General features: G+C 44.3%; 4 protein-coding genes across 5 annotated transcripts; 3 read left to right on the forward strand and 1 right to left on the reverse strand.

Annotated features, from left to right (window-relative positions):
• Positions 1-44,468: 44,468 nt before the first annotated feature.
• On the forward strand, positions 44,469-57,302 carry GDF10 (growth differentiation factor 10). 2 transcript variants are annotated; one of them, XM_054572336.1, is made up of 4 exons: positions 44,930-45,039; positions 51,633-52,558; positions 54,494-54,681; positions 57,200-57,302. In XM_054572336.1, exons 1-4 carry the CDS (start codon positions 44,940-44,942, stop codon positions 57,228-57,230), a joined length of 1,245 nt encoding a protein of 414 aa, XP_054428311.1. In that variant the 5' UTR covers positions 44,930-44,939; the 3' UTR covers positions 57,231-57,302. The 2 variants fall into 2 exon arrangements, with proteins under 2 accessions (XP_054428310.1, XP_054428311.1); XM_054572335.1 differs by lacking the exon at positions 57,200-57,302 and having other exon boundaries at positions 44,469-45,039; positions 54,494-55,323.
• A 7,927-nt stretch (positions 57,303-65,229) lies between these two features.
• GDF2 (growth differentiation factor 2) lies at positions 65,230-70,890 on the forward strand. Its single transcript, XM_054572337.1, has 2 exons — positions 65,230-65,575; positions 68,979-70,890. Exons 1-2 carry the CDS (start codon positions 65,230-65,232, stop codon positions 69,920-69,922), a joined length of 1,290 nt encoding a protein of 429 aa, XP_054428312.1. The 3' UTR covers positions 69,923-70,890.
• Positions 70,891-71,730: 840 nt separating this feature from the next.
• Positions 71,731-102,477, forward strand: RBP3 (retinol binding protein 3). Its single transcript, XM_054572396.1, is given in 13 exon segments — positions 71,731-71,739; positions 93,477-93,613; positions 93,615-94,190; positions 94,192-94,376; positions 94,379-94,759; positions 94,762-95,027; positions 95,030-95,507; positions 95,510-95,611; positions 95,614-96,224; positions 98,353-98,543; positions 100,404-100,546; positions 102,102-102,323; positions 102,326-102,477. Coding segments are annotated over 13 exon segments (3,453 nt in total).
• Positions 102,478-108,898: 6,421 nt separating this feature from the next.
• On the reverse strand, positions 108,899-109,871 carry ZNF488 (zinc finger protein 488). Its single transcript, XM_054572338.1, is given in 2 exon segments — positions 108,899-109,583; positions 109,585-109,871. Coding segments are annotated over 2 exon segments (972 nt in total).
• Between the last annotated feature and the right edge of the window lie 25,492 nt (positions 109,872-135,363).

The following is a 135,363-nucleotide window of genomic DNA, read 5'->3' on the forward strand; positions in this document are numbered from 1 at the left end:
ACAGTATATTAAACAGTTTTTCTGATAGATGTCTCCCGCTAGATAAATTTCCCACTCCAGTGACTGACAGAGTTGACCAGATTTTTTGGCATATTCTGCCAGAGTGCAGAAGGACTGCCTCTTTACAGCAACATAAAAGTCTTGTGCACTGGAGGCCTCGCTTTCTTGGAGAGAACACCTTTGGGGCAGTTGGAGAAGATCCATTACTGTGTTTGTGGTTGGAAATTTCTAGAAGTCCCTATGTACATGCCAAATTGGGCATTACCAACTTTCACCATGGAAATCTTGAGTATTCTGAGCAACCAGCAGGCTCTCTTTGTGACTATGAGAATGTGGTAACCAGTAGACTCTCTTTGGATACTAAAGTTTAGAGTTAAACTCAAAGCTCAACTATAGCATCTCTGTTGGTCATCATAATTGATATGTATGTTATTACCTAGTCTTGTTTCTCTACTTTTGCTTGTTTTTTTTCTAGACCTGGTTTGTTATTTCTGTGGTATAATATTACTAGATGTATCTTTGTTAGAAGCCACCTCGATTTGGGATGGAGTGCTGTGGCACGAAGCTTGGAGTAAGGCAGTATTTCTTCAGCAAGATTCTTGCACTAAGTCTTACACTACAAAATCCCAATTCTACCAACATCCTTAGTATCAGGAACATAAAACCACAATCCCTGGGATACTGTAAAAGGTAGTAAATGGCAGCTCGGGCTTCTGGTTAAATAAATCAGGGTTCCAGACCTGGTTCAACCTCTTACTAACAGTGAGATTTTGGACATATTCTGCCTGTAGTCTTTTCTATCTTGGCTTTCCCCATCTGTAAAATGGGTATCATATTACCTTACCTTTCATTATAAGGGCTGAGATTAAATATATACAAAATTTGAGCTGTGGCACCAGCAATAATCCCATGACTTCCTCAGGACTCTACACATAAAGCTCAGAAATTTTACTAAAGGGCTTCTCTGACCCCACAGAATGCTTACACACAGCCCTGGGAGACAATGGGGCCCCAGTGGCAGATGTGGGCACCAAGACTTAAAGGTCAGTTATGCATGCAGCTGGATAGTCTTATTCTGAATGAGAATCCAGGTCTTGCTTCACCTCATCAAAGCCTATAGAGAAACAGAGATTCTGGATTGCTGAGCTCTAATTCTCACCACTGTAACTGAGGTGAAACAAATGTTATCCCTGTCATTACCCACAGGGAGATCCATGGCCCCAGTACACAGTTCTGTAGGGCCTTTGCTTCTACTTTTATGGCCAGCCTAGGCCTGAGGACAGCCCGGGCTTCCTGGTTCTACAACCTGCCAATGGGGTCACTTATGCTCCCTCCCTCCTCAGTCCTACATGGCCCTACTGTAATAGTTCGTCAACTTATTGAAAGGGCAGCAGACTGGACTGATTCCCTGACTAAGGGAAGCCACCTGTGAACCTCACTTCTAGCCAAAAACTTGTGGGGACAGGAGTGGAATACACTAAGTAGGCCTCTTCTCAGATGTAAGCCAAGGGCTCTAAGCAGGAGTCGAAAGTGAGCTTCCCCAGGCTCTCTGCCCAGGAGTACAGAAAGAAGAGGCCTTTCTAGGCCCCCACAAAAGGAACAGAAAACTGGGAGGGGCTGCCTAAAACACCAGGCCCAACCTTCTGCCTCCAGGGAAGTATTGCCAACAGAAGACAAGACATTCAGGCTTCTGTTGACTTAACGGCCTCCAGAGACTGGGTTCCATCATCTGTTTCAACTTGTATGGAGCTAGTCATAGCCCGTTGTCACATGTAATAAAGCAAAACAACCAATAGGCCTCTCCCAACCTCCTCTCTGGAGCTCCAGGGAGCTTTTCAAATAGGGTCTGCCATACCCCAGTGCTCCAAACCACCCAGGAAAGTGCATAAAGGTTTGTACAGGGCAAGGCCCATGGTCTGCTTCACAACCTGACTTATGGTCACTGATAGGCGCAATACAAACCCATATGGCATCTCACCAGTGTGTCATGGGAGCCAAGCCACACCTCTCAGGACCACAAAGGCTCTGTGACCTTGGCCACAGGCAAGACATGGAGGATGAGTGGGGCTCACTCCAGAAATCCCTGGCCTGACTTTTGCAAATCACTGCTCCACAGATAAACCCTTGCTTTCCATATGTGAATGCCAGTCCCATGTTCTTCTTCAGCTTCTTACTACAGTAATAGTTAATATGTGTAGGGCCCCTTAAAGTGTATACATGCCTTATATTCCCTCAACCACCCTATGAGGAGACATTATTATTTCTCATTTACAAAGGAGGAAGCAGAGATTCAGGAGGCCAAGTGACTAGCCCAGGTCAGCAGGCTTCTGCACATGTGGACAAAAGTGTCTATGTACCACATGGACCCTCAAGCTCTTAATCTATAATCCCTCTGATGCTGTCAGCTGTGCCTCTAACTTCCAGGCTGAATGACAGTGTTCCTCTGCCCTGTCCCCACACTCCTGCATGAAGATGTGGTCAGGGGATGAAAGTGATGAGTGGGCCAAGGTTTACTTGCATGGAGCCAGAGAACAGCACCTCCTGCAAGTGGAGTTGGGGGCTCTTTGGATGACTGTTATCCTGCCACTCATTTTCTCATCCAGGTGATCATAGTTTAAATAGATGCTCAAACCCTGAACTCCAGTCTGAACCTCCGAGAAATAGGATGGACATGTCTCTTCATGTGTTGGGTCCAAATCCGGGCTGCCGTCTGTGCACCTTCGGAGAATCACCAGATTTCAGAGTCTCTTTCTCTGCTTGTGAAAGGGTGACTGCAGGGATGCTGTGGGAACCCATGAAACATGGAGGGGGTGACAGCACTACCTGTGTGCTAGATGCAAACTCAATCTGATGCCTGTGCCCATGTCCTCCATGAAGGGGCCTTAGAAGATTGGGCATAAGGATGGGACTAGCATTGTTGTGGGCTGAGGTTGCTTCTTCACTGAGGCCTAGGTCTGTAGCCATACCCCTCAGCCCTAACCTCCTTGGGAGAACCAGGCAAGAGGGGCCTCCAAAAGCAACACAAACCTGGTAAGACTGTCCATAAGCAGCACTTTGAAGCCAGCACTGTGTCAGAAGGGAGGCCTGGCTGCCATCTAGACAGTGTGAATTTGTCATCGGAAGGAGAGCCATAGACCGAAGTATTCTTTCTCATCTATACCAGGATCCCTGGACCTTTGTGACAATCCTCCAGGACAATGCAGGCCAGATGGGGCAAGGGCACAAACAGCTCTTGGAGGTGCAGGTGGAGTCCACACAGGCCACCCAGCCTCACCTGCAGAAAGCCCCACCTTGCCCTACCACGTCCTGACCCCCAGGCTGTGTGATCCCAATCAAGTTCCTTAACTGTTCTATGTTTCTCTCATTCCTCTCTCTAGAGATGGAGACAACAACAAGATGGCAGCTAGTCAAAGTGAAGGATTTAGGCTATGGCTGCTAGACTGTTCTGGAGCCCAGACCCTTACTTGTTGAGGATTTTCTATTCTGCCTAAAACCATAAGAGCCTGGTGCTGTCATACCTAACTTCCTCTCCATCCCTATCACCTTTATTTGGAGTGTGGGACCAGAACACACAGGTCCCACTGCAAGGCTCTTGTTTCTTGCAAACAACCTCAGCCTTTCCTGCCCAGGTTGGGGTGCTGGGTATGGAGGCTGGGCTGGCCACAGAGTGAGTTACTAGCTAAACCCAAACTTCCCATTAATGCGCACCAGGAGGAGCTATTGTTTTTGGCCACAGGAGCCAGCTCAGAAGCCAAGGTTGATTTTGGTCATGTTTAGCAATCAAATACCCATGTGCTGCACAGGATATGAGCATTGGCCCTATGGGTCAGGGTGAAGAAAGCTGAGGAGGAGGCAGCACCCTGGATTCTCTGCCCTTGGCTGCAATTTAGGTGTGCATCCAGCCCTTCAAAGAAAATCCTCCTTATCTCCTTCCCCTAGGGTGTTATCAAGCCCAGGCCTGGCCCCAAACTGTCAACAGAACAGTTCAACCCTAAGGTCCCCCTGCCGCTGGCACAGCCAGAATTCTATACTACTGTTGCTTTCCCTTAATTCATTCCCTCTGGTGCTCACAAAGCTGGGGTAAGAGTTATTTTCAAACAAGAATCTCTTTTGTTTGCTGAATATAAGGTTCCATTCTATCAGAAATATATTTTTATATATATAATCTCCTTCCATCAAATTTCTTTTGGAAACGGGGCTTCTATTAGGAGACAAAAGCGTCTTAGGAAATCAAGTTTGCTAACTCTCCCCTGCTCGGCCTGAACTGGATCCCCAATGCTCCTTACACTCTGCTGGTATGTGTACATTCCCTGGGGGCCTTGTCAACAAACATATTTGGTTTATGACCCAGGGGTCGGGCTGAGAGCCTGTGTGTCTGACAGGCTCCCAGGCGATGTTTATGGTGTTGTTCCTTGGGAAGCACAGTAGCCAGGGTAGATCTCATTTTAACCTTGCTCTCCAGAAGGTCCTCTGCTCAGAGCCCCAGATGGCAAGTCTTCATGGCACTCCTCATAGAGCCACCAAACCCGTGCAGAGAGAATTGGTAAGCCTTACCCCACTATGTGTTAGAAAGGGAACACCCACCTCCAGCTCTCCCAGACCACAGGAGACCTCAGAGTAACCAGTCACCCAGGTTGGGAGGAAGTTCAGAAGAGAAGACAAGCAAAGACAGAGCTAGAGGGGACCCAACAGTCTAAGCTACTGGAAGGAAAAGGAGTCTGAAAAAGAAGTAGATAAGGGTGGGAGAACCCACAAGTGAAGTATCCCAGCAGAAACCAAGGAGGAAATGGTCAACATGCTCCAATATTGCCAAAAGAGCATAGAAGCTGAAGTCTGAAATGTGCCCTTTGGGTTGGGTTCAACAAAAAGGCACTCATTCAACAGGTAGGGCTCCAGCCCCCACCCCAGCACAGCTGCCCACTATGGGGATAAGGTGAAAGCCAGTGAGCAGAGGAAGGGTCTGGGCATGAGGCTGGAAAGTGACAAGAAATTTGGTTAGAAAAAGGAGAGAAAGAGTCAAAGTAGTGATTGTAGGGGTGTGGGGATGTTGGGGCTCCTTTCTCTTTAAGAAGGAGGAGTGAAGTAGAAGCCAGTAAGAAAAGGGTAAACCAATTGGATGCCAGGAAGAAAACTGGGCCATCAAAGAGCAAAGTTCTGGAAGGCACAGTCTGAAGAAAGCATGCTGGGTTTTCTGCTTCGGCTCCGTTACAGCTGTGAGGCATGCAGTGAGGCCACCTGCTGAGAGGGAGAAGGAAGTTTGGAAGTACCTTTCGAGGAGAATGGGGTTCTGTTGGGTCTGGTGGGCACACAGTGGTGGTCCACTTTTCCCCAGCAGCAAGAAACAACCCAATATCAGCTCGGAAAGAGGGATAATTGGGTCAATCCATAGCTGGGCTGTTGTTATGGGAATTTAATCTAAGGAGAATCAAGCAAGAGACGTGAAAATACTCGTAAGAGAGTGGTTGCAGTGGTGTTTCATTAACTTGAATCAGGACAGGGACAGATGAAGACAGGGAAGCATCCCAGAGGTAGGGAGCAGTAGTCCAGGACATATGATGCTGTGTTTCCAGAATAATTGATAAGGAAGTTATGGGAAAATTGAGAATATTTTGTTCTGAATGATGACATGCATGAGTATTGGAGGAGCAATTACAATCATTAGAGGAGATCAGGTAAGAAACTAGTGCATGATGGTGGATCACCCTAAGAGTGGCCACCTAGGAAAATAAGTACTGAACCCCCAGCTCAGTGGAGACTCATCCAAGCCCCTGTTCCTGAGACGCAGGCCCACAGAAAACCACATTCTCAGAGTAGCACTATGTTCTTGCTAAAGAAAAGCCAGATATGTGGTGGTAACATCTGGAGTACCAGTCCCCAACTGATGGGGCAAGATCCAGGGCTGAGGCCTTGGTCAGACAGAAAGCATTCTGGCCTTAGGGTGGCAGCCTTGCCTTCCCAGGTCAAGGGCTGTCTCTGAGGGGAGGGCTGACCTTGTCCACCCAAAAGCCTCAGTAACAAGAGGATGTCGCCAATACACAAAGGGTGAATGTGAGCTGAGATAAGACAGAGAACTTTAGAGCAGCCATTGTTTCAGAAAGAAACAAAGATAACACACCTTGGGCAAGTGAAGCTTCCCTGAAGAGAGGGAGTCCTGTAATTCTTTTTCTTGCTAAAGAGTCTGATAATTTATGTTCCCTAAACTGACTATAAGTACAACTATCAGATCCCTCTCAGCTCTGTGCTACAGAAGTGTTACATACATTATCTCATTTAATCTTCACAAAAACCCTGAACTTGAAAAATGTGAACTGGCTTACAAGTGTTTCTATGTGAACACCTTTGTTTACCCAAATAGAAAAGTGCATATAAACTTTGGTAGAGAAATCAAATTGTAAGTTCCCTTTCTCATCTAAACACCCATTTGAGTGGGACATCTCAATATCCACATTAAAAAAATGAATTTAGACCAACCTACACTATATATAAAAATTAACTCAAAATCAGTGACCTAAATATAAGAAGTGAAACTATTAAACTCCTAGAAGAAAACATAGAGATGAATCTTCATGACCTTGGATTTCATAAAGAATTCTCAGATATAATGTGAAAAGCACAGAAAACAAAAGAAAAATTAAATTATATAAATTAGACTTAATAAAAATTTAAAACTTTTGTGTATCAGAGGCATTATTAAGAATGTGAAAAGACAACCTGTGGAAAGAGAGAAAATGTTCACAAAACATGATTGATATCCAGAACATATAAAGAATACATAAAGGAACAATAGAAAGACAAACAATCCAATTTAAAAATGAGCAAAAAAATCTAAGTAGACATGTTTTTCCAAGGATGATATACAAATTTCTAATAAGCACATGAAACATTATAAGTCATTAAGGAAATGGAAATCAAAACAACAAAAAGATACAACTTCAAAACCCTTAGGGTGACTATAATCAAAAAGTCAGATGATAATAACTGTTGGCAGGGATGTAGAGGAATGAAAACTCTAATAAATTGCTGATGAGAACGTAAAATGGTGCAACTGCCCTGGAGGACACTTTGACATTTTCTCTAAAAGTTAAATAAAGAATTGCCACATGACCTGGCTATTCCACTCTTAGGCATATATCCAAGAGAAATGAAAACACCTGTGCACACAAAATACTATACATGAATGTTCATAGTAGCATTATTCATAATAACCAAAAGATGGAAACAACCTAAAGGTGCATAAAGAGACGAATGAATAAATAAATTGAGGATTATCTATGCCATAGAATATTATTCAACCATGAAAAGAAATGAAGTAATGATCCATGGGTACAACTTGGATAAACCTCATAAACATTATTTTAAGTGAAAGAAACCAGACATAAAAGGTCATACATTGTATGTTTCTGTTTATATAATATATCCAGAATAGGCAAATAGAGGCAAAAAGAAGACTAGAGTTTACTGGAGGCTGGGAAGAAGAGAGACTAGAGGGTGATTACTTAGTGAGTATGGGGTGTTTCACGGGGTGATAAAAATATTTTGAGGCTAGAGAGAGCTGATGGTAACATAGCATTGTTAATACATGAAACACCACTGGATTATAAACTTTAAAATAGTTAATTGTATATTATGTGAAGTTCACCTGTAAGTGGTGTGGAGAGGACTGCATGGAGATAGAAAGGATGAGCCAAGTCAGAAAGGGACATCAAAGCTCACATCTCCCACTTGGTCCCTTCTTGGCAGGTGGACTTGGGTTACAGCTGAGAAAGGTTAAGGAAGGCCCTGGTCACTTCTCTGAAGCATGGTGGTGAATGAAACCTCAAATTAGTGCCCTGGTACCCTCTACCCATCAGCTGCTACCCAGTCATCATGGTGACCAAATCCAGCTCTGACTGTGCTGTAGCCCCAGGTCAGGGGGTGTGGGGAAGAGTGTCAAGGAAGAGAGAGCAAGGGAATTCATAGCCAGAAGAGCAGGGGTGCATTTCTTATCCTTCCTTCAATTAAATCCTTTGTTGCCTCCTTTCCCAAGACTAAACATAATTCTCCTAATTAATGTTGATCATTCCACTAAAAATCATCTTATACACCCCTGACATTGTAGAAGTGAAAGTCCTTCTGAGGTCATCTCATTCCAGCAATGAGGAAAGTGAGGGCCCAAAAGGAGAAATAAGTAAGTAACAGAAACAAGATTAGAACTATGTGTTTTGTCATCCAGAGCATTTCATTTTTATTGGCATACAAGTCATTGCTTCAAAGTCAGGAGAAAAAAAGGAATGCTGGAGGAAGGAACAAGCTTTCAGGATGGTGCAATGATAGAGAGGAATAATATCAGAAAAAATGTTAGACTAGTAGGAAAAGGAAATTATGACATACCTATTTTTGCTTATCCCATCCATATACTGAATCAAGTCTTTGAGGGGAAGCAGGGAGGGTAAGTGCACAATGAAGCAATCAGGGCACTTGAGTGAAAGCTCTAAGTCTCTTAGTTACCACCAGCGTTATCTCAGATGAGCTGCTCTGCTCATTTCAGCCTCTGACTCTCCTCAATCACCTGAGAAGAGGTGGGCCAGCAGCACAGGCCACATTAGGGTTAGAGAGTGACCTGGAAGGCTTTGCCAGCCTCACCCTAATTATCACCGAGGCCAGGAGCATATTGATAGGATGAAGGGAGAGCAGAGGTGCAATCACTATAGCCATTTCCTGGTCCCCTCCATCCTGCTCCCGCTGTGATCCCAATGTGGCTGACTTCTCTCCACACCATGGCATGAAGCATGGAATGAAACACCCTGCAGACACCCACACCTCCCAGGTCTGGCTGGGAGCAGCCAGCTGGCCAAAAGCATGTTTCCCCTGGCCCAGTGGTGACTCACAACTGGCAGGCCTCTGGCCCCCGTGTTATTTTGAGATCCGGCTCTGTGATGGGCTGATGTGACAGCTTTGTTCTCTCAGGCCCCTTTGATTTGTGAGTCTGCCTTTGTGCTGGTGGGAGATGCTCAGGCCCTGCTGTTTCTGGGCTCCAGCATTCTCTTGGCTGGGCAGGCTGGCTGCAGCAGGGGTGGCAGACAGAAGGCAGGAGCACCAGAACCCCAGGCTGAGCAGCCTCTGGCTTTGGGTAGCTCAGGCTTCACTTCCAGGCAGCATGGGACTGACTGGGTGGTCGTGGAAGAATGATAAGTGCCTGCTCAGAGCCAGTTTTGAATGGCCAGATCACAAACCGCATGGCTGGACAAGGGCTGTCCTGCTGTGCTTGGGCCTGGGCCCAGAGCTCTCAGTAGTGTCTGTGAGGCTCAGGGTAAACCCAAGAGAAACTGCCCAGGGTTCAGGGCAACCAGCCCTTGGGAAAGATTATTTGGGGCCTAGGAGGACTCTGCTAGCCAGAAAAGACTCCAGGCCTGTCAGGCAGGTCTGTGGGACCCGATTTGTGGCATAACTTCAAGGCAGGCACTGTCTTTGAGCCAAGGACAGCTGGGTTCAAATCTCAGCTTGGCTCCTGGCTAATGCTAAGACCCTGGGCTGGTTATTTAATCTTTAACCTCTAATCTCTGAGTTGTGAAAGGTTTAACTGGACTGTTAACACATAACATAGCGTAACACATAACACATAAGATGTGCACTGCACTGTATTTTCTTAAAAAATGTAGTCACATAAATACACCATCCATACCCATCATTTTCTGCTTCTTTCTTTGATCCATGGCGTAGAGATGACTTGTTCTCAGTTGTTACCGGGCCAGGTGTCCCCTCCATCCTCATAGTTCCATGAGGCCTTCCTGAGATTGATGGCCAGGTCAATGAAGGCCAGTTTCCACTGGAATGGGGGCAGCTGAATTTAGTACGCACACCATCATTTCTGACTCCCAACACCGACTCAGCAGATACTTACATCAACAGAGCCTTGTTTAGCTGTTGAAAATTTCATGAGCACAGGTATTTCTTCTAGCTAGACAGTCAGCTACCACTGGACAAAGCCTCCTGCACAAGAGAGAAAATGCAGCCCTCAATGCAAGGCTTGCTGAATGAGATGAAGAGAAGGAGGAACCCGAGGAGCTCCACAGATCCAGCATGATGTGGCTTCCTCTGGATTTTTGGGGGTCTCAGCCCCAAGAGCTCTCCCCCTGAAGGGGATGCCAGGAGAGTCTTTTCTTATGATGCAAAATGACTGGGTTGAGAAAAGTCTTATGTGTCATCCTGCTGAATCCCCATGAAGTGATGGACATCCACACTGGTAGCTGAATAGTGGCTCATTTTCCTTTGGGCTGCTGAAGTATTACAAGACCTCTATGTAGTAATTCTGTCCCCTGGAGCTTACAGCAATTAAACCTTATTCCGCTGCCTGGGGCCATACAACACAGATTTGCTCCCTGTTCCTCAAGGTAAGCTGATGATATTCAAAAGCTTCCATTAATCTTCTCTTCCCCAGAATAAACAATAAGCCATTGACCCACCTTTCCTTGAAGGAAATCATTGCAAGAATCCCATATTTTTCCCCTGCTGTCCCTGGTAAAGAACAAATGCCATCCGCTTTACCCTGGACTAAGAGGGTTCTGAGGAGGCTTCCATGAGCAAGTGCTGGCAATCCTTCCCTGGGGCCCCTCTCCTTGAGGACTTCTCTAAAGGTCAGACCCCCTCCTCTTGGGGGTGACGTGTCTCTTTGGTTCTGCATAGGGCTGGGGACTGGCCTGGCTGTCTGGGAGCCTTATCTTCACCTCCAACTGTGGACGTTTTCATCCTGTAACTCTCAGCTTTTCCATCAGAATTCAGAGGGCAATAATAGTAACTGTTTGCTTGTAAAGTGCTTGGAGCTCAGAGGAGAAAAGGTGTCAGACAAGTGTGAAATGTTATTACTGGCACAGGCCAAAGAATGGAATGGAAAATCACCAGCAGAAAGTAGGAACTCAGAGGAAGCCATTTGTCAACTCCTCTAAACAAATGGATACAGGAAAAGGGGTCTCCCGGCCTGCCCCTACCCTACAGACAGACACGCCCGGGGTCAGCTCGAGTGGCCTGAAGGGAGGCAGGTGAACACAAAGGAAGTGTCTGTCCTGCTTTCTGACGTCAACAGTACTAAACTCCTTTGGTAGCCGTGCCTCAGCCTAACGATGTGCTCTCCACTGCACACCCGTGGGGAGGCTCCTAGCAACTCAAGGTACCCAGAGTCCCCAAGCAGCCATTTCAATCAGAGGAGAAACCTTTCAGAGGAAAGGGCCACATACCAACCATCTGGAAGAGCCAATCCAGTTCTCAAACAAGAATGCATTAGGCTGGTCAAGCATGTCAGTATGTGCGACATGGACTGAAAGGGCAAACAACACAATAGACTCCTATGGATATATAGATAATTCAATGAACAAAAGGAAATTTCAAAAACTCTAATTAGTACTTTAAGAAATTCAGAAGATTGTTCATTCATAAGAAATATTCTCCTTAGACATTATAAATATGATTCACCATTCTATGTCCCCAAAATAATCATCAGTAAATTAACTCAAAAAGAAAGTCAGGGAAATCTGCCAGAACAGAGAGCAGAAATACAACAAAAAGAAGTCAAGATTAAAATCACCCAAATACCCTATTATGATAAATGAAAAAATACCATATAACATTTAAAATACAAAGGATAAAGAGAAAAGAAATAAACACAGAGAGAAAAAAGGACCACCTATTAAGGAATAAGAATTGACTGGCTTTTCAATAACAAAAATTATAGGAAACTGGATATTTTAACACATACCATATTTCAAGATGGGAATATTTAATATTGTAGGGATATCAAATCTTCCCAAATTAACTCCAAATTCAGAGTATTCCCCCTGACTCCTGACAGCTAACACTTGAAAGTCTACTGAGGACAATAAGAAATTCTCACTGAAGATTGAATCTTCAAGTACAAAGGATCAGGGAAGAGCTACAAATTCACTCCAGTAGTGGTGATGAAGATGAAGGTGGCTTGTGATTGTGGGACAGGAACAGCCGGTACCCAGGGTCTAGAGTAGACAATGGCAGTAAAGTGAAGAAAACAGCCTTTTGGCAGTGAGCATCCAGGGGCAAAGGCACCAGATTTTCCCCATGGTATAGTTTCGTTATGCTCCTGGTTCTCTGGCCTTACTTAATTTGAACTTTTTCCCAAAGTTTGTTTCCAAACACCTTGTCCTTTCACTAACATATCCAGTATTCTTCCAACAAATCCCTTTTCTGCCTAAGTTAAATAAAGATGTTTTCCACTGCTTGCAGCTAAGAACACAGACTGGGACAAAGGATTTTCTAATCTTGAGTATAAAACAGGATTTTGTGAGCAAAACATGAAACAAGCAATATTATTTTAAAAATAAAGACTGACTAATTGAACCACAAAATTTTAAATAATCCAATAGAAAAAGAGTAAAGTCCAAGTTAGCAGGTAGCACAGCACATCAAGGAGAATAAAAGTTGATAAACACATGAAAGGATGCTCAATTTCCCTAGTAATTAAGTAACTGCAGGGGAAAACAACAAAATACTTCTTTTGTCTTTCAGGTTAGCAACAAATGTAAGGGATACATAATATTCAAAGTATAACAGGGAGAAAAAATGGCTCTTTTGCAAAGAATTGGGGAAAACAAGTAAGATTTTGACTGGAACGTGTTATCTCTCAATATTCAAATTGTGAATTTCTTCTACTCAAAAATGTTATTTGTAAGTATTTATCCTTCAAAAATAGTTGCACAGAACCCAAGGATATTAATATCTGGGTTATTTAGAAGAACTGAAAATTGTAGATGGCCTAAACACCACCAATAGGGGAATGATTAAACAAAATATGGAAAACACAGAAGGAATTTAAAACGAGTTAAATTGATCTCTACTGACCTGGAAGACTCCTTGGTTTATTGTTTAGTGAAAAGAAAAGGCAATTGTAAAACACTATATAGTATGATTTAATTTCTCTTTAAATTTTTTTAATTTTAAGGAGGTGACTATGATCATGTTCATACTTACACACTTCTATAACAAGTAATATTGTACTTGCTGGGTCAAATAAATATTGTAGTTTCTGTACATGCACATGCAGCACATTCTGATGGAATATTACTACGGTGCTGCTTGTATCTTGCCATTTCTAAGCAAAACAAAGTAGAACGGAATTGGAGATGGCAAGAATTTCCTTTTAGAAATAAATCATCATTGTTATGTGTTACTGTAAACCCACTGGGGGTACTAGGCTGGGTACGAGCTGGACCTTCAGCTGTGTCCTGGTTGGTTGAAGAGGACTGGAGGAGGCTGAAGGGTGCTGGTTTTATCCTACAGCCTCAGGAAAATTCTTTTTGGAGCCTAGGTCAATCTAATAGGGGAAACAGTAGACATCATGATAGTTGCCTTGCTTAAGAACTTCCTGGTCCATTAATGTTTCATCAGAGGAATCATATTAACTGGAAGGAAAACCTCATGCAATAAACGAAATTGTGGACAAAGGAAAGATGCTTATTTGTCCCAGTAAATTCAATATACCGTGCCCACAACATATCCTCATAGAATATTAGTGGGGGGATTGCCTGTATTTTGTAGCCTGAATTCTCTTTGATTTATGGAGCCAAAGTAAATGACAGGCAAGGCCAATAAAAATTCTTTAGCAACTCAGGTTTACTTTCCATTACATTCTGTACAGAAGACGAAAAGACGGGCATGTGCACAGTCGAACTGAGTGAAACTCATGGACCACAAATGGGGCATTTGTGTGTCTGTGTCAAGGGGATTTCTATGATCAGAAGAGGACTTCTATACAGGGCGGGTCCCGAGGCAGGAGCAGAGTTCCATCAGAGGTGGCCTGAACTAGATAAACATTTAAATTTTTGGAGGACAAAATTCAACCCATTCTTGTTAGGTTATATGATGGGGGGATCCCCCTAAAAACACAGGATTATCTTCTGGAGAGAAGCCTCTTGTGGTATAGGCTTCCCCCGGTAGGTGAATGTTCTAGGAAACCATCTGTATCATGTACCAGCTGGCATTTTTGTGAGAGGTTGCGTTTGGCTTCAGTGAATTTTTTTTGAAGACTCTTTCAAAGGGTTTGCCCAGTTCATGGTGGGTGATTTATGAACACACCTGCCCACACTGTGCTTAGTGCTCACAAGTTTTTGACTAAAAGCAGAATGACCCCGGTGCCCCACCCTCACTGTTCACCAGATCTTGCCTCAAACATTTTCTGTTTCCCTGGATGAAAAAGTCCTCAAAGGGAAATGTTTTGCTGATAGGAGAGAGATGAAACAAAAAATGGCAAAAGAAGTAAAAGGCATCAAAAGCAATGAGTTAAAAAACTGTTTTGAGCAGTGGGAAAAAATGTCTTGATAAGTGTATTGTATCAAATAGAGAGCACTTTGAAGGTGACTGCAGTTTAAACATGTAAGAATATATACACAACATTTTATAAATAAATTTTGGTTTTCGGCCCCCCATATATAAAATTACTGGCATATCATAGTTATTTAATAAATAGGATTTATTATTGTCTATCAAGACCCTCTTGCTGGCATCTAGGTTTGAAGAAGCAGTTAAGGTGGAAAAGAAACTCGCTTGCCTGAGGCAGCAGCTCCATGTCTGGAGATGCCCACCCCACTCTTCTCTTGCCCTACCCACATCCCTCTCAATGAGGCATTCTTGGTGTTCTGCCTCCTTGGCAAGTGCAGTGTCTTTCCTCAGCCCCAGGGAATCCTGCCTGCTGTTATTTGCTGGCAAACCAATGACTTGCTGACACATGTTCTGATTCAGGAGCAAGTCTAGCTCTCCTCTTGTCCTGTCAATGTGCTGTGATTGCTGAGAACCAGGTTCTGCTACTTGATAGCTGTGGCCCTCCAACCTAGCCAGGGTCTTCCAGGGAGCAGTCTGGAGTGAGGGTCTGAAAGATTCAAGAATAAAGGACCAGCAGTTTCAGTAACAAGAGAACACCTGTTCACATTCCTACTCCCCTGGCATCCCTTCCTAGAAGTTCCCCTATCATATGCAAAGTGATCTTGCCTGTCTGGGCATATAGAGGTCCATGGACCAAGCCCGCCAAGCACTTGGCACAGATGATGATCTGAAACCTGTTAAAGTTTTTCTCTTTTTTTTTTTTTCCTGTTCAGAAAAGGTCACAAAGGCAAGAGTATGCAGAACAGGGACCATGCTAACTTTGATTTGCCTGGGAAATAGAAATATATCATCAGCAACTCTTCACAAAGCAGAACATAGGAGAGGGATGGGCTCAGAAAGCTAGGGTTTAAGCCTTGGCTCCTGCTCTGTCTACCCATGTGACTGCCAACTTGTTACTTAACCTCGGAGCCTCAAGTTTGAATCTCAAACATTGGGTTAAGGATACCTCCTAAAGCTATCAGGACCGAGGAAAATAAAGAGCTGCAAATTGTAAAGATCTGGATTTGAATAAGATGTCTTTCCTTTTCAGGGGCAATTTTGCAACATGCAGGACTCACAGTGTACACCCAGAGAAGCTTCCAAGTTGCCCTTAGAGGTAACCCCAAGGACATATTTCATTACTGAGCACTGTGAGAGACTTTTTCACCTGGATTTTTTTTTCAGTGATGTTATTGACTGAATGTGTCTCTCAAAATCTATATGTTCAAGCCCTGACTCCCTGGTGTGGTGGTATTTGGGGATGGAATGGTACCTTTGAGAAGTAATTAAGTAATGAGGACACAGAGAGAAGGTAGCTATCAGCCAGGAAGAAGGGTCTCATAAGAACCCAATCATTCTGGCACCTTGATTACAGATTTCTACCCTCCAGAACTGTGAGAAAATAAATGTTTAAGCCACCCACTCTGTGGTATTTTGTTATTGCAGCCTAAACTGATTAGTACAAGTAAGGAATGACTTCTGTTTCACCTTGTTAGGAATTTATTGACGCTTTTTTTAATAACATTCAAATATATTTGAAAGCATTAAGGAAAAGCGTAATTCTCTTGAAAGAAGAGCTAAGAGAAAAAAAAACAAAGCAGCCATTTTTATATGTAATAGCTGAGCTATCTAATATGATGTCACTAGCCACATATGGTTATTGGACACTTGAAATGTGGCTAGTCCAAATGGAAATGTGTTAAGAGTAAATTACACAATGGATCTCAAAGACTTACTACAAAAAAAGGAAGATAAAAGTAATAATTTTAATATTGGTTACATGTTGAGACACTAATATTTTGAATTCATTGAGTTAAATAAAACATATTACTGGGATTTATGTCACCTGGCTTTCCCTTGTTTAATGTGGCTATGAAAAAATATAAAATTACACATTTGATTTGTATTTGTGGCTCACATTCTATTTCTATTGGACAATGCTGATCTAGAGTCTGAAGCATAGACAAATCATGGGCTTTTGAGTAAACAACTCTGTGCTCTGATCCAAATTCTGCCATTACTGGCTTTATCAACATGGGCAAATGATTGAACCTCTGTCACCCTTCGTCATCCCACACTGAAATGGAGATAAGACTGTATTTCACAGTATTGTGATGAGGACTAGTTGGAGAAAGCTAAAAGAATGCCTAGCATGAGTTTACCTAGTAGAAACCCCGTAAGTGTTCATTTCCAAACCCCTGGTTAGTAGGAAGAGAAAACCATGCTGTCAATGCTCAGTCAGAACCAGCTGCAGAGCTGGTGGCTTTGCAAAGATGGGCTTCTGAGTGAACACAAGTAAGACAGAGGAACTTAACTCACACAGAGAACACCCTCAGTGTTATAGTGTGTGAAAAGTGTAAAGGCGTTTTTTTTGGGGGGCGGGGGTCTTTATTTAAATTTATCTACTTGTATTTCTTTAAAACTTGCTCACATAATGGAATTTGTTCTTGATAAATAGAGAGCTGTGATGGATTAATATTGGTGCTGTGTGTTAAAACAAAGTCGCCACTGCACAGAGCATGCTCTGCCCCTGCTCTCCCATCCTACACATACATCTGAAGCTCTGTGGGGGTCCTCTGTCTCTGTTTGCAGGCGTCACACTGCACGGCAGCAGCTCCAGGAACTACGTAGCATGACACAAAGAGAGAAGCGGTCTCAGAGAGCCAGTCTTTTCAATATATTTGAGATGAAATACAATTGAGAGAAACTGGATATCTGTTGTGGAGAAGAGTCTTATCTTGGCTTACTTGCTTAGACATTCATAACAAAGGCCTTGGGGATTTTACTGACTGCAAGCTGGGCCTAAGGCTGTGGTAGGCTGCAACTGTCCACACTGTTCAATGTAGCAGCTGGAATTTGGAGGGACAATGTATCCAAACAAGGGTAGTGCATTTGTCTGAAGAATTTAGTGCTTCACACCACTCTCTGATAAGAAAACTGAAAAGTGGAGCTTGTCCTAAGGAACATAATAAACAGGTAGGAAACAGGCCACATGGAAACAATTGGAGGAACATTATCTAAAAAGAGGAGACCTGGAAAGTCTTCAAATTTTGGAATCACTGTTTGTGAAGACAGTTCCAGCCTCACTTTGCTGGCCCCTTTCGGTAGGAGAGTGGCCAGTGTGAGTGGCCAATCTATTCACTATCTGGGAGGCAGATGACTTGCTTCCATGTGGAAGACTGTATTTACCTATGCTTGCCCTTATTCTTACAAAGTCTTCAAATGAATAAAAAGAACATAGTGGTTCCCCAATGCAACAAGCTGTTTTTTTAGGCTGTGGGCTCTGTGTCCCTTGAGACATCCTAGTATTCATCATATGTGCTCCTGAGTGGAGGCCTTTATTGAGTTAGAACCTCCAGCCAGGGGCTTAAAAGTGCAGACACCACTCCTGACAGCAGTTGGGGTGTCCCCACGCAGTTCAGAGGGCTGCTTTTCAGTATCATCAGTGTTGGGGCCTACCTCAGTTGTACATGCATGTTTGTGAAGTTGAAAATTTGGTTTGGAAACTTCTTCTCTCCTTTAGTAAAGTTCCCAGGTGCCAGTGACCTTTGGCTCCTGCCCTACCATCAGGCTACAAGGGACTCTCAAAACAAACTTCTCTCCAGTGCACAAATACGAAGGAAAATTAAGGCAAGAGTGAAAAATTCAGGACATGGCATGGATGGAGGAGGGGTAAAGTAGGTTGGAAGAAAGGTGTCTGATGCTCCAAGTGGCCCTGGGCAGGGGAGGAGCCCCTGGGCTGAGGCAACAGCATGTGCCTTTTCTGGCCTGGATGTTGGATGCTGGTTCTGCCTGGACTGTGGACTTAATAAGCTCCAGGGGTGGGCTTCTGTTTGGGCAGGGTGGGAAGTGCTCTCAGTGTTTTTATGTTTCACTTGCCTTTGGGGAATGGGAAAAAATGAGTCAGCAATAGTTCTTTGAACTGGGAGCCCTGGCCTGAACTTTGAGAAGACAGGAAGGCACTCTGGTTAGTCATTCTGTTTCTGTGGGACCATATTCCCTTCATGTGGGACAGGGAGCAAAGCCTGCACACGTTTGTTGGCACTGCAGGCCTTTCTATAGGTGGATATCAGCACGCTCAGAAACAAGAACTTGGAGTGGCATTCTCCAAGGTTAACAAAACACCCTAGCCCAGAATGCTCTTCAGGGTGTCTGAAGACTACAGCTTAGACAGGAAAGGAGAGTGGAAGGAAACAAGAGGGGGGAAGGGGCTCACAGAGTAACTCATGTTCAGACTCAGGCCAATCTGCTGGTCTAGGACAAGTGGACAAGGGTATTGCCAGCAGAGGACTCTCACTGTTCTCTTTGGGAAGATGGAAGGTGGAATCTTAAGGTCGACCTTTCCCAGAGAAGATCAAGGACCTAAAAATGTTCACACCCTTTGAAATAATAGTTCCATTATGGGAAATGACCCTAAAGAACTGATACCAGGTTTAATAAATAAACCACCAAAATATGGTCATTGTACTACTATTTATAACAGACAAAGTTAAAATGGACTAATTAACCAACAATAAGGGAGTAGCTAATGAACCTACTGTTTGTCCTCAGCTACTACTTTTGATATTTAGGAAAAATTTATAATCACATGGGAACATGTTTATGTTTTTTTCAGTAAAAAATATAAAATTATGGTATGAAAGTGTACAGCTGAATAACCATAGCTATGTACAAGGACAAAAATATGCACAGGAAAAGCCAAGAATGCAAGGTACTAAAATTGTAGTTAACACTGTGTGATTGGAATGAGGATTATATCTTTTCTTCTTTTTCATATTTTTCAAACTCCCTCTGATGACTGGATTTGTTTGATAATTATTTCGATGTTTTACGAAGTAACTTCAGTAACGAAGGAAGGGCAAATAGCAGCCCTTCCATGTCTCTGAAGTGGCCCCATGGGTGATAACAGAAAAGAAGCTTTCAGTACAGGAGGTTTCCATGTACTCAATAGAATTCGCAGGCTTAAAATTCATGGAACGTTGCCTTAGGATGAAGGTGCAGGTTCCATGATGTAGCCACTGGTCAGAGTTCCACCTTGTCCTCCTCCACAGAAGTCCCTACAAGTTCCCAGATGAAACTTGACCATCCTCCAGAGGGTAGGCTCAGTCCCCTATTGGAGCTTCAGGGAAGGGAAAGTTTATTCTCCTGGGTGCCTCCTAACAGGACCCATGGATTGATGAGCCCAGGGTATGGACTGACCCTGCCTTCTTAAATCTCCTGACTCTTAACTCTGTCTCCTCTTCTTACATTGATGGTTCCAAAATGAAAGATTTCCTCATACTTTATGTCTGGCCCCAGGAAAAACACACAATTACCACATATGTCCCATTTACTGACACCAGAGATCCTCTGGGCTGACCTTCATTGTGCTAGATGAGCGATGAGATGATTCATGCATGGCAGGACTTACCACACATCTTGGCTTTTCTTCCTCACCACCATTTTCCTGTTATCCCCACTAAATGAGGATGTTTTTGTCTTGGAGTTGGGTGTGCTCACAAACCCTAGAGGCCTGTGCAAAAATAGAATCAGAGTCCCCAAAGAATATCTGTCACTTATGGGATTAAGAACCATCAGCGAAATGATAAGCTACAAACATCTCATACTGAGCAACAGCAAGATTCAAGTGTTTCTTTCTTTTTTCATTTTTCTTTTAAATTTATAAATCATGTTTATTCTATTACAGTTGTCTCAATTTTTACCCCTTTACTCCTCTCACTCATCTCACCCCCACCCCCCATTCCCACAGTCTATTCCCACTCTATTGTCCATGTCCATGGGTCATTCATACATGTTCTTTGTCTAGTCCCTTCCCTTTCTTTCCACCATTGCCCTCTTTCCTCCTCCCCTCTGGTCACTTTCAGTCTGCTCCATGTTTTCATGCCTGTGGTTTATTTTGTTCTTTAGTTTATTTTGTTGAATAGAGTCCGCTTATAGGTGAGATCATATAGTATTTGTCTTTCATCAACTGGCTCATTTCACTTAGCTTAATATTCTCCAGTTCCATCCATGTTGTTGCAAAAGGTAGGAGTTCCATCTCTCTCTCTCTCTCTCTCTCTCTCTCTTTCTTTCTTAAATGCAGATTGATTTTATTTATTTTTTTAAATGTCAAAGATAATTATAAAATATTTAAAAAATTTAAAACCATTATAAATTGTCAGCAATTAAAACAACATGACACCAGCACAGAAATAATCAAGTAGATCAGTGAAATACAATGAGCATTGTAGAGACAAACATATATATCTAACAACATAATATATGATTAAGTTGATATTTCAAATCAATGGGTAAAATAAGCCTTATTCAACAAATAAGGTGCATTGACCACCATACTTGAAGTAAAACAAATATAGAGCCCTATTTCACACATTATACAAGATATATTCAGGTACATTAAAAATCAGTATGTAGAATCTAAGGAGTTTTAGGAGAAAATAGAACTAACATTTTTCATGACCTGAAGTAAAATATTCAAACCCAGAAGCTATAAAGTAAATATTGACAATATGCCTATATTAAAAATTTAACTATATAGTAATATACATATAAACAAAGTTAAAGGACAAGGAATAGAAAAGTATTTGCAACACATCTAAAAAAAGGGTTAATAGTTTTTTTTTTCCATTTTTGTTTTTGTTTTTGTTTTGTTTTTTAGGGAAAAAAGTTCTACAAACCTTTAATCAATAAATGGATAAAGAATGCCAAAAAGTCATTTAAAGCTTTTTAAAAAAAAAATAATATAGATAGGCAAGAAATATACTAAAACAGGTTTAGTTTCAACAAATATTAAAGGAACAATTAAAATAACATCATTGTCACAATCAGATTAATGAGTATTAAAAATATGGGTAATATCAAGTATTGGCGACTGTGAAATGAATTAGGTATTCATAGAAACTTTTTCTTCATCTTCAAGCAGTCCCTTTAGCATATTTTGCAGTGCTGGTTTGGTGGAGGTGTATTCTTTTAGACTTCTTTTGTCTTGGAAACTCCTTATTTTGCCTTCCATTTTAAATGAGAGCCTTGCTGGGTAGAGCAGTCTTGGTTGCAGGCCTTTGCTTTTCATGACTTGGAATATTTCTTGCCATTCCCTTCTCACTTGCAGTGTTTCTGTTGAGAAGTCAGCTGCTAGCCGTATCAGGGCTCCCTTATATGTTGCTATCTCTTTCCCCCTTGCTTCCTTTAGGATTCTCTGTTTGTCTTTGATATTTGCCATTTTAATGATGATGTGTCTTGGAGTGGGCCTCATTGGACTCCTCTTAAATGGAACCCTCCTTGTTTCCTGGGCTTGTGTGCCTTTTTCTCTCCTCCAATTGTGGAAGTTTTCCATCATGACTTTTTCAAACAGGTTCTCTATCCCTTCCTCATCCTCTTCTCCTTCTGGTATCCCTATTATATGGATTTTATTATGTTTCACGTTGTCCTACATTTCCTTAAATGCCTCTTCATTCTTTTTGAGCATTCTTTCATTTTCTTGCTCTTTCTGGGAGCTTTTTTCTTCCTTGTCCTCCAGCTCACTGATTCAGTCCTCAGCTTCATCTAGCCTGCTTTTGATTCCTCCTACTGTGTTCTTCAATTCAGAAATTGTATTCTTCATTTCCTCTTGTCTCTTATTGATAGCTTCTATGTCCTTTTTCATGCTGATATAGTTTGCAGTAAGTTTCTCATAGTTTCTCTATAGTTTTTTGTAATTCTCTCTGAGCTCACCGAGCTCATTGAGCTTCCTTAGAACCGTTGTTTGGAACTCAATATCTGATAGTTTACTTGCCTCTATTTCATTTAGTTCTCTTTCTGGGGATTCCTCCTTTCCCTTTGAGTGGGGCGTATTTCTTTGTGTTCCCATTATTTGGGAGACTCTTCTCCTTTGCTTCTGCTTCCTAAGTTGATCTGTCTTGATTTCCTGACTTTGTGGTGTGAACTTCTATGGTTGGAGACCACTGTTTTTACTTTCTGGATCTGCCTCTGATGATGTCAGATGATGACCCTGTCTGGCCTTAGACAGACTCTTCTAGACTTCTAGGAATCTACTGTCTGTGGCTGTCTCCTTCAGCTGTTAATCAAGTCACTCTCTTGGTGGGTTTTCTTTGGCCTATTTGTGAGATGAGGTGTGTAGGCTTGATTCCCATCTTATCACTTTCCCGAGGCAGGAACAATGTCACCTCAGCCATGGTTCCTTCTCTGAACCTGTCAATAAGTTCTTCCCAGTGAAGCAGTGGGGCTTCTTTCCAGAGTTGTAAGGAAGTATGAGATGCTATGATGCCCCATGGAGCCCTCTAGCAGGGCTGTGTTGTGGAAGGGACAGCCACACATCTGTGTGGCCAAGGAACCCTCCTCCCTGCATGGTCTGGCTGTCTTCTTTGCCTCCCTGCACCCTGGCTTAATTCTGGGGCATACACAGGTCTCAGCCAGATTGCTCCACCCCTCATCCTGTGCAGCCACCCTGCCAAAGTGGGATCTGGTGGGAATGACAAGAACTCTGTTCCCACTTGCAGATGATGGGAGTTTAAAGCAGATATCAGGACACTCCTCATGAGGAGCTCAAAGAGCTCTGCCCTGTCCTCTCTTGCATGGCTCACAGAACCTTTTGGAATCCTGCATCCAGTGGGATCTGGAAAATTTCCTTCTTCAACATCTATTTGACAATATTTCCTGAGGGCCTGCACTGAGCTGAGGGCACTGGGGCAGGTAGTTTTGGGGATGCAGAAACAAAGAACAGGAGTGCCCAAGGCAATGAGGACTATGGCAGCTTCTAGAAATTGAGAACAAAGTGTGTGTTGGGGGGAGGCACAAGATGAGGATAGAGATTGAGGTGTGGAGCAAGGGGTGATGGTATAAATCTCACTGGGAGACCCTAATTGAGCCTAGGTGGAGGGGTCCAAGAGGGCTTTCTAGAGAAGGCAGCAACTAATCCGAGAAGAAAGCTTCTCAGGGAAAGAGGAAGAAAAAGCATTGCAGGCAAGGACTCAGACTATAGAGGCAGACTAAGAGAGAGGACTAGGTATTGTCTTCCCAGGAAGTGCAAATGACTAGGTAAGGTGGGAAGCATGATAACCCTGAACCTTGTAGACATTTCAAACAATCAGAGTCACCAGATCCACTTAACTTGGCCATTGAAAGAGAATGAAGAGACATGTATCATATACTGAAGGAGAGATGTGGCATTGCAGGGCAGCTCAGAGAAACCCATGGACCATTCATGAGCAGAGACATAGGTCCCAGGTCCTCTCTGCAGACAGAACAGTGACCCAAGCAATGCATTAACAGGACTTGGGTCTGTTGTTGCTATCCAGACTCCTCCCAGAGTCCACTGCCTTAGCAGAAGCTGAGATTCGATAAACCGCTCTCTGTTCTTACTTGGAAAGGGGTCCTCAGAACCCAAGTACATGGATAAGGCAGGGAAAGTGGTTTTCCCCAGCAGAAAGCAAGTGGTGAAGGACTAGCCTCTGCCTGCCTGACCATGTGACCTTGGACAACCTTCAACTCCCCAAGCACATTGTCTGCATCTGGTGTACTATGAGCATCACCATTGCATTCTGAAATGTACACATCATTCTTTGTATGCCTCTTATGATGCCAGGTATCTTCACCTCAGAGTGAGAGGGCAGCCAGGTGATATTCTTCAAACTAGCCACCATAGCCTCACAGCAGCTCTTCTCTGTGCCAAGGTGCCAGGCATCTGGGTGTCACTGCTTCCCAGACCTTCACCATCTACCTGTCTTGGGGCCTGTCAGTGCCTCCATGGAGTCAGCAGAGGCGTCTGTGGGCTGGTAGGCAGCTTTTACATGCCTAGTTAGGGTTTTATTGTATGGCAAGGCAGACCTATGTCTGCTCCTGGTTGGAGATCCTCTTGTTGGAGCTTCTTGGGCATGCAGAGAGCAGCCTTTTGGGTTTCTGGGGTTGATGGGAGCTTCAGAGCTCCAACCATCTCAGAGCAGGAGGGTATCATGGGTCCATCCAACCAGGTTCCTACAACTCCTAACAGTGTCTGTTCTAGGCCAGGGGAACTCAGGGGACAAGAAGCAGGGTTCTCCCATGAGCTTGTATTCCAGCGAGGTGGGCTCCAGGAAGGCAGGAGAGTGTGACAATAGCAGGGTGGTCAGGGTTCTTTCTGTGGAGGACAGACCTGATGAAACCTGATGATACTTACTAATACCTTAAAGTAGCTGCTTCTGTAGAAGTCAAACGGTGGATTGAAGACAGAGGGCAAAACAGGCTGACACTAAGAGGAACTTATAGGGACCAATGGTGCCAATGTACTTGAACTGAGGCATATGCTTAACTCAAGTTTGTCTTCCTAAAGTCAAAGAATATATAAAATTACAACCCAGACTGAGGCTCTAAAGCTAATTGAAAACTGGGAGCAAGGTCTTTGTGGGGGTGAGGGCTGGGGCTGATCAGTTGAGGAACTTCGAAGTAGGGTGATTATGTGGGGTCCTGGCCCTGGCATTGGGGAATCCAAAATGTCAGTTCATTTTCTCACAGGCAGATCAGAAAACCTCCCATTTTCCTTCTGGGGAAAGGTAAGTGTTGCTACCAAGGCTGAGGAACTAGAGGAGGACATGGGACTGAGGATATGAAGGTTCATCTCCTGAAGTTCACCACATCCCCCCTTCCAACAAGGCACCTCACTTGAGTCCTTAGTTGTAACTGCTGTCTCTGAATTCAGAACCTCCTCTCTTCAGCTTCCCCAGAAAGGAAGCTGTGTGTGTTCTGAGGGCTCTGGGGGGAGTAGGAGGAATTGTAGTTGGCTCTGCCCGGTGGGGAAAGGATGGGAAAATATAACCTTCCTTATTCAGAGTTTTCATAAAACCTCTGTGTTCAGCCAACCCTCATCCCCACTTCGTAGTTCCTGAGACCTCTAATTCCAGAGCCTTTCCAGGATTATATTGGGGTAAGTCAGCTAACTTCTTATTGTCTTCCTTACTGTGAGCTTAACTCTCACCTTTCTAATTTTCCCAAATTCTACTAACCTCTCTAATCTATTGCCATCTCTTTTTCTTTTTTCCCTTATAGGTTTATGACTTCAATTATTTTGGCCATTTTCCTGGAATGTGGGAGAATAAGTGGACACAATGCCACTAATACCCACTTTGGTTGAAGTCAACACCTCACCATCTCTCTGGGTCTCAATTTTTTTCTCTAATGTAGGAATGATGGGACCATGGTCAAATGAGCTCCTGGCAGCAGCCGTCTGGGGGACGCCAGATGGTACCCGAAGGTAAATCGTCCTGGTTTGGATGCTGGCCTACCACATGCTGACTATGTAAGTTTGAACAAGTTCTTCAATATTTATGAGCTTCAGTTTCCCTGAGTAAAATGGAGATGTTCAAATTGCCTCTTCTCAATGTGCCAGGCATATGGCCTGTCCTCATTCTCTGCTGCTTTTCTTCCCTCAGGAACATGTCACCTGGGATTCTCAGCACCATTGCAGGGAGGTTTATTATATGGCTCAGTCATAGCGCTGTGATCCAGCTCACAATCCACAGCAGGGCATAGTTTGCTGAGGTCTCAGCTAGGCAGAGTCTCTCTCAGCTGTTCCATTCCTTTGATGAGGGGTGGAGGCAGATTCCAGATACAACATCTAAATTGTGGGACCATCAGGAGATTTAAGGCAAAAGGCAGGCTTGTTTCCATATAGGAAACCCATGAGTCTGAGCATTATGGAGGATAGGAGGGAGGAAGCTCTTTTCCTCTATGTGTCATGAAGTAGGACGGGTGGTGTAGGTAGTCTGCTGGATAGCAACTTGAGAGAAAGCTTTCAAGTAGAAAATAAGAGTTCTTTGAGCTCTGGATTCTAGAAAGACTCCACCAACCAGAAGTAATACATGATATTTCAAACATCTGTGTTCCCTAGGTCATTTACTTGCTTAACTATTTTCATGGGAGAAATAGTTCTTAGGTCACCAAGATGCCAATGGCAGAATGTATCTTAGACTTTGTCCTGGTTCTGCCAATACTTTGGGCCAGCCACTTTCCCTCTCATCCAGCCTCAGTTTCCTACCTATAAGAGGAGTAAATGCACAGCATGTAAACCTCTCACCTACACAGCTTTAATGACTTTTGGCCTAGGTGATCCTAGCCTCTGTCAAAGTCTTCAGCTGTCCTATTTAGAAACACTTGAGGAGAAACTCAAGTTGGTGGAGGAGTGAATGGAAGTCACACTGACCTCCTCCCAGGACCAACCTGGCATTACAACTAAATTGGGGATAAATCACCTGGAACAAACAACTGAACAATAGCGAGGGAGGAGCCTTGTAGCCTTGGAGACAGAAGAATTGGCTTGAGCGCAATCTAACTGGTAAGGAGTGCAGTAGAGACTCGAGAAGGTGGGTTGGGCACCCATGGGCAGCAGCACCAGAAGGATATTGAAATGGCCAGTTGGGTCCCCCTGAGAAGAGCAGGGTCTAATCCAAAAGCAAGGATCTCTAGCCCACAGCACCAGAGCTGAAAAAAGTACACAGAAAGCAGCCAGCTGCAAAAGGCGGCAGGGTTGCTCTCTGCCAGAGACAGGCGGCTGGAGATGCAAAGAACCATTTAAAGGGTGAATGCATAAATTTTTATTTACAGCCACTTACGCTGGTCTCTGGCAAAGGCGGGGGCAGAGTGGCCTAGAGACGTCTAAGGAGAGACTGGGGAAGGTGGCTTTGGGGAGAGAACTGAGAGAGTAGACAGCTGGATCTCGGTCTTGACTCATCCCCCATGAGGCAGCAGCCATCTTGCTCAGGCAGGGACTACTCCCCCTGAGCAGCATCAGCATCAAAGGACCCAGTAGTCCTGCCCCCAGGTGGGATTCCACCCCGCCCTCTGCTGTCTAAGCTGCCTGCTGAGTGCAGAGTGGCAGCTACAGACAGTAGGTCCCTGGCTAAAGGGGGTGTAGAGAGGTCTGGTGACACTTGAGGAGAGACTGGGGATGGAGGCTTTGGGGAGAGGACGGAGAAAGTAGCCAGCAGACCCCAGTGTTGACTCCTCCCCATTACGACAACAGCCTGAGAGGACCCAGTAAGCCCACCCCCAGGAGGGACTCCACCCTGCCCTGAGCTATCTAAGGTGGCCTGCTGAGTGAGGAATGAATAGATTAACAGCTGAAGGAGACAGCCACAGACAGTAGATTCCTAGAAGTCTAGAAGAGTCTGTCTAAGGCCAGACAGGGTCATCATCTGACATCATCAGAGGCAGATCCAGAAAGTAAAAACAGTGGTCTCCAACCATAGAAGTTCACACCACAAAGTCAGGAAATCAAGACAGATCAACTTAGGAAGCAGAAGCAAAGGAGAAGAGTCTCCCAAATAATGGGAACACAAAGAAATACGCCCCACTCAAAGGGAAAGGAGGAATCCCCAGAAAGAGAACTAAATGAAATAGAGGCAAGTAAACTATCAGATATTGAGTTCCAAACAACGGTTCTAAGGAAGCTCAATGAGCTCGGTGAGCTCAGAGAGAATTACAAAAAACTATAGAGAAACTATGAGAAACTTACTGCAAACTATATCAGCATGAAAAAGGACATAGAAGCTATCAATAAGAGACAAGAGGAAATGAAGAATACAATTTCTGAATTGAAGAACACAGTAGGAGGAATCAAAAGCAGGCTAGATGAAGCTGAGGACTGAATCAGTGAGCTGGAGGACAAGGAAGAAAAAAGCTCCCAGAAAGAGCAAGAAAATGAAAGAATGCTCAAAAAGAATGAAGAGGCATTTAAGGAAATGTAGGACAACGTGAAACATAATAAAATCCATATAATAGGGATACCAGAAGGAGAAGAGGATGAGGAAGGGATAGAGAACCTGTTTGAAAAAGTCATGATGGAAAACTTCCACAATTGGAGGAGAGAAAAAGGCACACAAGCCCAGGAAACAAGGAGGGTTCCATTTAAGAGGAGTCCAATGAGGCCCACTCCAAGACACATCATCATTAAAATGGCAAATATCAAAGACAAACAGAGAATCCTAAAGGAAGCAAGGGGGGAAAGAGATAGCAACATATAAGGGAGCCCTGATACGGCTAGCAGCTGACTTCTCAACAGAAACACTGCAAGTGAGAAGGGAATGGCAAGAAATATTCCAAGTCATGAAAAGCAAAGGCCTGCAACCAAGACTGCTCTACCCAGCAAGGCTCTCATTTAAAATGGAAGGCAAAATAAGGAGTTTCCAAGACAAAAGAAGTCTAAAAGAATACACCTCCACCAAACCAGCACTGCAAAATATGCTAAAGGGACTGCTTGAAGATGAAGAAAAAGTTTCTATGAATACCTAATTCATTTCACAGTCGCCAATACTTGATATTACCCATATTTTTAATACTCATTAATCTGATTGTGACAATGATGTTATTTTAATTGTTCCTTTAATATTTGTTGAAACTAAACCTGTTTTAGTATATTTCTTGCCTATCTATATTATTTTTTTTTTAAAAAGCTTTAAATGACTTTTTGGCATTCTTTATCCATTTATTGATTAAAGGTTTGTAGAACTTTTTTCCCTAAAAAACAAAACAAAAACAAAAACAAAAATGGAAAAAAAAAACTATTAACCCTTTTTTAGATGTGTTGCAAATACTTTTCTATTCCTTGTCCTTTAACTTTGTTTATATGTATATTACTATATAGTTAAATTTTTAATATAGGCATATTGTCAATATTTACTTTATAGCTTCTGGGTTTGAATATTTTACTTCAGGTCATGAAAAATGTTAGTTCTATTTTCTCCTAAAACTCCTTAGATTCTACATACTGATTTTTAATGTACCTGAATATATCTTGTATAATGTGTGAAATAGGGCTCTATATTTGTTTTACTTCAAGTATGGTGGTCAATGCACCTTATTTGTTGAATAAGGCTTATTTTACCCATTGATTTGAAATATCAACTTAATCATATATTATGTTGTTAGATATATATGTTTGTCTCTACAATGCTCATTGTATTTCACTGATCTACTTGATTATTTCTGTGCTGGTGTCATGTTGTTTTAATTGCTGACAATTTATAATGGTTTTAAGTTTTTTAATATTTTATAATTGATTTGACATTTTAAGAAATCAATCTGCATTTAAAAAAGAAAAGAAAGGAAAGAAGGAAGGCAGGGAGGCAGGAAGAAAGAAAGGAAGGAAGGAAGGAAGGAAGGAAGGAAGGAAGGAAGGAAGAAAGGAAGGAAGGAAGGAAGGAAGGAAAGAAAGAAAGAAAGAAAGAAAGAAAGAAAGAAAGAAAGAAAGAAAGAAAGAAAGAAAGAAAGAAAGAAAAAGAAAGATGGAATTCCTACCTTTTGCAGCAACATGGATGGAACTGGAGAATATTATGCTAAGTGAAATAAGTCAGTTAGTGAAAGACATATACCATATGATCTCACCTATAAGTGGAATCTATTCAACAAAATAAACTAACGAACAAAATAAACTGCAAGGATGGAAACATGGAACAGACTGAAAGTGAACAGAGGGGATGGGGAAAGAGGACGACAGTGGACAGAAGGGGAAGAGAAGAGACAAAAAACATGTATGAATGAGCCATGGACATGGACAACAGAGTGGGAATGGACTGTGGAAGCGCGCGGTAGGGGTGGGATGAATGGAGCAGGGTAAAGGGGTAAAAATTAGACAACTGTAATAGAATAAACATGATTAAAAGAAAAAAAGAAAGAAAACTCACCCAGACTGAACAGGCAGGCATAACAATGAATAATAACAGAAATGTACTAAAATAACCAATACAGGAAAAAAAAATTGAATATTTAATCCATGGAGAGGGGATGTGACAAGGCTTAGAAGTACCGATGGCACCAAAAGAATCAGACTTAATTTTAATAAAAATGTAAAACTTGATACATTAAAAATATAAACTTAGAAATGCCATTTTTAAAGTAGTTTAAAATATGCACAAAGTCCCTGTAAATGTTAATAAAATAATTTCTTCTGAAAATCTGTTATTTGGTATTATATAGCAAAAGCAAATGATTTGCCAAAGCCACAGTAAATTCTTAACATAGAACATTATGTATTGCACAAGGCATTCTTGTTGGTATTGTTTATAATAGGAAAAATTAAAATGATCAACAATGAAAATTAGTTCACTGAACTATGCTAAAGCTAACCAGTGAAATATATAACTAATTAAAATATGCTTCTGAAAAGTGTTTTGTGATATAAAGAAACATCTATGTTCCAATGTTTACCGATAACAGGAAAATCCAAATAGGAGAACACAGAATGATCTCAGCTATGTGAAAATGAAAGACATTCAGAGTAAGAATGGAAGAGCAATGAACAACCAACCTATTGAGAATGAGTTTGGATGGCACAAATATAGGCAATTCTTTTACTTCTGATTTTTATAGTTTCCATATAGTCTTCAATGACTTTTAAGTATGGTTGTAATAAATAAGCAAATATCTTTTTCCAGCAAAGATAAAAGGATTCTGTTCCTGTCTGTATTTCTGTTTTAAAGTCTGATGCTGGGCTGACTTTGGGGATGTAGGAACTAAGTACAGCCATGGGCTCAGGGTGCCTGGTCACAGAGGGCAACCCCATGAGCAGGAACGGACACCAAAATCAGGTGCAGAAGTGGGCAAAAGAAAACGTGAAGCCATGCAAAGGAACACATATTGAGAAGCACTACATCTGATAGCTTTTACTTGAAATAGACAAGTTTAATAAATACTAGAATTCTGAGTTAGGTAATAACAAGTGCTCAGAAAGTAGAAAAATCAGGGAATACTCCTAATAGATCACCAACCATCTAATATAGGGTGATCCTCTCCCATTTAAGTATTAATTTGATGAATTTGAATTTGAGGCAAGGGTACCACTGGACGAACTGACACTAGAAGAATGAACTATGACTCTAGTTTGCATTGAGGGGAGTTGGATAATTTAACTCTGTCAATCAACTCAACCTGGCCACAGAAAGTGGCAGAAGCTGAAGGCCTTGCATCCCAGTGTTATGTGCTACATCCACAGCCCTCAGCAGGCACCATGGACATGAGAGGACAGACAGCCTACATACAACCTGAGTCCTTTCCGGGAAGCAGGAGTGGGTGGTAGTGAGCGGAGACAGTTCCTTGTTACTTCCCTTCTGAGACCCCCAGGCTCAGTCTCTCCCATCAGCCCTCCAAACCCCTCTTGACACAGCCCCTCCTTGGTGACAAGCCTGCCACAGAATTACAGTCTAGTGTTCTCCTCAGCCCAATTCTTTCTGTCCTGTCTCACTCAGTGCTCCCCATGTCCAGCCCACCAAACTGTTTTCTCTTCCCTTGAAATAGTTAGGTGTCAGGGAAGAGCTCATATGGGTGCTATCATGAATAGAGGAAACCTCTGGGAGACAACACCTGACACCCAGAGGAGGAAGGAAAGCTGTGGGAGGAGCTTCAGCAAGCAGTTGGGTGGCACAACACCATGGTAGTCCAGCAGGAGGGAGGTGAGAGCAGAGGGGTGGCTGAGGGCTGGAGAAGTATCAGCCCCACACAACAGTGTCCTCTTCTCCACTCCTATGGCTCTGGAGCAGATCCCTTTTGCTTTCTGGACACTGGACACTCATCAGCCACTGTCTCCCAGGAACTCCCAGTGTATGGAATGGAGAACAGGCAGGAACGCCTCCACACAGGGCCGTCTAGAGCACATCTCATTCCTAGAGTGAAAAAGACTGGCTTTGGAAGCATGGAAAGTTCTCACGGGCTTCTGGGAAAGATAGAAGTTGACCTTGAAACTTAAAAGTGAGAATTGGGAGAGAGTTGGACAGGTGCATGTTGGGTAAAGGAACATTTCAGGCTGAGAGAAAAGCTAAGAAGTCTGTACTTGGGAGAATGAAGAGCATGGTCAGCAAAACCAAGATGCCAATAGGAGACAGTAAAGAAGAAAGGGGAATGGTGTTGGGTGAGGCTAACTTGTGAGGACTTTACAAAGTGAGGACATGCCAAGAGTGAAGGAAGTCAATGTCTTATCTTCAAGAGAGTGACAAGATCAACTCTGGCATTAGAAAGATCATTCTGTTGTCCATGGGGAGAGAGGAATGAGAGAGTAGGACCCAGACGGGGACTGGTAGTAAAGTCAGACAAAGGCATGGATAAGATGTTCATGTGTATGGACAGGGGCAGATGGGGTATGTTTAGGAGACAAGCTTTTCAGGACTGGCAGCAGTTTAAGTATGTGATTAAAGAGGGGAGAACCAGCAAGGAACCTGAAGCTTCAGGTCTGAATATGTGGTCCTATTCATCACAAGAAAAGGTAAGGGAAATGCATAAGATCCAGGAAAAAGTTTGCTCTCTAGAAGCCAATGGGAAAGACTGGCCTGTGATGCAGACATAGGTCTGGGTGCAGATGCAGAACGGGGAGTTGGATGGATACATCCAGGAAGGGAAGTAGAGGAGTAAGTGCAGAGACCTGAGATTAGAATAGAGCCATAAATGAAGGCCAGAGGCCCAAAAGCCCATGAGGAACTAAATCCAGCCAATAACCTCATGAGGAATTTGAGAAGCAGATCCTGCCCTAGTTGAACCTTGAGACGACTGTGGTCCCACCCAACGCCTTGACTGTAGCCTTGAGAAAGACCCTTAACTAAGCCACATACAGATTACTGACCCACAGAAACTATGAGATAAGCATGTATTGTCTTACGCCACTGTAAGTTTTGGGGTAATTTGTTACACAGCAATAGATAACTAATACATGCCTTCCCTTGTGTCTTCATCCCATGCTCCCCTCCCTACCAGCTGGCTCAAGTCCCTTCTATCAGAGATAAGTCTCTCTGTGCTACCTAGCAGCAGCAGGTCTGGCCTTACGTCATTCCACTTGAGCAATCTAAAGAATGGGGCTTTTCCCATCAACTCTGCTAAGAAAACTCCTATAGAACAGTGACTGATGAGCTTGGGTTTCCTCCCTAAGATGCACTGTAACCAGGATAGGTGTTAGGACTGGCTAGGTCATGAACCCAGCTCACTGATAAGGCAGGCAAACCCACTGAGCCCCATGTGTGGTATGGGGGGCAACCTTCCTTCACATGAAGAAGAGTCCTGCGTCAAAAAAGAGGAGAAGCCATGCAGAGCAAGCAAAACAACAGATGTCTCCGGCAGGGGTCTCAGTTTCTTCAGGAATGTAGATGTCATGTAGTCCACTGAGGAAAGGGCAGCTGGGCAGATGTGGACGTAGAGGTTGGGAGAGAAGGTGTGAAAGACAAGCTGAGAGAAGCAGAGCGGAGATGTTGGTGTGGGGCTGGGGGAGTCAGGGAGCCAGTAGCCTGGAACCAGATTAGGGGTCTGGATCCACAGGGTCAGGACTGGCAGGTGTCCTGGGGAAGGTCCAGTGCTGAGGATTAGAGGTGAGCTAGAGTGTGGGCTGGAGAGGCCAGGGCTTTCCAGGGGCTGAGGGTGGAGGTGCAGGATGAAGGAATAGCAGGGCAGCGAGGAAGAGGTGCTCTGCCCTGGGACCAGAGGATCCATGAGAGAAGCAGCAGATCCATCTCACCCTCAGCTCAGATCTTGTGAGGAAGCCAGCAGAGTCCAGGAGATCAACTGGTAGCCACAGTCAGAAATGAGAGGCAAGACTGTGATGTCTTCCAGGGAATGACCCAGTCATGGAGCAGGTACACTGACCAGCACCCCATAGTGCAGCTAAGATTCCCCTTTCCAAAAAGATTGAGGTCAAAGTTCTGCTTGGACTTGCGCCTCATCTGCACCATGAGAGGGAAGGGGGCAATTCACAGATTTTGCAGACACTAACTTTCCCTCCCCACTCACCCCATTCCCCATGGTGGGAAAGTCTCACCTCCAAGAACAGGCCAGAAGCTGGTGAGCATCGACTCATCCAGCTTGGTCACTCATTCAGCCACTGTTTATTGAAGTTGCTGTGAGGCTTTGCTATTGCTGCATGAGAAAGTTCCACAGATTTAGTGGCTTAACATAATATACATTTATTATCACACACCTTCCATGGATCAGAATCCAGTGTGGCTTAACTAGGTCCTCCAATCATGGTCTCAGAGGAGGCCACATAGATGTTGGCCAGGCTGCCATCCTTTCTGGAGCCTGAGGTCCTGTTCCCCTCCATGGGGTTGGAGGACTGAGGGCCTTGCTCTCTTGCTGGCTTTCATCAGGGTGGCTCCTCACCCCTAGAGGCCAGTGGTTCCCTCCTGGGCCCTCTCACGACATGGCAACTTGCTTCTTCAAGGCCAGAAGGAGGCACTCTCTTCATGAAGGGCCTAGCCTTCTTTTAACAACTTTTGCCTAAGTTAGGCCCACTCAGGATAATCTCCATTTTGAGTATTTCAAAATCATCTGATTTGGGGCCGTCATTACACAAGCAGAAAGAAAAAAAGGTGAAGGGTCACTTTTGCCATATAACATAAGTTAACTACAGGAATGGCATATGTCATATTCCAAGGTCCCACCCTCCCTCAAGGGTGGGATTATATAGACATGCACACTGGGAGCGGGGTTCTAGATGCCATCTTAGACTTCTTAGCTATGCTGGGTACTAGAGTTATAACAGCGGGTAAGAGAAAGACCCAGCACTCAAGGCAGTAGCTGGCCAGTGTGGTAGAATCAGACCTGGAAACAGACCACTGTACACAGTGAGATGCGTTTTATAGGAAGGAGTGACTATGTCTGCTTAATGCAGAGTTGGGGGGCCTCACAAAAAATGAAGTTGTGGGCTGATTCTTGCAGGGTGTTTTTTTTTTGCCTGATATAGGGACGTTCCTTCAGTTAACTACCTTCACAGCTCCTGCCACAACTGTCATTTACTTAGTATTTTTTTCTTCAAACCAGTTCACTCTTTTTATACTTAAATTTATTTTAAATACAACCTTTATAACTCAAGTAAAAAATGGAAATTCAGCATTCCTTGTTATAAATAGAAGTTCACCATAAAATAAATAAAAGCAACTTGAGCTTATAAATTCCCAAATCTGTACCTGCAGCCTGTTCTTCTGGATTAAAAAGAGGAAGTAGTAATTATGAGAGAGATGTGGAAGAAATAGCAGATGAAAAATGATATTTCACTTGGAAGGACTGAAACAGAATTAAAAGCAAGCAGCTGTCACCATGGATGCCTAACGGTCATTGTCTCATGTTCAGCTGCCCAGGAACCAGGCTCAGAGGTGGAGATTCTAGTGCAGCAGGTTTGAGGGGAAGACTTGTGGGAACATCACCTGTGAATGATGCAAAAGCAAGCTGAACTAGGTGGGGAGCTGAATTGAAAGTGGTTCAATGGGGGCTGTTGCTGCTCCCATGAGGGCTTCTGAAGCTAGAATGGCCCCTTGGAAAGGTCCAAATTAAGACAAGGGAGCCCAGACCTTTGTACCACCACATAGACCAGCCATAGGACACAGGTGGTATTGGGGCAAAGGAGACATGACCACCAGTAGGGAAGCTCTCCAAGGAGCTGAGAGCAGTTCTTGGGGAGGGTCTCATCGGTGAGCCATCAGCAGACAACACTCCAGACAACAGAGGGGTTGGGTTCTGTAGGTGGTGTTGGATCCCAAACGGGGAGCTGGGCAGCACCACAGCACCGATACAGTCTGCTTTCTATGTAGCTTGGTCCATTTGCTTCTTATCACAATCTCACCTTATCTGGAAATAGCTTCTCCAGGTTTTTGCTTGATCTCCTCTCCTGGGAAAACTTACAAGAGGAAGGTGAGAGGAATGAATATGACTCCCACTGGAAAGCTGGGCTCAAGACCGCTGGTACACATCATCTCCCTCTTCTACTATGCATTCGAGATTCTTCTCGATCTTGGCTAAAACCTCTGCTAGTCCAGAGGGATAGCCTAGTGGGGTGACCCATATTTTTACCTGTGGAGGCCACCACACCTAAGCTGTGGACCATTTATGTAGACATTTATGTCTTTGTGCCATCCAAATCAGGCAGGGATTACCAGGAGATGTCCCAGCAGACCACCTGGGTGCTAAACACAGCCTCCCTGGCCAAGTGTGTAGCAGCACAAGGCCAATTATCCATGTAGGATGGTGACTACTGTCTTTCCCTACTGGTTTCTAGGCAGTATGTGTCACTGAACATGGAAAATTAATACTGCTATGTGTCATGGTCTAGAATCATGGCTTCATGCAGTGCAGTTTTTCCTAGTGGGCCAAAGGGAGCAATGTAATGTAGGGCCACTCCTTATTCTATGCTCTGGTTCCTGAGCCCACATATTCTACCAGTGGAGGGCACAGCATCATGTACTGGTCATTGAGTTAGAATGTGTACTAAGTACGGGAGGATGGAACTTTATCCTCTCAGAGTATCATCTTAAGGCAGTTCTTTGGCTACACTTTCTAGTCTTCTCTGAGGCCAGCAGTTGGTGAGAAGTGATAGGACTGAAGGATCCCACTAGCCCATGTCCACCTCAGTGCTCCCTTTGCTATAAAGTGTACCCCTTGGTCCAGTGCTCTGTAAGGTTGATGGTTCTGGCTGAGGCTCTGAAGGAAAGAATGGCAAACCACAGCCAAATATGCGTAGACTTTAGTCAAGATAAATCATTGCTCCTTCCAGGGCAGAAAGAGTCCAATTAATTATTTTTCTACCAAATAACTTCTGCTCAGCCAAGGATGGTGCCATAGCAGGGACATAGCACTGGTCTCCCTTGCTGGTAGGCTGGATGATGGGAGTAACAGGAAGTAGATTAGCTGTGGTTAGCATGTGCTTATGCTGTTGTGTTATGCATAGCTTCCATTCTTGCATGGCTGCTCCATTCACAACCTCAGTTGCTAGAGCTGGACTGGCTGATGACAGAGACTGTTTGACATCAAGCTGTATTATTTCCTTGGTTGTTTAGTGCCTCTTCCACAGCGAGTGCTCTCCGGTGGACACTGACATGCAATAGAAAATTTTCTCCCTGCCTGCCCACTCCTATACATCTAGCTGTTTGCCACATCCTCAGATCTCTTTATCCTTGATATTTCTGTCTTTTTTCTTCAGTTCCCCAATTGACCAACTCAACCACTTGCCACCGCCCATGTATCTACTTATACCTCAGATGTCTTTTATTTCCTCACAAAGTGGATGACCATGTGTGTCCCCCAAAACTCTGCCTACAGGAGGATTTCTTCTCATTCTATTTTTTCAGAGCCACCCCTCAGTGAGGGTGCAATGAAGAAGTTCATTTTCAGTTTGTACCTACATACTGGGCCTACCCATCCACAACCCAAGCTCATACATTTTCCTTCTCAAGCAGTTAATCATAGGAGACCTCATCTGTATGTGACCGTAAGTATAAACTGAAAGACAAGCATAGGTGCAACAGTGATGGATGGTGTCTTGCAGCCTTTCAAGGCCAGGCAGTTTTACACAGAATTTGGGTAGACAGAAGAATTCATGGAACTGTGGGAATGCCTGACATGCCTTTATTCAAGGGTGGAGCCATCCACACATGCCACAAGCTATGTGTTGTACCACGGGAAGTCCCAACCCCCTTATATACTAAATGCACACAAAGCCAGCAGAGTACCAAGATATTATATAACAAAGTGTGATTCTGAGCATGTGGGCCCATTCTCAAGGTTATTGGAATACTGCTTATCTGAGTTGCCAGGACATCCAGGGGGAGCCTGACTCCATTTTTTCTGCAGATAGCATGGATGTCTGAGCTACCTGCTCATGCAGTTTCATTGTATCCCAGCACTACTCAGGCCCAATCTCAGATGGACCACTTTCATCTTTGAAGAATTACTACTGTACCTGACCAAACCCATCACTTGGTGGTTTTAAGAGACCATGGCTCATGATGGGTAATTCTGGTTGCAAGGTCACCTGACATCCCATGTTAGGCGCTGATTCCCTACCACTGTCGAGCAGCAATTCAGAAGTTGCTTTTCCAATGGCATATCCTTCTCTGCTACAGATGGCTGGCCCTTGCTCCAAAATCTTGCTCCTATTGGCCTTGCCATAAACTGCACATGAAGTCTTTCCTTCACAGTACCTCCAATGCCACAGGGTCTGACAGGTTATTTAGTCCAAGAATTAGGGCTGCAGAGTCCTTTCCTGCTCTGGGTCTCATTCAAGGTTGGCAGCTTTCTGTGTACCTCTGGGTCAGAGTAGTGTTCCCAACAGCAGAATTTGTAGTCTCCAAAACCCAAAAGGCCTACCAGGAGTTGTGATTCCTTTCCAGAGATGGAATATGCAAGACATAATAGTGTCTTGTCTACTTTGGAGGGGATGTCCAACATTCTCAAACCACTAGTCTCCTAATAGTCTCATTTATACAGCAGTCCACTGAAAATTCATGGCTTTGTCTCCCATCCTCTGGAGCACATGTGTCTTACCCAGGTCTCCAAGGTGCCTGCTTCATCCTCAAGCAAGGTGGGGGATAGGAGCAATGGGTCACTTCCTCAGGCCTAGAGCACGTAAGCAGGTGTCAAGTTTTAAGGTCTCAAGTGCCTTAACCAAGATGCTCCCATCCCAGGTATTAGAGTCATTCTCCTGCCCATCGAGGGCCCTGACTTTGGCATAGCATAATTCCTGGGGTTGAGGAATTCAAGCATAACTGGAGCCCTGCTATCTTCATATCTAAGTCCTGGGCCCAACTGCACCTGCTATAAGGTGAAGGTTTGTTTATATGCTGCCAAGAAGGTTATCTGATTTGCACACTTTGCCTTAAATCAGTGATTAATAACTCTCAGACTTTTATTATCAATTTCCCGTGAATCCACCTCACTCTGTAAGAGCCAACCAGTTCCATTGTTTTTCTAATAATCACTTCCCCTGAATGTTTAAAATATGAGATATTAAACTCTCCACTTCACCACTGCAGAGGCTACAGCCACACCAATAGAGTTCTCTTTGCCATTGAGCAGTAGATGTCTCAGCTCTCAGATCCCATGTTAGCACCCATTTTTCTCACATCCATTCTGATGTCTTAAGTCAAGTGAACTGAGAAATATACACTGGGATAAAAAAAATGTGCATGCAAGGATTTGTGGGAGAGTGCTTGTGGGAACCAGATTGGTCAGAGGGAGAAGGTAAATGTGAAGCAGCTGCAACAGGTCTTGGCAGAGCCTGTGGGGAATCTTGGAGCTGGATAGCCATTCAGAGCTGTCCTGCTTTGGAGCTAGGGGGCCAGGCCTTTGCACCCTTCAGGGCCTAATCACCGCATTTGCACTGTCCCAGCTTTGGGTTTGCTTCGGGGTAATGCTTGGGGAGAGATGCAGCTGTGAGCCATCCACACACAACTGTCCTGGCAGCTGGAGAATGAGGGCCTAGGTCCTGGAAGAGGCATTGTGTGGTGCGCCCCAGGACGTCTGTAGGAAAGCGTGGCAGAAGGGAGCTGGAATGTGTGCTGGGAGGATGTGGGCTCTTCTGAATTCCGGGGTATGAGAGGACTGGCAGGAAGAGACTGAAGAGAGGCTTTCCAGGGACAGAGACAGACTGAGACAGACAGACCCAATGACAAGGTCTTGAATGGCAGGACAAAGATGTAAGGCTTTGTCCCTCTTGCAAAGGTTTTGGGGAGGATTATCTTGGGGTCTTAAGGAGACTGCAGGCCCTAACAAGGGGTCCTCATTCCTAACATGTCCCTTCAGTTGCCTGCCCCGCAGACGTCCCCTAACTGGCCTGCTCTGGCCAACTCACACACACCACTGTCCCCCTCCCCCAAATCAGCTCCCTTCAAATTGTCACTCCCCACAGTGCAGCATTCATGCTTCAGTTCTAAATAGTCCCACTGTTCAGCTTTAACAAGAAGTAATACCAATTCCCATGTTTGCTCAGAGAGCACCATATTTCATCAAACCAGAGCCCACGCCGGCTCAGATTACTGCCTGAGACAATGTTCTGTAATCCTGGTTTATTCACATGTCACGGGTATTTTAGCAAAACAGAAATGAATGGCCTGAGCCACCCTAGGAAGTAACGGGAGAGTTGGGTTCCCGCCCAGGGGAAGTCATACTTTCTCTTGCCACAGTTCTCCAAGGAGCTCACTTTGATTCTCAAAGTTTTTCCAAAGTTTAAGAAAGAGAATATGGACTGAGGAGGAGGCACAAAGTGGGTAGTTATTTCCCTATAAAACGGTAACTCCACGGATGGATATTGCCGGAAAAAAAAGAAAATCTGTCATTGATTATAAAGCCCTTTGTGCTTGTTATTTCACAGATTTATTGCACTTGGGTCCAGAGGCCTGGGGAGGCCCTGGGATTCTTGTCTCTAGCACCCCAGCAAGCTCTCCAGCCACTCTTTCAAAACTCATGCCCCAAATGGGAACGGGGACTCTCCAGCATTTCTTTTGTCCTTAGGGCCACGAGTTTTGGGAAAACTACATGAAAAGCTCTATGAATCATCTTTGTAATTGACAAGGACCCACAGATACTGTAATAAATGCTCATTGGTAGAGGTCTATGACTTCCTAATTGAGGAAACATTCTCTCCTTTTCCTTTCTTTTCCAGCTCTTGGCACCGTGTGTTCAGAAATAGATTTCATCTGCAGAGCAATGAATGGTCCGGCTGAACCTATCATCAAATCTCCTGAAACATGGCCCTAGCTGGTGTGGCTCAGTAGATCGAGTGCCAGCCTGCAAAGCAAAGGTTCACCGGTTCAATTCCCAGTCAGGGAACATGCCTAGGTTGCGGGCTGGATCCCCAGTTGGGGGCATAAGAGAGGCAACTACACATTGATGTTTCTCTCCCTCTCTTTCTCACTCCCATTCTCTATAAAAATAGATTAAAATCTTTTTTAAAAACTTCCTAGGATTTGGGTTCACTTTAGATAGGCTAAAACCTCATTTGAACATTAGAGAAATAAAAAAAGAGCAGGAACAAGTATCAGTGCTATTTGGTACCATCTCATGTTAAAACCTTATCAATGATCCTCATAATATGGTGTGCATGTCCCCATTTTAGGGTTGAAGAAACTAAGGTCCAGAGAACTCAGGTAACTTGCCTGAGGCCACACAGCTAGGTATGTGGGTGAAAAGAGGGACATGAACATAGTCTTAATTGACTGCAAAGGTTCATGTATACCCTCTCACTTCAAGAACTGGTTGACATGAGACCACAGACCCAGGAATAGAGTGTGGGAGCTGAAACAAAGTCTGGGGGACAGCCTTTTCACTTAAACAGGAGGCTACTGGGTCTCCAAAGAGATGATGGGGCTGATCCAGGGTTACAGAACTAATCAGAGCCACAAATTGACCCTCCCACAAATTAGCTGGCCAATAGCATAAAAAAACTGTTCAGGAACATTTCAGGTGGCATTATTGGGGGACAGGTTCCAGGTGAAATCAAATGAGAGTTCTCAGAGTTTGTGTTCTCCTTTACTCAGGCAGAGAGCTTTGTACCTATTGGGTCTCTGCACTCCTTCCTCAGGGTTTTGTAAGGTTAAGGAAACCCTGCTACCCCAGAGTGTGCAGCACAGAAGCCTGGAAAACCGAGGGCCCCCCAACACTTCTCACCTTCCTGGAGAGAGCACACTCCACCACAATTGGCAAGTTTAAGACCTCAAGACCCCTGGTAAGACTAGTGTCTGATACACTCAGGACTAAGATAATTTTAGTAGGAAGCTGTCAGAAATCATAGCTCTCAGGACTTGAATCCAGTCTCCCATCTTGATTTTTATTTAGAGCTGCAGCCTGAGCTATTAAAAACAAAGCATTCTCATTGGCAAATTCCACAATTAGCCTCATTTCCACGAGCTGTTCTGCATGAGCTGAAATTGCACAGTGATTGTCTCTGTCTTAGCAATGCTGTTTTCAGGCTGTGCTGGGAGCCAGCAAGGATATGACCCAGTGGTAATCTGAATTGCTTCACCAAACACATTTTTATCCCATCATCTCGGCTACATGAAAGGGGGCCATAGTGCTCCAAATGTTCAAGGCTTTACAGTCCTGCTGTTCAGCAGTAAAACAAGGCAAGAAATATTAGCCGTCCCTGGCTGATGCCTTAATTCTTTCCCAACAATGTCAGAGAATCTGTACCCTACAGATTTTAGTACTGGCTAAAGCCTGACCCTCTCTCTGGCTGGCTTGAATGGAGTGGGAATGAGTTAGAGAGCAAGAAGGCTTTAATGGACACAGATCGAGAATAGCCCAGCTTGTCCCGGCCTCCTGCAGACTCACTCTCCTTTTCACAGACCTCGATTGTGTATGGCCCCAGCAGAGACAAAACTAACCATGAGCAGAGGTTACCCCCAGCTGGTACAGGTCAGAGGCATTCTGGGGGAGAAGAGGAGGGGGGACAGAGGGGAAGTGAGGGGCACATGGAAGAGGGAAGTGGGGTTGGGGTTGGGGATGGGGGAGGGAGCAGTAAAAGATGGTGTGGGTCATTTATAAGGAGAGATCCATCAAGTCCAAGACTGGGACTTGATCATCTCACCTCCAACAAACTCTTTTTGAAAACTGTTTCACAGAACAAATGGGAACTATAGGAATGGGAAGTTGAATGGGATGTGTGCTAATTATAAAAAAAAATAATATGGTTCTCTATAGTTTTCCAACATCTACAGGCCTAAGGTTCAGAGGCCTCTAATAGGATGGCCTCTAATTTGACACTGCAAGATTTTTAAAAATGATAAATGGGTTGTGTGGTACAAACCAACAGAAGCTTTCTCCAGCAATTTTTCAATTATTGCATTGTGAGCCCTCCAAGAAAAGTAACTATTTTGGCTCAAAAAGCCCAAAGTTACCAAGTAAAGGGAACAGCATGTTCACAAGTTTGCAAATAGTCCTGTAAAGTGTAGCATAGGCAGGATCCTGGATCTACTGGAAGAACATGGCTTTAAAGGAGTCCTTTCCTTCTCTCAGCAGAATTCATAAACTTTTTGTATGGGCATTAGACTCCTTTCTTAATCTGGGGAAGGAATGGACTTCCTAAAAAATGTTTTTAATATGCTAGGTTATCAAAATATTTTTAAAAACAACTTTGCAACATATGTACCTTTTAAAATAATTCATTAAATAACTAGCAGAGGGTTTAACAACTACTTTATTTTAAGAAAAGCGACAAGCCAAAAACATATTTTGAGAAATGTGAAACAACTCCCATATGATATGAAAATATCTGTGGGTGGTGGTTGTTGGTGACAAAGCCACAGGTATGTTAATACCACTGTTAGACTGCCTGCCTTTCCATTAGGAAATGCTAAGTTTCAGTTACAGGTTAGTGAAAATAAAGATGTAATTTTTTTACCCACTCAAATTCCCAGACCCCCTGAAATTCTATCTGTAGACAAGAAACCCTGCTAAAGGCAAAATGAAGTTCAGGGCCTTCTGCCCAGCGCTGGGCTGAGCGGCCATGGGCCCAGGGATTCATGACACCTTCACTTCATCTCCAAAGCCTTCTAGGGAAAGCCACTGCTTTCTTGTCTGTCTCCTAACCTGATGCTTTAGAAACGTTTTCTAAAGCCATCTGAAACCATGCCCTATTTCAGGACAACCCTGATGACTACATGTCCAAAGATTAGCAAGGCTCTTCGATGTGTTCCTTCAACAATTGGAATCATTGTCCCCAAATCCCGGGTCAGTTAAACGTCAGTTAAAGATTCTGAACTTTAATCAGGATCTTCTTCCAGTTGCCCTGGTTGACTGACCTCTGGGAATAGGGTTTTTTTTCTTCTCAAAGGTTGACCAGGGAGGGTAGGGTCCGCGTTCCCCTCACCCTTGCGTTTTGGACACACACTGGCTCAGACTCACACACACCCCCTCCCCACCCCCCCCTCACGGGGTCCTCACAGGGTCCTCACGGGAGAGCTGTCATCTTGCAATTACATAGTCATCGCATGCCATTGCAGGGGCAACCCGGCAGGCGGGCCCCCCTCCAAAGGCTCACCTCCCCTTCCTGGCCCCCGCTTAGCTCCTGTCAAGCTGCGGCGCCGACACACAGGAGCCGCAGGGGTTGTGGTTCTCCGGTTCCAAGCAGGGGCGCGGGGAGCGCGCTCGCCCACGCCCACGCCCACGCCCCCTCAATTCCGGCTCCACATTCTAGCGTATACCCCTGCGCGCGCTCATCGCCACACACTGGCGCACGCACCCGCAGCGGCCAGGCACTGACTCGTCCCCTGCTGTCCAGTGGTCTGGGACGCGCAACTGGGTTTCCCCCGAAGGCACTGCTGGCCGCCCCGCCCCGCTCCGCCTCTCGAACCCGCCGAGCCCGCCACTCTCTGTGCTGCAAAGTTCCGCGGGGCTAGTCCGTGGAGGCAGCGCTTCGGATCGCACTCAGCTCCGCTCCGCGCCTCTCCGGACTGCCGTGACCACTGGCCTGGAGATCGAGCGGCGAGGACGGACCAAGCTCTAGGTTGGCCGCCCCGCTCTACCTCGAACCCTCCCCCCTCCTCCCGTCCCCTGGCTGCCCTGGCTGCCCGTGTACCCTCCATCCGCAGGGTCGGTCCGCAGCCTCCGGTGCGCCTGCGCTCTCTCTCCTTACCGGCTCCGGAGCTTCCCCGCCGCCACCCATCATGGCCCGTGACCCTGCTCAGACCAGCACAGGGCCGGGGTCCCAACTGCTGCCGCTGCTGCCATTGCTTCTGCTGCTGCTCAGGGACGGGAGCGGCAGCCACACGGCTCCCGCCCGGTACGCCCGGCACATGGCCACCGATGGCCTGGCCAGGGACAAGGACCCCCGGCGGTTCCTGGGGGACACGGCTGCCGCTCTGGGTCCTGGCGCCGAGGATATGGTCGCTGTCCACATGCTTCGGCTTTATGAGAAATACAGCCGAAGGGGCGCACGTCCCGGAGGGGGCAACACGGTCCGCAGCTTTAGGCCCCGGTTGGGTAAGTAGAGTGGAGCCCCAGGCCCCTTCTTTTCCTTCTCACCTTTCCTCATTTTTTCATCCGTCTACCCCTGCATCTCAGCTTTTCCTCTTCCTTTTATTCATTGTCTCATTCATTCATTCTTTCATTAACTGTTCACCAAGTGCTTTATGCCAGTCCCTGAACCTCCAGTGGGGACACTTTAGTAGCACAAAGTGACACGGAGTTTCTGTCCCTGGGGTGCTGGCAAACCTGAAAGGGTGTCATACTTGCTGGACACAGACCACCCCATCCATACACAAGGCTTTAAGCACAGGATGGAGATGAGAATGGGCTGGGGAAGTTCATGGGTGAGGGGAACCATTTGTGTATGGTTCAATACAACTGAACCATAGGGGTAAGTTGTATTGGCTTTTGGCAGATAAGGAGGGCATGTCAGGTGAACATAAGGCAGCTGTGCTAGAAGTTCCAGGAACTGGCCTCAGACAGAGGATGTGACCCTCTAGCTGGGGACAGGTAGTGGATTTGGTGGCTGAGGACACAGAGTGGACTGAGAAGGTCCTATGGTGCCTAGCTTTGGGTGCACAGGATTGAGGCCCGCTGGGCATTGGCATGAAGTGTTCAGACTATGGGGGTTTGAGGAAGGGTCCAGAAGCTTGGGCAGGGGCACCCCACCCACCTGAGCAGATCCTTTCCCCTCTCTCCACACCTTATTGGATATGGACAGAGGCCACTTGCCCAGCTCTCCCTGTCCTGCTCAGAGAATACCACCTGCTGTCTGTCCACCTGGACTGGGCTGACTCTAGTCCCCGTGGTGCAGCCCGGTGGGAGATGTGGTGGTAAGACCCTGGTTGTCATGGCGACTACTCATGGTCACAGAGTGCCATTCTAGAAAATGTGGGTAGGGGTCCTCTGCAGCCTTCATGGGGAAGGAGGCTATTTATCAGGAGAAAGACTATCAGAAACAAGCTCAGCATTGGGGCCAGACATCCTTATCATTGGCTGTGTGACTCAAGGTAACATCTGTGGCCTCAGAGCCAGGCATGGGAAGCTTAGTCTCACATAATCATGTACTGGGAGCACCTGCCATGAGAGGCCCTGTTCCCCCATTCTGCCCTGAGCAGATTTAGGTGGGCTCCAGTCAGCTGGCTCTAACTTCATATTCCCTGGTACCTTTTATTCACCACCTGTGGTCCATTTTTGAAGCATCATTATTAAACGAAGACACTCAGGATTCATCTAGTATGGATGTGACCTTGGGCAGATTGTTAAAGTTCTGTGGACTTGAGTGTACTCTATGAAATGGAAAGTTCATGCCAGTATTTTCCCTGTGGAAGGAAGGTCGCAGGGAAGATGAAATGAGGTAATGTGTATAACCCCAAGTTCAGGCCCAGCCAGATTAAGCAGTGGTGCCTGTTGTTCCCTTGGGAGTACAAAGCAGTGTTTGTAAATGTGTAGATTTGACCTAGCACACATTAAGTCAGTCCTCAAAGCCTTGCATCTGAGGAAAGCAAGGCTGGCAAGATCATTGCTGCGACAAGCAGTGAGCATCCCCAGTGAGCTCACCCACTTGCTGCAGCCCTGGGATGGAGATGCACAGTTTATCTTTCTGTTTTCACAGAATGGGGGTAGTATAAGTAACAGTAAAGCATAGGATGTTAGCCCTGAGAAAGACCTTGAGACATTCCTTCAGATATAGCTCTTCTATTTTACAAAGAAGGAAGCTGAGGCAGGGGACAGGGCTGTTCACAGTAGCAATGCTTGACACCTCCCGTCTGCTAAGCCAGTGCTCTTTTAACTGTTTTCTCCCTCCCCCAGCTCCATCAGAACTACCAGCTTGTGGAAAACTGAGGGTGGAACAGACAATTTGCGAGATTATTCTGAACCAGTCTGGGACTGTCTGACTAATCTCACATTCTTGTTTGGAACCAGTGGACAGCCAACTACTGGCTGTGTGCTAAGGTGCACATCACTCTACCCCTCTGAGCGTAGTTTTCTTGTGTGTACAGTGGGGTGTGAAAAATCAGTGGGATAAGATGGCATAGAGCAGGACCTAGCAACTTAGTTCCTCATCCCCTCCCTTGATTCACTTAAGTTGTTTCTCACCCAGCCCCTCACCAGCCTTCATAGGTGCCTAATTCCTGGCCCAGCTGTGAGGAGGTATGAGCTTGTGCAGGAACTTCTCATCTTATGAATGAGACAAAACAGTGGGGGGCTTCATCTCTGGAACTGTAACAAGTCTTATCTGTGATGGTGGCAGAGGCCACCTCAGTGGGGTGGTTCCTCCTCTTAACAACAGAAGCATCAGTCCCTGCCACCCTTTTTGTAGCAAAACTGTATTTCTTGCTGCAGAGCTCAGGTTCCCAGCAAAGGCTGTGAGCTGGTCGGCGGGGTCCAAATCCTGAGACTCATCTGAACAAGGAACTGAACTTGCCCATAACTCAGCTTTTTTCACTCCTAAAATTGTGCTAATAATTCTCCCTTTCTTATAAGGTTTTAAAAATTATTTGAAATATATTAAATGTTTAAAACAATGCCTGACACATGTGTCAGTAATTTATTATCTCCTATTATTATTACTCCAGGCATTCCTCTCTCCCCTCCATTGCTCCCTGAAGTATGATTTGTTCCCTGTTAAGTCTCCATCAGTGCAGAGGACCTCTGAACCTGATCCTAAGGATTAAGATTAGACACCCCCACTCCAAATAACCTATATTTAAATTTAAGCTTTCCCACCTACTTGTGTAATATTGGACAAGTTACTTAAGCTCTCTTAGCTTGGTTTCTTAATCTCTAAAAGATGTATAGTAATACATACATGTTAACAATGCCAAAAGCCACATTCATTTCAGTTCCCCATGTCTTTCCTAAGCACCTCAGTAGGTGGCAGGTGCTGTAAGTTCAGATGATGCAAAGATGCATAGACTGCTGGCCCTGCCCAGAAAGCTCAGGAGTTGAAGCAGAAGGTAGGAGTAAGCAGAAGACTACGGGCTGCAGGATAGGTGGTCTGATGGAGTGGCAAAGGGCTGGGGGTATTCTTCAGGAGCCCTAAGGGACATCAGGGAAGGGGTCCTGGATAGGGAACAGTGAAGCCTTCACAGAGCAGGTGAGGCCCCAGATTCCAAAAGGGAAGATGGTGTTTAGGCAGTTACAGAAGTGAAGCAGTCCACTGTGTGCCTGGGACTGTGAGGACTTTGGTTTCAGTTAGGAAATAAGGTGAGGAGAGAGGCAGGGGAAGTAGGTGGACCAGTGGGCCAAATCAGGTCATCAAAGTCTTGAGTTTCCTATGGGCAGTGAGGGAGTATACAGTGTATATACAGTTTGAGAGGGAGGGAGAAAGGGAAAGAGAGAGAGCAAGAGAGAGGGGGAGAGAAAGGGAGAGAGGGAGAGAAAGGGAAGGCAGGAGAAGGAGAGAGGTGGGGAAGGAGGAAGGAAGGAGAGACTTAAGGGACAGAGAAAGGAAAGAGAAAAGAGAGATTATAAAAGAGTTTCTTACTTACTGGAGAAAATCTAGAAATCATAGAAAATCACAGTTGAATAGTCATCCCTAATCACATACCCAGATAGAACAAATTAATTATATATCATATATGTATATATGTGTGTATATATCATTTTATACATATATGTGTATATGTGTGTATATGATTATATATATACATATATGTATATATGTAATACTGTTTTTCAGAATCGTATTTTCAACATGCAGGTAAAATTTGTTATATGTGTATTTGAAGTTACCTTTCTTTTTTCATTACTGGTCACTCTAGATTTTATGCTTATTTGCTATTTGCATTTTTCTTTTTTTGTGGAAATTGCTTCTTGTTATTGGGATTCTTGGTTTTTTTCTTACTGATTTGTAGAGGTTCTTTATGTACTAAGGACATTAACATTTCACCTGTTATGGATGATTTCCTTGAGAAGCATGAGTGTGATCTGAAGGCTGACGGTGCTCTGGGGTCACGGTGGCAGTTGAGGACATGCCCTGGATGAAGTAGTGGTGGAGGGATGCAGAGTTAAGGATAGTTGTGGACAAACAGGATGCAAAGCCAAGAGGAACTGGGTTGTTTAGATGCAGGAGGAAGAGGCCCTGTGAATCCTCAGGCTCCTGTTAGGCAGCGAGGGGGACAGGTGGTGATGCCTTTCATTGGGCATGAGGCAGGGAACAGGTGCATGGTACCCTGAGTGCGGTGGTAGCTCGTGATGCCACATGGCCAGTATGTTCTGAGCATGTGTTAGGTGCTAGGCACCCTGCCTCAAGCTCCAGAGATGATCTTACAACTTTAGGTGGTACGTACAATTATTCTGCCTACAGGTGAGGAAACTGAGGCACAGAGATGTTCCATAAGACTTTCATAAGGCCCAGAGCTAGTAAGTGATGAAAGCAGGATTTAAACCCTGACTCTTGGACCTGCCTGAAAAAAAGACCCTCAGTTCATATTCTTGTCTCTTCTCTGCAGCACCACTGACGAGCTCAGTGCTTCCTTCCTCCAGCTAATGCTGGTGCGTGTGTCTTCAGCAGGGGTTCTCACTCTGGTCATCCTGATGGCTGCTTGAAGGGCAATGGATGACAGAACAAATCTCCAGGAGGCTTGAGTTCTGTTTCTGTAATGTAGAGCCATTTGCTAACTAAAGTAGGCAGAGCTAGCAAAGACCCTACTCTTCTCCCATCATTCATTATATGTTTCTGAGATATGGGCCTTGTGTTGTGATTTAGGGATACAGCAGTGTTAAAATCTGGAAAAACCCCTACTCTCTTGGAGTTTGTGTTCTAGGGGAAAGAGAAACACTAACAAAGAAATATGTATCAGGATATTTGGAAATGACATGAAGACAAATGAAGCAGGGTACCATGGAGTTGCCTCATGTTGGAGTGGGAGAGCTGTATTGTTGATGAACTTTCACCCCACCCACAGATCAATCCAGATGCAACAGATACACAGCCACTACCCACCAGAGCTTCCCAACCTTTTCTGATGGCTAGAATCCCCTGGGATGCTGGTTAAAATACAAATTCCTGGGCCCCATTGTTCCAGATTTTCTGAACTATGTCCAGGAGAGGAAGGCAGTGATCAGAGAAGTTTGAGATATGCAGGACTCCACACCTTGACACTCAATGCTGCAGTGTTCGGGGAAGCCAAGTTTAAATGTGCAGTAAGACTGTACACTGCCCCTTATATGTGGAGCAGCCCACAACTTGCTGGGGGTGTGGGGGCTGCCTCAACTCTCTGAGTTTGTTCTGACAGTTACATAAAACAGGGTCTTTAGAGTGTCTTGACTAGCTTAGGGTCTCTGTAGATGTGGTTTTTTTCTTCCTGTTTCTCTCATAGTTTCTTAAGAATACTAAAAAATTCCCAATTGAATTATGCCTCCTTCCCAACATAAACAATCAACCTTAATCTGAAGATTTTAGTAAGAAAAAAAAAATCCATCTGACACCGTGGGAGCATATGTCAGAGAGTCTGTGGCCCTGGCACACACCCATTGTAGAGCTCAGCATCCCTGCACACACACTTATTCTCACAGTGTGGAACTCGGTTCCTCTCCCAGCTCTTCCCAGCCGACTGACCCTGGCAGTAGGAGGGAGGCAGCCTTCCTGGCTACTCTGGTCTCCTGTGAGTCTGCAGCATTCCAGGGAGGCCTCGGAATGACCCCTTCCTCCCCTTCAAACTCCGGAGAGTACTTAGCCATCTGGAGAATTCATGCTGCAAGGCCAGGCAGCTTCCTGGGGCTGCAGACCAGGAGTCTTGGCCTTGGGACCTAGGGGTACACTTGGTAAAACCAGAAAAGCAGGAGAGAGGGGTGGCTGACAGCCCAGGGTGCAAGGGCCAGAGTGTTCTCCAGCTTCAAATGTGCCGTGTGAGGGATCCCAGTCCCAATCACAGTTTGGGCCTCTGGTGCAACCTGGACATTGGAAATACTATTGAGTGGCCTTGTGCAACCCTGATTTCCTTTGTAAAATTGGTTTTTGTAAAACAAGCTTTATAAACCTCAGACTGAACAAATAGTAGACACCCAAATGACTGTGCTTTTTAGGCCATTTTCCTTCAGAAGGCACTTATGATGCAGGGAAAGTATGAGGCTGTCTACTTATTTCACTCCATTTGGAAGAACAGCTGCGTTTAATATCTGTAAAATAGAGGGCTGTGAATATACAGGATGGGCTGCTGTCAACAGTGCTCGGACCCAACCTAAACCATCCTGAACACCTGATCCCCTTATCCCCTTACCTCATTAATGAAGGTGTTCATTTGTTCATTAAGAGGCATTGGAGTGTGTGTGTTAGGGGGAGGGGAGAGACCTGACAGAAGTTTTAGGGTCCAGCAGGCCTGAGCACCTACCTTGTCTATAGCTACATTTCCTTTTTTGCAATGAGATATTGTCAGTCCCCTACCTCTGCCCTTAATTTCTCATCCATTCATTGAGGATAACAAAGGGTACCCCCTCAGTTTAATTTGAGAATTATATGAGGACAGCTGGGCTGGCCTGAAAATGCTTCCTAAATGGGTGTTCCTCTTCCATCCCAGCCCTAGTATCACCTAGAAGACCCTATGTGCATGGGGACCTGTACAGGAGAGAACCTAATAGACTGCTTTGTCCTTCTCTCGCAGAAGTGGTCAACCAGAAGACCCTGTATTTCTTCAACTTGACTTCCATGCAGGACTCGGAAATGATCCTCACGGCTACATTCCACTTCTATTCAGAGCCCCGGTGGCCCCAGGCTCATGAGGTGCCATGCAAGCAGAGGGCCAAGAATGCGTCCTGCCGCCTGCTGTCCCTAGGTCTGCCCACACGCCAGCACCTGCTCTTCCGCAGCCTCTCACAGAACACGGCCACACAGGGGCTGTTCCGGGGGGCCATGGCCCTGGTACCCCCACCACGGGCCCTGTGGCAGACCAAGGACATCTCCCCTATAGTCAAGGCTGCCCGCCAGGATGGTGAATTGCTTCTCTCTGCTCAGCTGGATTCTGGGGAGAAGGACCCTGGGGTGCCTAGGCCCAGCCCCCATGTACCCTACATTCTCATCTATGCCAATGACCTGGCCATCTCAGAGCCCAATAGTGTAGCAGTGACTCTGCAGAGATATGACCCCTTTCAGGCTGGAGACCGGGAACCTGGTGCAGCCCCCAATAGCTCTACAGATCCCCGAGTCCGGCGGGCCACGCAGGCAACCGGGCCTCTCCAGGACAATGAACTGCCAGGTCTGGATGAGATGCCAGCACAAACCCCCCGTGCCCAGCACTACCACAAGCACGAACTGTGGCCCAGCCCCTTCCGGACACTGAAGCCCCGGCCAGGGCGCAAAGACCGCAGAAAAAAGGGCCAGGATGTGTTCGTGGCTTCAACCCAGGTGCTGCACTTTGATGAAAAGACAATGCAGAAAGCCCGAAGGAAGCAGTGGGATGAGCCACGGGTCTGCTCCCGGAGGTACCTGAAGGTGGACTTTGCAGACATTGGGTGGAATGAATGGATCATCTCACCCAAATCCTTCGATGCCTACTACTGTGCAGGAGCGTGTGAGTTTCCTATGCCCAAGGTAGGGTGTTTTCCATTGTGCCCATTGTCTAATTGTGACTATCATACTACCCCTGCTAGCAAGTCTCTGCCTTATGTGTGACCTCTGTTGACTGTCTCTAAAATAGGGATAATTACTCCTCCCATCTACTGGAGGCCTTGGAGGCCGGGGCTAGGTAGGTAGACAGAGGTCCCAATGTGGTTTCAGCTCACAGATGGATATGGTTGGGCTGTGCTTTCAAAAATGATGACTTGGTTGAGTATAAACCTTAAATCGAAACATTTCTTCTTTTGGAAAGGGGAGAATGCGTCTCCTTAGGTGTGTGTTCCCACAAAACAAGAATCTACAGAGGCTGAGTAGATGCTGCCCCCTATAGACTGGACAGGCCTGTAAAGCACCCTCCTCAACAAGGCTCTTGTTTTTGTTCCTGGACTGGACCTCAAAGCATTGATGTCTCTGACCAGCAGAGCTGGTTTCAGTGGCTTCTCAGGGAGGACTCCCTCTGCCTTCCTCTCACCCAGGGCAGGCACTGCAGGACAACTAACTCCCATTGTGAACCAATCTGCAGAATGCACAGCAGTGGGCGGTTTTTACCTATTGTGCTGGAAATGTTTTCAGGTTCTTGCCTTCCCTCTTGCTCATGGTTCTGTCTTTCTGTCTCCCGCTGCTGGAGCTGTGGTGAGCCAGTAGCCAGCTGATGTTGATTCGGCACTGGGCACCCTCTCCTTCAACTTAGCTCCTCTGTTTTATTCCGGGTCATGCCGTCCCCCTCCAAGAAAGGAAGTCAGTGCATAAATTCAGTTTGAAACTGAATAAACCAGCCAGCTGGAAAATCCCAGACCCAGAAGTAGGGCAACATCACCTGTTTGGGAATGAAGGGGCTTCTCCTCAAAGCTGTGAATGTGCAAGTGAGAGGAAGGGAGGTACTCTGCAGACAGGCATCTGCTGGCGGGGTCTTGCAGATTCAGGAGGAACACTCAGCAAGCTTCAGCTGGCTGACCCGGCACTTACCTTGTCAGCCTGGCTGGCTGCCTTCCCACCTTCCCTGACACCAGCCTGACACCAGCAAATCAGATGTCCCTGCCCCGCTCTCCTCCTGCTTCCCACGCAGAAGACCTTTCTCTTCAACACACAAAATACAAAATTCTTTGGTTGGCAGTGAGCTAAAGCACATGTGGCTTGGTCCTGTTCATCTTGTCAGAGGTGCTTAAGGAAGAGCATTCTCTGTGTTTGCTGCTGTGACCCAGAACCTTCTGGGTGGGAGAGGCTGTCTGGGGAGGGGAAGAGAGCCAGTATGGCCCCAGCAAGCATGTTTTCCAAACCTGGATATGCTATCTTGGGGTCGTGATCAAGTTTCCTATTCATTTTAAGCCTCAGTTTCTTCACCAGTAAAATTCAGGTAATTTCTACTCCATGAAATTGATGTGATGTCAAAATGGGGTGACATGGGTGAAGCAGCACCTGACACCTCAGTCAGACCTTCCCAGGAGATGTCATTTTCCAGCCCCATCGCACTGATGCACATATATGCAGGCCTTCCCCTTCACGCTAGGAACACAATCACATGGAAGCATGTCTGTATTCCTCACACTCAGAAACCGCAGGCCAAACTGGCTAGGCATTTCCTTAGGCCTTCCCTCTTTAACTGCTTCTGCCCTGTTCCAGGTGCTTCTCTGGGATGTGTGATGAACAGGTGCCCCCAAGTGGCCAGTGTTATGTAGGCAATATGACTTCCCTCGGAGAGGCTGGAGGGGCAAGAAGGCCCAAGGCTCTTGCAGACCTCCCAGGGACTTAGTCTGTGACTGACTGACCAGAGGAAAGGGGCACCAGCCCTGGAATACCACCCTTTCTTCTTGGTCCATGCCTTTTCCAAGGGCTGAGTTGAGGACATGCAGATAGCACAATGGGTGGGTAGGGCAGAGTACGGAAGTAATCTTGCTCCTTTCCCACCCGCAGATCGTGCGCCCATCCAATCACGCCACCATCCAGAGCATTGTCAGGGCCGTGGGCATCGTCCCAGGCATCCCAGAGCCCTGCTGTGTTCCCGACAAGATGAACTCTCTTGGGGTCCTCTTCCTGGATGAGAATCGGAATGTGGTTTTGAAGGTGTACCCCAACATGTCTGTGGAGACTTGTGCTTGCCGGTAAGACCAGTGCTCCAGGGTGGAAGGAAATCACCGCATGCCCTGCACGGTAGTGTCCCTGGAGCCCTGGAGTGAGCTTGACTAGGGGTGCAGCTGCAAAGGCAGGACAGAGCTCACAGGCAACCTTGCTGCATCACAGAAGGATCTGTCCCCTAGGACATCATTCTGGGGTTTTTATTGCTGGTGACTGAGCCCTTAAAATTCCAGCCTGAACCCCCTGAAGGAAACTGAGAATCAGCCCTGGCTTGAAGGCTGCCCATCCCCTCTGCCCTGTAGGCCTGCAAACTGAATGTGTCCACACCGTTGGCTTTTGTGGTCATCATCTGATAACCTTCAAAGAAGACTACACACCCGAGGACACTTGCTTCTTTCACGTGGAAATAACCTCATTTAAACAATCACTTTAAGACACTTTGGGCCACACAATACTGGGAAACAGGGCCTAAATAATGGTAAAAATGGATTTTTTTTTCAAACTCCACTGCAAAAGCTTTTATACATACAGTGTGCACATATAACCAATTTTGGCTTCTTTTCTTAATGTATATTTTATTTTAAAACAAAAGCAGGGGAGTTGTAATTGTTCCCCAAAGAAGTAATCATGCTGGTTAAGAGTGCATTGTTTAAACACGCTTATTGAAATAACACATGCAGTACTATCTTGCAATACTAAAAAATAATCAAGATTTTTTTATATTTTTATAAATTATACTTTCTATACTGTAGATTGTATATGTTATGTGTTTTTATGGAAAGCTAATAAATTAAAGGTACAGTTGTATCTTGAAAACTGAATGTTACTCATTCCAAAATACTGATGGATCCCATCTATAAGCATGCCATCTGGGTGGCTTCTGGGGACACAGCCTCCTTTAGGATCACCTGAGGCCCCCCCTAGGCCATCTCCACATCCTTATCTCTGCTTCAAACTCTGGAAACCAGCTGCTACTATGCCCTTCAGAGTCCTGCCCGCCCACTCTTGTCCAGGCAGAACAGGCCTCACAGAGCTTCCTCACATCCTTAGCCTCGGAGGGGACAGTGAACGATTGGGAAGGGTCTGATAGATCAAAGGGAACGTCAGTGGCTGCCTGGTCACACATCTTTTACTTGGAGTAGTTCAACCAGGAGATTCAATGTAAGTGGTTCGGGTCTTTCCTGCATGCAAGAGCTCCAGAGGGACTGGAGTGTCTGCTCCTCTCTGTGCATGTTTGTAGAAAGGTTACTCTGTTTGTTCTTCAGCAACCCATCCCAAACTAGCCTCCCCCAAATATCTCCCTTGTCTCTAAGTTGCCTTCAGCTTACAGCTGTAGTGGCTGAAGCTGATTGACCAGTATTTTGAAAGGAGAATCTGGGTGTCTAGAAGTGATTTGGCTGGGACCTGAGAGGAGGATAAAGCCCCCAGCCCTACTTGAAGGATATTGAGAAGCCAGGAGCTCCAGGAGGACACTTAGAAAAAGAAAAGCAGCCCAAGATGCCTGTCTTAGGTTGGGCTCCTGAGACCAGGGTTCCTACACAAGGGATGTCTAAGGAAGTACTTCCAGGAGAAACAGGTATGGACTGGAGAGCAAGAGGCCAAGCATCTCAGCCTCACCTGGATTCCCAGTGGGGAGCTCTGGAGCTTAATTATACCTCAAGGTTAATCTGACCTTGATGAGGGAGCTAGATGTTCAGACCCTCCCCAGGCTGCCTCAGCGGGGTGGAGCAGAGAGGAACAAAATCCTGGGTCTTTGACCGTCTACACAGTTAGTCAGAGTAGCTCCAGGAGAACCAAGCAGCCTTTGAAAAAGGTTGCATGGCAGCTACTGGATGCAAAGTACCCGGCAAGAGAGAGTACCCAGAACAGGTAGGTAGTGGATTCTGAGGTGCTCCAAATGGTCCTGGAACATGTGTGTGAACTGCTGCCCTGGGCACGTGGTCCTGCCTCTTGGCAGAGATCAGGTGAAATGAAGGGAGTGGTTCTTATTCCTGAAGGAATTGTACTGGGACTAAATCATTAATTTCAAGTTGCTGTGAATTCCTGGGATGTCTCATATGGGTCTGCTAACTTAGCTCTTGGTTTATCATGTCTAATCCTTTTTGGAAGATGACAGGATATAAGTTAACAGAAAAAATAAGTACAAGACATTGGGCCTTGTTAAGGCTCCAAACACCTTTCTTCTCAAAATCATATTCCTTATTTTTTCTTCTTCCCTTCAATTTTCTCTCATCAAACTGCTCCCTTTCCATTACTTGATGAAAATTGGGTGTCCTGTAATAGTCCTATCTTATTCCTTCTGTCATTTGCAGTTTCTGGGAGATCTTATGAGTCATCCTAAAAGCCTAGAACTCCTGTTTCATTTCTGGATTATGGGGGTGGAGGGAGCAGGCTAGGAGGGCCACCCCCGGATACAGCCATGTGCAGGGGGATGGATGGTATTCAGTGGTGATTACTATGGAGTTTGGTGGAAGGAGTTAGTGTCTTCAGTGACCCCTTCTGTTCATAGAACACTATGTAGTTTATATGTGGTATCTCTTTCAGCCTCACAACAACCTTGCAACTCACTTCCTAGTTGGTGCTTCAGAAAAACAGGCTCAGTATGGGTAAGTAATATGGCCACCCATGTCTTACAAAAACCAGAAGCAATGTCAGCTTTGACACCAAGGTTGCCTGATTCAAGACCTATGTGGCTGGTGCTGCCCTCAAGTTTCCTGGCCAGTGACCCCACTATCAACCTGTTATGGTTGTCACAATGGCACTGAATGACCTCATAGACAAGCAAGGTTTAAAAAGAAAGCTTATGTGTGGAAAATTTTCCCCCTTAAAACCAAAATAGCAGTATCACATTGTCACAACAGCAAGAGGTTCCAGCACACAGCCCAGGTGTGCGTGTGTCCCTGAGGTTGTTCAACTGGGTCTGTTTTAGTTTGGAGAGAACACTGTGGTGTCCTGCCACTGGACCCTATTCCTGAAGTGATGCATCCTCTGAAAGGATAAGGCCTTATTAAACTAGTCCATGTGACAAATATAAACAGTAAAACTGAGAGCTAGAAAATTTAAGGCAGAGAGAAAACTTGGGAAAGCTGATAGAACCATTTTGTTGATCAAATTGGGAAACTGAGTCTAGATACTACCAAGTACTTTGCCTGAGTTGTCCCAATAAGTGCTTCTATATGTCTAACTCACTCATAAAATGTCATCATAGTGATAGCCTAACACTAATGCTTCTTCTCTGGCCAGGGTGGAGACAGGGTCATGTTGGAGGAGTCTACAGCAGTCTGGGATAGGGCGGGAGGACATGAGGAGGGGACTCCAGGGAATGGACATAGCTCCACCAGGATGGAAGAGCTGGACTTGTCTGATGGCATAAGACATTGCAGGTATCATTTGTGCAAAATGCATTTGATATCACCCATGCCAAGAAGGGCTGGAGGGGGTTTTGGTGGTAAGACCAGAAGGGCAGAACCAGCTCTGAGTGTAAATTGTGCACCAAAACATTGAAGTTACAGTTCAAGGCTATTTCCTTTCACCAAAGCTGGAAACTTAAAATCCTTCCCTGGTAAACTGATATCTCTGAGATTTCCATTCCCCTTCTCTCTTCTCCCTGAGATAATAATGCTCATTTAAGCTTTGGTCCACTTTTCTTTCCCACTCAGGTCTAATTCAGTCCCAAATACTTCCAGTTTCTCCCAGCCATCCTGGTTGCATGGGTAGGGGATGGGTGAGCAGAGGAATGGGCTTATTTATTCAATTCTTTAGCAGCTACTTAGTGCCAGATACCATGCTAGGTAATATCTACTACTTTATTTCTTGGCAGGCTCATACACAATTCCTGTTTTATCAAAACCAATGTGTGTCAGAATCACCAGGTTGCTGGGCTTTGTCCCTAGAGTTTCTGACTCAGGCCAGGATTTGCATTTCTAACCAGTTCTCACATGCCATTCCACTTGTGGTGGTCCAGGGACCACACTTTAAGACCCACTGTGCTAATAAATGTGCTAGCAACTTGGAAACAGTCCTGAGACAGGGAGTTCACCTTGGCTGAGAACTTCCCCTGTGCCAAATGGAAGGAGGATCTCAGGGAGGCTAGGCTTGAACCTTGGAAGTGACCACCCCTTGCTCTCCCTGGCTCATGCTCTCTCCTCACAGACACTAGGTGGGGCCAGTTTTTACTCCTCTAAGCAATGTGTGGATGACTGGAACTTGAGGAGCTCACAGAGCCTGGACTGGTTTTTGTAGTCAGGCCTCATTGGATGGAGTTCCTAATCCCCTGGAGGCAGCTGTATCACAGAAAGCTGGACAGATTGTGTCCCACCTCCATAAATGAGGGTTGACGTCAATGTCCGCTGGCAGAAAGAGCTTCAGCAATCCTTGAAATAAATGGATGAGGCCAGTCTGCCTCTCTTAATCATTAAATTATACTTCTCCCATAGCAGTTGCACACGATGACAGAGATTTTAGTTAAAAATCAAGACAACACAATAATGCCTAACTGGGCATCAAATAGGGACGCACCAGAGTCGGTCTGACCTCCACACTCCATGGAACACCCTGATGTGTTCAAGGACATATACAAAAATGAGCATGGAAGCCCACCCAGAAGGAGGGCTGTCTCAGTGGGCACACCAAATTGCAAGAAGGATGTGCTGACTCAAGCCAACAACAGACACCAGTCCTAGGGTCCTTTATAGAGGTGGTCAGACAAATCCAACAAATGACATTGCTCAAAAATACAGGCTATGTGATGGATGGGAGTACAGAGCTGAAACTGAAGGGCAGGCAGTATCAGCCCAGGTGAGCACAGTGGGGAGGAGAGCATGAGGCATCCATAACTGAGGGCAGAAGAGAGGACAGAACTGTCCCAGGGGTGACAGAAAAAGCAAATGAAAAATCCTACTTCACATTGATGAGAGCAATAAAGAGTGCTTCCAGAGAAACACCAGGCATCTGTGGACCTCTCTGGTGCCCTCTCTGGACACAGCATGCCACCAAATAAAATACGTGAGCACAGCCCTAGCCAGATGGGGTGAGAGGTTGCTACTGCTATACCTTCTGGAAGGCTAAAGTCCAGACACTGTGGTGTGATTCCTCAGAATGTGGGGAAAAATTAGCCCAGCTCAGCAGTTCAAGGCTATTTAATAAGGCCTTACCCTTTCAGAGGTACCAACCTTTAATACATCTGTGTGTATTAAATGACTAAAGACTAGAGAACTCCTGGTGAGCGGTGGTAACAGGTGCTCTCAGGTTCCACTAACAGGAGTGATTATTTAAAAAGTGGTCTGGAAAGCAACTTTGCAATGTTTACCAAGAACTTGGAGAACATTTATATGTACTTTGCTGTAGATATTCAACTTCTGATGGACTGTCTTAGGAAAGTAATATAAAATATAGACCATAATAATATGCCTTGCAACATTATCTTAATAGATAATACAATTTCCCTGTAGTTGGAGAACATTGAATACATTAGGATATATCCACTCAGTTGAGTATTGTTAAGTCACTAAAAATGATATATATGAAAATTTTTTCATGGCATGGGAACATACTTACACAGTCCTTTAGTGGTATCTTCTTCTGGTGACTGGATCTAGACCCCTCTGAGGAATCATCCCAATGAGACCCTCATTTCATGTTGCCAGTGATGTCACCCCCACCTAAGCCAGTCAAGGCACTGCATTCCCCTGACCCCAGTGATTGACTGGGGTTTGGGCAGATGGCCCAATGAGGAACAAGAGACACCATGAGAATAACAGACTTCCTGGAAAAAAAAGCCCCCCCCCCACGCTGGTTTCTGACCAACTGCAGCCTTCTCTCCAAGACATGGATGGAATGAGCATGAAGACCACACAGTGGAAAGCAGTTCTGAGAGTGGAGAAAATACCACTACAACTTTGCCATACTCTGGACCAGGCTGTGCTAAAGCCAAACCTTTGTTGAACTTGTCAGCTTTCATTCATTAGCCATACATGATTCATTTTCCTTAAGCCTGTTAGGATTCTTCTTCACAACCTGCAACAAAAGGAACCCTATTTGGTATGCTTAAATTTTTTTTTAACTGTGGCAAAATATACATAACATAAAATCCACCATTTTTAAGTGCACAGTTAAGTAGATTCACATTGCTATGTAACCATCACCACCATCTATTTCCAAAACTCTTTTTACACCTTGCAAAACCAAAACTCTGTGCCTATTAATCAATAACTCCCCATTCCTCCTTCCCCCAACCCCCTAGCAACCACTATTCTATGCATTTGATTATTCCAGGTACCTCATATAAGTAGAATTGTATAATATTTGTCCTTTTGTGACTGGCTTATTTCATTTTGTATGTTTTCAAAGTTCATCTATGTTGTGGCATATGTCAGAATTCCTTTTTTAATACTGAATTATACTGCATTGTGTGTGTGTGTATTCAATTTTTTTTATCCATTCATCCATCAGTGGATACTAGGGTTGTTTCTACCCTTTTGGTTATTGTAAATAATGCTGCTATGAATGTGTGCATACAAATACCTCTTCAAGATCCTGCTTTCAGTTCTTTTGGGGAGGTACACATAAATGGAATTAGTCATCTAATACACAGTTTGGGGGAGGAGAAGAGAGGCGAATGATATTTTATGGCTCAATTAAGGCAGCTTCTCCATGAGGCCCCAGCAATGGAAGGCTACTGGCAGGAGAGGGATTGGTCCTTTGCATAAAGGACCCCTGCCTTTTCTGGGAAACATAGAACAAGTCCCAATCCTTGTTCCCTAAGAGCCAGATTTAAGGGGCTCTGTCCAGACAGACCAAAGGCCATCTGTATAGAAAGGTGAGAGAAGGCAGAATGGGATCAGAGTGTGACCACAACTGGACTCTTCTCTCTGCCCAGGCACCTGCCACAAGGACCTGTCTTCTGGAGAATGGTAAGCTTGAGAGTGTGCCTAAGAAAGCTGTTGCACAAAGGGGGACATCACAGAATCCCAGGCAGAAGGCTGGACCAGCCAGGGAATCCCAGCAGCTTGTCACGAGCATATGCTCATGATGTAGTGTTTCCTATAAATCAGCCAGGCAACTGCTTGGCTAGCAGCCTGCTGAGCAGCCCGGCACCAAGGAATAGACAAGAGTCACACACAGTAACTATGCTATTTACTCAGCTTTTATTGAATGCAGGTTCACTCAAAGTAGAACATCAGCATACATTAATATCCTACTTACACTCTAAGAATCTAAGAGAAATATAACACACACACACACACACACACACACACACACACACACACACACACACCCCACACATGCACACACAGCAATCAATGGGGGATAATGAACCTGATTCCCAGAGTGTCAGTTCGCAGGTCTGAGAGATAGCATGGTGGGCAAGAGAGTTGTCAGTGTCTTGCAAGGAAGGATTTCCAGAGCCAGGTGGGCAGCAGGGCATACAAAGTCCTCAATCCAGCAGGGCAAAGCCTCCAGCGGCCAATGCCAGGGTGATCACTGTGGTATGGAGAAGCATCTTGGTGTGTGGAACTCAGCTGTCTCAGTAATGGTCTGGAACCTGCCTCAGCTATACCTTGAAAGTGGTGTACTCCACCCTTCTGGGTATCTTGATAAGTGTCTTGGCACCTTTGATGACAATTGGGGTATTTCCCCATCAGCCTATCTGTGGGTGGTCCCATTCTGCAGACACGGCTGTTCTGGTCATGTGTACAGATGTCTTAGGTGTGTCTCCTTGCCAGATATGTCTGTTCTGACTTAGGTAGTTTCCCTCTTGAGCCAAAGTGTCACGGCTGACTGGCAGCCATCTTGGTTGACATGAGTGATTCCATTTTGTTTTCTATACTTTATGTTGTCTTGACCAGACCAATGCCATTTTATTGGTCCTGCTCTCCACACAGCTATGCACAAATAGCTGTGAGATGTGTTCAACTCATCCCCAGTAGCAAAGCCAGATGTCATGGAGAAGCAACAGCAGGTAGGACCTACTCCCCTCTTCCATCATTTAAGAAGCTGGACTGATACCATCTCACCTCCATCTCGTTTGGACTAAATAAAGTCCACCTTTAAATTAAAGCCCACCTATAGTGCACTTGGACAATTCAGAAAATAGACACCCTTAAAGGGGAAAAACTAGACTTCCCTATAATAGGGATCGGAAAGCCTCACACAATTATTTAAAAACAATATGAGATGTAGACACATTGATACTCTGATTTTGTGGGGCAGATAATTCCAGGAATTCACACGTATCTTAGATTGCACACTGCTAGGGGCACCATTCACATCACAGTCTCTGACTGGTGACTCTGAGCTTTGTTCATGTGTAGTCTCCACGGCTCTGTGTGGTGACTCCACATGTAAACAAGTCCACCATCCCTTATCTGAAATGCTCAAACCTGAAACTATCAGACAACCTGAACTTTCTTTTAACTCTTTTCGTGGCTGAACTTGTCCTAAATGGATATGTGTGTTTGTATTTGTTTCACTGCAGAAATATTAATGTGTTTGATCGCAGGGCACTATCCCTGACCCATTGGAGATATTACAGTATATATTCCATACCAAATTCCTCAGATCTGAAGCTTTCTGAATCAGAAAACATTCCTCGCCACAAGGGCTTTAAATAGGAGACCTTGAGCTGTATGTATCTCAAAACATTAACTGTGGGCATCACGGGATGATGAGATTGTAGTTTATTTCCTTCTTTATAATGTTTTGCATTTTCCAAATTAACTGCACTATATACTGCTGTTGTAATCAGAGAAGAAAATCTGTCATGTTTTAAAGAAAACATCAGGTAGTAGTCCCTTGAGCTTCCTTGGGCACATTCGGGTTACCCCATGCATCTCTTGGCTCCTCCTCCAGTGTGACAGATATCTGGGCTGCCACCAGGGCCTGGAGCTTGGGAGCAGGGCCCTGCTTCCAGCTTCTCCCAGCCCATTCCACTTCCCTGGCTTTGCACTCCTCCATCAGTGGAAGAGTTGTGCCTTGAGCTGACTCAGTGCCCAGGATGCTTCCTGCCCCTTGTCCAACCAGCACTTCTATCCATCATCCCCTAACAGTATCCCTAAAGGATAGGGACGGTAAGTTCTGTCCAGGCCTGGCCACTCAAGGGCTCCTGGTTTCCCCCTGCCTCCACCAGGGGTGGGAGGAAAGTTGGGTGCACACTGGGATCTCTGAATGTAGGCTGTCGTGGCCCCTCCTACATCTCCCTGGACCTGCTCAGCTCACTGTCACCCACCCCAGGAATACCACCAGCACAGAAAACCTTCACGTTCAATTCTTCCTCAGAGTAGAACCCCAGAGTATTTTTTAACTATGTTCATTCTTTGTCTTGTTTAAACCCATATGTGATAAAATGAACAGAGCTTAAGTGTGGGCATGATGCTCTAAAACACAGACCCTGGGGCCTCACCGACACTGTTGGGCTGTGGCTTGTTAGCCTCCTTGGGCCAGGGTCACATCTGTTGGGCATGAGCCCACCTCAGAGCTCCACTCCTCTTGTCTTGTCACCCCAGAGTGGTTTTCCTGACTGAGGAATGTAGTCCGGACAGCCACCCCTCTGTCATGAGCAAAGATTTCCCCACAAGACCAATGACAGAGCTCTTCTGGGGCCCCTAGTGACAGTCTCAGTGTGTGTGTGGTGTCCCTAAAGAGCAGGCTGGGAGGCACAGGTGCTTCTCCTCAGCTCCTAGCACAGTCAGATGTGGGGAGGAGAAGTGACAGGCAGAAAGCAGCCACACGACCAGCCAGGATTTGCAGTGACTGCCATGACATTGAGCACTCACTCATCTAAACCCATACAACACTCTTCTGAACTGGAGGCTAAAAATAGTGAAGTAACTTGCTCTATGTCTAACCTGCAGGAATAAGTAAGGGAACAGGATTTGAACCCCCATCTCATCTGACTCCAAAGTCTTTATCACCTCACAGAATTATGTGTGCCACATTCACACATGATCTCTAGTATTCAAGAACTGGCTTGATAGATGAGAAACCCAGGCATGGAGTGCTTGAGCCACACATGAAGATTCTGATGCCACAGGGCCCTGGTATGGTCCACATACTACCACCCCCTCCAGCCTGAAATTTGCAGGGACTTTTAGGAGTTTCGTGTTGCTTCTATATTTGGAGGACTTTTTGGTCTTGTTTGTTTCCTGGATTCTTTGTTTCTATGGCCCAAAGATAAAGGAATATGTCACCCTATCTTGAGATTCTTTTGAACAGAGCTGGCAAGGAAATGGGAAAAGATCCTAATTAGGGGGCAATAACCCCACAGAGAAATTTGGGTTCTTTGCAGTGGCCATGTTCTTTCCACAAGCCCTGTGCATTTGTCAGATGTTTATAGAATCTTCATTAACGGAAAGCTCCCTTAGATAAGAAGCTGGAGTACAGCATCAAGGGCCAGATAAGAACAAGTGGAGGACACTCTGGGATGGTGGGTTGGGGCCTGGGAACTGGCCAGGGTGCTTGGTGCAGAGTGGTCAGAGGGACAATGCAGGCCTGCTCCTCCTGGAATCCTCCCCACGCCCGCTAACACAAGGTGGCCACTGGCTTTTTCCTGTGCAGGGGGAATGTGCTGTCCCACAATGTGCCATGGGGCCCTGTGGGTGGCCCTGCCTTTGTTGTCCCTGCTGGCCTGCTCTGGGCAGGGGAAGCCTCTGGAGAGCAGGGTCCGGATGTTGACCGGGGCCGATGCCCACCGTCTGCTAGGGGGCCCTGAAGGTGAGCAGGCTGGAGGCACCTTCGACCTGAGGATGTTTCTGGAGAACATGAAGGTGGATTTCCTGCGCAGCCTCAACCTGAGTGGGGTGCCTTCCCAGGACAAAACCCAAGCGGAGCCACCACAGTACATGATTGACCTGTACAACAGATACACCACTGATAAGTCTTCCACCCCTGCATCCAACATCGTGCGCAGCTTCAACGTGGAAGGTAGAGTCAGCTCCACCAGGGTACCTGAGGGTTGGGAGGTCTAGGGGGAGGGTGGGACTCTGTGGTCCGCAGCTGCACTGCCTGCTCTGGTAGCCACCGGCCGTATGAGGCTCTTCAAGTTTCAATTTAAGTTAATTACAACGAAATAAAATTAGACTTAGTTCTTCAGTTTTACTAGCTTCTATTCACCCAATAGTCATGTGTGGCTAATGGCTACTCGATAGGCCAGGGCAGATAATAGAGCATTTCCATCATTGCAGAAGGTTCTACCGGACGGCTATGCTCCAGAAGATTCTCCTTCCCCAGACCCAGTACCACAGTTACCTCAGCGGGAGCTGCGGGAATGCTAGCTCGGTTTCCTCCATCTCTTCCTTTTCTCCCCCTTTCCTTACTGTCCCCTTCCTACTTAGAGATGGACAGCTGATTTAGTCTCTAACCTGGTATATTTTTAAACTTTGAGAGAACTCTATCATGAAAAGGTGTAAAAAAATTCAGATAAATTCCTCTGACAGATAAACATTGGGGAATTACTTAATTATTTTCTAAATATAAAATAATTTATATTTTATATTTAGAAAATTTAAATTTTCTAAATTTATATTCCCTGATTTAGGAGAACTAGAAAATTGTAAACACTGACTTGGGGCTTATGTTCACTAGTTCACACAGTGTAAGTAAATTGATTTCATGAGCAGGGAAACAAGGCTTGCAGATGCTGAGGTAACTTGCCCAGGTACCTATTAGTTAATTAATTAAGCAGCTGGATTCTGCTCCAGGCCCACCTGCCTGCACAGTTAAGGCATTTCCTGCTGCTGCAGTCTTCCTCGAAACCACCAGCAGCATAGAGCTGGAGCCCCATGAACTCCTAACAGGCTGTGCTTGGTGCCACAGCAGGCCAGACCTGCAGTGTACGCCCCATCTAAAGGATGCTGTAGTTGCAATGCATGCCCAGTGGTGTCAGATTTTCTGATTGTCTGAAAGAAGAAGAAAAATCTAGATTTTATGTGAACTTGCCTGATATTTAAAACACTGATTTATTATTTTCTTAAAATACAATCTTCCAGCATCTCACCTCTGGCCCACGGGGCATGTCTGTAACCCCTGCTTTAGGGCTTCTTTGACTGGATCTAATTTTGAACCCCATAATCTGGGAGTCCAGCGTTTAGAGTCATCTCAATGACACCTCTCCCCGACCCTTCAGCATTATCCACGCCCTGGATCCCAGCTCTGCCTGTGGCTAGCACTCTTGTAGAGGCCAGGTGTGCTTCCTTTCACAGACTTCACAGGCAGTTTATATGTGGTTCCGGGAGGGAGGGTGTTTGCTTTCAAGATGTCTGACTGCAGTCCCACAGTCATTATCAAGGCAGGCCAGAGTAAGAGCACATTAGATGACTAATGCACTGCTCATAGACATCTCATTAGTCAGATATGCGAAGGCATTTCAGCACCTTCTGCAGGGACTGGAATAGCTGTGAGAGGACCACAGGGAACTGTGTGACAAGCTTCGGGGGCAGTTCATGCACTGGTGGGGAGGAGGGTCTGGAGAGGACACACAAATATTGACTAAGCATCTAGTATGAACCAGTGACAATGTTGGCTGAGTTACATGCACCATCTTATTGAAGCCTCATACCAACCCTGGGAAGCAGGGAAAATGAATCCCATTCTACAGATGAGGAAACTGAGGCACAGAGAGACTCAGGACTTCTCCAAAGTAATAAGCCTAGGAAGGGGCCAAGTCAGGATTGGCACTTTGGTCTTTCAGACACCAAATCCTGCTGGTTTTCATGACAGTGCACAGATTTCCTTCAGCTGGAACATAGTAAGCGCTCACAAAATGGAACTTCTCTTCCCTCTCTGTGACTGAACCATGGTATAATATGAGAGGGAACCCAGAAAAACCTGGAATTTTCTTCTGGCAGACGGGCTTTCCCCACAAGGTGAGTGTTCTAGGAACCCATTTGTATCAGTGTAACAGCTGGTGGTGCTGTGAAATGCTATGTTTGGCTTCAGTGAATTTTTTTGAAGACTCTTTCAATGAGTGCACCTGCCCACACTGAGCTGATTGTTAAGCAATTTTTGAACAAAAGTGGCATGACCCCCATTCCCCACCCTCCCTATTCACCCGATCTGACCCTGAGCAACTCTTTTTTTATTTCCCTGGATTAAATAAGTCCTCAAAGGGAAATGTTTTGCTGTTGTGGAAGAGGTAAAACAAAAAAAGGCAGAAGCACTAAAAGACATCAAAATTGACGAGTTCAAAAACTGTTTTGAGCAGTAGGAAAGAAGTCTCTATAGATGTTGGAGAATACTTTGAAGGTGACTGAAGTTTGAACATATAAGAATAAATATACAATTTTTTCATATATAAAAAAAGTTTTTTGGGTCCCTCCTCATACAGACATGCTAATGGCCATGCATCCGCCAGGAGACGTGGGAAGTCGAGAACTGTATAGCTAAAAGGCAAGTCCCATTTTTGCCTGACATGAAAAAATAGTTGAGGCTAATATTTTTTCTTTAAACATTAAAAAGAATCATTCACTTTCCTTTTGCTCCAAAGTTACAATTACCAATGATTTTTACACCATTTAAATGCTGAGATTTTAAATATTTTCTTAATGCTAGAATTTCACCTTCCCTCCCAGGATCCCTCCTTTAAAATCACACACTGAAGATCAGCTCTCAGAAGATGACAGTTTTATTGCTGTTTTATTTGGTTCTTTTTTTTCTTTACGTGAGCAAATTCACAGAATATGTGTACTTTGGAATGTTTTTTAGAAAGATTTTATTTATTTATTTTTAAAGAGAGGGAGGGAGAAAGAGAAGGAGAGAAAGATCAATGTGCAAGAGAAACATCAATCAATTGCCTCTCGCATGCTCCCTACCGGGCACCTGACCTGCAACCAAGGCATGTGCTCCGACTGGGAATCAAACCGGTGACCTTTTGGTTTGCAGGATGACTCCCAACCCACTGAGGCATACCATCATGGCAGCACTTTGGAAGTTAAGCACCCTAAACCCAGTCCTTACATCTCTAAAAGTGAAATAATAATTAGATCCTTCCAGGGTCAGTGTGAAGAGTCAAGTGAAATATAGTATGCAAAGTCCCAGGGGCAATGCTGGGCATGTAGTAGATGCTCAATAAACACCTGGACCTGTTCACTCCAATGCAAGGCACCTCCTGCCTCTGCTTTTCTTTGGAATACTCTAAATGTACCTTTCAAAAAACTTCTAAATCAAGGGCTTAAGTGAAACCAAATAGAGATTTGACAATGTCATCCCAGATGCCCTCTCATCCTCTCATGATATCATGACTTTGATATCAAAGTCATGAGTCTAAGCTTTGCTATCATGAAATAAGACATTCCCAGCAGATTCCCATCATTGTGTATTTGCATTTCAGATGCTGTCTCTGTGTTTGCCACCGAAGACTTCCCCTTCCAAAAACACATCTTGCTATTTAACATCTCCATTCCCAGGCATGAGCAAATCACCAGAGCAGAGCTTCGACTCTACATATCCTGCCAAGGTCATGAGGACTCTTCTCATGAGCTGAAAGGAAGCATGGCCATTTATGATGTTCTGGATGGAGCAGACATGTGGGATGCTTCTGCAGGAACCAAGACCTTCCTAGTGTCCCAGGACATTTGGGATGAGGGCTGGGAGACTTTTGAGGTCTCCAGTGCTGTAAAGCGGTGGGTCAGGGCAGACTCCACCAAGAGCAAAAATAAACTGGAAGTGACTGTGGAGAATCACAGAAAAGGCTGTGACAAGCTGGACATCAGTGTTCCCCCAGGCTCCAAAAACCTGCCCTTCTTTGTTGTCTTCTCCAATGACCGCAGCAATGGGACCAGGGAGACCAGGCTGGAACTCAGGGAGATGATCAGCCATGAGCAGGAAAGTGTGCTGAAGAAGTCCAACAATGGCCTGGCAGAGGCAGGTGAGAACAAGGATGAAAAGGAGGTTGTGGAAAGCCACATAGCCTCAGGGTCATCATTAACCAGACAGAAGAGGAGTGCTGGGACCAACAACCACTGTCAGAAGACATCCCTGCGGGTGAACTTTGAGGACATTGGCTGGGGCACCTGGATCATTGCGCCCAAGGAGTATGATGCCTATGAGTGCAAAGGTGGCTGCTTCTTCCCCTTGGCTGATGATGTGACCCCAACGAAACACGCCATTGTGCAGACCCTGGTGCATCTCAAGTTCCCCATGAAGGTGGGCAAAGCCTGCTGTGTGCCCACGAAACTCAGCCCTATCTCCATCCTCTATAAGGATGACATGGGGGTTCCCACCCTCAAATACCACTATGAAGGGATGAGCGTGGCAGAGTGTGGATGCAGGTAGTGCCACCTGTGGGTGGGGAAGATCAGGTTCGGGGAGTTGTAATGACATGTCCTGCTTACCCCTGGGCATGGCAGGGACTAAGTTTATCTGCATGCCAACCTGGAAAAGAAAAAAGAACTGTCACTTCTTTGAGGTAAAGGCCTATTCTCCCTTTCATGGCCCACCCCAAGCACATCGCTGGGATTAACTGCAGGGGAAAATGATGGCAAGAGGAGGTAAGGATCTAGAGCAGAGGGAAGCCTGGAAAGGTTGTTGGGGTTGAAAGGGAGATGATGGAAGTGGGACAAGAGGAAAAATAATCCAGAATCAGCAGAACACAGATCAGATGTGAGCCAGAGGAGAATAGACAGATAGGTGATATGAAGACATTTATAAAAATTAGAGTTAAGGGGGTTGGGGCTTATTCCAATAACCTCAGGGAGTGTGGGGAAAAGAAGTGGGCTATGTGCTCTATACCAATCATTTGACATATTCCTGCAACCCAGTGAGATGGCCATTATTATCCCCAATTTATATATGCCAAACCCAAAACTCAGGTCAAGTAGCACCTGTCAATCGCCTTATTCCATCTCACATGTTTCCATACGTCTGCCTGTCTCCAACAGTGCCTCATTGCAGATTAGCAGGTCACCTTGTAACTAAAAATCAATTAGATGTTGGGAGGTGAGGAGTGTAGGACACTGGGCTGAGATGGGCCAGTACCACCAATATGACTGGGCTGCCTATTACAACAAGGGCCTATTCCACCTGCTCAGTGCCTGTGCTGTTTCAGTGGCCAAGTACTTTCTAAGATCACTGTTGAGCCACTGGAAAACTACCCCCTAAACCAACTGCAGGAGGGAGAGAGTGCAGAACAGCAGTCCCTGGGCCACAGCATGCACTGTGCCAGAGTGACTTTGACCCTCTGGCACAGTGCTTATATGGTCAACAGTTCAGATAGAGCCACTGGCTGCCTGTGGACTCAAACTATGTGATGGTTTGAGAGGGACAGACACAGTTTACCCTGAGGGCTGGAGTGGCCTTTGACCGGCATCTCTGCAGTTATTTACTCAGCATAACCAGCCTACCAGTGTGATACACTGTTGGCTTCCATCCACAGGTACTCCACAGAAGACAGGGATCTGAGGAGAACTGAGGTCCCATTGGCTGTAGCCAGCTCTGCCTGAACTTCTGGCTTTCTTGAGTGGTGTACATCTAGGCCCTGTCCTGGGCTTGGGTCCTGGTCAGCCCTCACTGACCCCGAGAGAGGATAACATTTCTATTTCCTCTGTATTTCATTATTTCCTCTCACTCTCAACACACACATGGAATGGGATGGAGTGAGGAAAAGTCTCGAAGTGGTGAATATCCCACTGCATGGCCCTCTGACCACTGGCCAGAGCAGAGCCTATAGGAGGCCTAGAGAGACCTGAGTTATTTCCACCAGTGGAAGCTTCCAGAATATTTAAAAAAAAATTTTGTGCTAAATGTTTACATAGAACCAATGAACACCTTTAACATAAAAATGCAATAAAACATCATTGTTGAATTACTGGAGTTATAGGAAATACTAATCTGGTACGACAATGTTGCTCAATTATAAAGCTGGGTGATGGATATCTTTACATTCTGATGGTATATTTCTATGGCTGCATCAAAGTTTTACTTGGTAATAAAATCAAATGTCTAACCTGTGGCCTTTTGTGCATGTGAGACCTGGGTCTGATGGTCCCTCAGCCCCATACCTGCCCACCTCTTCCTGTAGGTCCTTCTTTCTATGGGTGGGTGAGGGGGAGGGAATGGAGATGAGCTACCATGGGGCAGTAGACATGTTGGAGGTGAGTGAACGTGTCCATATAAGGCCATGTGTGTGGGTGTGCAGGTGTGCATATGAGCGTGAGCATATATATTTGCAAGTGAACAAGGAGAGTTAGCCACTGTGCCATACCTGGCTTCCCCACATGTAAGGGGAGAGGCCCTGGCTCTTGGTGAGAGACACACATCTGGCCTTGTCCTGGGGCCCACACAATTCCACCATCTGTCCTCACTATGACCCTGCTCAGCTGCCCGGCTCCAGCTAAACACCCTCAAGGATATTCCCTGTTCTCAGCCTTCCGGTGACTGCCCGAGCCACCCTACTCCCAGCTTTACAGGCCAACTCCACTTTCTGGGACCTAACTGTAGCATCATCCTCTCTGTCCTTTTCCTGATACTCTCGTTCTAATCTTTCTGGCTCTCAGGAGCACTACAGTGCTTCTCTCTCACAGTTGTCATTGGCCTGTGACAGGAACCTGATAGCCTCTTGTCTTGAGTCTTTTATGGCAGCAAGTCCCCTGGGCACAAGGCCCAAGAGGTTCTGGTCTCTGCTACTCCTGGAGGGCTGAAACAGCCTGTGGCAATGTGCTCTGGCTCTTATTTCACTGCTCTGTTCTTCCATCCATTTCCCCTACTCTGGTTCACCCCAACCAGAGATCAGAGGCAACAGCACCACCCTCTGGACACTGTTCTGCAGCCATTTAGCCCTCTGCCTAATGACCACCATTTTCACTGCTGCATTTGTAGTTTTTCCTAAAGTGTGTTAATTTTTGTCATATCAGGGCAGAAGCATTATCATTATCATGCGTGTAAAGCTGAAGTGCAGCAAAGTATCTAGATGGCAAAATTTATGACTGTCCCATGCCTCTGGTGTGACCTACTCTCTGGGCCAAGGGCAAGGGGAGAGACGGGCTCAGGGATGGAGAGCAGAAGCCACAGGCAGACACAGAAAGATGGTGAGATGGGAGTAGAGTGGAGAGACTGTGAGGACAGACAGAGAGGAAGGCCAGGGGCACCCTGAGCACCAGGCTGGGTTTGGAACTTACAGTGAGTGGCTCAAACAACAACCACATGATAATAGACATTTCTAACTTAACTCTTACAAATGAGGAGGAGATGGAGGCATATGAAGGCCTCACATTTTGCTCAGTGCCGCTAGCCAGGGCCTTGCTGGAGCCCAGTTGTACACTCTCTCTGCTGCACTGGCCTCTGTCCTGAAATCTTCAAGGTCAAGGCCACAGCCACAGTAGCAGGAAGAATCAGAGCTATAGCATGAACCAGATGAACCAGATGGGGCTTATGCTCTCCTGGGCAGGTGCTGCAGTGCTGCATCTCCTAGGCTCTGTCTCTCCTGTCCTGCTTGTATAGGGTCCTCAGCTTAGCCAGCCACCCATATGGCACTGTTTACTGGATAAGGAGGAGAAGAACACTCCCTCTCCCCTTCAGTTAATAATCTGTTAACACAGTCACTAAGTACTGTGGCTTGTATCTCTTTCAGAGTTCTGCCAAAATGAAAGAAATTCCCGGGTCAATGTTTGCTGCAGCCTGCAGTTCTCTAAGCTCAATTTAGGAGTAGCCATGTGAGCTGGGCTCATAAGGTGGGAGTGGGAGGTCACATCTCTCTGAAACCCTTTTTTCCCCCATATACTAGTGTTTTGTTCCATATCCAGCTCATCTGACCATCTCCCTCTGTCCTGGACAGCAGTTTCTTTCCAGAATGTCCCTTAGAATTCTGCTATGCCTGCCAATAGGGCCTCTACATTTGGGCCTGTCTCAGAGGCTCTAGACAGCTCCTATACCATCACTTCAGGTAGTCCTTACAGCAGGAGGAGGAGGAAGCAGAGGGTTGGTGTGGTAGGCATGCTGGCACAAGGCACGTACTGGGGAGGCCAGGGCAATCCCATCTCTGTGGGTGCTCCCTCTGTCCAGACAGCACCTATGGTAGACCCAGGCCTTTAGCTTTGATGGCACTAAGTGACATGAGGTGAGCCAGCAGGGCTGGGCTGGCCTCTTACCCACAAGGGGCCTGTGCTCTGAGGGCTCTATAATGCACACAGCTGTAGATATGTGACCTGGGCAGCTGCACAGGGCTACTTGGTTTCATGTTCTACTGTCACCAACCTGAAATTTATAACAGTTTTGAAAAAGGGTCCTGCATTTTTATTCTGTACTGGGCCCCACAAATGCTGTAGCTGATCCTGAATGCATGTATGTGGTCAGCATCTTGGTTTTCCAAGTCCCAGGGACAATCTGGAGGCCACATCCAACCTCAACATTGACTTGATCCTGGTTAGACTGTGAGTCTGAGCTTTGCTGCTAAGAGCTTGCCCCAGGGTTTGAGCAAGAGGACCACCATGCCTCTCCCCTGTGCATGTTGAGGAGGCCCAGAGGCTTCTTGATTTGTAACCAAAGGTAACAACCCTGTTCATCTCTCAGAGTCTGGCCTATTACATTCATATGGCAGCTCCTTGGTGGGGCGGGGGAGGTGGCTTGAGGGGGTGGAGGCCCGGGTTCCTGGGAAAGTTGGAAACAGCCTGATGTGAGGGTGTCTTGCTTTTTCCAGATTCACCTTGAGGAGGAGCCTGGAGACTATAGGAAGGCAGGCAGTATTACACACAGGGGGACTCACATTCAATCAGGCTGAATAAATTTTTCAGAACTTCTTTCCTGTTCAAATCAAAGCATCCGCCCCAAGCAGAAATCTCACACTGTTGTCCTCAGTTTACCTGAACACTTCTCACAGAGGTGAACACTCTTCACAGAGGAAGGCTAATTTATTAGAGACTGACTGCTCATCAGGAAGATGTCCTTGAGTTGGGGCCAAAGTTTGCTTTTCTGCATCTCCCTCCTGTGAGGTTTCTTCTGACTGAGTGTTCCCTTCCTCCCGGTGAGCCCTGATATACAGGCTGTCTCCATGGGAGCCACAGGGCCTCTGCTGAGGCAGAAATGGCCAGCATGGGCCCATGGGGGTCCAGGGGCCTTCCTCAGACTGGATCCATGTGAACAAAATAAGGGCAACAAAATATTTTTCACAGAAGCCAAATGCAATTTGTGAGGTTTTCTAATATCTCCCCCTTTTTACAAAAAGAATGGCAAGCATAGGTAACAGGCCTTTACAAATAATGTCTATCTTTGGAAAAATAAAATACTGACAACTCTCACTGATTTTCAAAATGATTTTTGATCAATTATCAGTTTATGAAATCCAATGTCCCTGGATCTTCCTAGGTTTGGTCCCCAACCAAACACCTTGGAGTCCTATAGCCAGGTGTGCCTTTCAATGCTAACATTCATGTAAAAGGAACCAGCTCGACTTCTACCCAGGACTTTTCAACCTCTCAGCCAAGCTGCAGCCCTAGTCTCCAGGGTCCAGCCATGTCTTCCTGGTCCTCCTCTTCCCTGCTGTGAGAACCCTTGCCTTTGTACTCCTGCTCCCAGCACCTGCCCACCATAGACACACATATGATGCCCACTTGCTCATTCTTCTGACTTCAACTGTGGCCCTCACTCTCAAATATGATTTGGGACATATTCTATGTGTCCTCACATGGCTAGGCTTGCCCTGCCTCCTACTCAGCCCATGGGACCCATATCAGCCACCCACCTGCCCACCTGACTCCCTGCTGGGGAGAGAAACAGACAGGGCCTACTGTGTCCAAAACTCCAGGAAAGCACACATATCAACCAAATGCAGCAGGCAGGGCCAGCGCCCACAATGACAAGGACAAAAGCTCAAATGGGCAGAAATATAAGCCCAGAGGCATTGAGGTGTCACCACCAGAAGGGACTTGGGGAATGGTTCGTGAGTCCCCAGTCTGTGGTCTCTGAAGCTCAGGATTCAGGCACTTTGTAAGGCCTCAGTGAAGGTGACCGTTAGGAACATTAATCAAAAGAATGCAGGTAAGAAATGGAAGTTTCTTTACAGAGCCTCACAATGATCATACTTTTTGATATAGGAATCCTGACTTTGAGTCACCGTCTTATTTTTTTTTTAATTTATTTTTTATTTATTTTTTATTGAAGTATAGATGGTATACAGTCTTATATTGGATATATTAGTTTCAGGTGTACAATATAGTGATTTAACATTTTCATACCTTACAATGTGATCACCCCACTAGTTCCAGTAATTATATGTCACCATGTAAACTTATCACAATATTATTGATTATATTCCCCTTCCACTTTCACCTATCCCCCCACCCCTTCCCTTCTGGTAACCACACCTTTGGTTTGTTTCTATTAATCTCTTTTGGTTTTGTTTCTTTGTTTTCTTTTGTTTTTAGATGTCACATGTAAGTGAAATGATAGAGCATTTGCCTTTCTCTGTCTGACATATTTCACTTAGCATAATATCCTCTACATCCATCCATATTACCTCAAATGGAAAGATTTCATTCTTTTTATTTCTGTGAAGTGTTTCATTTTGTATATGTATATCATATCTTATTTTTTAATTAATTATGTATTTTTAGAGAGACGGAAGGAGAAAGAGAGGGAGAGAAATATTGATGTGTGAGAGAAACATCTACTGTTTGCCTCTTGCATGCCCCCAACCTGGGATCTGGCCCACAACCCAGGCATGTGCCATGACTGGAAATCAAACCAGAGGTCTTTCAGTTTATGGGACAACATCCAACCCATACCAGCCAGGGTTATATCATATCTTCTTTGTCCATTCCTCTATTGATGAATACCTAGGTTGCTTCCATATATTGGCTATTATAAATAATGCTACAATGTGCATAGGGGTGTATGTATCTTTTAAAATTAGTTTTCCCATTTTCTTTAGGTAAGTACTCAGAAGTAGAATTGCTGGATCATGCCATAGATCTACTTTTATTTTTTTGTGGAATGCCCATACTGTTTCCATAGTGGCAGCACCATTTTGCAAACATAACAGTACACAAGGGTTCCCTTTTCTCCACATTCTTGCCAATATATTTTTTAAAGATTTTATGTATGTATTTATTTATTTATTTAATTTTAGAGAGAGGGGAAGGGAGGAAAAGAGGGAAAGAAACATCAATGTGTGGTTGCCTCTCACATGCCCCCTACTGGGGACCTTACCTGAAACCCAGGCCTGTGCCCTGACTGGGAATTGAACCGCCAACCCTTTGGTTAGCAAGCTGACACTCAATCCACTGAGCCACACCAGCCAGGGTTCTTGCCAGAATATTTCATTTGTCAACTTATTGATACTAGCCATTCTAACTGGTATGAAGTGGTATCTCATTGTGGTTTTGATTTTTATTTCCCTGATGATTAGTGATGTTGAGCATCTTTTCATGTCTATTGGCCATCTGTATGTCCTCTTTGCAGAAATGTCTTTTCATATTCTCTGCTCATTTTCAATTAGGTTATGTTTTTGTTAGTGAGTTGTATGGGTTTCTTGAAAATAATCCAACTCACTATTGCATCAAAAAGAATAAAACACCTAGAAATAAACTTAACCAAGTAGGTGAAAGACTTCTACTCTGGAAACTACAACACACTAAAGAAAGAAATTGAAGAGGACTCAAATAAATGGAAGGCTGTATTGTGCTCATGGATAGTAAGAATTAATATTGTTAAAATGATCACACTGTCCAAAGCAATTTACAGATTCAATGCAATTCCTATCACATACCAATGCCATTCTTCTCAGAACTAGAATAAATAATCCTAAAATCTGTATGGAATCACAAAAGACCCTGAATAGCCAAAGCAATCTTGAGAAAGGAGAACAAAGTTGGAGGTATTATGCTAACTGATATCAAACTATGCTACAAGCTATAATAATCAAAACAGTTTGGCACTGGCACAAAAACAGACATATAGATCAATGAAACAGAATAGAGGGCCTAGAAATAAACCCTCACTTATATGGTCAACTAATCCATGACAAAGGAGGTAAAAATAAACACTGAAATAATGATAATCTTTTCAACAATTGGTGTTAAGAAACCCAGACAGACACATGCCAAAAAAAAAAAAAAGAAAAGAAAAGAAAAGAAAAGAAAGAAAGAAAGAAAGAAACTAGACCACTTTCTTATACCATACACAAAATTAATTAAAAATAAGTTAAAGGCTTAAATGGAAGACCTAAAACCATAAAACTCCTAGAAGAAAACATAGGAAGTAAACTATTTGACATCAGTCTGAGTAATATCTTTTTGGACACATCCTCTCCACAACAGAAACAAAGGAAAAATAAGCAAATGGGATTACATCAAACTAAAAAACTTCAGCATAGCCAAAAAAAAAACCCATCAACAAAACAAAGGTCAGCCCACTGAATGGGAGAATGCATTTACAAATGATATATCCAACAAGGGGTTGATATCCAAAATATGAGTCTCCACCTTAAAATCTATTAAATATGGAGAAATCTTTGAACATTGCTTTGCATAGTGAAAAACAGGACACTAACTTAATGAACTATGATTACTTCTTTTTTTCTCTTCTTTCCTGGGCTTGATTCATGGTTAGAATAGAGAACGTCAGATTTTTCTCCATATGTCGCTAGAGCAACAGCTGAGAGGCAACAGGACACCAGCCTGCCTGCTGAGCTCAGAAAGAAAAACATGACAGAGTGTTTAGTCTCAGGTCATCCCCAGGAAGCCAGATTTTGGTTAAGCTTAAAATGACACAGGTTTTAATTAAAGCAGAGCCAGACCAGGAGTAATAGTCCCCTCACCTACATCTACCCAATGCCCATGGACAGATATGTGGGCACACATGTATATGCACATGCATGGCATAACATACTAAACACATATGCACATCACATCTGCACCCACACGCACATGTGCTCACATGCATGTGTGCTTTTGATTCAAAGATAATCAAAATCATCATGAATCATTGACACATTAGGCAACTTCTGGAGAGGTTGAGAAGATGGCAGAGGAGTGAATGGAAGTCATAAAGGGCCAAAGCATTAATTTTTATTTGCAGCTACATACCTTGGTCTCTGGCAAAGGCAGGGGCAGACTGGGCTAGAGACACCTGAGGAAAAACTGGGGAAGGAGGCTTTGGGGAGAGAACTGAGGCTTTGGCCTGCAGGATCCCAGTGCTGACTCATCCCCCATATGGCAGCAGCCATCTTGCTCAGGCAGACCACTCCCCTGAGTGGCAGCAGTATGAGTGGACACAATAGCCCTGCCCCCAGGAGAGACTCTGCCCCGCCCTGTGGTGCCTAAGACTAACTGCTGAGTGCAGAGTGACTAGATTAACAACTGAAGGAGACAGCCACAGACAGTAGATTCCTGGAAGTCTCTAACAAACTGCCTGAGGTAACACAGGGTCAACAGCTGACATCACCAGAGGCAGATCCCAAAAGAAAAAACAATGGTAAATACTAGAGGCTACCGAGATGAAATGCACTGTGGTCTTCTCCATGACTTGCGATATTTTATTTACTACAGAGCTTTTTAATGTTCATTTTGGGTATATCAAGTTTCTGCATATTAAGTCATTAGATTTTATACTAATAATTTATTCCTCTTTTTCTTATAATAGTCTTAATCTCTTTACAGCTTTATTAATACTGGTTCATTTGCTGTTGATAGTGGGATAGCACGGGGTAGTTATATTTGCAGATGTGGGTTTGTTTTCTGGGCTCTATGGTTTTGTTTTGGCAGTCCCTGCACAAAAACACACAAGATGTGGTGGGCAGAGTGACCCTCAGGCAACTTCTGAAACTACAAAATGGTTCAGAAAAGAGGCCCCTTCTTAGGTGAACTGGAAGGGGCAGAAAGACAGGAAAGGAGGCATCAAGATAGTCTAGTTTATAGTCAGAACCAAAGTATAAGGGAATCAGCCTCCGACAATTTTTTGTGTTCAGCCTTATTCATAATCATGGAAATGATAATGCGATTCCATCATATCCATACTCATTAAATATGCATAAATTAAACTATGAGCTACCATAATAAATGGGTGCTGGCAAGGGGGGAAATGAGCAGTGTTATAGGTGGCTGGAGGGATTGCTGGAGGGATTGCCAGACAGTTTGATCTCCCTGGTCCCAATTCAGCAGCATCAGTTAGAGATGAGAGATCCAGAAACTTCAATCCTTCATATCCACTCTAGCAAGGGCACATGAACAGAGGGGCATACTCATAGATAGCATTGCCACATTGCTTGTAATTGTGAAAAATGGGCAATGGCCTTGCAGTGGGTATGGAGTACCCACCCAGTTCTCCCTTCAGGATTGTATGCCAACAGCTCACATCTTACCTCTCCCTCAAAATTGACCCTAGCTGCCTATAGGGATTAAGTTGCTCAGGTTATGCCTCCTCCCCAGGAACAACCTCTATTCACTGACTGGTTGTGTCGGGTATAAAGGCCTGGTCCTTGGCTTCAATTTGGGATAATTATCAAGGGCCTTCCCTGCTCCAGAGCTCCCATAGAATTGGTAGAGGCCCTTGTTGTAGCTGTATCACACTCAACATCTTCTGTCTAGTTCAATGTCCTCCCCTCTCTGACAGAGCAGCTTCTGGAGCACTGTCTGTGAGCTTTCAATCCTGGCTCAATATGTTCCCCTGGGACCTGTGATGGCCCAGCTACCCATCAGTGGGTGAATGGCTGATGAAAGGGCAGCACATACATTTAGTGGAATAATGTAAAGCAAATAAAAAGTCCTACTGGTCAATGTGTAACAGCATGTCTAGATATCAAAAATATAATGCTGAGTGAAAAAAGTGAGTAGCAGAGAAAACCCACAGTGTTAGTTACATAAGTAAAAACCCACACAAAGTTCACATGTATCTGAGGGATATACTTATATATAAGGAAGCATTTTGTAAAAGTACTAGAAAAATACACAGAAAATAGCAGGAAGGTGAGAAATGTCAAAAAGGCATTTTGCTTTATCTATAAAGGTTTATTTTTCTTATTTATGTAATTTTTTAAAAGCTTTTATTTATTTATTTTTAGAGAGGGGAAGGGAGGGAGAAGGAGGAGAAAAATATCAATGTGTGGTTGCCTCTTGAGCGCCCTCCTACTGGGGACCTGGCCTGCAACCTAGGCATGTATCCTGACTGGGAATCAAGTTGGAAACCCTTTGGTTCACAGGCCAGCACTCAGTCCACTGATGCACATCAGCCAGGGCTCTGTATTTTTTTTTTTTTGAAGAATACATACAGAGAAACAAGAATGGAAGTAAATAAACATGTTGAGAAATTTGGTTTGGGGTGGTTAAAATGTGGGTGAATGTTTTGTTTGGGGTTTAAAGTAATTTTTAGTATATTTTAAATTAAAAACAAGAAAAAACATTCTTCACTCATAGCCTCTGAATGGACAGAGTACTCAGCTGTCAGCCTATAAGCTGGGGCATGCTTGGGTGTGGTTCTATTTATTGGACTCTCACAGACTTGATTTCTCCTGTCTTTAAGGCTTCTAGATCCTGGAAAGCTAGATTCCAGCTTTCCCATAGTGAATATTACACATAGGATAGCCCAAGTTCTGAAGACTAGGCCTTAAAAAGGCCTTCATTTCCTTCATATACATATCAGTTAAAGATGCTTTCAGAGGCTTTATAAAACACTACTCAGTTGCTAGGAAACTTTCTTTTCTCACACAACATGATTCTGAAGGTTGGCAGCTGCCTAGCATCAGTCAAGAGCTAGATGTGAGAATCGGCATCTCAGCAATTCTCTGGCCTGAATTTAGCACATGGTTCTTTCCTCATGGCCACAGAATGGTTGCCTCAGCACAAAACATCACATCCATATTCCCATCAGAAAGAAGGAGAAGGAACACCCACAGAGATGCTCATCTAGAAGTTCCTAGCAGGCTTTTTTTTTAATATCTCATTGACTAGACTGGAGTCTACTGGCCAATCCTAGCTGCAACAGAGGTTTCAAAGGAGAAAAGTCTACTTTCCAATCCTATATGTTAGTAGGGAACCAAGGAAAAGGAGATGGGCATGGTTACTAGGGGCATCAGCCAAGAGAAGTTGTCACAGCATACACACAACTTATCTATGGTCCACATCCAGGCCCATAGCTTTGTCAATCCTCACTTTGTTCCTCCTCTCTTCTCCTGGAATGGAGTGGCCATTGGGCCCTCCCATCTGGTGGGTTACCATATGATGCAACAATTCCACTCCTAGGCATATACTCAAGAAAAATGAAAATGTATTTCCACACAAAAACACTATACATTGTTTATAGCAGCATAATTTGTAATAGCCAAAAGATGGAAACAACTCAAATGCTCATCAACTGAAAAATGGTTAAACAAAATGTGGCATATATATACAATGGAATATTATTCATACATAAAAAAGGATGAAGTACTGGCACATGGTACAACATAGATCAATCTTGAAAACATTATGATAAGTGAAAGAAGCCAGTCACAAAGACCACATGTTATATGATTCCACACATATGAAAGTCCAGAACAGGGAAATCTATAGTGACAGAAAGTAAAGAAGTGACTTCTTAGGGATAGGAGGAAGGGATGGGGGATGGCAGATAGGGGGCAACAGCTAAAGGGTACAGTGTTTCTTTCTGAGGTGATGAAAATATTTTGGTGATGGTTGTGCATTTCTGTGAATATATTAAAAAATTTAATTGTGCACTTCAAATGGGTGAATTGTATGCATTTGAATTATATCTTAATAAAGCTTTTTTTTAAAACAAGGATTATACAAGACCATGTTCATAGAAGTGATATGGTATAAATGAATTACTATTTTTCAAATTCATTCTGCCTTCAAAAGTCATCTGCCTCTATCCCCTGCACCTTTTTCTTCTTGTGATGCTAAGCATCTCCTCCAGTCCCTCCTGATTAGTTACACTCAGAACCTCAAGCCAAGCTGTCCTTCTCAGAGCCAGGCCCAGATTCCCTCAATAGGGAACAGATTTCTCTGCAGAACAAGCTCTCTCTGCAGCTTGGCTCAGGACACACAACCTGAGAATTTCTAGTACAGGAGTCTGTACTCAGCCACCAGAAGCTCATGGGGCTGCTTGACAGAGGAGCACATGCAGGAGGAAGAGGGCTCAGGTGTACTCACTCAAGACTGTCTTGTCTTAGCTCCTGAACCAGCATTCCCACCTCCCAGGATCAGTAGCATAACCTTTGACAAGACAAGTGGAGAAGGCCTTGCCTCCTGGCCCAGTCCCTGCCCTTCTCTGCTCATTACCCCTCTTCTTTATCCCAGAGGCAGTCCTCATATTAAGCCTGCATCCTGGTGAACAGTCCCAGCCTCACTTCCTGGACCTGAGCCATCCCTAGTTCCCAGCCCTCCGGGGTCTGCCACTGTCTGCTCCAAGGCTTCCCAGGTGACCTCTGCTCTTAGATTTCCAAGACTGTGATCCACTAATCCCTCCTACAACTCTTGGTCACCACCCCTCCAACCCATGTCATCCCATCTTATGGCCTGGATTCCCAGGAGGCAGGGGGTAGTGGTTTCACCCCAGCATCCAGCAGACTATATCCCCTGGAGTTATCAAAGATCTGACATTTCTGGGGTTGCTAGTCCTTGCTCATGCTGCCTCCTCCACCACCACAAGTTTGTGCCTGGACTTAACACATAGAGACAGGAACTAAAGACCATATAGGTTGTTGCAGAATCCCCCGAGGGTGGTGATGTCCTCCCTTCATTCAGTTGGTCCCTTGCTCCTCAGCTCTAAGATCTTGGGCAAGTTCTATAAACTCCCCTAGTGTCAGCTTCCAAAGCAGGAGGAACAATAGCTTAGGAGAAATCACCTTAGATGAAGAGTGTGAATGAGGTCTATTACTGAAGGCATCACCCAAGAACAAATATTATACAAGGTCCTGTGGGTCCGGGGCAGCAGAAAACTAACTAGACCATGGTTACTCTTCTTACCATGGTGACTTCCTGTTAAAAATGATGTCTTAGGCATGAATTTTCTCCAGATTCAAGATGGTCTTTCTATTTATTTTTGAAAACCATGTGTTCCAGAACTTTCTTAGGACCTGCATTCTTGTGCTCTATCTTAAGGGTGTCTCTGGACACAATTTAATCTCATTGTCTATAAACTTGAATTTTTACCCCAGTGCACGGAATTTTTTTTTGGTGCAGGGAAAGGGCAGGACAACCATGTCCTTCAAAGAGGTTTCCATCCTGCAGAGAAAGTGTGTGGGCCATGTTCCCACGTATGATAGTACCTTGATCACAATTCTGAGTCTCAGCCCCTGAGGTACCTCAGAACCGGTCAAAGTTAAAAAGCACCAAACAGGGTCAGGCTCATTGCTTGACACACAGCGCCCCCTGGAGGGAGCTGCTCCTGCAGTTGCTCCAGTTTCCTTCTGCCTTCATATCAGGTAAATAATGTCATCTTAGGGGCTGTGAACACTTTCTAATGTGAATGGTTAACAGCTGCCACAATCCATATTCTAGGACTTAAGTTATTGTTTTCTTTAATAACAGAAGCAGCCCTCCTTTCTTGCCTAGAGCAATACTTCTCAGTTCCTCAAATAATTGAAATAATATTAATTCTACATAAACTGTTCCATAAAATAATAAAATGAAGGAATGAATAGGGAGAAGATAAAATACTTCCCAACTCATTTTATGAGTTCAGCATTGCCTTTATACCACAGCCAAAATAAAAGGAGACTGCAGGTTGGTCTCCCTCATGAGCATGCAAAATCCTTAGCCAAATGCTAGTCAACTGAATCCAACAACGTGTAAAAACGATAATGCAGCATAACCAAGTGAGATTTATACCACAAATGCAAGGCTGGCTGAAAATTAGGTAACTAATCAATGTGATAGACCATATCAACAAGCTAAAGAAGAGAAAACATATGATCATCTCAATAAATGCTTTTGACAATAATCAATATGCATTCATGATTTTTATTAAAAATCTCAAAACACTAGGAATAGATGACAATTTTCTTCAACTGAGAAAGAGAATCTATGAAAAACAAGCAATCTACAGCTAACATCATACTTAATGGTGAAAGACTGAATGTTCTTCCCCTAAAATCAGGATCAAGACACTATCCTGAGGTCCTAGAGGTCCTAATGAGTGCAATAAAGCAAGAAAAAGAAATGAAGTCCATAGATGGGAAATAAAGAAATGCAACATGAATTCACCTTTAGAAAATTTAAAGGAATCTCCAACAACATATTAGGATGAATAAATAAATTTAATACTGTTGCTGGCATAAGATTAATACAAAATGAATTACTAGAAACAAAAACTTAAAGAAAAACTATCATTTACAATAACACCCAAAAATACAAGAAATACTTAAGTATGAATTTAACAAAATATCTACATGATCTGTGGACTGAAACCATATAACACTGAAAAAATAAATCAAAGAAGACAAGAGATATGTCACTTTATGAATTGGAAGACAATTTATGAATTCTCCTCCAAACTGATCTATAAATACAACTCAATCTCAATCAATTGTGTGATTTTAGAATCAATTATTTGAATCTAGAATTTGCATGGATAATCAAAAGAACTATGAAAGTCAAAATAATTTTGATGAATAAAAACTTTGGAAGACTCACACTACATAATTTCAAAGTGTACTGGGTTGGCCCAAAATCCATTATGCTTTTTCCATAAAATAAAAGGCACACTTTTCATTTTCACCAATAACTTTATTGATTTGGATATTTTGAGAATGTCGGCTCTCTCAGGCTATTGGCTTCTAGTGAGTAGAGGTCAGGGGTGCTGCTAAGCATCTTCCAATATATAAGACAGCCCCACAGGAAAAAATTATTTGGCCACAATGTCAAGAGTACGAAGAAACTTCACAAACCACTTTTGACAAGTTTGATCAGTCACAGCACCTGCTCCATAAACCGCACAAAACTTTTTTTGCATTTCACTTGCGTTTTTACCTTCCTTGAAGTAATAAAGCATAATATGCCAAGAATGTTGCATATTTTCTTCCATTTTCAATATTAAAATGCACAAAAATTCACCAGTTTTGATGTTCTTTAAAATGCATGCTGATATGACAGTTGTCACAATAAATCTAATGAAATTGTTTTGAATAAAGTTATAAAAACTAAGCACTACTAGAGCCATTGTACAGGAAAAATGTAATGGACTTTGTAGCCAACCTAATACTATAAACTGTAGTAACAAAGACATGGTGGTATTGGTGAGGAGGCAGACAAATAAATGACTATAACAGAATAGAGAGTACAGAAATAGACCCACACATATGTGGTTGATCACTTTTTGACCAAATGCCAAAACAATTCAATGGAGACCTTCTCCACAGTTAGTGCTGGATCATCTGGATATTCACATTGGAAAAAAATAAACGTTGACCCCCTACTTCACACATAGAAAAAAAATTAACTCAAAATAGATTATAGGTGTGAAACCTAAAACTATAGAACTTCTAGGACAAAACATTAAAGACAAGTTTTGTGTCCTTAAGATAGGCAAAGATTTCTTAGATATGGTACAAAAAATAAATCAAAAAAGGAAAACAGATAAATAGATAAAAATGTATTAAAAATAAAAATGATCAAAATTTATTGTTAAGAGCATGAAAGACAAGCCACAAATTGGTATACATGGAACAGACATATCAAGCAAAAAAAAGGCTCATATCCAGAATATAAAAATAATTCTTACTTTATGAATAATAAAACAAAAACTTCCACTTGCCTCTCACTTTCCACAAATGAGCAAAAGATTTAAATATTTTACCATAGAATATATACAAATGACTAATAAATATATAGAGAGATGCTCAGCATCATAAGTCATCAAGGAGACACAAATTAAAATCACAGTGAGAAGGCACTATATGACCATTTGAATGGCTAAAATTTAAAAATCTGACTATACTAATTATTGGTGTTTATGTTAGAGAATAGAAAGTTTCACATATGGATGGTAGAAATTTAAATTTTTAGAAAACAGTTAGGTAGTCTCTTAAGACATTAAACATGCATACCTGTTTTACCAAAAATAACAACATATGTCCACACAAAGACTTATACTCAAATTTTATCCACAGCAGCTTATTTGTAAGAGTCAAACACTGAAAGAAACCTGTAAGTCTATCAAAACGTGAGTGGATAACAAATTGTAGTATAGCAATAGAATGGACTACTACTCAGCAATAAAATAGGTGAATTAAAGGTACACTCAACAATATGGGTAAATCTCAAAATCATTAAAGTAAAATAAGAGAGTAAAAGAAGACAGACAAAAATAGTACACATGGTACAATTCCATTTATATTAAATTCTAGAAAATACAAACTAATCTATAGTTTTTGGAGATGGAGATGCAAAGGGGCATGAGGAAAATTGGGCTTGAGGACAATATACATTATCCTGATTGTGGCAATAGCTTCATAGATGTACCCTGATGTCAAAACTCACCATAATTTTACACTTCAAATATGGACAGCTTATTATACATCAGTTATATATCAAGTTGTAAAAACACAGAAAAAGGATGCATTTGTTATATAATTTAGAAGTCACCAAAAAATATAATACAGAAAACGATCAAGTAAACAAGTGCACGTTCCCTTTGATTCAGCAAGCCCAGGTTTGAAAATGTACTTTATAGAAACAGCAGCACCAATGTGTTAGAGGACATTTATCATAATGTTGTTTATAGAATCAAAAACAGAAACAATTTAAAATATCCCTCACTAGAGGAACAGAGCAGTAAGCTATCAAAGACTATTCCACAGCCATTAAAAGGATAAACTTCATGCTGTGCTTCAACTTGGAAGGATGTTTCTGCTGTATGCTTAAGTGAAAAAAACACAAATAAAGTACTGTTCATATTATTATGAGATGCCACAGGATAGATGACTGGTGGATAGGTACCCATAGATGGATGGACAATTGACTTTCTACATATGTGCTTCCATGTATGAACACATTAAATGCTTATGATTGGCTGGGCTAGATAGTCTTTCAAAAAAGATTTTTTCCCCTATTTACGAATTATTTAACTTGTAAAAATAAGTATGTTTTATTTTTATTCTTTAAAAGTAAAAAAAAAGAATTAAAATAAAGAGAAGATCCAAACTGCTTTGAAATGCATCCAAATATATATTGGTTTGAGGGTTAGAGAGGGAGCCAAAGAGACAGAAATAAGATAAAGAATGGATAATAAAATATCAGCGGTAGAATTGAGGTAGATAGTACATGAATATTTGCCATGCCACTTGAAAATGTCCACAATGACCTTCGAGGGAAAAACTAATTGAGTTAATAATGATAGATAGATAGATAGATAGATAGATAGATAGATAGATAGATAGATAGATAGAGATATAGATGGATGGATAGAGATGTGTGTGAGTGGATGGGTGGGTGGATAAATAGCCAGACAGACAAGGCCTCTGACTACTGCAAAAAGTGAATTCATGTGACAAGTGACTTGTTTCTTCCTGTAGTGCCCAAGCTCCAGGCATGCTTTCTTTGACCATCCCAAGAGCACACCTTCTGAGTCATTGAATCTTATGCTGGAGTCACTGCAGTGTGTGCTCTAGAGTGAATTCTAAGTCTGGACATTTCTCAGGTGTACAGACTTTTCAGACATACATAGGTCTATGGAAGGTTTGGGGCCTCAGAAGCACTCAGTACCCCAGGGTACTAAGGGCAACCCCTGCCTCTTGGGGCATCTCTCCCCAATCCACAGAGGAGCTCTGATCACAGGCTGCCACTCATCAATTCCTACAGAGTTCTCAGATTTTTCATTACCTGCTAATACTGCTACAACAATTCTGTGAGGTTTTTCTCCTTTTAAGGAGGCCAAGGCACAGAGTGGTCATGTTACCTAATCTGGGTCTCTACCCTAGAAAGCAGTATGGTTTCAGTTTCAGTTTCATGTGCGCTCCTAAACTCACACTCGTGATGCTTCTGCCCATGTAGTTGTTTGTACAAGTGATGGGGAGGCAGGGCTTCCAACTCCATCCCAACTCTAAACTTAACCTCACAGATAACTCTGAAACTCTGTAGCCCCTGGGCCAATGGCCAGCAGGGCCAATGGGAAGATGGACAGAGCCTCCTGGCTTCCATTCTGGGACTTGCACAGAACATGCTCTCTTGAACTGCTGCCACCAGAGGGCCAGGACACCCTGGCTTCTGCAGAGTATGGAGAACTCTGGGGACAGAATTTCATCCCACTGAGCTCAGGCCACACCCAGGGAGGACTGGTTGCGTCTCCTTGCAGGCACTGTCTAACCTAGGCACCCCAGTGACTCACAAGAAACTCCAGTTAGGTTCTCCTCCTTGAGGTTCTGGGCCATTCACATCAATCAAGATGCAGCAACAGATCCAGACTTCTCATCCTGAGACTGCATTTTAATAAGAGTCCAAGGGAAACACTTTCCCCCAAAAGAGATTTACTCTAGTTCACCTTCACCCCCTACCTTTCCTGGTCCACAAGCTCTGCCTGAGCTCAAGCAGTGATGGGAAAGTATCCTCAGAAAACCAGAATGTATGTTCAGAGTTGTGATTACCCATGTGGAGGTGGAGAGGAAGGACCAGTTTTTGCAGTGGGGACAAAGGAAGCCTATTATTATGATAAATCAGGCTCATTTCATTGGCTCAAAAGGAGGAGTGATGTGACCATATGTCATTTGGGCATTAAACAAATCCTAATGAGCTAAAAATATGTTTCTTTTAGCAGATTGATCTCTTTGTCCTTCAAAAATCTTGGTAAACATCCTCAGATAACAACTTCCAGAGCGCAGATTGTGGCTCGCAAGTGTGCTGCAAAAGCCTCCCACCTTCATCCCCTAGGCCACCTCCACTGGCTGGCTGCTGAGGCACACCCTAAGATGTATGTGCTGAGGAGGGAAGACTGCCAGACTCCTTCTATGAGGCCAGCATCACCCTGATCCCAAAACCAGATAAAGACCCTACAAAGAAAGAAAACTACACGCCAATTTCGCTGATGAACATGGATGCTAAAATCCTCAACAAAATATTGGCAAACCGCATCCAGCAATACATTCAAAAGATTATCCATCACGATCAAGTGGGATTCATCCCAGGGATGCAGGGATGGTTCAATATACGCAAATCAGTAAACGTGATACACCACATAAATCAAAGAAAAGACAAAAACCACATGATCATCTCGATAGATGCAGAAAAAGCATTTGACAAGGTACAGCACCCATTTATGATCAAAACACTCAGCAAAATGGGAATCAATGGGGCATTCCTCAACGTAATAAAGGCCATATATGAAAAACCTACAGCCAATATCATACTCAATGGGCAAAAACTGAAAGCTTTCCCACTAAGATCGGGAGCACGACAATGATGTCCGCTCTCACCGCTTCTTTTCAACATCGTATTGGAAGTCCTAGCCACAGCGGTCAGACAAGAGAAAGAGATAAAAGGCATCCAAATAGGAAAGGAGGAAGTAAAACTATCATTGTTTGCAGATGACATGATAGTGTACATAGAGAACCCTGTAGACTCTACCAAAAAACTCCTCAACCTAATAAGTGAATTTGGCAAAACAGCAGGATACAAAGTCAACATTCAGAAATCAAAGGCGTTTCTGTACACCAGCCATGCAATAGAAGAAGAAGAAATCAGGAAAAATATACCATTCGATATAGCACGAAAAAAGATAAAGTACCTAGGGATAAATTTAACCAAAGACACAAAAGACCTGTATGCAGAAAACTATGCAACATTGAAAAAAGAAATTAAGGAAGACACAAATAAATGGAAGCATATGCCGTGCACATGGATTGGAAGAATTAATATCCTTAAAATGTCCATACTACCAAAAGCAATTTATAGATTCAACGCAATCCCTATTAAGATACCAATGACGTATTTCACAGAAATAGAACAGACATTTCAAAAATATATATGGAACCATAAACGACCTCGAATAGCCGCAGCAATTTTGAGAAAGAAACACAAAGTAGGAGGGATCACAATACCGGACATCAAACTCTACTACAAAGCCACCATACTCAAAACAATCTGGTACTGGCACAAGAACAGACCCATAGACCAGTGGAACAGAATAGAAAGCCCAGAAATAAGTCCAGGTCTCTATGGACATCTAATATTCGACAAAGGGGGCAGAAGCATAAAATGGGGCAATAACAGCCTCTTCAACAAATGGTGTTGGGAGAGCTGGATGGCTACATGCAAAAAATTGAAATTGGATCATCAGCTGACACCATACACAAAAATAAACTCAAGATGGATAAAAGACTTAAATATAAGTCACAACACCATCAAAGTCCTAGAGGAGAACATTGGCAGGAAACTCTCAGATATCCCACGCAGCAATTTTTTCACTGATATGTCTCCTAAAGCAAGGGACATAAAGGAAAGAATAAACAAGTGGGACCTCATCAAAATAAGAAGCTTCTGCATGGCTAAAGAAAACATCAGCAAAATGAAAAGGGAGCCAACCATTTGGGAAAATATATTTGCTAATGATACATCAGATAGAGGTTTGATCTCCAAGATATACAAAGAACTCACTCGACTTTACTCCAAGAAGACAAACGATCCAATCAAAAAATGGGCAAAGGACCTGGGTAGATGCTTTTCTAAGGAGGAGATACAGAGGGCCCAGAGGCATTTGAAAGGATGCTCAGCATCACTAGCCATCAGAGAAATGCAGATCAAAACCACCATGAGGTATCACCTCACACCGGTCAGAATGGCCATCATAAACAGATCCACAAACAACAGGTGCTGGCGAGGCTGTGGAGAAAAGGGAACTCTAGTCCACTGTTGGTGGGAATGCAGACTGGTGCAGCCACTATGGAAAGCAGTGTGGAATTTCCTCAGAAAGCTGAAAATGGAACTGCCTTTTGATCCAGCGATTCCCCTGCTGGGACTATACCCTGAGAACACCAAAACGCCAATACAAAAGAACCTATGCACCCCAATGTTCATAGCAGCACAATTTACAATAGCCAAGTGTTGGAAGCAACCTACATGCCCATCAGTAGATGACTGGATCAAAAAATTATGGTACATATACACAATGGAATACTACGCAGCAGAAAGAAAAAAAGAAGTACTAAACTTTGCGACAGCATGGATGGAACTGGAGAGCATCATGCTAAGCGAAATAAGCCAGGGGGCGAAAGACAAATACCATATGATCTCACCTATAAGCGGAACCTAACCAACAATGCAAAGAAGCAAGGAAAATATGACCAGCAACACTGAAAGGAAAAGAAATCAACAGAGACAAGAGGGAAGGGGGGGGGCAGGGAAAGGGAAGGGAAGGGGAAAGTCAAGGAACATATAGCAAGGACTCATGGACAAAACCAAAGGGGAAGAGCTGAGGGAGGGAAGGTGGGAGGGGGCAAGGGAAAGAGGTGGGGGGAAGGCAGAGACAAATGTATTTAAAAAGTAAATAAATTAATTAAAAAAAAAGAAAGAAAGAACAAAGGAACAACAATAAAAAAACAAAGAACAAAAAAAAAAAAAAAAAAGATGTATGTGCTGGAGATAACAGGGAGAAGTGAGAGAAACAGAGCCAGGCCACTCTCCCAGGGCTCTTTCCCAACTATGGGACCGTGATTTGAGTGGTAGTTGTCTCTGAGCCATAGCTGTCTCATTGGTTAAATGAGGGAAATGCCCACCCCTGGAGGGATACAAAGAAAATGCAGGGGTTCTAGGTTCTAGGCAGGACCCAGGTCACTTCCACATGATGGAGCAGGAACTGGGAACCTGAGGGTCCAGCAGTTGATTCAGCAGTTGATGCATGTGCTTCGTGTAGGTGGGGAGAGTGATCTACATACCAGTGGGGCCTGGGACTCCAGGGACCCAAGTCCTACTACTCAGTTCTTCCTGTGAGCAGTGGGCTGTGGACTGAGCTCTCAACCAACAGGGGAATGGATGCTCCTCAGATCTTGGAGCAACTTCATCTGACCTGAAATCACTGGTTCCATGATATCCTCACTCACCAAACCCCCACTGAGGTCCAGACATACTCCTATATTTGAAAGCTGTCAGTAGGACCACTTTTGTTCCCTGGAGGAATTAGCAAGACATAGGAATAAACTTCAAGCCCTAAAGTTAATGGGGGTCTCAGACTCAAACTCTGTACTGCCTGAGGAGATGATCCCACAGTCTTTTTCTCTCCACCCCTACATCCCTCCACTTACTAAGCCCTTTTTCTTCAGCTATAAAACAGATAATATCTAACAGGGAGAACATATCAGTAATTAAGTGCTTCCTTCTTGCTTGATATTGTGAAGAGATTTACACATATTTTCTCACTTAATTACACAGTAAGTAAGGCCTAAGTCCACAGAGCAGAGAGTGGCGAAACCAGACCTCCAACAAATCCTACCTAATTCCAGAGGCATGGATCACCCAGTGTAGTGGGGAAATACTATTTGCTTGAAAGTTAATAACTCCATTTTGCAGGGAAGACTGTCAGCCTATAAAGCATGGAGCACAGTGTCTGCCTGTCATAGAAACCCAAAATAAATGGTAGTTATTCACATTATTATGCACAGAGGTCACACAGTAAGATGAGATTCAACAGAGCTTCTGGGTCAAACTACCCCTCTGACCGGCCCCCAGGGCTGATAATCTTGAATTAAACAAGATTAAAGCCTTACTGGAAGTTGAAGCTGCACCTCAACTCCCACATTTAGTCTCAGACCTTCTGTCTGCCAACTGAGAAGGACAAGGAATGAAGGCAGCCACAAAGGGCAGCACTGTGGCCTTGCCCACAGTCAAGGGAGCTTTGTGCAGGAGCCAGTCCTCCTTCTGGATTCCCACGAAGAGAGAATGGGCTCTGTTCTTGTCCACACTACTCTGTGGTCCCGGAGAACCTGATGGGGATCCAGGAAGCCATCGAGCAGGCTACCAAGAGTAATGAGATCCTGGGCATCTCAGACCCCCAGACCCTAGCCCATGTTCTGATGGCTGGGATGCAGAACTCCTTGAATGACCCTCATCTGGTCATCTCCCCAGCAAGTTACAACACTCACCAACCTCACACAAGAGAAACTGCTTGCTGGGCTGCAGAAAAGCATCCACCACAATGTTCTGGAGGGCAATGTGGGCTACTTGCAGGTAGATGACATCCTGAGCCAGGAGGTAGTAAGCAAACTTTGGGGCTTCCTGGTGGCCAATACTTGGAGAAAACTCATGGGGACTGCCTTGGTGCTAGACCTCTGGCACTGCACTGGAAACCATGTTTCTGGCATCCCATATGTCATCTCCTATCTGCACCCAGGAAACACGGTCCTGCATGTGGACACCATCTAAGACCACCCCTTCAATACAACCATTGAGATCTGGACCCTGCTCCAGGTCCTTGGAGAGAGGTACAGTGCTGACAAGGATATGGTGGTTCTCACCAGTGGCAACACCAGAAAAGTGGCTGAGGACATTGTTTACATTATTTAGATGTACAGCACCATGGTGGTGGAGGAGTGGACTGTGGGGGGTGCCCCAGACCTCCAGAAGCTGAGGATAGGCAAGCTTGATTTCTTCTTCTCCATGCCTGTGTCCAGGTCCTTGGAGCCCTTGGGTGGGGGCACCAGCTAAGTAGGCCCTCAAGAAGGCCCTGGCCATCCTCACACTGTGCAGCATCCTGCCAGAAGTCATGAGGAGCCTGCAGAAGGCCCTGCAAGACTACTACACCTTGGTGGACCGCGTGCCTGCCCTCCTGCACCACCTGGCCAGCATGGACTTCTCCATGGTGGTTTCTGAGGAGGATCTGGTCATGAGCTCAACGCTGGTCTGCAGGCTGAGTCCTGGGACCCAAGGCTCCTGGTGTGGCCCATCATACTCAAAGAAACCTCTTCTGGGTCTGAGGCTGGAGCCAATGACCTCCCAGAAGTTGCCCCAGCAGTCCCAGAGGATGAGGTTTCCCGGCAGGCTCTGGTGGACTCCATGTTCCATGTGTCGGTGCTGCCGGGCAATGTGGGCTACCTGCGCTTTGACAGATTTACTGATGCCTCTGTGCTGGGGATACTGAACCCATACATTCTGCTCCAGGTGTGGGAACCTCTGCAGGTTGTGCCCCTGCTGCTGTCTTACTTCCAGGGCCCCAAGGCCAGCCCTGTGTGCCTCTTCACCACCTACGATTGCCATACCAATGTCACCCAGAGCTGCTGGGCCAGCGCTATGGTTCCCAGCATGGGATATACCTGCTCACCAGCCACCACACCACCAGGGCTGCTGAGGAGCTGACCTTCTTAATGCAGTCTCTGGGCTGGACCAGGCTGGTAGGTGAGATCACTGCAGGCAGCCTGCTTCACACCCACATGGTGCCCCTGCTGGAGACATCAGAGGGTGACCTGGCACTCATGGTGCCTGTGTTCACCTTCATCAACAATCACAGTGAGTGCTGGCTGGGGGGTGGGGTGGTGCCATGCCTAATGCTACTGTGCCAGCTGAGGAGGCCCTGGGCATAGCCCAGGAAGTTCCGGAGTTCCACCACAGTCTGGGGACCTTGGTAGAGGGCATGAGATGCCTGCTGGAGGCCCACTGTGCACAGCCAGAGGTTGTTGGGCAGACAGAAGACCTGCTATGAGCCAAGCTCACCCAGGGGGCCTACTGCACAGCCGTGGACCTGGAGTCCCTGGCGTTCCAGCTCACGGCCGACCTGCAGGAGATGTCTGGGGACCACTCTCTGTTGGTGTTCCTCAGCCCTAGTGATCTGGTGGCAGAGGAGGTCCCCCCACCACCCCCTGCCATTTTCTTCCCAGAGGATCTCTCCTACTTCACTGAGGCCCTGTTGAAGATAGGGATGCTGCCTGGCCAGCTGGGCTATTTGCGTTTTGATGGCATGGCCCAGCTGGAGACAGTAAAAGCCATTGGGCTACAGCTGGTGCAGCTGGTGTGGCAGAGGATGGTGGGTACGGCTGCATGGTTGTTGATCTGCGCTACAACCTTGGCAGCTCCACGGCTGTGCCCCTGCTCTGCTCCTACTCTTTTGTGGCAGAGCCCCACCAGGGTCTGTCTTTGACAGGGCCATCTCGATGGAGGTATGGACTCTGCCCCAGCTGGCTGGCCAGCGCTATAGCCCCCACAAGGACCTCTAGAACCTGATGAGCCACACCAGTGGGTCAGTAGCTGAGGCTTTTGCTCACACCAAGCTGGACCTGCTGTGGGCCACAGTCATCGGGGAACCCACAGCTGGAGGGGCGCTCTCTGTGGGCATCTACCAAGAGGGCAACAGTCCCTAATATGCCTCCATGCTCATGAAGATGGCCCTGAGTGCCAGGACAGGCAAGGCCTAGGACCTGGCAGGGGTAGAGCCTGACATCACTGTGCCCATGAGTGAAGCCCTCTCCACAGCCCAGGACATAGTGGTCCTGCATGCAAATGTGCTCACTGTGCTACAGACAACTGGGAAGCTGGTCGCCGATAACTTCACCTCTCTTGATCTGGGGGCCAGGATGGCAGCCAAACTTAACCATCTGCAGAGCCGCTATTCGAGGGTGACCTCTGAAGGGACCTTGGCTGAGATACTGGGGGCTGATCTGTAGGTGCTGTCTGGGGACCCACACTTGAAGACAGCCCATATTCCTAAGGACTGCATTCCTGGGATTGTGCCCGTGCAGGTTAGATACAAGGGAGACTTGGCCCAGCACTGTCCCAGAAGGGAGTTGACAAGTTGTTTGTATATCCAGGGTTCGGTGCATGGTACAAGATAAAGGCTTCCAGACTTGTTTTCATGTTTAAGTTTTTACCAGTCACATTTTTTTTCTCTCTCTCACTCTGTCATCTCATCCACTCCCATGCTCCTGAGGTCTCACAGGAACTCAGTCTGAAAAACCCTGTTACAGAAGGAGCTACACTCATAGGGGTTTTTGCAGGGTTTCTCATTGTCATTGATGGAGAAGGAAGTCAGTAAGTCACATGAGATCACAATTTCCTCCTCTGGAAATGTGGCCTTTGTGTCAATACCACCTGCTTGCCTCAGGGGTCCACAGTTTGTGTGGATGAGTCAAGGAGATGGAGACAGGGAAGCAGGCGGAGGCCCTGGCCACACAGTGCTTCGAAACTAAAGAATGGAGCATGGACAGGCCCTGGAGTGGTCAGGGGTGGCAGGGCACAGCCCAGAGAACTACAGCAATGAGTTTTGTTTGGTTAGATGCTGAACGTCTTTTCCTCCCCTCTCACAATGCAAAGCACTACAGCCAGAAGGAGCTGCACTTGGTGGACATGTGGCCAGATCCAAGGGCCAACTGGATGGGGTATCCTGAGTGAAGCTGTGTGGTTACAATATTTCAAATTTTGGGAAACACTGAAAAGGTGAATCAGTGCTGAAGAGTGTTGCTGCTTGGGTGGATGAGGGCAAGTTCTCCAGACCAGTGGCTAAGGGAAGCCATTAAGATTCACCAAGCATACCCATCAGGTGAAAGCTCCATCCAAAGCAGCATTTACAACATCTCCCCACATATTTTATCATCTGTGATTTCACTGCATAGTCAGGGAAGCTGTTGCCTTGGGTTTCCTTAAAGCAGGGCCTAAGACAACGGCTTGGGTATAGGCAATTTACATGGGAGGTAGTCACTGCAGCAGGAGTGAGGGAGCAGCGGGAGTCGGAGGAAAGGACAGCTGACAAGCAGGTGCATTATTGGTTCCATAGCATTCAGACAAGCGTGGAACCACCTTCTGCAGCACTAGACCTCCACTGGCTGAGGAATCCCCCAAGGTACATGATTGCTCTCAAAATCTGAGGAAGCTTGGAGAAAGTTCTGAAGTGGAGAGTAGAAAAACATAAGGGAGTGCTGGAGGAAGGGCCTTGTCAGCTGGGGTTCAGTTGCAGCTGAAATCAGAGGAGGGCTGAGGGCACCAAACACATCTACTACAGAATCGTTCTTCCATTTTACAAACACAAACTGAAATCTGGAAAGGTGCAGAGGACAGGGATCTGTGACCAAATAGCTTGTTACTAAAGGAAGAGCATGCCATGTAGGCCGTGCGTCCCAGGCAATAGTGGTATCTTGACAGCTCCTTGCCCTTGGTCCAGCTCACAGAGCCTGCAGCCTCCTAGCAGCCTTGAAGAGAAACGAAGAGGCCCAGGCATGCTGGGGGATCTCAGTAAGTGCCGGCACTGCACTAGTCTCACAGTGCCTCCAGATCCAAATTGGGGGCTCACTCTTTTCCAGTGTAGTCAGAGTTCACAGTTTGGTGTCACATGTGGATTTAGATTCTGCCTCTACCACTTACTGGCTGTGTGACCTTGGGCAAGTTACTTAATTACTCTGTGTTTCAGTTCCTCATTAAAAATGTGGGGATTAATTAACTCCTCTACCTATAGGGTGGCCATGAGGCTGATGGTAAGTGCTGCAAAGTGCTCAGCACAGGGCCCACTAGCTAATGTTGTCCCTCCCTGACCTGATGTCGGGGGTGTGGGGGCTCAGGGACATCAAGAAATATCTGGCGAGGTTAGGGGATACAGAGTGGGGAAAAGGCCTGGACCTTTCAGCTCTGGGCAACAGGGCATGTCGTTGTCACACATGAGCATTCTTGTTAAGGAAGCTGCCAACCACACGGTGGTTTCATAACCCCGGGCTACCTCCCAGCACTATCAGAAAAGGTCCTGGGACCTACTACCTCCCTCAGAATTCCCTTTGCATACCCTTACTATTTCTCTTGATATGAAGAAAATCTTTGGTGTTCACTTTTCCGAACTTTAAATTCTCCTCTCCTGACTCTGAGCTGGATATTTCAATTTCCCAGATCCCTTCCCCTGAAGTCTTTGAAGACCTGTTCAAGTTCTCCTTCCACACAAATGTGCTTGAGGACAATGTTGGCTATTTGAGGTTTGATATGTTTGGACACTGTGAGGTGCTCACCCAGGTGTCAGAATTGCTAGTGGAGCATATGTGGAAGATGATTGTGAACACGGATGCCATGATTATTGACATGAGGTTGGTGGGCCAGAGATCAGTGGCTCTTGGCCTGGCCAGGGCTGCTGCTGGAAGACAGTCAATTATGGGCCTAAACAGAAGAAAAATGACCCTGGGACACAGGATAAGAGTTGAAAGGACTAGATCATCTGGCTATCAGGAGCTGTCAGGTAGCCCAGGGGTTCTGGTTTAATTGGCTGGGTAAGACCCCAGCACTGGTAGATTTTTAAAGTTCCTCCAATGATCCCAGTGTGCATTCCAGGATGAGAATTACTGAGCTAATTCAGTGGGTCCCAAATGTACCTGGTTGTAGGATTCCTTGCTGTGTGAGAGGGAAGGCAGACATGAAGAACACTGATTCCAGTGCCCCAGCTCAGCCCTACTGAGTACAAAATTTCAGGGTCGGGGCCCAATGATCTATATATTTGACAGGAATCATCTAGGTCTTTCTTATGATGAGTCATGTTTGGGACACCTAGGTTTCCACCTGTGGTTGTGGCTCATGTCATTCAGAAGCAGCCCAGGACCACCCTGGTCATAAGAATCATAAAACCAGAGTCCCAGATAAAATTTACAAATTATTTACTATTGTTGCAAAAAGAATTATTTGCCTCACAAAGTGATTGTTGGAGGGATGCTTTCAGGTAGCTACCTCCCTTCTGCTTCTGTAAAAGTGTGGCTAATAGAGGTGTGTTTCCCTCCTAGAACAGAGGGGAGGTAGAAGAATTCCCCAGGGCAGTGGCCAGGATCATGCTCCGCATGACTTCCAGGTCCACCGGCAGACTTGCCTGGGTACCCTCCATGGAAAGGGGAGGACCAGGCTAAGAGACAGATGCTGCCGGGATTGGCTGAGATGGAGTGTCCAGCTCTGGTAGTTGGCCTGTAACATTCCCATGTTTCTTAGTTATTGCTAGATGGCTCTGGACCCCAGTAGCAAGTTCTCTTCCCTGGGAAAGAAACTGTCTCCAGGGTTCCAGTGTATGTGCCCAGAACTTGAGCCTGGGGTCTCCTGTGTGACCTCTGATCTCTTCATTCTTCAAATGCTCTATTAAACATCTGAACGAACTTCATGCTAAGTCCCTATCTGCTTAATTGTGCCATCAACAATTTTTTTTTTTAAATAAAAGGAAACCCAGCCTCCAGCTGTGCTTTGCTTATGGGCCCTTCCAAATTGAGACTTGGAGGTTCAGAAGCTGAGGTCATGGGCCCTGAACCCAGCCAAGTCATCCCAGACCATCAACCAGAAGAGGCTCATAACACACTGCCAGCCTTGCACTCTTTGTTTCCCAGATCAAAAGACAGGGGCCCAAGAAGATCATGACATGGGGCAAATCTAAACGGCCAAGGATAGCTCCACTTTCTCTCACTTCTGATGCAGTTTCACAACTCTGAGCACTCCACCACATTAATTGCCTTGTTAGGACACCTCAGCTAAGACACCTAGTGGGTTTTGTGAAAATATCAAGAACGCAACTAGTAGGATAGTGTTCCCAAGAGGTGCTCCACTCACAGGAGGCATGGCTATGGGGAGCAGTCCATGGTCAGTAAGTTGGGGAAATTTCTCAAGAAGTTCCTGACTGTAGGACTTGTCAGACCCTTTAATATAATATATACAGTTTGTATCACACATTGTATTAATATGTGATCAGAAGGGGCAGGTATGGTATTCAGTATATTCTAAATGAATTGACCATTTCATTTAGGGAACTCTGGGGAACGCCAACCAAGGAATTCTGTAGATGAGGAAAGGGCACTAGACTGAGGCTGCCTGGAATTAGAACCTTCCAGAGAACAGAAATCCATGCCTCCCAGGGAGCAACAAGGGCCTCAGTGGCCTTAGTGTGAGCTCTGCTCTCAGGGGCCTCCATTCCCTTCCCTCAGGTTCAACATTGGTGGCCCCACGTCCTCCATCTTTGCCCTGAGCTCGTACTTCTTTGATGAAGACCCATTCATTCTGCTGGACAAAATCAATAGCCAGCCAAATGACTCTGTCAGTGAGCTCTGGACACACACCCAGCTTGCAGGTGGGTGCAGAAGACTTTTCCTTCCTGTTCTCATCCTAGAAGTTTCTAGAAAATTAAATAAAGACAGCTTGGGTTCAGGTAAAAGTAATAGTAAGTGGAATATAAAGTCCCCGTCTTATGCCATGTACTTTGCACATAGGATCTTTAATTACCGCAAAACTTGTACCATTATGCCCATTATCTAGAGGCAAAAATGAATATCTACTGAGTAGAATATCCTTTCTAGCATCACTCAACTAATAAGTGAAAGTGCCAAAACTTAAATACTGGTTTGTCTAAAACCAAAGTGCCTCTATTCTGCCCACTACAACCGTCTACCTGCAAGACAGAGGCAGCACCAGAAGGATCCCCCTGCCCATCACCAGACTCCACAGTGTTTCTACTGTTCATCTTACCTGAACTCTCAGCAGCAGCTCAGCACACCTACCTAAACGAAGTTCTGATGCTGACAGGGCTTCTGTTACCTGCCCTAGGCCCAGAACAGTGACCATAGGAGCAGGGAGGGCCCTGTGCTTTGCAGAGCCATAACCCTCCCAGAGCCGTTGCTAGTTGATAGTCTCACTCCATCCCACTTGCCCAGCATCTGAAACCAAGGAACATTCATTTCCATCAACAAGAGTAAGCTGGGAGACGAATAGGGGTGTGTGTATAAGCAGAAATGAACCATGAAATTTTGATTTGTATAGTTCTTTACCACACAAACATTTGGAGCTTACAGCACACACATTCAGCAATATTGCAAAATGTAAATAGAAATCAGAACCAGGTAAATTCTAAACTCAAATAGACATTCAAGACCAGGAGTTAAACATAGACTCAGATCTGCAGATCACAGGGTCCTAGAACTTTGATGTCCCATGTAGGAGCCTCTGAGCAAGGAAATGTGGCTTGTATTATTTGTGATATGTAAAGAGTAAAATGAGTGCCAGATTTTAAAGACATTTTATGAAGAAAAAGGATCCAAAATATCTCATCAATAATTTTATTAACTACATTTTTGAGATAAACATATTTTGAATATATTTCATTAACTAAAAATTATTAAAATTCATTTCATCTGTTTCTTTTTACTTGTATAATGTGGCCACTAGGAAACTTAAAATGACATCTGTGGCTTGCATTCTGGCTCATGTTTCATTTCTATTGGATACATTGTCTTGCAGGATTATTGTCAAGTTACAGATTTGACTCTTCTGAGAGTTTAAGGTGAAAAGATAGTCTGGTCAGGTTAATATTTTTTTTGTTATTAAAAAAGGGAAATGTGCCTTTTTTTCTGGAAAAAGTCAAGCCTTTTCTCATTACTTTGTGATAAAAGAATCTAGGTAGGGATGGGCAGGCTGGGAAATATTTCGTGCTCAGGATTGGGCACATGATGTTAACCCCATTTTACAGATGCAAAACTGAGGCTCAGGAAGGTGGAATGACTCTCATGTGAGTGCAGTGATGCAGAACTATATGCCAGGCCCTCTTCTCTGTGGGTCCAGGCAATATAGAGAAGACAGGTCTCCCAGGAGTTGGCTTGATAACCTATCTTGTAGTGCTTTCTTGTTTGCAGGTGAACACTACGGCTCCGAGGAGAGAGTGGTCATTCTAACCAATGGTGTAATGGCCAGCTCAGTGGAGAAATTCACCTATATCATGAAGAGGCTGGGCTGTGTGTTGGTCATTGGGGAGGTGACCAGTGGGGTCTGCCAGCCTCCACAGACCTACCACATGGATGACACACACCTCTACATCACCATCCCCATGGCCCGTTCAGTGGGGGCTACTGATGGCAGCTCTGGGAAGGGGTGGTGGGCATAGTGCCCCATGTGGCTCTCTCTGAGGAGGCAGCCCTCACCAGAGCCAAGGAGATGTTTCAGCACACTCTGATGAGAGCAAGTTGGAGACTTGGCCAGCAGGGTGCAGGGTTTCCATGGGCAGAGCCCTGAGGTAGGCGACACCTCTGGGCCACAAACCAAGGGAGCTCAGGTACTTGGTTCTGCCTGAGGATCCAGGGTGCAGGAAAGGGGCCTGCTGAGCTCCCAGTAGGCTTAGAGTTGCAAGTTCCCTTGGAGCTCATCAACCCGGCCTTATCACCACTGCCAGCATCCTCTCTGTCTGGACATCTGGGGTGCTGATATTCTCTGTAACAGTTATTTGGAAGAGGTGAAGTCCAGATCTATCCCTAGCCATGCTTATTAATTGCCAGCCTTTGGTCCTCATGCTGTAAGCTAGATAGAGCAGCTCTATCCAACTGAGTTATAAGGTAAGTCACAGATGCCAGGAACATGTGTCAATTTACATTTTTCTGTAGCCACATTTAGAAGAGTAAAAAGATGCAAGTGAATTAATTTCAATAATATATCTTATTTAACCCATTATATTCACAACAGTATCATTTCAACATGTACTCAATATAAAAATTATTATGAATGAGATGTTTTTCTACAAAATCTTTGAAATCTTAGAGCACACTCCCATTCTGTGTGCCACATGTCTAGTGCTCAATGGCAATTTGTAGCTGGTGGCTCCCATGTGAGACAGCACAGGCCCAGAGATAAGGGGCACCCATTCCCCTAAAACACTGCCCCCACTCTGCCCTCCCTGCACCTTCACCAAGTGAGTATTGGGCTGCAAGCCTTCATTTTCCTCAGGTGGTAGTCCTCAAACACTGTAAGAGAAGTCCAGGTTCAATTAGAATCCTATACTCCCTGCCCCAAGCCCTTCCACTTCAATTCTATACGGCAAGTCTTATTTTCCTTCACATGTACTTCCCATGCCCTTGTTCTCCACCTCTGCCAAGGTCCCAAAAGCTCAGGTGCCATGCAGTATCCTGACATGCCAGGTTGCTGCTGAGGGAAAAGTAGCCCTGGGCAATAGGCTGGGTACCTGTCCAGCTCATCCAAGTCCAGCCTGTTACTGTGCTGTCTCTGGTGACCAGGCCCACTCCTGACATGGTGAGAAGCTTTTAGCATGCAGACCCCAAGACCCCTTTCAAAGGGATGACCTGAGGAAATGAGGTCCCTGGCTGGTGTCCTGGGAGCCATGTAACCCTGCTCTACTGGAGTCACTAGAGACCCAAAAGTGAGAGACCTTTAGGACCTTGCCCAAAGTCATGGTAGGGGTGAGGCTGTAAGAGCAGGGGGTACCCCAGGGCCAAGATGTCTGAGTGAAGATGAGTACTGGTGCCTTCTGGCCTTGCTGCCTGTTGAGTCCAGGCAGCATCTGCCACAGATCACTTCCCTCAGGGCACTGGGCTGACTTTAGTACACAATCTTGACTTCCCTATACTTTAGAGAGCTGTGGAATCTGGGCACACTGCTGGGCCATCACCAATAACAAGGACTTTGCCACAGGAAAACTTTGAAACTCCCTGCCTAAACAGAAAGGTCCAAATGAAAGGCAAGATTTTACTCCTTTTCCTGCTGCTAAATTCAATTAAGATTAAGTGAATGATTGAATTATAGTACTATTGTATACTGTGATCTCACCTTTTTCTTCATTAGCCCTATTAATGTTCAGGCAAATATGTGTCTCCTTGAAATGCTTACATTCTGGGGTTCTCTCTTCTCCCTCTTCTCTTCTCCCTTCTCTCTATCTCTCCCCCTCCCTCTGCCTCTCTCTCTCTCTCTCTCTCTCTCTCTCCACACACACACACACACACACACACACACACACACACACACACACAAAGGCACTGCAGACACACAGGGCAGAGATCTGGGAGCCACCTCTTACTTTCTCCTCTCAGCTCTCTGCCTCTCTACCCTGTACCCACACAATTACCAGGATGCAAGAAGAGTTATCTGAATAGGACTCTGTTCTAGGTCCACCTGCAATCCAGGTCTCTTTTCTTGGGGACCAGGATCTATGTCTAAATCCCCACAACAGCTTCTTGCTGCATTTCTGTGCTTCAGCCCCCAGCCAGGGCTACTGCCCTGTCATGCAACCTTCTTATGTCTTCCCCTGCTTGAGGACTCCTTGTAGATTCCACTGCCCAGCAGTGAGAGGGGTTGAGCCAAACTCTTGTCTGCCTCCCCTCCCTGCAACCTGTTTTCTTTGGCTTGTGGACACCTGGAACCAAACCTCAGCAAAGGACTTATGGTATGTTAGGTTTTCCAATCTCTCTAAAGCCCCCTTGCTCCCCAGGACCTGTTCAGATATCATCTGCTCAGATGAAGTCCTTGACTTCTCTATACACTTCCACAGTCCCTTGAATACCTCTGCCACAGTGCTTGTCTCTCTTGTATCATTGGTCTCCCCAACTGTTCTGTGGGGCACTCAGCAATGGAAACTTCTCCTGCTTGTCTCTGCTCCTCCAAACCCAAACAAACTTGACACCTGGTAGTAAAACTCAGCACACCATGAATAAATGAATGAATGAAAGAATAAACAAATGAACGAAAGAATGAACAAATGGGGCACCTCTTCACTGAAAAGGCATTATTAGGTGATGCAGATATTCAAGGGGTCTTATTTCTCTGGCACTCCTGGAAACATGGTAGAGAGTGAGGTCAGCCAAGAGCAAGCAAGGAGAGCTTAGGGTAGCCCTTTATCCCTCCACTCATTGGCACTGGAGTAGCCGCAGGACTACAGCTGGGCTGTATTGCAACAATAGCAAAATGAGACTATACTCCGGGGAGCCAAACCATCGGGACATTATATGGATAAAGAAACACATGGCATACTGAGTCCACCTCTCCCTTCTGCCCCAACCCATGGTCAGATCCTGAGTGGGCCAGGCCAGCCATGGCAAATTGTGGAGGCACAGAAGACCTGGGGACCAGATCTGAACAGCAGGAGATGGGGATAAGGCACAGGGTTAGGGCCTGGGGGATGAAGGGAGGTGGTTTTGCCTCCTGGGGTACATATACAAATGTTGTCTGATAGGAACAAGCCAGGCCTGTGCCAGGATCTATGTAGCTGGAAGAGGAAAGGTGGCCTTCACCATCAGGATCTTTGTTAAGAGACTTGACTCACCCTCACCCTAGGAAGCAGGGGCCAGGGACCTATCCAGGAAAGAGTGTGAAGGGGATACTTGTGAGATCCCATAGGTCCTCTCTCTTCAGGGAGGAGAGCTGGAGCACCAGAGGAGAGGACCAGCTCTTCTCCCATCTCAGCCTCCTGCTTCCCATGTCCCTGCATCTGCTCACATGTTTGTGGGCCCTGACTACCCACACAGCTTTTATGCAAGGAGAGGACACAGCTCAAAAAGAAAAATAATGTAGTCCAAATTACACTTGTTGACAAGGAAACCTTCCTCTGAAGTCCCCACTAGATGATGTCCATCTTGCATTTCTTGGTCCCTAAGGACTATGCCACTTGGCCTAAGGACCTATTCATTGCCTTGCTGACAAGAACAGCCGATGCTAAAAATAGCCTCTTAATCCAAGCAGTTTAGAATAGCAAGGGTATCAGATTGGTTTCCTGTCTCCTGTCCCAGGAAAACACAGGATGGCCAACGAAGAAAAAGTTGAATTTAGTGAACCCCAACCCTCCTCTCAGCATGCACTGCCTCCTCATTCCCCATTCAGAATTGGTTTCCAAAAATTCCTTTCTCCTAAGAAGTGGCACAAATCAAAACACATAGGAAAAATGGGTTTATTTTCTATAGGACTTATATCCTGCTATGTGATCTTTAGACTTCCTACATGACTTTGACTACAAAAAACCAAAAACATGACTTAAATAGTCATGATGTGTTAACCATTTCTCTGAAAAGAAGTGGCCTGCAGGGGAGGCCTGCTACCTCCAAGTGATGCAAGCACCTTCCAAAATAAGGAAGGATGCATAGTTCACCTGAGACAACTGCTGCCTTTCACTGTAAGGAGAATTCTCTTCCTGTGCCCAGAGGAATATGGCACTATGGATTAGGTTAGCAGTGCCAGGCCCAGCACCTGGCCTGTTTGAAGACTGGGACCATAATACAGTGAGGGATCTCCAGCTGGTAGTTCCTGCCTCTCCCTATCACCACCATCACTCATATGCTGCCTTAAGTGCATGCATTTCACTTTGGCCATCAGTGTTTAAAAAAGAACAACTGCATTAGTTGACCTCTAATTTCACATACTGTCCTGATTTCTAATCTCTCTTCAGGCCTACATTCAGCCTGGCTCTGAGGAGTCTCTACCCAGAATATATGAGCTCCAAGTTGTCAACACTGCCTTTCTTTTCTCTTCCGCCCTCTCCCAGCATACTGAGTGGGAGTGACTCATTTTTATTAATCCAATTATGTAGTTATTTGAGTGGGATCCATTACCTAAGATTTGGAAATTGGCTAGAAGTTAAAACCCAGGATCTTAGCTTCAGCAAGGTTTTACTTTTCTGTTCCAGATAAAAACAGAAAGCAGATCTTAGTCAAAATTGAGAAATAAAATGCATTTCAATTGAAAATGTCTTAGCTTAGCACATCTTCAGGACTTTGATAAATAACTGAATGGCTGCTGGAAGATAACTTATTAGAATATAATTAGCACTTTTTTTTTCCAGCCACTGTAAGTGTTTTCCTTCCGCTTGTCTAAGAAGTTAGACAAGCCTTTCTGTTCATTGATTTGGTGGCTTCTGTGCTACCTTCCTAACAACAGCTTTGCCAGAAACCTACCAAGACCCAAGACCCTGGGGGAGGTGGATAAGAGGTCAGAGCCTGTTGAAAAACAGTGGCAAAGACAGTAAGGTAGCATGCGGAGGTGGTATGATGTTAAGAGGCTACCTTCTTAGGTGTAGAGCACTGGGGAGCTTTCTCTGAACTTGGGAAGCAGGAGAGGAATTTCCAAAAGACAAGTTGCATATAAAAGCCAAAGGATTGGGGTGCAGAGAAAATTAAATACAATATAGAGAATTTAAGGAATTTGACAATTTTTAGCCAAGAATTGTAGAGGAAAATTCATACCTGCTGATGTGATGTTTTGTGGCAGAATCACCAGCCAACCCTTAAATAGAACAGAAAATGACAGAGAGAGGGCAAAGTCATGATTAAAAGTGACTACTCTCCAGTAGAGACAGGACAGCGGGAGAGAACAGTGAATCAAGACAGGATTCAACTGCCAAGAGGACTTTGAGAACCCAGCTTGGTGTCAAGTAGTAACTGCCACATTCATAATCTGTAAGTCATCATCTCTATAAGTCATCTCTCACTTTGTTAATTTAAGTGTCTACAAAGCAACTTGCATTTACATCAATTTTTACCAAAATAACCTCCATCATCAATTTTTATCAAACTGAATTCCAACTTAAAAATTGATTTGGGTTTTGTTATGCTTCTTGATCACTTTAACTTAATTAGGTTAAATTTACTTATTTTTGAAACATTTCCCTTGCTTATGAATGGTGTGGTTCCTCGAGGAGTGCAGCAGGCCAAGAAGACTCACAGACCTAGATATCATAGTTATTTCAGGAATTCTGGCCTTGACTTCACCACTTTGCCCTGCAACACTCTGTAGGTCAGCTTATCAGTAGACAGAAATGCTTACTGCTGTAAAATAGCTTGTCATGGCTTCACCATGGGCAGCATGCACATTTCACCCCTTAACATTGTGTTCAGCCATTGACTTGCTTTGGCCAAAGAAATGTTAGCAGAAGTGACCCAAGCAGAAGACTTACATGTGTTTGTGTATTAGGACTTTCCCTCTTGTGCTTCAGCATAACCATGAGAGAACCATGAGCTGGGTAGCTCATCTGTTGCACAGAAAAAGGGAATGGACCTAAATATGTTTCCTGGAGCAAAGCCAGCAAAGACCACCTCAACTGCAGCTAACCTACAGACACCCTAGTGAGAAACAGGTACTCTGGGTTGTTTGCCATGTAGATTTTTGTTATGTAGATTTTGTTATCTACACAGTGATCACATTGCTCTAGGTGCCATGCTGGCCACTGTCCTCACATCCTTCCATGTGACCCCAAAAAACATCTCCCAAAACATAGATGTCATAAACTCCAATTTACAGGTGAGAAAACTGGAGCTCAGATAATTAAACTGATTTGTTTAAGGTCAGATCTAGTAGGTAAAAGAGCTAAGATTCAGATTCAGGTTTGTCTGCCTCCAAAGCCTATGCTGTGTGCCACACTTGGCTCCATATGGAGCAAAAAGAATAGGGGAAGAGGCAGGGCCCCCACTCTTGAAGCTGTCAGAGACACTTTGTGCCTAGTAGCCCCAATGCCCTGGGTTAGCAAAGCACATCATTTTATTTCATGACTTTATTTCAAAACACATCTTTTTCCAATTATGACTGAGCTGTTCATCTACGCAGTCCATTGCAGACAAGCCTTATAGATAACTGCAATTGTATTTTCAAAGGAAGCCCTGGCAAACCATTTCTGCCTCTTTGCCAAACAATGAACACTGCACTTAGAGGTCTGTTCCACAGCCACCTGTTAACTGTGAGAAGTCATGTGCTGGGAGAGATGGTGGCGCTTCTGGAAGTACTCATGGCAAATGGGGTACGTGAGTGCTTCTTCTCTCAGCTTCTTAGAATGTAGGTCAGGCCCTGCATGTTCCTTTTTGTGGTGGGACCGCATATGAAAAACCAGGTCTGAGGTCATGTGAAAGGAGAGGTTACACTTTGCACACCAGTTCTGAGTGGGCAAGCCCAGAGAAGGGAAAGTGGGTGGCAGGAAGGCCTGAGAGGCAGTGGAAGAGGATGATGAAGGTGTGGGTATCTGGGCCATGGCATGCTTTAGCCACAATGTGGGGGCACCCAGAAAAGCACTGCAGAGATGAGTATTCTGTGGCAGCATTTGCAGGTTCCAGAAATCACCCACCAAAAGCTTAGAATTGGAAAGTTGACCCCAACAAGGGAAATCTACCATCTTAATGAGTCCCAACAGTTCCGCCAAGGTATCTGCAGGTCTGCATGCCTAGAAAAGAGGGGCTGACCCTGGTTTCCCTGATAGACACCTGGCTGGTTTGGTGAAGGCACTTCTCTGCTCTTGTTGGGCTCTGCTAGGCAATGCAGAGAAAACTGTGTTGCCAGCTGGCTTCCTGGGGATGTCTTGGGTCAGCTGTTGAGGACCAGGCTGGTCTATGAGGTCATCACATTCCCTATCTTTGGCCTGCGTACTCTAGCCTTTTCTTGAGCTGAGGCACCTCTATGAAGACACTCTCCCCCTGTTTCCAGCACACCTTCTGAGCCAGTGGCTTTCCCAGTCTAAGCTTGTCTGGGGGTGTTAATAGTGCTAGCTCCACATTGATCTCACCCTGGCCACCCCTGCCAATGGTACCCTCGGAGCCCAGGCAGTTTGCTTCCTCTATCCGCATTGGCTTGCAGCCCTCACTTTGGTTGGGTTCATTAAGCCACCAACTGTTTTCAGATGAAGGGCTACACAGAACCCCCTTCCCAGCAGCCATGTTACTGACAGGGCCTGGGACAGCTGAGCAAGGTGGACACTCCAAGAGTTGACATCTTCAGGGCTTTGGCATTCCAGAGGGCTTGGCCTGGGTAAGAGCTGTGAGACTGGTGAGCTCCCCTGGTGGTTAGGCCGGCCACACTTGGACCATAGGACTCTGCAGAGAGAGGAAGCAGCAGGCAGTGAAAGTGCTCTTTACTTGTCTGCATCCAAAGAACCGTGACAACTACAGATACTGCAGCTCACTCTGTCTCAGAACTCTATGCCACATGCTGTCACCTCCAGGACTCAATCAGGGAGGAGGGATGACACTGCACAATGCTGCCACCTAGAGGCGTGGCTCACTACTGTCTCCACACCTGCCTGCACCCAGGCAGCAGCTGCTGTTATTCAGAGAGCCACCAGCCAGTTCTGATTCCATTGACAGCTCTAACATGTTTGCACGCTGATTTAGAGAAGTCTGCATTCCTTGCCACACAACATGCCAATTCCGCCCCCGCCTCAAATCTTCAGAGGTGCCAAGAACTTTAGGCACCTGGGGACAGGCACTCCTGCAGGTCCAGAGAGAAAGAAGCTGAAGCAATAAATACCCAGGCATGACAGGGTGGGTCTGGGGCTCTGTCTGGCCTCCACTCATATACCTGGGGTGGGGAGAGCAGGGGGCACTACTTCTCTACTTGGCCCTACTGGAACAAATGAGGGTCACTTCCAGTAGAGACTCACTGGAAGTGAAACACTTGGTTCTCCTCACATATGAATCCACTTGCTTTCTTAGCAACTGTCAACTGTCCTCTGTGCCCACCTACTGGACATGCTCAGGTGGACCAGCTTCCATTGTGCTCTCAAGGCTTCAAGGAGAGATATGTAGTAGCTGTATGCGAGGATGGCACCATGGAGGAGAGGGTGCCATCAGTCCTGCAGGGAGGGCATTCATTCCTGTCTTTCCCTAATCAACTCCTCCAACATGTTCTGGAAATTGGGAAACCCATCTTCAAGCACCCCACTTCAGCTGGTGAGCAGTACTGCTAGACCACACTTGACTGAATGGTCCAAGTTTTCATCCTTAGAAAACATCCCCAGGCCCAGAAAGATACTGAGGAGTAGGTGGCAGAGCTTCTTCACAGGTACCTCCATGGGCTTGTTATGCATAAATACTATGTGCACTCATGTCAGCTCTTTCCTCTTGCCCTGGAGAAGGAAGCCTAAGCACCCTGTCCTCCCTCTATCTTGATGGTAGGAGTCTGTGATAGGTGTTTTGCATATGCCACCTCCTTCCACCATTACTCTTTTTCACAGATAGGAGGACAGGAGTTTTAGAAAGCTACACACCCTGTCCAATGTCCCCAGCAAGTAGGAGGTGCAGATGGGGTTGAAACCCAAGAGTGTGTCCCCAAAGTCTGCTTTAATTGCACTACCCATGTCACCCTCACAGTGCCCCGGTGGTGAGCACCAAGTCCAAACTGTGCTTCCTGGAGGATCTGAGCCTCTCTTAACATCCCTTCCAAACTAATCCCTCAAAAAGGATGTCATTGACATCTGATTAGTGCTGGACAATGTTTTCAGTTTACTGAGTCCCCCTGAACTGACTATCCACCTCTCTCAGCCTCAATTTCTCATCTACAAACTAGGGTTGAGCTAAATTATCTCCACAATCCTTTCCAGATCTACCAGTGCATGACTCTAATTGGAGTGAAGCCAATTCTCTCCATTTTTCAAAAAGTAACTGATTGGCTTGAAGCCCCATTGCTGTGCTTCTTGAGCTCTACAAAGAAACACACACCCCAGGCCCTGGCTGAGTGGCTCAGTTTGGTTGGAGCATTGTCCCAAGCACTAAAATGGTTGCGGGTTTGATTCTTGGTCAGAGCACATACCTAGGTTGTGGGTTTGATACCTGGTTGGGGTGTGTATGGGAGGCAACTAATTGATGTTTCTCTTTCACATCAATGTTTCTCTCTCTCTCACCCCTCTTCTCTCTCTAAAATCAATAAAACATATCCTTGGGTCAGGATTAAACAAAACAAAAAAACCCCACACACCCATGTACACTCATACACTCACACATACAAAAACACACACACATTTTCATACATTCACTCACATACATACATTTATACTCAAATACACATAAAATACACACACACACACACACACACACTCACATCTCTGCATCTCCATCTCTGTCTCTCAGACAGTTCTCTAGATCACAGTTTAAAACTATCATCTAGATGTATTTCCCAAGCCTCACGTGGGAAGGAGCCTCACTCTGTCCTCTTGGTCTTGCTGCACCTCAACATCCCTCTGCAGACAGCCCCACTGGGCTGCCTTCACAACTCAGACAACCTTTGCCAATCACAGCTGTGTGGACCTTGTTGCCAGCGCTGTCCAGAGTGACCTGAGCCACAGATGTGACCATCTTCCTGGCACTGAACTTTTGGATATGTGGTCTTATTACAGGATGGAATATTTGTTACCAGAATCTTTCATGATATAAAAATAGAAATCGTTGTTTATTGAGTGCTTAAGTGTCTCCATGCCTTAGGCTTAATTACCTTACTTCATGGCAGTTTCACAAGAACCATATGAGGAAAGCTGCATGTCTCAACCCAAGTGCATTCATCTTCAATCTGCCAAATACCATGTTGCTACACTCAGTGCTGCATTTCAGCTTTTTGAGACCACTCTGGATCTAGATTCTGCCAACTGCTGTCTTAGATATCCATCCAACTTCACCCTCCATCAATGCAGAAAGACAAAACTTAATAATGAGAATGAGAAGAAAGAAGACAAGATTATATAATACAAAAATAATAAAAATAACAAGGAGTCAGAGAATAACAAAACAGGGAGAAGAAAAGGAGCAAAGGAGTATACTTACTGAGGACTTTTGGCATGACTCCCAACCTCCCTGAGGGTCACCAACTCTCACATGCATCAGCATTGCTGGAATAAGGTTACTCAGGCAAGTGCAAAGAGTAGCCTACAAAACTCTATCTGCAGTCCCATCTAATCTCAGTCCACTCTGCCTGCAAATATCATCAGATCCAAACTTCTCAAAATGGGAAATGATGTGTGAGTCTGACATGGCTTCTCCCCAGTGAGCCCCTGCCAACTTTTGATGCTCATGTCTTCTTGCTGATAGACTCTGAGGCTCTTTTCCAAGGTCAGTAACAGACTTGGAGTCTCATCCAGCTCCAGGCTACATGCACCTCTGTCATGTACCCCAGATGACCTTTGCATATATGTGATGTCATCTCTGAGGTCACTCCATGACCTAGCCAGTGAGTTCAGGGACAAGAGACCACATGCACAGGCCACATGCACTGTCTCACTTCTCCTTTCTTACCTGTACCTACCAGTGTGCTTTGAAACTGGGGGATGGTTCTCTGTCCCTGGGCAAAGTAAAGCTGTTCTTTCCTCTTTCTCCTTCCATAGAGGCCAGCTGCCCTGGTAGCCAGCAGGTCTATGCATTCCTTATTCTCCTTGTCTTCAACGAATATTAATGAACACTATGTTGTCCTCTGCTCTCTTCAATAGCCTCATTTTTTTTCTAGGATCTCACACCCTGACACTTTTACTGGTTCTCATCACTCTCTATCATGTGTGTCCTGAGAAGGGGTTTTTCTTATTGCCCTTGGTTCTTTCAGTCTGAACTCAGTAACGCATTCTCCGAGCCACACAGACATCTTTCAGTATCACCTATGTTGTTCCTACTAATATAAACCAATTTCAATCTCAAACTCTTCAACAATTTCTGAGCCTTTAGATCATCGGATTATCAAGTGATGATCTCTGAAATTGAGCTCCCAAGCCCACAAGATGCCTGACTACCTCCAGCCTTCCCTATCACAAGAATGCTTCTCCCTCAGGCTCCCAAACTTACAGGGCCACCAACCAGGATTCTACTGACTAACACGGGAACACTATGAAATGAAGCTTCACCCACTCCATGGGGTTAAAAGCACATGTTTCTTTGTTTGTTACCCATTCTCAAGGCACTGACTGAAGATTCTGATCATTCCTTCACCTGGGAAGCACTTGCCACTTTCTCCCATATTACTTTCCTTTTCATGCCATAACCAGACTGCCCCATGTAATCAACAAGTCTTATTTCACATAGAAGTGCACAGGCTCTTGGGTCAGATGCCTGGCTCTGCTCTTACCAAACTGGGCAAGGCGCTGATATTCTCCTTGCCTGTTTCCCATTTTCAAAAAAGGATCACCTCGGCAGCCACTTCATTAAGTGGTTATAAAGATTAGATGGATTAATATATCTAAGTGCAAAAGAGCCTAGCTCAATAAATCTTAGGTAACATCAATTTATTATCATGTTAGTGCACAGGGTCAGAGTCAAAGTCATGGCCACTGTCCCTCTGTTCCTGTGCACCCAGGGACTAGTGCACAATAGTGTTTAATGAGTGAGCAAATGGCTGGCACTTTCCTCCTTCCATCCTCCATTTACAGAAGAAAGAGCTGTTAACAAACAACTGGGTGACCTCAATTTTCCTGAGATAGCTAAAGATACTCTGCACCCAGAGTACGCTAACTAGCCTCCAGTAGTTCCAAGATGTAGCTCAGAAACTACATCTTATTCAGTGACACTGTTTACAAGGCCAGCCAGTGCCTTCCTGTGTTTGCCTTCCTTTTCAGCTAAAAGAAATGAGTGCAGAAAACATCTTCTGTGCTCCTTTGGTTCCCTAAACTCTGGAGATGTTTCTCAGATCCTTTAGGAAGATTCCAGAGGATAATCATCTACCAACCTCTCCTAATTATGTAAGGATTGTGAGATCCTGGGTTTTCCTGAGAAGAGAAACACACATATTTTCTATGCATCTTCTTAACGCTGGAACCCTGAGGAAATTAAAAGCTGAAGAGTTGTCCAGGCTCCAGAGAGGCTGACTGGTGGTGCCATGGAGCTGGGGGAGAGAGGGGCTTCCTGGCCAGCTCCCACAGGCTCCACGCTATGCTTATACCCCTCTGGCATCAGTTCCTGCTGTGTTCAAGCAAAACTAAATGCAGGATTCCCAGGATGCAGCCAGCCATCAGACCCATAATGAAGTAAGCCAGAGACCTAACTTGGCCATGTGGACCAATTCCAGTGTCTGCTTTCAGGGGAAAAGTCCATGGTTGTACACCAGATTTCCCAGCCAGACTCTACCTGATGCCAACAATAGTATCATCTACTAGAAAGGATATTTATAGCCTACTTAAAGAAAAAAAAAAATTAAAGCACTGCAGTTCAAGAATTAACCTTGAATTTTTAAAAAAATGGTGTAGTTATCTGTTTTAAAAAAAAGTTGTCACCTCATGGATTTCTGAAAAAGAAATCTAAGCAAGGCACACATGATAATCTAAATCATTTGAAAAGCATCCGTTTCACGCCCTCCCCCCCAGAATTCTAATACATTGGCAGTCAGTGATTAAAACAACTTAAAAGACAAATTGACTGTCCAATCAACACAATATTCTCCCAAATCAAAATTCCACGCATATACCTATGACTTTGTCCCATGTTCTTTGATCTAAAGTGAAAGATTCTTTCAATAAACACACTTCAATCTTCTTCCATTATATTTAATTTCTGTTCACTTCTGTGTGATTTATCTACTGATAAATTCCCTTATCTATATCAACTGAACAGTTAAATAGCTGAATTATTATTAAAAATCATAACAAACTAAAAAGACAGGTTCAATTATTTAAAAAGAACCCAAAGCTTCAAATATTATATGGTAATTAATAGCTTTATTAAATAGAGAAAACTTAACATTGTCTTAAAGAAAAGACAAACGTTTTCTATTTACAATTTAATGTATACACATAGATGTAGTTTAGGTATACAGGTGTTTCAGCATATAGCCATATATTATAAAAATATCATTAAATAATTTAATTATGTCTCTCTGATAAAATTAAATTTTTAACAAAAAGCAAAAAATGCTTTGATATTCAATACTTCTATTTTATTTCTTAAAATGATTCAGATTTATCTAGGTTTCTTCACTTAGAATGTGTCTAAGACAATATTTGATGTTAAGAAATATTTCCACCATGGTCCTACCTAATGTACACAAAAACATTAATTTCAAATGTGATAATAATTGCTATAAAATATCTGTCTCATTTCAACATTATGTAACTTAATTTCTTCACATCAGCAACACTGACAATTATACATTTTGCAAATATACAGTGAATTTCTTATCTCAACTCTCACCCAAATATTTCAGATGCAAAACCTTGCATGTGAACCTTGCAAAACCTTCTCTACTATCTCCCCACAACTGAGCTAACTGAGCTAACTGAGCTCTGAATCCAGTCCTTCCCTCCTTACCTTCCTGGCCTTGTAGTCTCCACAAAAAGGTGGCACGGGTCTCAATGTCCCCTAAATGTTCGTCCAAGTTTTAGTTTAGTGGGGTACTGTCTGTGCCTGTTACTAAAGGCAAATGTCAAGAAAAGGATTAAATCAATGCCTTGTCTTTAAAGCCAAGTATTTTTTTAAGCTAACCCTTAAAATTCAGAGATTTATAACTCGATAATTTGTGTATTTTCCCCACAACGGGCACTTAACAAGTTACATGCCCAGATCTTTGGAGACAATCTGTTGGAGAAAGGATCTGGGGCCCAGCACAAGCCCTGGATAAGAATAACAGAGCAACACAAGATGAGTAAATGGATGGATGAAAAGAATTGCGGCCCAGAAAGTCAACTTAGCAGAAAAATTTCCAAGGCAGACTTGCTGTGGGAAAAGAGGAGAAGGGAGGAGGAGGGAGGAAGAGAAAGAAGCAGGGAGAAATAAGGGTAGGACAGGGGAAATAGGTAGCAAAGAAGAGACAGGCCAGAAAAAGTGAGATAGATGAGAGAGAAAAACAGGAAGAGATAAGGAAACAAAAGACAGAAGACAGAGGAAGAGGGGCAGGGATAGGTTGGCACTGAGAGAAAAAGGACAGAAAACCAGTGAAATAGGGAAGGGAAGAACCAAACAATCAAAGGCAGAGCTAAAACTCGCGGGGGAAAGGCCAGAGGAACTTGAGAGGAATCTCGACCCCCTCCCCCCCACGTTCACTCACTGCTCGGTTCCGGGTAGCAGGACCGTGCATCTCACCTCGGCTCTCCCGCAGCCCGGGGCGCTGCGGACACGCTTGTAATCAGGCCACCTCCGGATCCAGGATCCAACGCCGTGCCACCCTTGTGGGACCTTGGTGCCAGATCCCGCCTTCCCCGTTGGTCTGGCTTCTAGGGTGGAGCCTCGGCCACGCCCACCGGGAGGACCCTACCCCCCCCCCCACCCCGTCTTTCCCCAAGGTACCTACTTGGCTATTGAATCCCAGTAGAGCTGCGCAAAGTAGACCAGCTTCCCGAAAACTGCTGACTCGAGCTCCGGACTCCTAGCGTACGCCTGCACGCCAGCTACCGGCGAAGCCCGGTCCTTCCACGGGTTCAGCTCTGCAATCCCGGCCTGACGTCCCAGCTGCCTGGGCCTTTGCCAGATGCGTGGGCCCCGTAGGACTGGGGAGGCAATCAGGCTCCAGTCGTGCCCACGGTGCATTCATCCCTCGCTGCCTCTAGAGGTGGCACCGGGCCACTGCCGAGGCTTCCCTTGCCTCTGTTCACTCGCCCTGTGCTTCTCAACTTCTCTCTCGGGTCTGTTGGGACCCAGGCGTCAGCTAGGATGTTGGTCCAGGTGGTCTGTGCCCTGCGGGTCCTCTGTGCTGCCCAAATACCTGGTCAATGTTCGGGACTCTCCTTCCCCTTCCCCCCTGAGCAGCAGCTCAAACTATCTTTGTGGCGCTCCGAGAATCTCCCAGATTTCAGTGGAGACTTCTCTGCCCTCTGCCTCTCGAAATGATAGATTGTGCCAGGTAATGGTGAGTTCTGAGACTCAAGACTGAGAATGCGAAAGTGTTGAGAAGTTAACTACCTAGGGAGTGTGCGACAGGCTAGGACTGAAAAGGGGGAGGAATGGTTTCTGAGTGTGTGACATTCTAGGGCTTAAACTACCTCGAGCTTTGCCTTGTAGTGACAGGTGAGAGGAGATGGTAGTCTCAGATATTCAGAGCTGTTGCAATTGCAGCCAGGTGTAGGGTTCACATTATGTGAGCCCAGAGGGGGTGCATATTAGATTGGGGAAGACTTGAGGGACTGCTCCTTCCTTCATTTAGTCAATAAATGCTATGGATGTCTGTGGGAGGAAGAAGTGCAGAAACATGAGGTTACAGGCTCTGTGCTTTCCATAAGGCTTTGGAGCATCTATTATAAAGATTAATTAGATCGTAAAAGACAAAAATGATAAATCTGAGGTGGGGAAAGAAGGATTCAGAACACGCACTAGAAATTTGGGAGATAACCTCCAAAGCAAAGTTTTTCTTTTATGAAGAGACACCACTGATGAAGGTGAAAATGAGGCATCAAATCCCAAATTTGAGCACTCACACTGCTTTAGTGAAATTGGATAATATCCAGGGCAAACTTGAAAATAATCTGTGCATTTAGAATTCTGTATCTAACTGAACTGCTATTCAAGAGTGAGCACGTGTCAGGGGAGTACTAGACTTATCAGGGGATCACTTTGTAAATTATATAAATGTCTAACCACTATGTTGTACACATGAAACTAATAGAAAATAATATTGCATATCAAATGTAATTGAAAAATAAATATTAAAGTAAAGTTTTAGAAAAGAGTGAACACAGAACAGATATTTTCAGATGTACAAAGCCTAAGGCTGTGACCCACATAGCCTTGGTGGAAGGACTACTAAAGAAGGTGCTTCAAAGTGAAGGAAACTGAATTCAGATGAAAGAAGAGCATTTCAAGAAACAAAGGGGAGCAAAGGAGCTGAAAAAAACCTGAGGTTTACTGGGAATACCTAGATGCTGGAAATCACAGGGACAACCACCAACTTAGAGAATAGTTTTTAAAGAGTGAAGAAAATGAAGTAGACTTAGGTAGGTAGAGTCTCAGAGGGTAGAGAAGTTCCAAGAAAGTTTCAGATACATACATGTAGAGTCCTGGAGCCACAGATGAGCCTGAGCTCTCCTAGGCATGAACCTGCATCAGTGTGTCCCTGCTGGTCTCAATCATTAGCTAGCAGCAAGGGTGTTTCCTCTGTCCATTTGGAGTGGATCATGGTGGTGGCTGGTAAGCCCACAGCAGCCTCCCCCTTCAATTACACTCCCTACTGTCAGATATCTAAGTGGTTCATTTCCATGGTCCCCACAATGTAAATAGATTTGACTTACAAGAGAAAGACAGAATTTGTCAGTTTTATTTGTTTTTAATCTTAGCTATACAGTTTTTAAAGAATACACATCTAATACATAAAACATAAAAAATTTGACTGTAAAAGAATGAAAATACATATGTCAGAGATGCTGGGCAACCCAAAAGAAGGCTGAAGTCTATAACACAGGAAAAACAGCATTAGGGTTAAAGAGAGTAAATTCTTAATAATAGTTTCATTTTCCAGAAAGCTACAGAAATTTTAAATTAGCATGTGCCTAATAAACTAAAAATAATAAACAAAAATGAAGAATATATTAGGAGAAATTTGTCAAACCCATTATTACAGTGAGAAAGTTCAATACTCATTTGTCAAGTAGACAAAATATTATTTAAAACATATATTTGAACCAAAAAATAAACATGGCTTAATGAGTTTTTGGGTTTTTAAATAATCTTCCACCCAATTATGTATTGAAACAAGTGTCAATAAAATTCAGAGAAATAGTACCCTATAGACCATGTGTTCATATCACAATGTAATGTGGGTAGAAACTAATAACAAAAATAATTTTTGAAAGTATGTGAGTTGAAAATTTAAAATCTTACATGTACCTATGGATCAAAGGAAAAATCAGGACTAAAATTAAAATATACTTAAAATAAAGTGGCAGTAAAATATGACAAATGAAAACTTATGAGATACAATGGAAGAAAATCTAGAGGAAAATTTGTGACCCAAAAGACTTATGTTACAGAAAGAAAAGGTAAAAATAAATGATTAAATAATTTTTCTAAAAGTGTTAAAATAAGAATAGTAAAATAAACCCAAAGAAAATGAAAAGCTTAAAGAAAGAATAAATAAAATAAAAAGATTATAAAAGTTAAAATAGAGTAAAAACAAGCCAAAATTTTTTGAAAAATTTACTAATATAGATAAAACACAAATGAAATTGATCATAAGACAGTGCTTCCAATGTTTGAAAAAAATATAACCTTTCCAGAAGCTATTAAAAATACCCTTTTCCTTGTAGTTACCTCATGAAATTACCACATTCTTACTGTATATCTCTTTATGTACTCTGCTTTATAATTAAAACAGTAAGTCTAACTTTCAACCCTTTGTGTCAATATCCTTCTTGTTGTGAATGCATAGAATAAGAAAATAAATAATAAAGTAATAATAGGAATTAAAAAGAAGATATAACTACAGACAGAACAGAAATATAAAAATAAAAAATATTCTGAACTTTCTACCAACATATGTTAATAAATGTCTAATTCCTAGAAAAATATTACCTAAAATGACTGATAAAAACAATAAAATCATTAAGTAATAATCCAGTGTGTGTGTTAGTCTTCTTGGGTTTCCATAACAAATACCACAGGCTGCATAGCATAAACCAGCAGAAATTTATCTCACAGTTCTGGAGGCTGGAAGTCCAAGATCAAGGTATCAGCTGGGTTAATTTCTTCTGAAGCCTCTCTCCCTGGATTTCAGACAGCTGCCTTCTGATTGTGTCTTCATCTGACCTTTTCTCTATGCCTGCACAAAAAGAGAGCTCTAATATCTCTTTCTTTTCTTATGGGGACCCCAGAACCATAGGATTAAGGCCCAACTATTATGACCTAATTTAACCTTAATCACCTCTTTAAAGGTCTTATCTCCGAATATAGTCACATTGTGTTTTAAGACTTCAAAATATGAATTGGGGATGGGGGACACAACTTAGTCCATAATATGCACTGAATATTAAATAAATTCAGCAGTTTAAACACTTCCAACAAAGAAAGTAATAGCCACAGGTGTTATCAAAACAAATATTCAATAAGATTATTGGGATTATGTTCAAAGTCTTTCCTAGGAAAAGAAGTAAAGAAAAACCCTCAGCTCATTTTATGAGTCTATTACCTATTACCAAAAACAGTTTAAAAACTATGGTACATTTACACAATGGAATACTAGGCAGTAGAAAGAAAGAAAGGGCTACTACCCTTCACGACAGTATAGATGGAACTGGAGAGCATTGTGATAAGTGAAATAAGCCAGGCAGTAAAAGACAAATACCATATGATCTCACCTATAAGTGGAACCTAATGAAAAACAAGCAAGCGAAATATAACTAGCAACATTCAAATAAAAAACAAACTGACAGTTACCAGAGATGAAGAGGGAGGGGAGTAACAGGGAAAAAGAAGGAGTAGGAAAACAGCTGAGGACTGATTGAACAGCTTCTGCACAACTAACAAGAGAGGGAATGCATAGAGAAGGGTAGGAGAGTGAGAGATGTGGTAACCATGGGAACCCTACCCTGACAAGGCATCTATGGCAGGAGGGACATAACTGAGAGGCTCATACTCAGATTTGCCTGCCCTGGGGCACTGTTATAAAAGAGCAATTTAAAGGGCACCTAGACTATACATAAAAAATCCATTTACTGACCCTATGGCACCTGTCAAATGTGTACAGAACTGCAGGAACTTGCTGGTGAGTGCCAGTTTCACATTCTTTCATGACCTAGATAGCATAGGCTGAAAGTTGTTTCAAGTCTCTAGGCAGCCTTATAAGGCCACCACAGTGAACATTGGCCCTCTTTGACCAGTGCTCATCCCAGGCAATCAGCCCATCAGGGAATTCCCAGGCACACATGCCCCAGAGTACTTTGACCTATGCCTGCCACTGAGCAGGCCAGCCAGCCCACCAGAGCATCCAGGAGCTGTTCATGGCCAAAGCCACCAAATATATACAGTCTACATGAAGATTACTCTTACTCAAAGACACTGCTTCAAGATTTGGAGAGGTAGATGTTTCATCTAATTTATAGAAACCAACACAGAAAGTTAAGCTGAGGAGACAAAAGAATGTATTCAAATGAAAGAACGAGACACATCCCCCCCAAAAACACCTTAATGAAACAGACGAGTAATTTGTCTGGTAAAGAATTGAAAGTAATGGCCATAACAATGCTTACCAGATTTGGGAGAAGAATAAAGGAGTACAGTGAAAACTTTAACAAAGAGTTAAAAAAATCAGAACTTAAGAATATAATAACTGAAATGAAAAGGACAATAGAGGGGATCAACAGCAGATTAGATATTACAGAATAATTGATTGGCAATCTGGAAGACATAAAAATGGAAATCACTCAAACAAAGAAAAAATAATTATAAAAACCAGGATAGTTTAAGGGGCACTTGGGACAACTTCTTGCATACTAACATTAGCATTATAAGGAGTTCCAGAAGGAGAAAAGAGATAAAGGGGCAGAAAACATTTTTGAAGAAATCATGGCTGACAACTTTTGTAACCTGGGGAAAAGACACAAATATCTAGGTTGAGGAAACACAGAGAATCCCAAATAAAATGAACCCAAAGAGATACAAGACATAACAATGAAGATGGCAAAAGTTAAAGATAAAGAGAGAATCTTGAAGGAAGCAAGAAGAAAATACTCAAAAACAAAGAAAACTTCATAAGTCTATCAGCTGATTTCTCAGTAGAAACTTTGAAGAGCAGAGGGGGTGGCAGAATATATTTAACATGCTCAAAGGAAAGAACCCACAACCTAGAATACTCTGTCTACCCTGCAATGTTATCATTCAGAAATGGAGAACAAGCAAAACCTAGAGAAAAACTTTAAACCCACCACTACACTGGCTTCACAAAAAATGTTAAAGGGTATTCTTTAAGTAGAGAAGAGAAGGCCATAGCAGAAATAAAAAAGTATGAAAGAAAAAATATCACACTAGCAAAGAAGCATTTATATAATAAAGGCAGTGGATAAGCCAAATACAAAGCTAGCATGAAGATATTTTTTAAAAAAGCAAATCAATTATAGATACAATAAGCAGTTAGGGGATACACAGAACAAAAAGATCTAAAATATGACATTAAAAATATAAACCATGGAAGGGAAAGTAAAAATGTAGAATATATTGGAACTTAAATACCTATCAACTTAATATAGATCACTATATAAATAGGTCAATATATATGAACCTCATGATAACCACAAACCAAAAACCTACAAGTTACACACACAAAAAAATGAAGAGCAAAGGACATGAACATAACATTAATGAAAACTATCACACCAAAAAGGAAGTGACTAAGAGAAGAATAAAGGAACAGAGAACTACACATACAACCAAAAAATAAAATACCGATAAGAACATACCTACTGATAATTATTTTAAATGTAAATGAACTAAATGATCCAATCTGAAAAGATGTAGGGTAGCTGAATATTTTGGGGAAACAAGACCCATTTAAAAAAATATTTAATTTATTTATTTTTAGAGAGGGGAAGAGAAGGAGAAAGAGAGAGAGAGAAACATCAGTGTGTGGTTGTATTTCACGTGCACCCTGCTGGGGACCTGGCCTGCAAGCAGGCATGTGCCCTACACCGGGAATCGAACCAGCAACCCTTTGGTTCGCAGTTCAGTGTTGAACCACTAAGCCACATCAGCTAGGGCAAGACCCATTTTTATACTGTCTACAAGAGACATCAGATCTAAAGATACATATAGATTGAAAGAAAAGGGATGGAAAAGATGTTCCATGCAAACAAAAACAAAAAGAAATCTGGGGTAGCAACACTCGTATCAGATAAAATAAACTTTAAAACTAAAGCTATAGAAAGGGACAAAGAGCAGAACTACATAACAATAAAGGAGTCAATCCAAGAAAAGGATATAACATTCAAAAATATTTATGTACCCAACACAGAAGCAGCTAAATATATTAAAGAAAATATTAACAGACAAACAGAGTTTACAATAGTAGTAGAGGACTTTAATACCCCACTTAAATCAATGGATGATCATCCAGACAAAATCAATAAGTAAATATTGGCTTTAATCACATCTCAGACCAGATTCACTTAATAGATATATACAGAACATTACATCCCAGACCAGCAGAATACACATTCTTTTCAGGTGCACAAGAAATATTCTCCAGAACAGGTCATATGATAGGCCACAAAACAAGTTTCAATGCATTTAAGATTAAAATATTATCAAACATTTTTTCCCAACCACATCCTAAGGGAAAACAATAGCCCCAACCCCAGCAGGGATTCCACCCTTCCCTGTGGTGCTTAAGCCTAACTGATGAGTGCAGAGTGAACAGATGAACAACTGAAGGAGACAAACACAGACAGCAGATCCCTGGACATCTCAAACAGGCTGCCTAAGTTCAGATGGGGTAAACAAATGGGACTACATCAAAATAAGAAGCTTCTGCATGGCTAACAAAAACATCAGCAAAATAAAAATGGAACCAAGCATATGGGAAAATATATTTGCCAATGAAACCTCAGACAAGGGTTTGATCTCCAAAATATATAAAGAACTCACATGACTCCACTCCAGGAAGGCAAACAACCCAACTGAAACTGGGCAAAAGACCTGAACAAACACTTCTCCAAGGAGGATATACAGAGGGTCCAGAGACTTATGGAAGGATGCTCAGCATCACTAGCCATCAGAGAGATGCAAATTAAAACTACAATGAGACATCACTTCACAGCAGTCAGAATGGCCATCATAAACAAATGGACAAATAACAAGGGCTAGCAAAGTTGTGGAGCAAAAGGAACTCTAGTGCACTGTTGGTGGGAATGAGACTGGTACAGCCAATGTGGAAAACAGTATGGAATTTCCTCAGAACACTAAAGAGGAAATTGCCTTTTGACCCAGCAATTCCACTGATGGGATTACAGCCTAGGAATCCTGAAATACCAATTCAAAAAAACCTATGCACCCCAATGTCCACAGCAGCACAATTTCCAACAGCCAACTGCTGGAAACAGCCTAAGTGCCCAACAGTAAATGAGTGGATCAAAAAGCTATGGTAAAAGAAATGGAGAACTTACACAATGGAATGCTACACAGCAGAAAGAAAGAAGGAGCTTCTGCCCTTCATGACAGCATGGATGGAACTGGAAAGCATTAGGTTAAATGAAATAAGCCAGGCAGTGAAAGGCAAATACCATATGATCTTACCTATAAGTGGAACCTAATCAACAAAAGAAACAAGCAAACAAAATATAACCAGAGACATTGAAATAAACAACAAACTGTCAGTAATTAGAGGGTGGGAGGACAGAGGAGGATTATGGGGGAAAGAAGGGGAAGGGTCATCAAGGAACATGTGTAAAGGACCCATGGACAAAGCCAAAAAGGGGAAGGATCAAGGGTGGGTGCAGTGGGGAAAGTGGTGGTGGGAAAATGGAGACAACTGTACTTTAACAACAATAAGAAAATAACAATTAAAAAAATTAAAAATTTAAATTAAAAAAAAGAAATGTTTCGTTAGGTAAATTTGTCTTTGGGCAAACATTGTAGAGTGCACTTACACAATATTAGATGGTATAGTCTACTACTGTATTTGTATGAGCTATACTTTTCTGGAAGTGGTAGTACAGTAGGTTTGTTTACATCAGGATCACCACAAACGCCTGAATAGTGCATTGCACTATGTTGCCAAGATAGTTATGACATCACTGGCAATAGAAATATATCAGTTCCATTATAATCTTATGGGCCTTGGTTGTATATATGGTCTATCATCGACTGAAATATTATATGGTACATGACTGTCCTGGTGAAATGAACTCAAGAATACATTAAAACAACATACACAAGGATAAAATGGGATTTATTGTAGGGATACAAGAATGTTCTAAAATCTGCAAATTAGTCAATGTGCTATACCACATTAACCACATCAAAGGTAAAAATCATATCATCTCAATAGATGCAGAAAAGCATTTGACAAAATTCAACATTTATTTATGATTAAAAAAACCCTTTTAATGAAGTGTGTATAAAAGGAACATACCACAACATAATAAAGACTCTATATGATAAACCCGTAGGAAACATCATGCTCAACAGTAAAAAGCTGAAACTTTTTCCTCTAAGATCAGTACCAAGACACGGATGCCCACCCCGCACCACTTTTATTCAACATAGTATTTGAAGTCCTAGCCACAGCAATTAGGCAAGTAAAAGAATTTTTTTTAAAAAAATTCCATTCAGAAAGAAAGATGTAACACTGTCACTGATTGCAGATACATGATAATATAAATGGAAAGCCCTAAATAGTCCACCAAAACACTATGAGAATCAATCACTGAATTTAGTAAATTTTCAGGATACAAAATTAATATTCAGAAATCTTGCATTTCATACACTAATAACAGAATATCAGAAAGATAAATTAAGAAAACCACCCCACTTAACAATTGCATCAAAATGAATAAAATACCTAGGAATAAACTTGATCAAGGAGGTGAAATATTTATACTTTGACAACTATAAGATATAGATGAAAGAGGGTGGGGGAGAGGGGCAAGGGAAAGTGGTGGGGGGAAGGCAGAGACAAATGTATTAGAAATTAATTAATTAATTAATTAAAAAATACACTATGTAGCTGAAAAATTAAAAGAAAATGAGTCTGGAACTTAAAAAAATCACAATATCAAAACCAAAAAAAAAAAAGATACAGATGAAAGAAATTAAAGACAACACAAGTAAATGGAAGGACAACCATATTCATGGATTGGAAGAACCAATATTGATAAAATGTCTCTACTACCCAAAGCAGTCTGCAGATGTAATGCAATCACTCTCAAAATACCAGTCATTTTTTTACAGAACTAAACAAAAAATTCTAAAACTTATATAGAACCGCAAAAAACCTGAAATAGTCAAAGCGATCTTGACAAAGAAGAAAGTTGGAGTTATCAAGCTCCTTAATTTCAAACTATACTACAAAGATATGGTTATCAAAACAGTATGGTCCTGGCACAACAACTGATACATATATTAATAAAATATAATAGAGAGCTCATAAATAAACCCAGGTTCACATGGTTAATTAATCTATGACAAAGGAAGTTGGCATATACTATGGAATAAAGTCTCTTCAATAAATGGTGTTGGGAGAACTGGATAGACACAACTGGACCACTTTCTTACACCACAGGAAAAAATAATTAACTCAAGATGGATTAAAGATTTAAATGTAAGACCCAGAACCATAAAACTCTTGGAAAAAACAAAGATAGTAAACTCTTTGATATTTGTTTTAGCAGTATACAATCACCATATTTTTGTAATATAGTTTGATATTAGGGAGACTGATAACTCCAACTTTGTTCTTTATCAAGATTGATTTGGCCATTGGGGATCTTTTGTGGTTTGGGGAGAGTGCAAAATAAGGGTAAAAATAAACAAATGGGACTATATCAAACTAAAAAACGTTTTTCACAGTAGAGAAAACCACCAAAAAACCAAAAAGACAACCTATTGAATGGGAGAAGATATTTGAAAAAATATATCTAATAATGGGTAAATATCCAGAATATATAAACAACTCATACATCTCATCATGCAAAAAAATCCAATTTAAAAATTGGCATAGTAACTAAATAGACATTCCTCCAAAGAAGAAATACAGAGAACCAACAGACATATGAAAAGATGCTTAACATCACTAATCACCAGGAAAATGCAAATTGAAACTACAGTGAGATAGCACTTCATACCTGTTAGAATGGTTATTATCAAAAGTCAACAAATAACTTGGCAAGGATGTGGAAAAAAGGGAACCCTGCTGCAAAACAAATGAACAAACAAAACAACAGCAGCACAGTCATAGATACAGAAAATAAACTGATGGTTGCCAGGGGACGGAGGTTGGAGAATTGGTGAAAAAGGAGAAGCAGAATAAGAGGAATGAATTTCTAGTTATAAAATAAATAGTTCATAGGGATGTAATGCACAGCACAGGGAATATAGTCAATAATATCTTAATAACTTTGTATGGTGGCATATATTTGCTCATCTTACTATGATGATCACACTGTGAGATACAAATGTCAAACAGCTATGTCATACACTAGAAACTAATATAATATTGCATGTCAAATATACTTTAATATTATAAAATACTAGGGAAATCTTCTAATTCAATAAAGGATTTCTACCAAATCCTTCAACAAAGATCATTTTTAATAGTGATGTATCAGAATTATTCTCTTTAAAATCAATAATGCCTCCATCACAGCTTCTAGTCAGCATTTCACTAGAGAACTAGTCAGCACAATGATTCAGTTTTTGTTTTTAATTTAACATAGAAATGCAAACAACTCTGACGATATTGTTTTAGAATAAAAAAGTGTGTGTAGCAAGTTGGTGAATATATCAATAAACAAACATTTCTTCATGACAGCAACAAAAAGCTTAAAACTTTATTTTTAAAATGCCATTTTCTATAATAGAAAAATATAGCACATGCAGGGAAGTCACGTGACAAAACAAGTCAAGATCTTAATAGGGAAAAGATGGATTAAATACTCAATGTGAAAGGCAAATCTTTAAAACGTATCAAATATAATGTGTTTCACCTCCACAGAGAAGAATTTCTTTTTTTAAAAAATTTATTTTTTCAAATACATTTGTCTCTGCCTACCCCTCACCACTTTCACTAAATAGAATACACAACAGTGCAAATATTAAAAGTTCTTAAAAATCACAAGTTAACTAAATTAAAATAAAGAACTTTTGGATCATTACAAGACAATAAATACAGTGAAAAACAGGTCATGCACTAGAAGAAGATATATGCAACAGTTGATAATGTGTTAGTATCTGAAATTTATAAAGAATGCTAAAGAATCAATATGAAAAAGATAAATACACCTGAATCACAGAATGAATGCAGGCAAGAAAAGGCACTTCAAAAATAACAAAAAATGAATGACGTGAAACCTCTTGAACAGATCAGTTCAATTAGTAATTAGGGCAACATAAATTAGACCGCAATGAGATGTCTAAATCATAGGTAAGTATATAAAAATATGATAACATTAAATGTGAAGGATGTGAGCAAGGAAAATCAAATATGCTAATGAAGATGTATAACAATTTTATCAATTGCAGTATATCATTTATTTAAGACACTTCAGTATTTTAAATACCGGACAAAAAAAAAAAAAGCAAAAACCCAGAAACTGTCTGTTCTCCAGAAACTATGGGTATAATGATTTGGTTCTTGTTTATGTCATTGAGATTGGCGTGGCTTTTGCCACAACAGTAGATAACCGGAAGGTCCCTCATACACAAAAGTCTTGGCATCCTTGCACAACTTTCTTCCCCTTCTGGACCCCGCCATCCCCTCGGTGACTTCAGTGTCCACAAAAAGGACCATTATAACACTCTAGTCTCCCACTTCCTTGACCTCCACACACGTAGTGATGTTCTCATCTAATTCACCTCAGCTACTCTCTTTCAGTTTACAGAAAGGCAGGGTTTCTTGAGAACTTTATTGACCAACCACCTGTGAGGGTTTGGGCTAAGAGACAAATGGAAGCCTCCTCTTACTACCCCTCCAAAGATCCCAGGACTCCCACCTGAGTTTGTCAATAGGCAGGTCACTGAGCAGAGCTGCAGGTCACAAAGTCGCCATGCCAACCTTCCTGTCCATCATAATAACAGGCGGTTGTGCCTCCGTGGGGCTGGGAAAAGGCTTAGCAGGTAGTGGGAGCCCTTGCCCCAAAGTTAGATTCTGCCCTCTTCTGCCTAAAAGCAGGTACCAGGTAGAAGCACACAGGCTGTCTTGGTGAAAGGGCTGAGGGGCTCAGGCCCCTAGGCACAGGCAGAAGCAGTGAAAGTGGTGGCCTAAAGTAACCCGAAGTGACCAGGCATCCAGTGGGGTTGCGGGAGAGGCCAAGAAAATGGAAATTGATGAACCTGGGGTCCTGGGCCCCGTATTGTTCTTGCTATTTGTGATTCCTCCTCCCCTGCTGAGTGCAGGGAGCTTCTGGCCCAGCATCCTGGGCTGGAGAAATTTAAACCACCACCTCAGCCAAGACTGGGAAGGCTTCAACCAGAATGCCAGATATCACAGGAGCCAGACAGACCCAGCCCATTACAGATTCTGCGATGGTGCCTTCGACCTCTACTTTCTGGTGGACACGTGAGTGGCCTTCGTGCCTTGGCCACAGATGTCCCTTACGGTGCCAGTCACCCTGGGTCACTGCTGGCAAGAAGTGGTCCAATGGTCCAAGGGGATTCCAGCTTCTTAGAGTAGAGAGACAGGGCCAGTCTCGGTCACACCAAAAGAGCAAGGTCTCTGTGGCTTCCTTGATCCTAATGCAGAAGGAATGCCCCAAGCTTTGTTCTCTGGAACGTTTTCTTTTGGAAAGGAAATAAAGACACCATAAGGTTTCTGAATGGCTCCAGGTCCTCCATCAACTTGGCCAGGATCTGTGACCTGCATGCCCTTAAGCGGCTACAGGGAAAGGTGATTGCTGGGAGCTTCCCTTCAGTAATTGTTAGAAGCTCACTGTGGGTTATGGGTTTTAATTTTTCGTTTAGTTCTGTTTTCTTTTTCATGCAAATGAATCCTGCTTTCACTGGGTCCCAGAGAGATTATATGTGCTTAGCGTAGGGTTGCTACTTGGAAAGTCTTTGCTTTGTCGTTGCTAAGTGTTTTACTTCTCTTTCCAACATTTGGGAGACCCACGTTGCAGTTTGTGTGCACTTTCAGGACAGTTTGGTCTGTCTTCGTGTGTCTCTGGGAAGCTGGGCTGTGCATTGGGCACCTTCCGGCCCTCAAAGGAGAAAAGGGAAGAGTGGAGCTGCAGACTTGGAGAGATTGTGTAGGTTCCACTTTCAGCTCCTCTGAAAATGGTTACTCAATGGTAACAGTGGTGTGACAGCCAATAGCATTGTTAAAGCACTGTGCAGTTCCCAAAACCCTGCCATTGCACTGCCATTACCCTCAAAACTATTCTGAGATGTAGAGTGAGGAAGGTTTTCTATGCACAATTGCCTGGAGAGGGGGCAACTCCTAGAGTTTGGATGAAGGAACTCAGAGGTGGTCACAGGACATGGACTCCCTGTGAGGCCCTCATTCTAGCCTCCCAGGTTATACTGCCTCTGATTCCGCTGATTCTTCAGAGAGACTGATGATTGGGAGAAAAGGGTAGGGGGGCATGTGCTCAGTCCCCCAGCTACTGAGAAAAGTTAGCAGAGCTTGGAGCCACTATGCCTACCAGAAGAGAAGTCCATCCTCACTCTCCATGGAGGGACACCGAAGATGCCCTGGGCAGGTCTTGTCTGGTTGATCCTTATTACTGCCAGAGGGTGGTGATTCACACTGGGTTTGGGGATGCGTGAGCACTGTGGGGGACTGACAGCCTCTTTGCTCAGTCTTTTAAGAGAATGGCAGTGACTCTAAGGAGTCCTCCCAGGTGCCCTACTGTTAGAGCGCCTAGCCCACAAGTCTTGTCTCTGCTTTTAGGACCAGTGTGGGCATAGCTCTTCCCTGGCTTGGATGAGGAAGGGCTCTAGGCACAGGAGGTGCACATGAAATAATTAATTAAACACGTGATACGTGCCAGGCAGTATGCTGACCACTTGTAGCCTCCCAAGAGCTTGATGGAATAGGTTCTATTTCTCTACTGTAGGGTGGTGAAACTGAGACTGGGAGGAGCTACTGATTTGCTCATTGTCAATCAAAGCTAGTGTGCTGCAAAACATTAAATAGTGGGAGAATGCTCCTTTATTCTCTCTCCCAAAGAGGGTGTGAGTTGGTGCAATAGAAAGTGCCACTGAAATGGATTTCTGAGCCAGGGTATCCTTACTTCTTGCACCTCTCATCACTCACCCACACCTCTTGATCCTTGGCTTCTTCATAAGGGTTGGAAGGCATCCCTGTTGCCTCTGACCACAGCTGGCTGCAGCTGTACCTCCATGCTAAGGGCACAGGCCTTGCCCTGAAGGCCGGGAGGGCAGGGGAGGGAGCAAGGGGAGCAACTGAAGTCCCTGTACCCTTGTCAGCCTCCAGGATTGAGGCTGTTCTTCATCACCCCAGGCACTGTCAGCCTTGACACTTGTCACTCATCGGGCAGGACACAGTCCTGTTAGATACTGTGAATGCAAGGAGGTGCTGAGGGGGGGCCAAGAAAGAGCCCCGACACAGCCATTTCCCAGCCCGGGGCCATCAGTGAGGCTATGTCGAGAGCAGTGCTGCAGTGGGCCAGGCAAAGCAGTCTGAGAGCACAGCAAAGTCCTTGGCCTCAGGGAAACAGCACCATCTCCCTGGGCTGTGCTCACCCATGTGGTTGAAGAAGGCCTTGCTGCCCTCGAGGGCCAGTTTGATGAAAAGCTCTTGGAGGGTGAGTTTGTCTCCCTTCTCTGGCTGTTCCCTGCGGCTCTGGGGAAAGGGGAGTGATGAGCACTGAGGAGGCAACCCCAGCATTGCACCAGGCAGGCACCACTCACCACTCAGGAGGCCTCGGGCAAGTCTCCTCACCTGATGTGCCTCAGTGTCCCCGACTCTGCAGGGACCCTTCACACCACCTCAACAGGCTGTGATGAGAGTAAAGGAGGACTGGTAGGTAGTTTGCCCAGCGCAGTGCCTGCCCGGTGCAGTCATGGAGGGCGAGTGTGAAATGAGCTGCCCGGGAGTCAGAGTCACACACTCTGGGAACTCCCTGCACTCCCAGGGCCACAGCTCCAGCCCTGACTCCCTGCCTCAGCTCTCTCCCACGGGCCCCTGGGGGCAAGGGGAGTGCTGGTCAGACGCCTGTGCTTTGAGCTCTCTCATGGTTCCCTGGGACCTTTCACCCTGTGATGAGCAGTCCTGTTCCTTCCTTCGGTTCCTCATTAGTGGCGAACAATTACTGAGCAACTGCTACATGTCAGCCACTCTTTGCGGCAGCGAGGATAAGGGAGAAAACAAAACTCTACAAAGTCCCTGCCCTCTGGTAGCTTCCACTCGAGTGGAGGGACAAGAAGTAAATAAAAGAGTAGAGGAAGTAGTGTGTTAGGTGGGATAAGTCAGGAAATCAGGGAAGGAGAATGGGAAGTGCTGCGGCGGGGCCATTCTAAAGAGGTGATCAGGAAAGGACCCTGGCATGGAGTGGAGGGAAAGGGCACAAGGGCCTGGGTGGTTTTGAGAAGAGGAGGCTAGAGCAGGCATCCTCAGAGGAGATGGTGGTGTGGGCTATTAGGATAGAGTGGAGATGATGAGTGACCAGAACCTGGATCTGATTTGAAGATGGAGGCCACAGGATTCCAGACAGATTAGGCAGAGAAAGGCCAGGTGTGGCCCCAGCTGGGTGTAGAGGAGGGGTAGAAGCAGGTTTACCACTGAGTCTTCCTCACAGCTGTGGGTAAATGTTGTCACCTCTATTTTGTAGAGGAGCGAAGGCCGATCAGGGCCAGAGAATGACCTACCAAAGTGCTCAGCAAAGGAAAATCGATCCAAAGTTGAAACTCTGGAATGTCTAATACAAAAACAAATTTCAAAAACTCCAAGGCTGGGTGAGTGTCTGAGAATCCCTGCAGTGGCTGAGGACGAAACCAATCTATCACCTGCAGGAAGGCCTTGAGGGGTTAGCTCCAACAGCATTCTTTTTTTTTTTTTAATCCTTACCTGAGGACATGCTCATTAATTTTATAGGGAAGGGAAAGGAGAGAGAGAGGGAGAGAAACAGCGCTGTGAGAGAGAAACTCACATCGATCTATTGCCTTTCATACGTGCCCCCAACTTGGTACTGAACCTGCAACCTAGGTATGTGCCCTGACCAGGAATTCAACCCACGGTTTTTTCGCTTACTGGACAACGTTCCAACAAACCAAGGCACACCAGCTAAGGCCCTGGTCATTCTTTTGATTCCTTATGCATTTTTTTATTCATTGGATTAAATTGGGTGATAATGAGTAACTCTCCCATGTGCCCACAGTATTGCCCAGTGACCTGTGGGGGCCAGGGCCCTGAGGCTGAGGGAGCAGCCTGTGCAAAGGCCTGAACAATGAGGTCCTCAGGTGATTCCAGGAGATCGGAGTTTGAGGAGAGAGGGGGAGAAATGAGGAGGAAGAGTGAGGTAACAGGCTAATGTTGGGGCCTTGGGCCCACAAAGGAGGTGTTTTAACTTCAAATGCTTTTGGAGATCCCTGAAAGAAGGCTTCTTCAAAGGATATGGGTCAGATCTGTGTCTTTCAAAAGCCTCTGGGTGCCTTGGGAGAATGGATTAGAAGTGGGAAGAATGCAAGTGTGGCTGGAAGGAAAAGGGTAAGAGTCCCAGGAGTTCCCAGGAAGCCTTAGAGGATGGGGAAAGGCAGGTAGGAGCCCGGGCCGCTTTGCCCAGTGAAAGGGAATGGAGAGTCTGAACGAATGGGAGGATCCACCTGAGTGGCAGAGGTGGAGGAAGAAGTACTGAGATAGAGAATAGAAATAGACCTTCAAAATCCATTCATGCCAGGTACATACTGGCTTTGGGAAGTGTCTCCGTGGGTGCACTGGTGATAGAATAGGGGCCTATAGTGCTGTATGTTTTTGGTTTGCTTATGTGGGTTACCAAGCTTTAGAGAGGCCTCAACTAACAGCCTCCTTGTTTGAATACTTTAACAATTCCTCCCCTTTGTTCATCTGCTCATACATGAGAAATTCACCAACAATTTTGTTTAAGCACAACTCTTACCGTTAGGGTTAAGTTGTTCTTGTCTTGTCGTGAAACTTGTCTGTTATGATGTCAGGTCGGTAGAAGAACTGCCTTGCTCTTCATCTTTTGTTCATCTTGTTCCTGTTTTTCTATGTGCAGTGAGACCATCTGGTGTAGTGCTGATGGCTGTGAAAATGTGGTTAAGACCCTTCAGAGAACACAGCACACCAGGGAGGCTGCAATGAACTATCAGAAGGATAATACAAAGAGATTGGTGTATGTTTCTTAATCGGAGCCCCCATGAACCAAACTAGTTGGCATCAAATAAATCAAAGAATGTACCTGAAGTGGCATCAACCTTTTTAGCCAAGCAGTTTGTTAATTTCTTATATTTCAGTGTATCATATTCGGATGTGTTGATCCAGGCACAACAATTTATCTAAACCAACTCTCTTACCTAAAACTATCCCATCAGCTTAAAGTAACCCTTATGAGGCGTATTTTGGGATGACATATTTTGCTACCCCTCATTCACCACCTTTGAAATTTCCTTAAACAAGTGAATGTCGTTACCTAGAAGTTGAGTTGGTAGATGTCTTTATCTCTTTGAACCCATCTCTTAGTCCTGAGAAAAGGTCAGTTCAGTTAAGCAGGTGTATCATTTCAGGAGACAGTTTGCAGGTTGATTCTCAAACTTATGGCTATATGGTGTGAGAAGTCAGGTGTTTGATAAAGGTATTTCTGTGGAAACAAGTGTTCAAGATTGAAGCAGACTACCAATTGATCTCTGAGTCCAGAGGGCAGCC

The sequence above is a fragment of the Pteronotus mesoamericanus genome, unplaced genomic scaffold (genome assembly GCF_021234165.1).
Source record: "Pteronotus mesoamericanus isolate MK-2021 breed Mesoamerican mustached bat unplaced genomic scaffold, CSHL_Meso_final contig_230, whole genome shotgun sequence".
NCBI lineage: Eukaryota > Metazoa > Chordata > Mammalia > Chiroptera > Mormoopidae > Pteronotus > Pteronotus mesoamericanus.

Coding starts and splice junctions, on each gene's coding strand:
- GDF10 (XM_054572335.1), top strand. CDS start 44,724: ATGGCCCGTGACCCTGCTCAGACCAGCACAGGGCCGGGGTCCCAACTG. Junction 45,040..51,632: donor CAGCTTTAGGCCCCGGTTGG/GTAAGTAGAGTG, acceptor CTTCTCTCGCAG/AAGTGGTCAACCAGAAGACC. Junction 52,559..54,493: donor GTGAGTTTCCTATGCCCAAG/GTAGGGTGTTTT, acceptor TCCCACCCGCAG/ATCGTGCGCCCATCCAATCA.
- GDF2 (XM_054572337.1), top strand. CDS start 65,230: ATGTGCCATGGGGCCCTGTGGGTGGCCCTGCCTTTGTTGTCCCTGCTG. Junction 65,576..68,978: donor GCGCAGCTTCAACGTGGAAG/GTAGAGTCAGCT, acceptor TTTGCATTTCAG/ATGCTGTCTCTGTGTTTGCC.